This window comes from Phyllobates terribilis, unplaced genomic scaffold (assembly GCF_046119375.1).
Source record: "Phyllobates terribilis strain yellow unplaced genomic scaffold, ASM4611937v1 Scaffold_13__5_contigs__length_258822181, whole genome shotgun sequence".
Classification (NCBI taxonomy): domain Eukaryota; kingdom Metazoa; phylum Chordata; class Amphibia; order Anura; family Dendrobatidae; genus Phyllobates; species Phyllobates terribilis.
Window position 1 is genome coordinate 11,157,105 of NW_027362773.1, and position 144,179 is coordinate 11,301,283.

A 144,179-nucleotide genomic window follows, 5' to 3' on the forward strand; every position below is an offset into this window, starting at 1 on the left:
GTAAGCTACTGCGACCTGCAAGCCTCTTCCAAGGGGCATTTAAACCATCTTGGTAAGCTACTGCGACCTGCACGTCTCTTCCAAGGGGCATTTAAACTGTCTTGTTAAGCTACTGTGACCTGCACGTCTCTTCCAAGGGGCATTTAAACCGTGTTGTTAAGCTACTGCGACCTGCACGTCTCTTCCAATGGGCATTTAAACCGTCTTGGTAAGCTAATGCGACCTGTAAGACGATTCCAAGGTGCATTTAAACACTCTTGTTAAGCTACTGCGACCTGCACGTCTTTTCCAAGGGGGATTTAAACCGTCTTGTTAAGCTACTGCGACCTGCAAGTCTCTTCCAAGGGGCATTTAAACCGTCTTTTTAAGCTACTGCAACTTGCACGTCTCTTCCAAGGGGCATTTAAACCGTCTTGTTAAGCTACTGTAACCTCCTCCACTTTTCCAAGGGGCATTTAAATCGTCTTGTTAAGCTACTGCGACCTGCACGTCTCTTCCAAGGGGCATTTAAACCGTCTTGTTAAGCTACTGCGACCTGCACGTCTCTTCCAAGGGGCATTTAAACCGTCTTGGTAAGCTACTGCGACCTGCAAGCCTATTCTAAGGGGCATTTAATCCCTCCTGTTAAGCTACTGCGACCTGCATGTCTCTTAGAAGGGGCATTTAAAAGATCTTGTTAAGCTACTGCGACCTCCACCGCTCTTCCAAGGGGCATTTAAACCATCTTGTTAAGCTACTTTGACTTGCACGTCTCTTCCAAAGGGCATTTAAACCGTCTTGTTAAGCTACTCTAACCTCCACCACTTTTCCAAGGGGCATTTAAACAGTCTTGTTAAGCTACCGCGACCTGCACGTCTCTTCCATGGGGTATTTAAACCGTCTTGTTAAGCTACTGCTACCTGCATGTCTCTACCAAGGGACATTTAAACCATCTTGATAAGCTACTGCGACCTGCACGTCTCTTCCAAGTGGCATTTAAACAGTCTTGTTAAGCTGCTGTGAGCTGCATGTCTCTTCCAAGGGGTATTTAAACTGTCTTGTTAAGCTACTGCGACCTGCACGTCTCTTCCAAGGGGCATTTAAATCGTCTTGGTAAGCTACTGCGACCTGCAAGCCTCTTCCAAGGGGCATTTAAACCATCTTGGTAAGCTACTGCGACCTGCACGTCTCTTCCAAGGGGCATTTAAACCGTCTTGTTAAGCTACTGTGACCTGCACGTCTCTTCCAAGGGGGATTAAAACCGTCTTGTTAAGCTACTGCGACCTCCACATCTCTTCCAAGGGGCATTTAAACCGTCTTATTAAGCTACTGCGACCTGCACGTCTCTTCCAAGGGGCATTTAAACAGTCTTGTTAAGCTGCTGTGAGCTGCATGTCTCTTCCAAGGGGTATTTAAACTGTCTTGTTAAGCTACTGCGACCTGCACGTCTCTTCCAAGGGGCATTTAAATCGTCTTGGTAAGCTACTGCGACCTGCAAGCCTATTCCAAAGGGCATTTAAATCGTCTTGGTAAGCTACTGCGACCTGCAAGCCTCTTCCAAGGGGCATTTAAACCATCTTGGTAAGCTACTGCGACCTGCACGTCTCTTCCAAGGGGCATTTAAACCGTCTTGTTAAGCTACTGTGACCTGCACGTCTCTTCCAAGGGGCATTTAAACTATCTTGTTAAGCTACTGCGACCTCCAACGCTCTTCCAAGGGGCATTTAAACCGTGTTGTTAAGCTACTGCGACCTGCACGTCTCTTCCAAGGGGCATTTAAACCGTCTTGGTAAGCTAATGCGACCTGCAAGACGATTCCAAGGTGCATTTAAACACTCTTGTTAAGCTACTGCGACCTGCACGTCTTTTCCAAGGGGGATTTAAACCGTCTTGTTAAGCTACTGTGAACTGCACGTCTCTTCCAAGGGTCATTTAAACCGTCTTGTTAAGCTATTGCGACCTGCTCGTCTCTTCCAAGGGGCATTTAAACCATCTTGTTAAGCTACTGCGACCTGCACGTCTCTTCCAAGGCGCATTTAAACCGTCTTTTTAAGCTACTGCGACTTGCACGTCTATTTCAAGGGGCATTTAAACCGTCTTGTTAAGCTACTGTAACCTCCTCCACTTTTCCAAGGGGCATTTAAACCGTCTTGTTAAGCTACTGCGACCTGCACGTCTCTTCCAAGGGGCATTTAAACCGTCTTGTTAAGCTACTGCGACCTGCACGTCTCTTCCAAGGGGCATTTAAACCGTCTTTGTAAGCTACTGTGACCTGCAAGCCTATTCTAAGGGGCATTTAAACCCTCTTGTTAAGCTACTGCGACCTGCACGTCTCTTCCAAGGTGGATTTAAACTGTCTTGTTAAGCTACTGCGACCTGCACGTCTCTTCCAAGTGGCATTTAAACCGTCTTGTTAAGCTACTGTGACCTGCTCGTCTCTTCCAAGGGGCATTTAAACCATCTTGTTAAGCTACTGCGACCTGCACGTCTCTTCCAAGGCGCATTTAAACCGTTTTGTTAATCTATTGTAACCTCCACCACTTTTCCAAGGGGCATTTAAACCGTCTTGTTAAGCTACTGTAACCTCCACCACTTTTCCAAGGGGCATCTCAATAGTCTTGTTAAGCTACTGCGACCTGCACGTCTCTTCCAAGGGGCATTTAAACCGTCTTGTTAAGCTACTGCGACCTGCATGTCTCTTCCAAGGAGCATTTTAACCGTCTTGTTAAGCTACTGCGACCTCCACCTCTCTTCCAAGTGGCATTTAGACCATCTTATTAAGCTACTGCGACCAGCACATCTCTTCCAACGAGCATTTAAACAGTCTTCTTAAGCTACTGCGACCTGCACGTCTCTTCCAAGGGGAATTTAAACTGTCTTGTTAAGCTACTGCGACCTCCACCGCTCTTCCAAGGGGCACTAAAAACCGTCTTGTTAAGCTACTGCTACCTGCACGTCTCTTCCAAGGGGCATTTAAACCGTCTTGGTAAGCTACTGCGACCTGCACGTCTCTTCCAAGGGGGATTTAAACCGTCTTGTTAAGCTACTGCGACCTGCACTTCTCTTCCAAGGAGCATTTAAACCGTCTTGTTAAGCTATTGTAACCTCCACCACTTTTCCAAGGGGCATTTAAACCGTCTTGTTAAGCTACTGCGACCTGCATGTCTCTTCCAAGGGGCATTTAAATCGCCTTGGTAAGCTACTGCGACCTGCACGTCTCTTCCAAGGGGCATTTAAACCGTCTTGGTAAGCTACTGCGAACTGCAAGCCTATTCCAAGGGGCATTTAAACCCTCTTGTTAAGCTACTGCGACCTGCGCGTCTCTTCCAATGGGGATTTAAACCGTCTTGTTAAGCTACTGCGACCTGCACGTCTCTTCCAAGGGGCATTTAACGCATCTTGTTAAGCTGCTGCGAACTGCTCGTCTCTTCCAAGGGGCATTTAAACCGTCTTGTTAAGCTACTGCGACCTGCACGTCTTTTCCAATGCGCATTTAAAACGTCTTGATAAGCCACTGCGACCTGCACGTCTCTTCCAAGGGGCATTTAAACCGTCTTGTGAAGCTGCTGCGACCTGCATGTCTCTTCCAAGGGGCATTTAAACCATCTTGTTTAGCTACTGCGAACTCCTCCGCACTTCCAAGGGGCATTTAAACCGTCTTGTTAAGCTACTGCGGCCTGCACGTCTCTTTCAAGGGGCATTTATACTGTCTTGTTAAGCTACTGCGACCACCACCGCTCTTCCAAGGGGCATTTAAACCGTGTTGATAAGCTACTGCGACCTGCACGTCTCTTCCAAGTGGCATTTACACCGCCTTGTTAAGCTACTGCGACCTGCACGTCTCTTCCAAGGGGCATTGAAACCGTCTTGTTAAGCTACTGCGACCTGCACATCTATTCCAAGGGGCATTTAAACTGTCTTATTAAGCTATTGAGACCTGCACGTCTCTTCCAAGGGGTATTTAAACCGTCTTTTTAAGCTACTGCGTCCTGCACTTCTCTTCCAAGGGGCATTTAAACCGTCTTGGTAAACTACTGCGACCTGCGATCCTATTCCAAGGGGCTTTTAAACCCTCTTGTTAAGCTACTGCGACCTGCACGTCTCTTCCAAGGGACATTTAAACCGTCTTGTTAAGCTACTGTGACCTGCTCGTCTCTTCTAAGGGGAATTTAAACCGTCTTGTTAAGCTACTGCGACCTGCACGTCTCTTCCAAGGCGCATTTAAACCGTCTTTTAAAGCGACTGCGACTTGCACGTCTCTTCGAAGGGGCATTTAAACCGTCTTGTTAAGCTACTGTAACCTCCTCCACTTTTCCAAGGGGCATTTAAACCGTCTTGTTAAGCTACTGCGACCTGCACGTCTCTTCCAAGGCGCATTTAAACTGTCTTTTTAAGCTACTGTGACTTGCACGTCTCTTCCAAGGGGCATTTAATCCCTCCTGTTAAGCTACTGCGACCTGCACGTCTCTTCCAAGGGGCATTTAAACCATCTTGTTAAGCTACTGCGACCTCCACCGCTCTTCCAAGGGGCATTTAAACCATCTTGTTAAGCTACTTTGACTTGCACGTCTCTTCCAAAGGGCATTTAAACCGTCTTGTTAAGCTACTGTAACCTCCACCACTTTTCCAAGGGGCATTTAAACCGTCTTGTTAAGCTACCGCGACCTGCACGTCTCTTCCATGGGGTTTTTAAACCGTGTTGTTAAGCTACTGCAACCTGCATGTCTCTACCTAGGGATATTTAAACCGTCTTGATAAGCTACTGCGATCTGCAAGTCTCTTCCAAGGGCCATTTAAACAGTCTTGTGAAGCTGCTGTGAGCTGCATGTCTCTTCCAAGGGGTATTTAAACTGTCTTGTTAAGCTACTGCGACCTGCACGTCTCTTCCAAGGGGCATTTAAATCGTCTTGGTAAGCTACTGCGACCTGCAAGCCTCTTCCAAGGGGCATTTAAACCATCTTGGTAAGCTACTGCGACCTGCACGTCTCTTCCAAGGGGCATTTAAACCGTCTTGTTAAGCTACTGTGACCTGCACGTCTCTTCCAGGGGGGATTTAAACCGTCTTGTTAAGCTACTGTGAACTGAACGTCTCATCCAAGGGGCATTTAAACAGTCTTATTAAGCTACTGCGACCTGCACGTCTCTTCCAAGGGGCATTTAAACTGTCTTGTTAAGCTACTGCGACCTCCACCTCTCTTCCAACGGGCATTTAAACCATCTTATTAAGCTACTGCGACCTGCACATCTCTTCCAAGAGGCATTTAAACCGTCTTATTAAGCTACTGCGACCTGCACGTCTCTTCCAAGGGTCATTTAAACGATCTTGTTAAGCTACTGCGACCTCCAACGCTCTTCCAAGGGGCATTTAAACCGTGTTGTTAAGCTACTGCGACCTGCACGTCTCTTTCAAGGGGCATTTAAACTGTCTTGGTAAGCTAATGCGACCTGTAAGACGATTCCAAGGTGCATTTAAACACTCTTGTTAAGCTACTGCGACCTGCACGTCTTTTCCAAGGGGGATTTAAACCGTCTTGTTAAGCTACTGCGACCTGCAAGTCTCTTCCAAGGGGCATTTAAACCGTCTTGTTAAGCTACTGCAACCTGCTTGTCTCTTCCAAGGGGCACTTAAACCATCTTGTTAAGATACTGCGACCTGCACGTCTCTTCCAAGGCGCATTTAAACCGTCTTTTTAAGCTACTGCGACTTGCACGTCTCTTCCAAGGGGCATTTAAACCGTCTTGTTAAGCTACTGTAACCTCCTCCACTTTTCCAAGGGGCATTTATACTGTCTTGTTAAGCTACTGCGACCTGCACGTCTCTTCCAAGGGGCATTTAAACCGTCTTGTTAAGCTACTGCGACCTGCACGTCTCTTCCAAGGGGCATTTAAACCGTCTTGGTAAGCTACTGCGACCTGCAAGCCTATTCTAAGGGGCATTTAATCCCTCCTGTTAAGCTACTGCGACCTGCACGTCTCTTCCAAGGGGCATTTAAACCATCTTGTTAAGCTACTGCGACCTCCACCGCTCTTCCAAGGGGCATTTAAACCATCTTGTTAAGCTACTTTGACTTGAACGTCTGTTCCAAAGGGCATTTAAACCGTCTTGTTAAGCTACTGTAACCTCCACCACTTTTCCAAGGGGCATTTAAACCGTCTTTTTAAGCTACCGCGACCTGCACGTCTCTTCCATGGGGTATTTAAACCGTCTTGTTAAGCTACTGCTACCTGCATGTCTCTACCAAGGGACATTTATACCATCTTGATAAGCTACTGCGACCTGCTCGTCTCTTCCACGGGGCATTTAAACACTCTTGTTAAGCTGCTGTGAGCTGCATGTCTCTTCCAAGGGGTATTTAAACTGTCTTGTTAAGCTACTGCGACCTGCACGTCTCTTCCAAGGGGCATTTAAATCGTCTTGGTAAGCTACTGCGACCTGCAAGCCTCTTCCAAGGGGCATTTAAACCATCTTGGTAAGCTACTGCGACCTGCACGTCTCTTCCAAGGGGCATTTAAACCGTCTTGTTAAGCTACTGTGACCTGCACGTCTCTTCCAAGGGGGATTTAAACCGTCTTGTTAAGCTACTGCGACCTGCACATCTCTTCCAAGGGGCATTTAAACCGTCTTATTAAGCTACTGCGACCTGCACGTCTCTTCCAAGGGGCATTTAAACTATCTTGTTAAGCTACTGCGACCTCCACCTCTCTTCCAACGGGCATTTAAACCATCTTATTAAGCTACTGCGACCTGCACATCTCTTCCAAGGGGCATTTAAACCGTCTTATTAAGCTACTGCGACCTGCACGTCTCTTCCAAGGGTCATTTAAACTATCTTTTTAAGCTACTGCGACCTCCAACGCTCTTCCAAGGGGCATTTAAACCGTGTTGTTAAGCTACTGCGACCTGCACGTCTCTTCCAAGGGGCATTTAAACCGTCTTGGTAAGCTAATGCGACCTGTAAGACGATTCCAAGGTACATTTAAACACTCTTGTTAAGCTACTGCGACCTGTACGTCTTTTCCAAGGGGGATTTAAACCGTCTTGTTAAGCTACTGCGACCTGCAAGTCTCTTCCAAGGGGCATTTAAACCGTCTTGTTAAGCTACTGCAACCTGCTTGTCTCTTCCAAGGGGCACTTAAACCATCTTGTTAAGATACTGCGACCTGCACGTCTCTTCCAAGGCGCATTTAAACCGTCTTTTTAAGCTACTGCGACTTGCACGTCTCTTCCAAGGGGCATTTAAACCGTCTTGTTAAGCTACTGTAACCTCCTCCACTTTTCCAAGGGGCATTTAAACCGTCTTGTTAAGCTACTGCGACCTGCATGTCTCTTCCAAGGGGCATTTAAACCGTCTTGTTAAGCTACTGCGACCTGCACGTCTCTTCCAAGGGGGATTTAAACCGTCTTGTTAAGCTACTGCGACCTGCACATCTCTTCCAAGGGGCATTTAAACCGTCTTATTAAGCTACTGCGACCTGCACGTCTCTTCCAAGGGGCATTTAAACTATCTTGTTAAGCTACTGCGACCTCCAACGCTCTTCCAAGGGGCATTTAAACCGTGTTGTTAAGCTACTGCGACCTGCACGTCTCTTCCAAGGGGCATTTAAACCGTGTTGGTAAGCTAATGCGACCTGCAAGACGATTCCAAGGTGCATTTAAACACTCTTGTTAAGCTACTGCGACCTGCACGTCTTTTCCAAGGGGGATTTAAACCGTCTTGTTAAGCTACTGTGAACTGGACGTCTCTTCCAAGGGTCATTTAAACCGTCTTGTTAAGCTACTGCGACCTGCTCGTCTCTTCCAAGGGGCATTTAAACCATCTTGTTAAGCTACTGCGACCTGCACGTCTCTTCCAAGGCGCATTTAAACCGTCTTTTTAAGCTACTGCGACTTGCACGTCTATTTCAAGGGGCATTTAAACCGTCTTGTTAAGCTACTGTAACCTCCTCCACTTTTCCAAGGGGCATTTAAACCATCTTGTTAAGCTACTGCGACTTGCACGTCTCTTCCAAGGGGCATTTAAACCGTCTTGTTAAGCTACTGCGACCTGCACGTCTCTTCCAAGGGGCATTTAAACCGTCTTGGTAAGCTAATGCGACCTGTAAGACGATTCCAAGGTACATTTAAACACTCTTGTTAAGCTACTGCGACCTGCACGTCTTTTCCAAGGGGGATTTAAACCGTCTTGTTAAGCTACTGCGACCTGCAAGTCTCTTCCAAGGGGCATTTAAACCGTCTTGTTAAGCTACTGCAACCTGCTTGTCTCTTCCAAGGGGCACTTAAACCATCTTGTTAAGATACTGCGACCTGCACGTCTCTTCCAAGGCGCATTTAAACCGTCTTTTTAAGCTACTGCGACTTGCACGTCTCTTCCAAGGGGCATTTAAACCGTCTTGTTAAGCTACTGTAACCTCCTCCACTTTTCCAAGGGGAATTTAAACCGTCTTGTTAAGCTACTGCGACCTGCACGTCTCTTCCAAGGGGCATTTAAACCGTCTTGTAAAGCTACTGCGACCTGCACGTCTCTTCCAAGGGGCATTTAAACCGTTTTGGTAAGCTACTGCGACCTGCAAGCCTATTCTAAGGGGCATTTAATCCCTCCTGTTAAGCTACTGCGACCTGCACGTCTCTTCCAAGGGGCATTTAAACCATCTTGTTAAGCTACTGCGACCTCCACCGCTCTTCCAAGGGGCTTTTAAACCATCTTGTTAAGCTACTTTGACTTGCACGTCTCTTCCAAAGGGCATTTAAACCGTCTTGTTAAGCTACTGTAACCTCCACCACTTTTCCAAGGGGCATTTAAACCGTCTTGTTAAGCTACCGCGACCTGCACGTCTCTTCCATGGGGTATTTAAACCGTCTTGTTAAGCTACTGCTACGTGCATGTCTCTACCAAGGGACATTTAAACCATCTTAATAAGCTACTGCGACCTGCTCGTCTCTTCCAAGGGGCATTTAAACAGTCTTGTTAAGCTGCTGTGAGCTGCATGTCTCTTCCAAGGGGTATTTAAACTGTCTTGTTAAGCTACTGCGACCTGCACGTCTCTTCCAAGGGGTATTTAAATCGTCTTGGTAAGCTACTGCGACCTGCAAGCCTCTTCCAAGGGGCATTTAAACCATCTTGGTAAGCTACTGCGGCCTGCACGTCTCTTCCATGGGGCATTTAAACCGTCTTGTTAAGCTACTGTGACCTGCACGTCTCTTCCAAGGGGGATTTAAACCGTCTTGTTAAGCTACTGCGACCTGCACATCTCTTCCAAGGGGCATTTAAACAGTCTTATTAAGCTACTGCGACCTGCACGTCTCTTCCAAGGGGCATTTAAACTATCTTGTTAAGCTACTGCGACCTCCAACGCTCTTCCAAGGGGCATTTAAACCGTGTTGTTAAGCTACTGCGACCTGCACGTCTCTTCCAAGGGGCATTTAAACCGTGTTGGTAAGCTAATGCGACCTGCAAGACGATTCCAAGGTGCATTTAAACACTCTTGTTAAGCTACTGCGACCTGCACGTCTTTTCCAAGGGGGATTTAAACCGTCTTGTTAAGCTACTGTGAACTGCACGTCTCTTCCAAGGGTCATTTAAACCGTCTTGTTAAGCTACTGCGACCTGCTCGTCTCTTCCAAGGGGCATTTAAACCATCTTGTTAAGCTACTGCGACCTGCACGTCTCTTCCAAGGCGCATTTAAACCGTCTTTTTAAGCTACTGCGACTTGCACGTCTATTTCAAGGGGCATTTAAACCGTCTTGTTAAACTACTGTAACCTCCTCCACTTTTCCAGGGGCATTTAAACCGTCTTGTTAAGCTACTGCGACCTGCACGTCTCTTCCAAGGGGCATTTAAACCGTCTTGTTAAGCTACTGCGACCTGCACGTCTCTTCCAAGGGGCATTTAAACCGTCTTGGTAAGCTACTGTGACCTGCAAGCCTATTCTAAGGGGCATGTAAACCCTCTTGTTAAGCTACTGCGACCTGCACGTCTCTTCCAAGGTGGATTTAAACTGTCTTGTTAAGCTACTGCGACCTGCACGTCTCTTCCAAGGGGCATTTAAACCGTCTTGTTAAGCTACTGTGACCTGCTCGTCTCTTCCAAGGGGCATTTAAAACATCTTTTTAAGCTACTGCGACCTGCACGTCTCTTCCAAGGCGCATTTAAACCGTCTTTTTAAGCTACTGTGACTTGTACGTCTCTTCCAAGGGGCATTTAAACCGTTTTGTTAAGCTATTGTAACCTCCACCACTTTTCCAAGGGGCATTTAAACCGTCTTGTTAAGCTACTGTAACCTCCACCACTTTTCCAAGGTGCATCTCAACAGTCTTGTTAAGCTACTGCGACCTGCACGTCTCTTCCAAGGGGCATTTAAACCGTCTTGTTAAGCTACTGCGACCTGCATGTCTCTTCCAAGTAGCATTTTAACTGTCTTGTTAAGCTACTGCGACCTCCACCTCTCTTCCAAGTGGCATTTAGACCATCTTATTAAGCTACTGCGACCAGCACATCTCTTCCAACGAGCATTTAAACAGTCTTCTTAAGCTACTGCGACCTGCACGTCTCTTCCAAGGGGAATTTAAACTGTCTTGTTAAGCTACTGCGACCTCCACCGCTCTTCCAAGGGGCACTAAAAACCATCTTGTTAAGCTACTGCTACCTGCACGTCTCTTCCAAGGGGCATTTAAACCGTCTTGGTAAGCTACTGCGACCTGCACGTCTCTTCCAAGGGGGATTTAAACCGTCTTGTTAAGCTACTGCGACCTGCACTTCTCTTCCAAGGAGCATTTAAACCGTCTTGTTAAGCTACTGTAACCTCCACCACTTTTCCAAGGGGCATTTAAACCGTCTTGTTAAGCTACTGCGACCTGCATGTCTCTTCCAAGGGGCATTTAAATCGCCTTGGTAAGCTACTGCGACCTGCACGTCTCTTCCAAGGGGCATTTAAACCGTCTTGGTAAGCTACTGCGAACTGCAAGCCTATTCCAAGGGGCATTTAAACCCTCTTGTTAAGCTACTGCGACCTGCGCGTCTCTTCCAATGGGGATTTAAACGGTCTTGTTAAGCTACTGCGACCTGCACGTCTCTTCCAAGGGGCATTTAACGCTTCTTGTTAATCTGCTGCGAACTGCTCGTCTCTTCCAAGGGGCATTTAAACCGTCTTGTTAAGCTACTGCGACCTGCACGTCTTTTCCAAGGCGCATTTAAAACGTCTTGATAAGCCACTGCGACCTGCACGTCTCTTCCAAGGGGCATTTAAACCGTCTTGTGAAGCTGCTGCGACCTGCATGTCTCTTCCAAGGGGGATTTAAACCATCTTGTTTAGCTACGGCGAACTCCTCCGCACTTCCAAGGGGCATTTAAACCATCTTGTTAAGCTACTGCGGCCTGCACGTCTCTTTCAAGGGGCATTTATACTGTCTTGTTAAGCTACTGCGACCACCACCGCTCTTCCAAGGGGCATTTAAACCGTGTTGATAATCTACTGCGACCTGCACGTCTCTTCCAAGTGGCATTTACACCGCCTTGTTAAGCTACTGCGACCTGCACGTCTTTTCCAAGGGGCATTGAAACTGTCTTGTTAAGCTACTGCGACCTGCACATCTATTCCAAGGGGCATTTAAACTGTCTTATTAAGCTATTGAGACCTGCACGTCTCTTCCGAGGGGTATTTAAACCGTCTTTTTAAGCTACTGCGTCCTGCACGTCTCTTCCAAGGGGCATTTAAACCGTCTTGGTAAACTACTGCGACCTGCGATCCTATTCCAAGGGGCTTTTAAACCCTCTTGTTAAGCTACTGCGACCTGCACGTCTCTTCCAAGGGACATTTAAACCGTCTTGTTAAGCTACTGTGACCTGCTCGTCTCTTCTAAGGGGAATTTAAACCGTCTTGTTAAGCTACTGCGACCTGCACGTCTCTTCCAAGGCGCATTTAAAACGTCTTTTAAAGCGACTGCGACTTGCACGTCTCTTCCAAGGGGCATTTAAACCGTCTTGTTAAGCTACTGTAACCTCCTCCACTTTTCCAAGGGGCATTTAAACTGTCTTGTTAAGCTACTGCGACCTGCACGTCTCTTCCAAGGCGCATTTAAACTGTCTTTTTAAGCTACTGTGACTTGCACGTCTCTTCCAAGGGGCATTTAAACCGTATTGTTAAGCTACTGTAACCTCCTCCACTTTTCCAAGGGGCATTTAAAGCGTCTTTTTAAGCGACTGCGACTTGCACGTCTCTTCCAAGGGGCATTTAAACCGTCTTGTTAAGCTACTGTAACCTCCTCCACTTTTCCAAGGGGCATTTAAACCGTCTTGTTAAGCTACTGCGATCTGCACGTCTCTTCCAAGGGGCATTTAAACCGTCTTGTTAAGCTACTGCGACCTGCACGTCTCTTCCAAGGGGCATTTAAACCATCTTGGTAAGCTACTGCGACCTGCAAGCCTATTCTAAGGGTCATTTAATCCCTCCAGTTTAGCTACTGGGACCTGCACGTCTCTTCCAAGGGGCATTTAAAACGTCTTGTTAAGCTACTGCAACCTGCTTGTCTCTTCCAAGTGGCACTTAAATCATCTTGTTAAGATACTGCGACCTGCACGTCTCTTCCAAGGCGCATTAAAACCATCTTTTTAAGCTACTGCGACTTGCACGTCTCTTCCAAGGGGCATTTAAACCGTCTTGTTAAGCTACTGTAACCTCCTCCACTTTTCCAAGGGGCATATAAACCGTCTTGTTAAGCTACTGCAACCTGCACGTCTCTTCCAAGGGGCATTTAAACCGTCTTGGTAAGCTACTGCGACCTGCTAGCCTATTCTAAGGGGCATTTAATCCCTCCTGTTAAGCTACTGCGACCCGCACGTCTCTTCCAAGGGGCATTTAAACCATCTTGTTAAGCTACTGCGACATCCACCGCTCTTCCAAGGGGCATTTAAACCATCTTGTTAAGCTACTTTGACTTGCACGTCTCTTCCAAAGGGCATTTAAACCGTCTTGTTAAGCTACTGTAACCTCCACCACTTTTCCAAGGGGCATTTAAACCGTCTTGTTAAGCTACCGCGACCTGCACGTCTCTTCCATGGGGTATTTAAACCGTCTTGTTAAGCTACTGCGACCTGCATGTCTCTACCAAGGGACATTTAAACCGTCTTGATAAGCTACTGCGATCTGCAAGTCTCTTCCAAGGGGCATTTAAACAGTCTTGTTAAGCTGCTGTGAGCTGCATGTCTCTTCCAAGGGGTATTTAAACTGTCTTGTTAAGCTACTGCGACCTGCACGTCTCTTCCAAGGGGCATTTAAACCATCTTGGTAAGCTACTGCGACCTGCACGTCTCTTCCAAGGGGCATTTAAACCGTCTTGTTAAGCTACTGTGACCTGCACGTCTCTTCCAAGGGGGATTTAAACCGTCTTGTTAAGCTACTGTGAACTGAACGTCTCATCCAAGGGGCATTTAAACAATCTTATTAAGCTACTGCGACCTGCACGTCTCTTCCAAGGGGCATTTAAACTGTCTTGTTAAGCTACTGCGACCTCCACCTCTCTTCCAACGGGCATTTAAACCATCTTATTAAGCTACTGCGACCTGCACATCTCTTCCAAGGGGATTTAAACCGTCTTATTAAGCTACTGCGACCTGCACGTCTCTTCCAAGGGTCATTTAAACTATCTTGTTAAGCTACTGCGACCTCCAACGCTCTTCCAAGGGGCATTTAAACCGTGTTGTTAAGCTACTGCGACCTGCACGTCTCTTCCAAGGGGCATTTAAACCATCTTGGTAAGCTAATGCGACCTGTAAGACGATTCCAAGGTGCATTTAAACACTCTTGTTAAGCTACTGCGACCTGCACGTCTTTTCCAAGGGGGATTTAAACCATCTTGTTAAGCTACTGCGACCTGCAAGTCTCTTCCAAGGGGCATTTAAACCGTCTTGTTAAGCTACTGCAACCTGCTTGTCTCTTCCAAGGGGCACTTAAACCATCTTGTTAAGCTACTGCGACCTGCACGTCTCTTCCAAGGGGTATTTAAATCGTCTTGGTAAGCTACTGCGACCTGCAAGCCTCTTCCAAGGGGCATTTAAACCATCTTGGTAAGCTACTGCGGCCTGCACGTCTCTTCCAAGGGGCATTTAAACCGTCTTGTTAAGCTACTGTGACCTGCACGTCTCTTCCAAGGGGGATTTAAACCGTCTTGTTAAGCTACTGCGACCTGCACATCTCTTCCAAGGGGCATTTAAACCGTCTTATTAAGCTACTGCGACCTGCACGTCTCTTCCAAGGGGCATTTAAACTATCTTGTTAAGCTACTGCGACCTTCAACGCTCTTCCAAGGGGCATTTAAACCGTGTTGGTAAGCTAATGCGACCTGCAAGACGATTCCAAGGTGCATTTAAACACTCTTGTTAAGCTACTGCGACCTGCACGTCTTTTCCAAGGGGGATTTAAACCGTCTTGTTAAGCTACTGTGAACTGCACGTCTCTTCCAAGGGTCATTTAAACCGTCTTGTTAAGCTACTGCGACCTGCTCGTCTCTTCCAAGGGGCATTTAAACCATCTTGTTAAGCTACTGCGACCTGCACGTCTCTTCCAAGGCGCATTTAAACCGTCTTTTTAAGCTACTGCGACTTGCACGTCTATTTCAAGGGGCATTTAAACCGTCTTGTTAAGCTACTGTAACCTCCTCCACTTTTCCAAGGGGCATTTAAACCGTCTTGTTAAGCTACTGCGACCTGCACGTCTCTTCCAAGGGGCATTTAAACCGTCTTGTTAAGCTACTGCGACCTGCACGTCTCTTCCAAGGGGCATTTAAACCGTCTTGGTAAGCTACTGTGACCTGCAAGCCTATTCTAAGGGGCATGTAAACCCTCTTGTTAAGCTACTGCGACCTGCACGTCTCTTCCAAGGTGGATTTAAACTGTCTTGTTAAGCTACTGCGACCTGCACGTCTCTTCCAAGGGGCATTTAAACCGTCTTGTTAAGCTACTGTGACCTGCTCGTCTCTTCCAAGGGGCATTTAAAACATCTTGTTAAGCTACTGCGACCTGCACGTCTCTTCCAAGGCGCATTTAAACCGTCTTTTTAAGCTACTGTGACTTGTACGTCTCTTCCAAGGGGCATTTAAACCGTTTTGTTAAGCTATTGTAACCTCCACCACTTTTCCAAGGGGCATTTAAACCGTCTTGTTAAGCTACTGTAACCTCCACCACTTTTCCAAGGTGCATCTCAACAGTCTTGTTAAGCTACTGCGACCTGCACGTCTCTTCCAAGGGGCATTTAAACCGTCTTGTTAAGCTACTGCGACCTGCATGTCTCTTCCAAGGAGCATTTTAACTGTCTTGTTAAGCTACTGCGACCTCCACCTCTCTTCCAAGTGGCATTTAGACCATCTTATTAAGCTACTGCGACCAGCACATCTCTTCCAACGAGCATTTAAACAGTCTTCTTAAGCTACTGCGACCTGCACGTCTCTTCCAAGGGGAATTTAAACTGTCTTGTTAAGCTACTGCGACCTCCACCGCTCTTCCAAGGGGCACTAAAAACCATCTTGTTAAGCTACTGCTACCTGCACGTCTCTTCCAAGGGGCATTTAAACCGTCTTGGTAAGCTACTGCGACCTGCACGTCTCTTCCAAGGGGGATTTAAACCGTCTTGCTAAGCTACTGCGACCTGCACTTCTCTTCCAAGGAGCATTTAAACCGTCTTGTTAAGCTACTGTAACCTCCACCACTTTTCCAAGGGGCATTTAAACCGTCTTGTTAAGCTACTGCGACCTGCATGTCTCTTCCAAGGGGCATTTAAATCACCTTGGTAAGCTACTGCGACCTGCACGTCTCTTCCAAGGGGCATTTAAACCGTCTTGGTAAGCTACTGCGAACTGCAAGCCTATTCCAAGGGGCATTTAAACCCTCTTGTTAAGCTACTGCGACCTGCGCGTCTCTTCCAATAGGGATTTAAACGGTCTTGTTAAGCTACTGCGACCTGCACGTCTCTTCCAAGGGGCATTTAACGCTTCTTGTTAATCTGCTGCGAACTGCTCGTCTCTTCCAAAGGGCATTTAAACCGTCTTGTTAAGCTACTGCGACCTGCACGTCTTTTCCAAGGCGCATTTAAAACGTCTTGATAAGCCACTGCGACCTGCACGTCTCTTCCAAGGGGCATTTAAACCGTCTTGTGAAGCTGCTGCGACCTGCATGTCTCTTCCAAGGGGGATTTAAACCATCTTGTTTAGCTACGGCGAACTCCTCCGCACTTCCAAGGGGCATTTAAACCGTCTTGTTAAGCTACTGCGGCCTGCACGTCTCTTTCAAGGGGCATTTATACTGTCTTGTTAAGCTACTGCGACCACCACCGCTCTTCCAAGGGGCATTTAAACCGTGTTGATAATCTACTGCGACCTGCACGTCTCTTCCAAGTGGCATTTACACCGCCTTGTTAAGCTACTGCGACCTGCACGTCTTTTCCAAGGGGCATTGAAACTGTCTTGTTAAGCTACTGCGACCTGCACATCTATTCCAAGGGGCATTTAAACTGTCTTATTAAGCTACTGAGACCTGCACGTCTCTTCCGAGGGGTATTTAAACCGTCTTTTTAAGCTACTGCGTCCTGCACGTCTCTTCCAAGGGGCATTTAAACCGTCTTGGTAAACTACTGCGACCTGCGATCCTATTCCAAGGGGCTTTTAAACCCTCTTGTTAAGCTACTGCGACCTGCACGTCTCTTCCAAGGGACATTTAAACCGTCTTGTTAAGCTACTGTGACCTGCTCGTCTCTTCTAAGGGGAATTTAAACCGTCTTGTTAAGCTACTGCGACCTGCACGTCTCTTCCAAGGCGCATTTAAAACGTCTTTTAAAGCGACTGCGACTTGCACGTCTCTTCCAAGGGGCATTTAAACCGTCTTGTTAAGCTACTGTAACCTCCTCCACTTTTCCAAGGGGCATTTAAACCGTCTTGTTAAGCTACTGCGACCTGCACGTCTCTTCCAAGGCGCATTTAAACTGTCTTTTTAAGCTACTGTGACTTGCACGTCTCTTCCAAGGGGCATTTAAACCGTATTGTTAAGCTACTGTAACCTCCTCCACTTTTCCAAGGGGCATTTAAAGCGTCTTTTTAAGCGACTGCGACTTGCACGTCTCTTCCAAGGGGCATTTAAACCGTCTTGTTAAGCTACTGTAACCTCCTCCACTTTTCCAAGGGGCATTTAAACCGTCTTGTTAAGCTACTGCGATCTGCACGTCTCTTCCAAGGGGCATTTAAACCGTTTTGTTAAGCTACTGCGACCTGCACGTCTCTTCCAAGGGGCATTTAAACCATCTTGGTAAGCTACTGCGACCTGCAAGCCTATTCTAAGGGTCATTTAATCCCTCCAGTTTAGCTACTGGGACCTGCACGTCTCTTCCAAGGGGCATTTAAAACGTCTTGTTAAGCTACTGCAACCTGCTTGTCTCTTCCAAGGGGCACTTAAATCATCTTGTTAAGATACTGCGACCTGCACGTCTCTTCCAAGGCGCATTAAAACCGTCTTTTTAAGCTACTGCGACTTGCACGTCTCTTCCAAGGGGCATTTAAACCGTCTTGTTAAGCTACTGTAACCTCCTCCACTTTTCCAAGGGGCATATAAACCGTCTTGTTAAGCTACTGCAACCTGCATGTCTCTTCCAAGGGGCATTTAAACCGTCTTGGTAAGCTACTGCGACCTGCTAGCCTATTCTAAGGGGCATTTAATCCCTCCTGTTAAGCTACTGCGACCTGCACGTCTCTTCCAAGGGGCATTTAAACCATCTTGTTAAGCTACTGCGACATCCACCGCTCTTCCAAGGGGCATTTAAACCATCTTGTTAAGCTACTTTGACTTGCACGTCTCTTCCAAAGGGCATTTAAACCGTCTTGTTAAGCTACTGTAACCTCCACCACTTTTCCAAGGGGCATTTAAACCGTCTTGTTAAGCTACCGCGACCTGCACGTCTCTTCCATGGGGTATTTAAACCGTCTTGTTAAGCTACTGCGACCTGCATGTCTCTACCAAGGGACATTTAAACCGTCTTGATAAGCTACTGCGATCTGCAAGTCTCTTCCAAGGGGCATTTAAACAGTCTTGTTAAGCTGCTGTGAGCTGCATGTCTCTTCCAAGGGGTATTTAAACTGTCTTGTTAAGCTACTGCGACCTGCACGTCTCTTCCAAGGGGCATTTAAACCATCTTGGTAAGCTACTGCGACCTGCACGTCTCTTCCAAGGGGCATTTAAACCGTCTTGTTAAGCTACTGTGACCTGCACGTCTCTTCCAAGGGGGATTTAAACCGTCTTGTTAAGCTACTGTGAACTGAACGTCTCATCCAAGGGGCATTTAAACAATCTTATTAAGCTACTGCGACCTGCACGTCTCTTCCAAGGGGCATTTAAACTGTCTTGTTAAGCTACTGCGACCTCCACCTCTCTTCCAACGGGCATTTAAACCATCTTATTAAGCTAGTGCGACCTGCACATCTCTTCCAAGGGGATTTAAACCGTCTTATTAAGCTACTGCGACCTGCACGTCTCTTCCAAGGGTCATTTAAACTATCTTGTTAAGCTACTGCGACCTCCAACGCTCTTCCAAGGGGCATTTAAACCGTGTTGTTAAGCTACTGCGACCTGCACGTCTCTTCCAAGGGGCATTTAAACCATCTTGGTAAGCTAATGCGACCTGTAAGACGATTCCAAGGTGCATTTAAACACTCTTGTTAAGCTACTGCGACCTGCACGTCTTTTCCAAGGGGGATTTAAACCATCTTGTTAAGCTACTGCGACCTGCAAGTCTCTTCCAAGGGGCATTTAAACCGTCTTGTTAAGCTACTGCAACCTGCTTGTCTCTTCCAAGGGGCACTTAAACCATCTTGTTAAGATACTGCGACCTGCACATCTCTTCCAAGGCGCATTTAAACCGTCTTTTTAAGCTACTGCGACTTGCACGTCTCTTCCAAGGGGCATTTAAACCGTCTTGTTAAGCTACTGTAACCTCCTCAACTTTTCCAAGGGGCATTTAAACCGTCTTGTTAAGCTACTGCGACCTGCACGTCTCTTCCAAGGGGCATTTAAACCGTCTTGTTAAGCTACTGCGACCTGCACGTCTCTTCCAAGGGGCATTTAAACCGTCTTGGTAAGCTACTGCGACCTGCAAGACTATTCTAAGGGGCATTTAATCCCTCCTGTTAAGCTACTGCGACCTGCACGTCTCTTCCAAGGGGCATTTAAACCATCTTGTTAAGCTACTGCGACCTCCACCGCTCTTCCAAGGGGCTTTTAAACCATCTTGTTAAGCTACTTTGACTTGCACGTCTCTTCCAAAGGGCATTTAAACCGTCTTGTTAAGCTACTGTAACCTCCACCACTTTTCCAAGGGGCATTTAAACCGTCTTGTTAAGCTACCGCGACCTGCACGTCTCTTCCATGGGGTATTTAAACCATCTTGTTAAGCTACTGCTACCTGCATGTCTCTACCAAGGGACATTTAAACCATCTTGATAAGCTACTGCGACCTGCTCGTCTCTTCCAAGGGGCATTTAAACAGTCTTGTTAAGCTGCTGTGAGCTGCATGTCTCTTCCAAGGGGTATTTAAACTGTCTTGTTAAGCTACTGCGACCTGCACGTCTCTTCCAAGGGGCATTTAAATCGTCTTGGTAAGCTCCTGCGACCTGCAAGCCTCTTCCAAGGGGCATTTAAACCATCTTGGTAAGCTACTGCGACCTGCACGTCTCTTCCAAGGGGCATTTAAACCGTCTTGTTAAGCTACTGTGACCTGCACGTCTCTTCCAAGGGGGATTTAAACCGTCTTGTTAAGCTACTGCGACCTGCACATCTCTTCCAAGGGGCATTTAAACCGTCTTATTAAGCTACTGCGACCTGCACGTCTCTTCCAAGGGGCATTTAAACTATCTTGTTAAGCTACTGCGACCTCCAACGCTCTTCCAAGGGGCATTTAAACCGTGTTGTTAAGCTACTGCGACCTGCACGTCTCTTCCAAGGGGCATTTAAACCGTCTTGGTAAGCTAATGCGACCTGCAAGACGATTCCAAGGTGCATTTAAACACTCTTGTTAAGCTACTGAGACCTGCACGTCTTTTCCAAGGGGGATTTAAACCGTCTTGTTAAGCTACTGTGAACTGCACGTCTCTTCCAAGGGTCATTTAAACCGTCTTGTTAAGCTACTGCGACCTGCTCGTCTCTTCCAAGGAGCATTTAAACCATCTTGTTAAGCTACTGCGACCTGCACGTCTCTTCCAAGGCGCATTTAAACCGTCTTTTTAAGCTACTGCGACTTGCACGTCTCTTCCAAGGGGCATTTAAACCGTCTTGTTAAGCTACTGTAACCTCCTCCACTTTTCCAAGGGGCATTTAAACAGTCTTGTTAAGCTACTGCGACCTGCACGTCTCTTCCAAGGGGCATTTAAACCATCTTGTTAAGCTACTGCGACCTGCACGTCTCTTCCAAGGGGCATTTAAACCGTCTTGGTAAGCTACTGTGACCTGCAAGCCTATTCTAAGGGGCATTTAAACCCTCTTGTTAAGCTACTGCGACCTGCACGTCTCTTCCAAGGTGGATTTAAACTGTCTTGTTAAGCTACTGCGACCTGCACGTCTCTTCCAAGGGGCATTTAAACCGTCTTGTTAAACTACTGTGACCTGCTCGTCTCTTCCAAGGGGCATTTAAACCATCTTGTTAAGCTACTGCGACCTGCACGTCTCTTCCAAGGCGCATTTAAACCGTCTTTTTAAGCTACTGTGATTTGTACGTCTCTTCCAAGGGGCATTTAAACCGTTTTGTTAAGCTATTGTAACCTCCACCACTTTTCCAAGGGGCATTTAAACCGTCTTGTTAAGCTACTCTAACCTCCACCACTTTTCCAAGGGGCATCTCAACAGTCTTGTTAAGCTACTGCGACCTGCACGTCCCTTCCAAGGGGCATTTAAACCGTCTTGTTAAGCTACTGCGACCTGCATGTCTCTTCCAAGGAGCATTTTAACCGTCTTGTTAAGCTACTGCGACCTCCACCTCTCTTCCAAGTGGCATTTAGACCATCTTATTAAGCTACTGCGACCAGCACATCTCTTCCAACGAGCATTTAAACAGTCTTCTTAAGCTACTGCGACCTGCACGTCTCTTCCAAGGGGAATTTAAACTGTCTTGTTAAGCTACTGCGACCTCCACCGCTCTTCCAATGGGCACTAAAAACCGTCTTGTTAAGCTACTTCTACCTGCACGTCTCTTCCAAGGGGCATTTAAACCGTCTTGGTTAGCTACTGCGACCTGCACGTCTCTTCCAAGGGGGATTTAAAACGTCTTGTTAAGCTACTGCGACCTGCACTTCTCTTCCAAGGAGCATTTAAACCGTCTTGTTAAGCTACTGTAACCTCCACCCCTTTTCCAAGGGGCATTTAAACCGTCTTGTTAAGCTCCTGCGACCTGCATGTCTCTTCCAAGGGGCATTTAAATCGCCTTGGTAAGCTACTGCGACCTGCACGTCTCTTGCAAGGGGCATTTAAACCGTCTTGGTAAGCTACTGCGAACTGCAAGCCTCTTCCAAGGGGCATTTAAACCCTCTTGTTAAGCTACTGCGACCTTCGCGTCTCTTCCAATGGGGATTTAAACCGTCTTGTTAAGCTACTGCGACCTGCACGTCTCTTCCAAGGGGCATTTAACGCTTCTTGTTAATCTGCTGCGAACTGCTCGTCTCTTCCAAGGGGCATTTAAACCGTCTTGTTAAGCTACTGCGACCTGCACGTCTTTTCCAAGGCGCATTTAAAACGTCTTGATAAGCCACTGCGACCTGCACGTCTATTCCAAGGGGCATTTAAACCGTCTTGTGAAGCTGCTGCGACCTGCATGTCTCTTCCAAGGGGGATTTAAACCATCTTGTTTAGCTACGGCGAACTCCTCCGCACTTCCAAGGGGCATTTAAACCGTCTTGTTAAGCTACTGCGGCCTGCACGTCTCTTTCAAGGGGCATTTATACTGTCTTGTTAAGCTACTGCGACCACCACCGCTCTTCCAAGGGGCATTTAAACCGTGTTGATAATCTACTGCGACCTGCACGTCTCTTCCAAGTGGCATTTACACCGCCTTGTTAAGCTACTGCGACCTGCACGTCTTTTCCAAGGGGCATTGAAACTGTCTTGTTAAGCTACTGCGACCTGCACATCTATTCCAAGGGGCATTTAAACTGTCTTATTAAGCTACTGAGACCTGCACGTCTCTTCCGAGGGGTATTTAAACCGTCTTTTTAAGCTACTGCGTCCTGCACGTCTCTTCCAAGGGGCATTTAAACCATCTTGGTAAACTACTGCGACCTGCGATCCTATTCCAAGGGGCTTTTAAACCCTCTTGTTAAGCTACTGCGACCTGCACGTCTCTTCCAAGGGACATTTAAACCGTCTTGTTAAGCTACTGTGACCTGCTCGTCTCTTCTAAGGGGAATTTAAACCGTCTTGTTAAGCTACTGCGACCTGCACGTCTCTTCCAAGGCGCATTTAAAACGTCTTTTAAAGCGACTGCGACTTGCACGTCTCTTCCAAGGGGCATTTAAACCGTCTTGTTAAGCTACTGTAACCTCCTCCACTTTTCCAAGGGGCATTTAAACCGTCTTGTTAAGCTACTGCGACCTGCACGTCTCTTCCAAGGCGCATTTAAACTGTCTTTTTAAGCTACTGTGACTTGCACGTCTCTTCCAAGGGGCATTTAAACCGTATTGTTAAGCTACTGTAACCTCCTCCACTTTTCCAAGGGGCATTTAAAGCGTCTTTTTAAGCGACTGCGACTTGCACGTCTCTTCCAAGGGGCATTTAAACCGTCTTGTTAAGCTACTGTAACCTCCTCCACTTTTCCAAGGGGCATTTAAACCGTCTTGTTAAGCTACTGCGATCTGCACGTCTCTTCCAAGGGGCATTTAAACCGTCTTGTTAAGCTACTGCGACCTGCACGTCTCTTCCAAGGGGCATTTAAACCATCTTGGTAAGCTACTGCGACCTGCAAGCCTATTCTAAGGGTCATTTAATCCCTCCAGTTTAGCTACTGGGACCTGCACGTCTCTTCCAAGGGGCATTTAAAACGTCTTGTTAAGCTACTGCAACCTGCTTGTCTCTTCCAAGGGGCACTTAAATCATCTTGTTAAGATACTGCGACCTGCACGTCTCTTCCAAGGCGCATTAAAACCGTCTTTTTAAGCTACTGCGACTTGCACGTCTCTTCCAAGGGGCATTTAAACCGTCTTGTTAAGCTACTGTAACCTCCTCCACTTTTCCAAGGGGCATATAAACCGTCTTGTTAAGCTACTGCAACCTGCACGTCTCTTCCAAGGGGCATTTAAACCGTCTTGGTAAGCTACTGCGACCTGCTAGCCTATTCTAAGGGGCATTTAATCCCTCCTGTTAAGCTACTGCGACCTGCACGTCTCTTCCAAGGGGCATTTAAACCATCTTGTTAAGCTACTGCGACATCCACCGCTCTTCCAAGGGGCATTTAAACCATCTTGTTAAGCTACTTTGACTTGCACGTCTCTTCCAAAGGGCATTTAAACCGTCTTGTTAAGCTACTGTAACCTCCACCACTTTTCCAAGGGGCATTTAAACCGTCTTGTTAAGCTACCGCGACCTGCACGTCTCTTCCATGGGGTATTTAAACCGTCTTGTTAAGCTACTGCGACCTGCATGTCTCTACCAAGGGACATTTAAACCGTCTTGATAAGCTACTGCGATCTGCAAGTCTCTTCCAAGGGGCATTTAAACAGTCTTGTTAAGCTGCTGTGAGCTGCATGTCTCTTCCAAGGGGTATTTAAACTGTCTTGTTAAGCTACTGCGACCTGCACGTCTCTTCCAAGGGGCATTTAAACCATCTTGGTAAGCTACTGCGACCTGCACGTCTCTTCCAAGGGGCATTTAAACCGTCTTGTTAAGCTACTGTGACCTGCACGTCACTTCCAAGGGGGATTTAAACCGTCTTGTTAAGCTACTGTGAACTGAACGTCTCATCCAAGGGGCATTTAAACAATCTTATTAAGCTACTGCGACCTGCACGTCTCTTCCAAGGGGCATTTAAACTGTCTTGTTAAGCTACTGCGACCTCCACCTCTCTTCCAACGGGCATTTAAACCATCTTATTAAGCTAGTGCGACCTGCACATCTCTTCCAAGGGGATTTAAACCGTCTTATTAAGCTACTGCGACCTGCACGTCTCTTCCAAGGGTCATTTAAACTATCTTGTTAAGCTACTGCGACCTCCAACGCTCTTCCAAGGGGCATTTAAACCGTGTTGTTAAGCTACTGCGACCTGCACGTCTCTTCCAAGGGGCATTTAAACCATCTTGGTAAGCTAATGCGACCTGTAAGACGATTCCAAGGTGCATTTAAACACTCTTGTTAAGCTACTGCGACCTGCACGTCTTTTCCAAGGGGGATTTAAACCATCTTGTTAAGCTACTGCGACCTGCAAGTCTCTTCCAAGGGGCATTTAAACCGTCTTGTTAAGCTACTGCAACCTGCTTGTCTCTTCCAAGGGGCACTTAAACCATCTTGTTAAGATACTGCGACCTGCACATCTCTTCCAAGGCGCATTTAAACCGTCTTTTCAAGCTACTGCGACTTGCACGTCTCTTCCAAGGGGCATTTAAACCGTCTTGTTAAGCTACTGTAACCTCCTCAACTTTTCCAAGGGGCATTTAAACCGTCTTGTTAAGCTACTGCGACCTGCACGTCTCTTCCAAGGGGCATTTAAACCGTCTTGTTAAGCTACTGCGACCTGCACGTCTCTTCCAAGGGGCATTTAAACCGTCTTGGTAAGCTACTGCGACCTGCAAGACTATTCTAAGGGGCATTTAATCCCTCCTGTTAAGCTACTGCGACCTGCACGTCTCTTCCAAGGGGCATTTAAACCATCTTGTTAAGCTACTGCGACCTCCACTGCTCTTCCAAGGGGCTTTTAAACCATCTTGTTAAGCTACTTTGACTTGCACGTCTCTTCCAAAGGGCATTTAAACCGTCTTGTTAAGCTACTGTAACCTCCACCACTTTTCCAAGGGGCATTTAAACCGTCTTGTTAAGCTACCGCGACCTGCACGTCTCTTCCATGGGGTATTTAAACCATCTTGTTAAGCTACTGCTACCTGCATGTCTCTACCAAGGGACATTTAAACCATCTTGATAAGCTACTGCGACCTGCTCGTCTCTTCCAAGGGGCATTTAAACAGTCTTGTTAAGCTGCTGTGAGCTGCATGTCTCTTCCAAGGGGTATTTAAACTGTCTTGTTAAGCTACTGCGACCTGCACGTCTCTTCCAAGGGGCATTTAAATCGTCTTGGTAAGCTACTGCGACCTGCAAGCCTCTTCCAAGGGGCATTTAAACCATCTTGGTAAGCTACTGCGACCTGCACGTCTCTTCCAAGGGGCATTTAAACCGTCTTGTTAAGCTACTGTGACCTGCACGTCTCTTCCAAGGGGGATTTAAACCGTCTTGTTAAGCTACTGCGACCTGCACATCTCTTCCAAGGGGCATTTAAACCGTCTTATTAAGCTACTGCGACCTGCACGTCTCTTCCAAGGGACATTTAAACTATCTTGTTAAGCTACTGCGACCTCCAACGCTCTTCCAAGGGGCATTTAAACCGTATTGTTAAGCTACTGCGACCTGCACGTCTCTTCCAAGGGGCATTTAAACCGTCTTGGTAAGCTAATGCGACCTGCAAGACGATTCCAAGGTGCATTTAAACACTCTTGTTAAGCTACTGCGACCTGCACGTCTTTACCAAGGGGGATTTAAACCGTCTTGTTAAGCTACTGTGAACTGCACGTCTCTTCCAAGGGTCATTTAAACCGTCTTGTTAAGCTACTGCGACCTGCTCGTCTCTTCCAAGGAGCATTTAAACCATCTTGTTAAGCTACTGCGACCTGCACGTCTCTTCCAAGGCGCATTTAAACCGTCTTTTTAAGCTACTGCGACTTGCACGTCTCTTCCAAGGGGCATTTAAACCGTCTTGTTAAGCTACTGTAACCTCCTCCACTTTTCCAAGGGGCATTTAAACCGTCTTGTTAAGCTACTGCGACCTGCACGTCTCTTCCAAGGGGCATTTAAACCATCTTGTTAAGCTACTGCGACCTGCACGTCTCTTCCAAGGGGCATTTAAACCGTCTTGGTAAGCTACTGTGACCTGCAAGCCTATTCTAAGGGGCATTTAAACCCTCTTGTTAAGCTACTGCGACCTGCACGTCTCTTCCAAGGTGGATTTAAACTGTCTTGTTAAGCTACTGCGACCTGCACGTCTCTTCCAAGGGGCATTTAAACCGTCTTGTTAAACTACTGTGACCTGCTCGTCTCTTCCAAGGGGCATTTAAACCATCTTGTTAAGCTACTGCGGCCTGCACGTCTCTTCCAAGGCGCATTTAAACCGTCTTTTTAAGCTACTGTGGTTTGTACGTCTCTTCCAAGGGGCATTTAAACCGTTTTGTTAAGCTATTGTAACCTCCACCACTTTTCCAAGGGGCATTTAAACCGTCTTGTTAAGCTACTCTAACCTCCACCACTTTTCCAAGGGGCATCTCAACAGTCTTGTTAAGCTACTGCGACCTGCACGTCCCTTCCAAGGGGCATTTAAACCGTCTTGTTAAGCTACTGCGACCTGCATGTCTCTTCCAAGGAGCATTTTAACCGTCTTGTTAAGCTACTGCGACCTCCACCTCTCTTCCAAGTGGCATTTAGACCATCTTATTAAGCTACTGCGACCAGCACATCTCTTCCAACGAGCATTTAAACAGTCTTCTTAAGCTACTGCGACCTGCACGTCTCTTCCAAGGGGAATTTAAACTGTCTTGTTAAGCTACTGCGACCTCCACCGCTCTTCCAATGGGCACTAAAAACCGTCTTGTTAAGCTACTTCTACCTGCACGTCTCTTCCAAGGGGCATTTAAACCGTCTTGGTAAGCTACTGCGACCTGCACGTCTCTTCCAAGGGGGATTTAAAACGTCTTGTTAAGCTACTGCGACCTGCACTTCTCTTCCAAGGAGCATTTAAACCGTCTTGTTAAGCTACTGTAACCTCCACCCCTTTTCCAAGGGGCATTTAAACCGTCTTGTTAAGCTACTGCGACCTGCATGTCTCTTCCAAGGGGCATTTAAATCGCCTTGGTAAGCTACTGCGACCTGCACGTCTCTTGCAAGGGGCATTTAAACCGTCTTGGTAAGCTACTGCGAACTGCAAGCCTATTCCAAGGGGCATTTAAACCCTCTTGTTAAGCTACTGCGACCTTCGCGTCTCTTCCAATGGGGATTTAAACCGTCTTGTTAAGCTACTGCGACCTGCACGTCTCTTCCAAGGGGCATTTAACGCGTCTTGTTAAGCTGATGCGAACTGCTCGTCTCTTCCAAGGGGCATTTAAACCGTCTTGTTAAGCTACTGCGACCTGCACGTCTTTTCCAAGGCGCATTTAAAACGTCTTGATAAGCCACTGCGACCTGCACGTCTCTTCCAAGGGGCATTTAAACCGTCTTGTGAAGCTGCTGCGACCTGCATGTCTCTTCCAAGGGGCATTTAAACCATCTTGTTTAGCTACTGCGAACTCCTCCGCACTTCCAAGGGGCATTTAAACCGTCTTGTTAAGCTACTGCGGCCTGCACGTCTCTTTCAAGGGGCATTTATACTGTCTTGTTAAGCTACTGCGACCACCACCGCTCTTCCAAGGGGCATTTAAATCGTGTTGATAAGCTACTGCGACCTGCACGTCTCTTCCAAGTGGCATTTACACCGCCTTGTTAAGCTACTGCGACCTGCACGTCTCTTCCAAGGGGCATTGAAACCGTCTTGTTAAGCTACTGCGACCTGCACATCTATTCCAAGGGGCATTTAAACTGTCTTATTAAGCTATTGAGACCTGCACGTCTCTTCCAAGGGGTATTTAAACCGTCTTTTTAAGCTACTGCGTCCTGCACGTCTCTTCCAAGGGGCATTTAAACCGTCTTGGTAAACTACTGCGACCTGCGATCCTATTCCAAGGGGCTTTTAAACCCTCTTGTTAAGCTACTGCGACCTGCACGTCTCTTCCAAGGGACATTTAAACCGTCTTGTTAAGCTACTGTGACCTGCTCGTCTCTTCTAAGGGGAATTTAAACCGTCTTGTTAAGCTACTGCGACCTGCACGTCTCTTCCAAGGCGCATTTAAACCGTCTTTTAAAGCGACTGCGACTTGCACGTCTCTTCCAAGGGGCATTTAAACCGTCTTGTTAAGCTACTGTAACCTCCATCACTTTTCCAAGGGGCATTTAAACCCTCTTGTTAAGCTACTGCGACCTGCACGTCTCTTCCAAGGCGCATTTAAACCGTCTTTTTAAGCTACTGCGACTTGCACGTCTTTTCCAAGGGGCATTTAAACCGTCTTGTTAAGCTACTGTAACCTTCACCACTTTTCCAAGGGGCATTTAAACTGTATTGTTAAGCTACTGCGACCTCCACCTCTCTTCCAAGGGGCATTGAAACCGTCTTGTTAAGCCACTGCGACCTGCACATCTCTTCCAAGGGGCATTTAAACCGTCTTATTAAGCTAATGCGACCTACACGTCTCTTCCAAGGGGCATTTAAACCGTCTTGTTAAGCTACTGCGTCCTGCACATCTCTTCCAAGGGGCATTTAAACCGTCTTATTAAGCTACTGCGACCTGCACGTCTCTTCCAAGGGGCATTTAAACCATCTTGTTAAGCTACTGCGACCTCCACCGCTCTACCAAAGGGCATTTAAACCATCTTTTTAAGCTACTGCCACCTGCACGTCTCTTCCAAGGGGCATTTAAACCGTCTTGTAAAGCTACTGTGACTTGCACGACTCTTCCAAGGGGCATTTAAACAGTCTTGTTAAGCTACTGTAACCTCCACCACTTTTCCAAGGGGCATTTAAACAGTCTTGTTAAGCTACTGCGACCTGCACGTCTCTTCCATGGGGCATTTAAACCGTCTTGTTAAGCTACTGCGACCTGCATGTCTCTACCAAGGGGCATTTAAATCGTCTTGGCAAGCTACTGCGACCTGCAAGCCTCTTCCAAGGGTCATTTAAACTGTCTTGTTAAGCTACTGCGACCTGTATGTCTCCTCCAAGGGGCATTTAAATCGTCTTGGTAAGCTACTGCGACCTGCAAGCCTCTTCCAAGGGGCATTTGAACCGTCTTGTTAAGCTAATGCGACCTGCATGTCTCTTCCAAGGGGCATTTAAACTGTCTTGTTAAGCTACTGCGAACTGCACGTCTCTTCCAAGGGGCATTTAAACCGTCTTGTTAAGCTACTGCGAACTGCACGTCTCTTCCAAGGGGCATTTAAACCGTCTTATTAAGCTACTGTGACCTGCTCGTCGCTTCCAAGGGGAATTTAAACCGTCTTGTTAAGCTACTGCGACCTGCACATCTCTTCCAAGGCGCATTTACACCGTCTTTTTAAGCGACTGCGACTTGCACGTCTCTTCCAAGGGGCATTTAAACCGTCTTGTTAAGCTACTGTAACCTCCACCACTTTTCCAAGGGGCATTTAAACCATCTTGTTAAGCTACTGCGACCTGCACGTCTCTTCCAAGGCGCATTTAAACCGTCTTTTTAAGCTACTGCGACTTGCACGTCTTTTCCAAGGGGCATTTAAACAGTCTTGTTAAGCTACTGTAACCTTCACCACTTTTCCAAGGGTCATTTAAACTGTATTGTTAAGCTACTGCGACCTCCACCTCTCTTCCAATGGGCATTGAAAACATCTTGTTAAGCTACTGCGACCTGCACATCTCTTCCAAGGGGCATTTAATCCGTCTTATTAAGCTACTGCGACCTGCACGTCTCTTCCAAGGGGCATTTAAACCATCTTGTTAAGCTACTGCGTCCTGCACATCTCTTCCAAGGGGCATTTAAACCATCTTATTAAGCTACTGCGACCTGCACGTCTCTTCCAAGGGGCATTTAAAACATCTTGTTAAGCTACTGCGACCTCCACCGCTCTACCAAAGGGCATTTAAACCATCTTGTTAAGCTACTGCGACCTGCACGTCTCTTCCAAGGGGCATTTAAACCGTCTTGTTAAGCTACTGTGACTTGCACGTCTCTTCAAAGGGGCATTTAAACAGTCTTGTTAAGCTACTGTAACCTCCACCACTTTTCCAAGGGGCATTTAAACCATCTTGTTAAGCTACTGCGACCTGAACGTCTCTTCCATGGGGCATTTAAACCGTCTTGTTAAGCTACTGCGACCTGCATGTCTCTACCAAGGGGCATTTAAATCGTCTTGGTAAGCTACTGCGACCTGCAAGCCTCTTCCAAGGGTCATTTAAACTGTCTTGTTAAGCTACTGCGACCTGCACGTCTCTTCCAAGGGGCATTTAAATCGTCTTGGTAAGCTACTGCGACCTGCAAGCCTCTTCCAAGGGGCATTTGAACCGTCTTGTTAAGCTAATGCGACCTGCATGTCTCTTCCAAGGGGCATTTAAACTGTCTTGTTAAGCTACTGCGACCTGCACGTCTCTTCCAAGGGGCATTTAAACTGTCTTGTTAAGCTACTGCCTCTTACACCACTCCTCAAAGGGGCATTTAAACCATCTTATTAAGCTACAGCGACCTGCACATCTCTTCCAATGGGCATGTAAACCGTCTTATTAAGCTACTGTGACCTGCACGTCTCTTCCAAGGGGCATTTAAACTCTCTTGTTAAGATACTGCGACCTCCACCTTTCCTCCAAGGGGCATTTAAACTGTCTTGTTAAGCTACTGCGACTTGTACATCTCTTCCAAGGGGAATTTAAAACGTCTTGTTAAGCTATTGTAACCTCCACCACTTTTACAAGCGGCATTTAAACCGTCTTGTAAAGCTACTGTAATCTCCACCACTTTTCCAAGGGGTATCTCAACAGTCTTGTTAAGCTACTGCGACCTGCACGTCTCTTCCAAGGGGCATTTAAACCATCTTGTTAAGCTATTGCGAATTGCATGTCTCTTCCAAGGAGCATTTCAACCGTCTTGTTAAGCTACTGCGACCTCCACCGCTCTTCCAAGGGGCATTTAAACCCTCTTGTTAAGCTCCTGCGACCTGCACGTCTCTTGAAAGGGGCATTTAAACCCACTTGTTAAGCTACTGCGACCTGCAAGTCTCTTCCAAGGGGCATTTAAACTGTCTTGTTAAGCTACTGCGACCTCGACCTCTCTTCCAGGTGGCATTTAAACTGTTTTATTAAGCTACTGCGACCTGCACATCTCTTCCAAGGGGCATTTAAACCATCTTCTTAAGCTACTGCGACCTGCACGTCTCTTCCAAGGGGCATTTAAACTGTCTTGTTAAGCTACTGGGACCTCCACCGTTCTTCCAAAGGGCACTAAAAACCGTCTTGTTAAGCTACTGCTACCTGCACGTCTCTTCCAAGGGGCATTTAAACCGTCTTGGTAAGCTACTGCGACCTGCAAGCCTTTTCCAAGGGGCATTTAAACACTCTTGTTAAGCTACTGCGACCTGCACGTCTCTTCCAAGTGGGATTTAAACCGTCTTGTTAAGCTACTGCGACCTGCACGTCTCTTCCAATGGACATTTAAACCGTCTTGTTAAGCTACGGTAACCTCCCCCACTTTTCCAAGGGGCATTTAAACCATCTTGGTAAGCTACTGCGACCTGCACGTTTCTTCCAAGGGGCATTTAAACCGTCTTGGTAAGCTACTGCGACCTGCAAGCCTATTTCAAGGGGCATTTAAACCCTCTTGTTAAGCTACTGCGTCCTGCACATCTCTTCCAAGGGGCATTTAAACCGTTTTATTAAGCTACTGCGACCTGCACGTCTCTTCCAAGGCGCATTTAAACCATCTTGTTAAGCTACTGCGACCTCCACCGCTCTACCAAGGGGAATTAAAACCATCTTGTTAAGCTACTGCGACCTGCACGTCTCTTCCAAGGGGCATTTAAACCGTCTTGTTAAGCTACTGTGACTTGCACGTCTCTTTCAAGGGACATTTAAACAGTCTTGTTAAGCTACTGTAACCTCCACCACTTTTCCAAGGGGCATTTAAACCGTCTTGTTAAGCTACTGCGACCTGCACGTCTCTTCCATGGGGCATTTAAACCGTCTTGTTAAGCTACTGCGACCTGCATGTCTCTACCAAGGGGCATTTAAATCGTCTTGGTAAGCTACTGCGACCTGCAAGCCTCTTCCAAGGGTCATTTAAACTGTGTTGTTAAGCTACTGCGACCTGCACGTCTCTTCCAAGGGGCATTTAAATCATCTTGGTAAGCTACTGCGACCTGCAAGCCTCTTCCAAGGGGCATTTGAACCTTCTTGTTAAGCTAATGCGACCTGCACGTCTCTTCCAAGGGGCATTTAAACTGTCTTGTTAAGCTACTGCGGCTTACACCACTCCTCAAAGGGGCATTTAAACCATCTTATTAAGCTACAGCGACCTGCACATCTCTTCCGAGGGGCATTTAAACCGTATTATTAAGCTACTGTGACCTGCACGTCTCTTCCAAGGGGCATTTAAACTCTCTTGTTAAGCTACTGCGCCCTGCACGTCTCTTCCAAGGGGAATTTAAACCGTCTTGGTAAGCTACTGCGACCTGCAAGCCTATTCTAAGGGGCATTTAAACCCTCTTGTTAAGCTACTGCGACCTGCACGTCTCTTTCAAGGGAGATTTAAACCGTCTTTTTAAACTACTGCGGCCTGCACGTCTCTTCCAAGAGGCATTTAAACCGTCTTGTTAAGCTACTGCGACCTGCTCGTCTTTTCCAAGGGGCATTTAAACCGTCTTGTTAAGCTACTGCGACCTGCACGTCTCTTCCAAGGGTCATTTAAACCGTCTTGTTAAGCTACTGCGACCTGCTCGTCTCTACCAAGGGGCATTTAAACCATCTTGTTAAGCTACTGCGACCTGCACGTCTCTTCCAAGGCGCATTTAAACCGTCTTTTTAAGCTACTGCGACTTGCACGTCTCTTCCAAGGGGCATTTAAACCGTCTTGTTAAGCTACTGTAACCTCCTCCACTTTTCCAAGGGGCATTTAAACCATCTTGTTAAGCTACTGCGACCTGCACGTCTCTTCCAAGGGGCATTTAAACCGTCTTGTTAAGCTACTGCGACCTGCACGTCTCTTCCAAGGGGCATTTAAACCGTCTTGGTAAGCTACTGTGACCTGCAAGCCTATTCTAAGGGGCATTTAAACCCTCTTGTTAAGCTACTGCGACCTGCACGTCTCTTCCAAGGTGGATTTAAACTGTCTTGTTAAGCTACTGCGACCTGCACGTCTCTTCCAAGGGGCATTTAAACCGTCTTGTTAAACTACTGTGACCTGCTCGTCTCTTCCAAGGGGCATTTAAACCATCTTGTTAAGCTACTGCGACCTGCACGTCTCTTCCAAGGCGCATTTAAACCGTCTTTTTAAGCTACTGTGATTTGTACGTCTCTTCCAAGGGGCATTTAAACCGTTTTGTTAAGCTATTGTAACCTCCACCACTTTTCCAAGGGGCATTTAAACCGTCTTGTTAAGCTACTGTAACCTCCACCACTTTTCCAAGGGGCATCTCAACAGTCTTGTTAAGCTACTGCGACCTGCACGTCCCTTCCAAGGGGCATTTAAACCGTCTTGTTAAGCTACTGCGACCTGCATGTCTCTTCCAAGGAGCATTTTAACCGTCTTGTTAAGCTACTGCGACCTCCACCTCTCTTCCAAGTGGCATTTAGACCATCTTATTAAGCTACTGCGACCAGCACATCTCTTCCAACGAGCATTTAAACAGTCTTCTTAAGCTACTGCGACCTGCACGTCTCTTCCAAGGGGAATTTAAACTGTCTTGTTAAGCTACTGCGACCTCCACCGCTCTTCCAAGGGGCACTAAAAACCGTCTTGTTAAGCTACTGCTACCTGCACGTCTCTTCCAAGGGGCATTTAAACCGTCTTGGTAAGCTACTGCGACCTGCACGTCTCTTCCAAGGGGGATTTAAACCGTCTTGTTAAGCTACTGCGACCTGCACTTCTCTTCCAAGGAGCATTTAAACCGTCTTGTTAAGCTACTGTAACCTCCACCCCTTTTCCAAGGGGCATTTAAACCGTCTTGTTAAGCTACTGTGACCTGCATGTCTCTTCCAAGGGGCATTTAAATCGCCTTGGTAAGCTACTGCGACCTGCAAGTCTCTTGCAAGGGGCATTTAAACCGTCTTGGTAAGCTACTGCGAACTGCAAGCCTATTCCAAGGGGCATTTAAACCCTCTTGTTAAGCTACTGCGACCTGCGCGTCTCTTCCAATGGGGATTTAAACCGTCTTGTTAAGCTACTGCGACCTGCACGTCTCTTCCAAGGGGCATTTAACGCGTCTTGTTAAGCTGATGCGAACTGCTCGTCTCTTCCAAGGGGCATTTAAACCGTCTTGTTAAGCTACTGCGACCTGCGCGTCTCTTCCAATGGGGATTTAAACTGTCTTGTTAAGCTACTGCGACCTGCACGTCTCTTCCAAGGGGCATTTAACGCGTCTTGTTAAGCTGATGCGAACTGCTCGTCTCTTCCAAGGCGCATTTAAAACGTCTTGATAAGCCACTGCGACCTGCACGTCTCTTCCAAGGGGCATTTAAACCGTCTTGTGAAGCTGCTGCGACCTGCATGTCTCTTCCAAGGGGCATTTAAACCATCTTGTTTAGCTACTGCGAACTCCTCCGCACTTCCAAGGGGCATTTAAACCGTCTTGTTAAGCTACTGCGGCCTGCACGTCTCTTTCAAGGGGCATTTATACTGTCTTGTTAAGCTACTGCGACCACCACCGCTCTTCCAAGGGGCATTTAAATCGTGTTGATAAGCTACTGCGACCTGCACGTCTCTTCCAAGTGGCATTTACACCGCCTTGTTAAGCTACTGCGACCTGCACGTCTATTCCAAGGGGCATTGAAACCGTCTTGTTAAGCTACTGCGACCTGCACATCTATTCCAAGGGGCATTTAAACTGTCTTATTAAGCTATTGAGACCTGCACGTCTCTTCCAAGGGGTATTTAAACCGTCTTTTTAAGCTACTGCGTCCTGCACGTCTCTTCCAAGGGGCATTTAAACCGTCTTGGTAAACTACTGCGACCTGCGATCCTATTCCAAGGGGCTTTTAAACCCTCTTGTTAAGCTACTGCGACCTGCACGTCTCTTCCAAGGGACATTTAAACCGTCTTGTTAAGCTACTGTGACCTGCTCGTCTCTTCAAAGGGGAATTTAAACCGTCTTGTTAAGCTACTGCGACCTGCACGTCTCTTCCAAGGCGCATTTAAACCGTCTTTTAAAGCGACTGCGACTTGCACGTCTCTTCCAAGGGGCATTTAAACCGTCTTGTTAAGCTACTGTAACCTCCATCACTTTTCCAAGGGGCATTTAAACCCTCTTGTTAAGCTACTGCGACCTGCACGTCTCTTCCAAGGCGCATTTAAACCGTCTTTTTAAGCTACTGCGACTTGCACGTCTTTTCCAAGGGGCATTTAAACCGTCTTGTTAAGCTACTGTAACCTTCACCACTTTTCCAAGGGGCATTTAAACTGTATTGTTAAGCTACTGCGACCTCCACCTCTCTTCCAAGGGGCATTGAAACCGTCTTGTTAAGCTACTGCGACCTGCACATCTCTTCCAAGGGGCATTTAAACCGTCTTATTAAGCTAATGCGACCTACACGTCTCTTCCAAGGGGCATTTAAACCGTCTTGTTAAGCTACTGCGTCCTGCACATCTCTTCCAAGGGGCATTTAAACCGTCTTATTAAGCTACTGCGACCTGCACGTCTCTTCCAAGGGGCATTTAAACCATCTTGTTAAGCTACTGCGACCTCCACCGCTCTACCAAAGGGCATTTAAACCATCTTTTTAAGCTACTGCCACCTGCACGTCTCTTCCAAGGGGCATTTAAACCGTCTTTTAAAGCTACTGTGACTTGCACGACTCTTCCAAGGGGCATTTAAACAGTCTTGTTAAGCTACTGTAACCTCCACCACTTTTCCAAGGGGCATTTAAACAGTCTTGTTAAGCTACTGCGACCTGCACGTCTCTTCCATGGGGCATTTAAACCGTCTTGTTAAGCTACTGCGACCTGCATGTCTCTACCAAGGGGCATTTAAATCGTCTTGGCAAGCTACTGCGACCTGCAAGCCTCTTCCAAGGGTCATTTAAACTGTCTTGTTAAGCTACTGCGACCTGCATGTCTCCTCCAAGGGGCATTTAAATCGTCTTGGTAAGCTACTGCGACCTGCAAGCCTCCTCCAAGGGGCATTTGAACCGTCTTGTTAAGCTAATGCGACCTGCATGTCTCTTCCAAGGGGCATTTAAACTGTCTTGTTAAGCTACTGCGAACTGCACGTCTCTTCCAAGGGGCATTTAAACCGTCTTGTTAAGCTACTGCGAACTGCACGTCTCTTCCAAGGGGCATTTAAACCGTCTTGTTAAGCTACTGTGACCTGCTCGTCGCTTCCAAGGGGAATTTAAACCGTCTTGTTAAGCTACTGCGACCTGCACATCTCTTCCAAGGCGCATTTACACCGTCTTTTTAAGCGACTGCGCCTTGCACGTCTCTTCCAAGGGGCATTTAAACCGTCTTGTTAAGCTACTGTAACCTCCACCACTTTTCCAAGGGGCATTTAAACCATCTTGTTAAGCTACTGCGACCTGCACGTCTCTTCCAAGGCGCATTTAAACCGTCTTTTTAAGCTACTGCGACTTGCACGTCTTTTCCAAGGGGCATTTAAACAGTCTTGTTAAGCTACTGTAACCTTCACCACTTTTCCAAGGGTCATTTAAACTGTATTGTTAAGCTACTGCGACCTCCACCTCTCTTCCAATGGGCATTGAAAACATCTTGTTAAGCTACTGCGACCTGCACATCTCTTCCAAGGGGCATTTCATCCGTCTTATTAAGCTACTGCGACCTGCACGTCTCTTCCAAGGGGCATTTAAACCATCTTGTTAAGCTACTGCGTCCTGCACATCTCTTCCAAGGGGCATTTAAACCATCTTAATAAGCTACTGCGACCTGCACGTCTCTTCCAAGGGGCATTTAAAACATCTTGTTAAGCTACTGCGACCTCCACCGCTCTACCAAAGGGCATTTAAACCATCTTGTTAAGCTACTGCGACCTGCACGTCTCTTCCAAGGGGCATTTAAACCATCTTGTTAAGCTACTGTGACTTGCACGTCTCTTCAAAGGGGCATTTAAACAGTCTTGTTAAGCTACTGTAACCTCCACCACTTTTCCAAGGGGCATATAAACCATCTTGTTAAGCTACTGCGACCTGCACGTCTCTTCCATGGGGCATTTAAACCGTCTTGTTAAGCTACTGCGACCTGCATGTCTCTACCAAGGGGCATTTAAATCGTCTTGGTAAGCTACTGCGACCTGCAAGCCTCTTCCAAGGGTCATTTAAACTGTCTTGTTAAGCTACTGCAACCTGCACGTCTCTTCCAAGGGGCATTTAAATCGTCTTGGTAAGCTACTGCGACCTGCAAGCCTCTTCCAAGGGGCATTTGAACCGTCTTGTTAAGCTAATGCGACCTGCATGTCTCTTCCAAGGGGCATTTAAACTGTCTTGTTAAGCTACTGCGACCTGCACGTCTCTTCCAAGGGGCATTTAAACTGTCTTGTTAAGCTCCTGCGACCTCCACCGCTCTTCCAAGGGGCATTTAAACCCTCTTGTTAAGCTCCTGCGACCTGCACGTCTCTTGAAAGGGGCATTTAAACCCTCTTGTTAAGCTACTGCGACCTGCACGTCTCTTCCAAGGGGCATTTAAACTGTCTTGTTAAGCTACTGCGACCTCGACCTCTCTTCCAGGTGGCATTTAAACCGTTTTATTAAGCTACTGCGACCTGCACATCTCTTCCAAGGGGCATTTAAACCATCTTCTTAAGCTACTGCGACCTGCACGTCTCTTCCAAGGGGCATTTAAACTGTCTTGTTAAGCTACTGGGACCTCCACCGTTCTTCCAAAGGGCACTAAAAACCGTCTTGTTAAGCTACTGCTACCTGCACGTCTCTTCCAAGGGGCATTTAAACCGTCTTGGTAAGCTACTGCGACCTGCAAGCCTTTTCCAAGGGGCATTTAAACACTCTTGTTAAGCTACTGCGACCTGCACGTCTCTTCCAAGTGGGATTTAAACCGTCTTGTTAAGCTACTGCGACCTGCACGTCTCTTCCAAGGGACATTTAAACCGTCTTGTTAAGCTACGGTAACCTCCCCCACTTTTCCAAGGGGCATTTAAACCATCTTGTTAAGCTGCTGCGACCTGCACGTCTCTTCCAATGGGCATTTAAACCATCTTGGTAAGCTACTGAGACCTGCACGTCTCTTCCAAGGGGCATTTAAACCGTCTTGGTAAGCTACTGCGACCTGCAAGCCTATTTCAAGGGGCATTTAAACCCTCTTTTTAAGCTACTGCGTCCTGCACATCTCTTCCAAGGGGCATTTAAACCGTTTTATTAAGCTACTGCGACCTGCACGTCTCTTCCAAGGGGCATTTAAACCATCTTGTTAAGCTACTGCGACCTCCACCGCTCTACCAAGGGGAATTAAAACCATCTTGTTAAGCTACTGCGACCTGCACGTCTCTTCCAAGGGGCATTTAAACCGTCTTGTTAAGCTACTGTGACTTGCACGTCTCTTTCAAGGGACATTTAAACAGTCTTGTTAAGCTACTGTAACCTCCACCACTTTTCCAAGGGGCATTTAAACCGTCTTGTTAAGCTACTGCGACCTGCACGTCTCTTCCATGGGGCATTTAAACTGTCTTGTTAAGCTACTGCGACCTGCATGTCTCTATCAAGGGGCATTTAAATCGTCTTGGTAAGCTACTGCGACCTGCAAGCCTCTTCCAAGGGTCATTTAAACTGTGTTGTTAAGCTACTGCGACCTGCACGTCTCTTCCAAGGGGCATTTAAATCATCTTGGTAAGCTACTGCGACCTGCAAGCCTCTTCCAAGGGGCATTTGAACCGTCTTGTTAAGCTAATGCGACCTGCACGTCTCTTCCAAGGGGCATTTAAACTGTCTTGTTAAGCTACTGCGGCTTACACCACTCCTCAAAGGGGCATTTAAACCATCTTATTAAGCTACAGCGACCTGCACATCTCTTCCGAGGGGCATTTAAACAGTATTATTAAGCTACTGTAACCTGCACGTCTCTTCCAAGGGGCATTTAAACTCTCTTGTTAAGCTACTGCGCCCTGCACGTCTCTTCCAAGGGGAATTTAAACCGTCTTGGTAAGCTACTGCGACCTGCAAGCCTATTCTAAGGGGCATTTAAACCCTCTTGTTAAGCTACTGCGACCTGCACGTCTCTTCCAAGGGAGATTTAAACCGTCTTTTTAAGCTACTGCGGCCTGCACGTCTCTTCCAAGAGGCATTTAAACCGTCTTGTTAAGCTACTGCGATCTGCTCGTCTTTTCCAAGGGGCATTTAAACCGTCTTGTTAAGCTACTGCGACCTCCACCTCTCTTCCAAGGCGCATTTAAACCGACTTTTTAAGCTACTGCGACTTGTACATCTCTTCCAAGGGGCATTTAAACCGTCTTGTTAAGCTATTGTAACCTCCACCACTTTTACAAGGGGCATTTAAACCGTCTTGTTAAGCTACTGTAATCTCCACCACTTTTCCAAGGGTTATCTCAACAGTCTTGTTAAGCTACTGTGACCTGCACGTCTCTTCCAAGGGGCATTTAAACCATCTTGTTAAGCTATTGCGACCTGCATGTCTCTTCCAAGGAGCATTTAAACCGTCTTGTTAAGCTACCGCGACCTGCACGTCTCTTCCATGGGGTATTTAAACCATCTTGTTAAGCTACTGCTACCTGCATGTCTCTACCAAGGGACATTTAAACCATCTTGATAAGCTACTGCGACCTGCTCGTCTCTTCCAAGGGGCATTTAAACAGTCTTGTTAAGCTGCTGTGAGCTGCATGTCTCTTCCAAGGGGTATTTAAACTGTCTTGTTAAGCTACTGCGACCTGCACGTCTCTTCCAAGGGGCATTTAAATCGTCTTGGTAAGCTACTGCGACCTGCAAGCCTCTTCCAAGGGGCATTTAAACCATCTTGGTAAGCTACTGCGACCTGCACGTCTCTTCCAAGGGGCATTTAAACCGTCTTGTTAAGCTACTGTGACCTGCACGTCTCTTCCAAGGGGGATTTAAACCGTCTTGTTAAGCTACTGCGACCTGCACATCTCTTCCAAGGGGCATTTAAACCGTCTTATTAAGCTACTGCGACCTGCACGTCTCTTCCAAGGGGCATTTAAACTATCTTGTTAAGCTACTGCGACCTCCAACGCTCTTCCAAGGGGCATTTAAACCGTGTTGTTAAGCTACTGCGACCTGCACGTCTCTTCCAAGGGGCATTTAAACCGTCTTGGTAAGCTAATGCGACCTGCAAGACGATTCCAAGGTGCATTTAAACACTCTTGTTAAGCTACTGCGACCTGCACGTCTTTTCCAAGGGGGATTTAAACCGTCTTGTTAAGCTACTGTGAACTGCACGTCTCTTCCAAGGGTCATTTAAACCGTTTGTTAAGCTACTGCGACCTGTTCGTCTCTTCCAAGGGGCATTTAAACCATCTTGTTAAGCTACTGCGACCTGCACGTCTCTTCCAAGGCGCATTTAAACCGTCTTTTTAAGCTACTGCGACTTGCACGTCTCTTCCAAGGGGCATTTAAACCGTCTTGTTAAGCTACTGTAACCTCCTCCACTTTTCCAAGGGGCATTTAAACCGTCTTGTTAAGCTACTGCGACCTGCACGTCTCTTCCAAGGGGCATTTAAACCGTCTTGTTAAGCTACTGCGACCTGCACGTCTCTTCCAAGGGGCATTTAAACCGTCTTGGTAAGCTACTGTGACCTGCAAGCCTATTCTAAGGGGCATTTAAACCCTCTTGTTAAGCTACTGCGACCTGCACGTCTCTTCCAAGGTGGATTTAAAATGTCTTGTTAAGCTACTGCGACCTGCACGTCTCTTCCAAGGGGCATTTAAACCGTCTTGTTAAACTACTGTGACCTGCTCGTCTCTTCCAAGGGGCATTTAAACCATCTTGTTAAGCTACTGCGACCTGCACGTCTCTTCCAAGGCGCATTTAAACCGTCTTTTTAAGCTACTGTGATTTGTACGTCTCTTCCAAGGGGCATTTAAACCGTTTTGTTAAGCTATTGTAACCTCCACCACTTTTCCAAGGGGCATTTAAACCGTCTTGTTAAGCTACTGTAACCTCCACCACTTTTCCAAGGGGCATCTCAACAGTCTTGTTAAGCTACTGCGACCTGCACGTCCCTTCCAAGGGGCATTTAAACCGTCTTGTTAAGCTACTGCGACCTGCATGTCTCTTCCAAGGAGCATTTTAACCGTCTTGTTAAGCTACTGCGACCTCCACCTCTCTTCCAAGTGGCATTTAGACCATCTTATTAAGCTACTGCGACCAGCACATCTCTTCCAACGAGCATTTAAACAGTCTTCTTAAGCTACTGCGACCTGCACGTCTCTTCCAAGGGGAATTTAAACTGTCTTGTTAAGCTACTGCGACCTCCACCGCTCTTCCAAGGGGCACTAAAAACCGTCTTGTTAAGCTACTGCTACCTGCACGTCTCTTCCAAGGGGCATTTAAACCGTCTTGGTAAGCTACTGCTACCTGCACGTCTCTTCCAAGGGGGATTTAAACCGTCTTGTTAAGCTACTGCGACCTGCACTTCTCTTCCAAGGAGCATTTAAACCGTCTTGTTAAGCTACTGTAACCTCCACCCCTTTTCCAAGGGGCATTTAAACCGTCTTGTTAAGCTACTGCGACCTGCATGTCTCTTCCAAGGGGCATTTAAATCGCCTTGGTAAGCTACTGCGACCTGCACGTCTCTTGCAAGGGGCATTTAAACCGTCTTGGTAAGCTACTGCGAACTGCAAGCCTATTCCAAGGGGCATTTAAACCCTCTTGTTAAGCTACTGCGACCTGCGCGTCTCTTCCAATGGGGATTTAAACCGTCTTGTTAAGCTACTGCGACCTGCACGTCTCTTCCAAGGGGCATTTAACGCGTCTTGTTAAGCTGATGCGAACTGCTCGTCTCTTCCAAGGGGCATTTAAACCGTCTTGTTAAGCTACTGCGACCTGCACGTCTTTTCCAAGGCGCATTTAAAACGTCTTGATAAGCCACTGCGACCTGCACGTCTCTTCCAAGGGGCATTTAAACCGTCTTGTGAAGCTGCTGCGACCTGCATGTCTCTTCCAAGGGGCATTTAAACCATCTTGTTTAGCTACTGCGAACTCCTCCGCACTTCCAAGGGGCATTTAAACCGTCTTGTTAAGCTACTGCGGCCTGCACGTCTCTTTCAAGGGGCATTTATACTGTCTTGTTAAGCTACTGCGACCACCACCGCTCTTCCAAGGGGCATTTAAATCGTGTTGATAAGCTACTGCGACCTGCACGTCTCTTCCAAGTGGCATTTACACCGCCTTGTTAAGCTACTGCGACCTGCACATCTCTTCCAAGGGGCATTGAAACCGTCTTGTTAAGCTACTGCGACCTGCACATCTATTCCAAGGGGCATTTAAACTGTCTTATTAAGCTATTGAGACCTGCACGTCTCTTCCAAGGGGTATTTAAACCGTCTTTTTAAGCTACTGCGTCCTGCACGTCTCTTCCAAGGGGCATTTAAACCGTCTTGGTAAACTACTGCGACCTGCGATCCTATTCCAAGGGGCTTTTAAACCCTCTTGTTAAGCTACTGCGACCTGCACGTCTCTTCCAAGGGACATTTAAACCGTCTTGTTAAGCTACTGTGACCTGCTCGTCTCTTCCAAGGCGCATTTAAACCGTCTTTTAAAGCGACTGCGACTTGCACGTCTCTTCCAAGGGGCATTTAAACCGTCTTGTTAAGCTACTGTAACCTCCATCACTTTTCCAAGGGGCATTTAAACCCTCTTGTTAAGCTACTGCGACCTGCACGTCTCTTCCAAGGCGCATTTAAACCATCTTTTTAAGCTACTGCGACTTGCACGTCTTTTCCAAGGGGCATTTAAACCGTCTTGTTAAGCTACTGTAACCTTCACCACTTTTCCAAGGGGCATTTAAACTGTATTGTTAAGCTACTGCGACCTCCACCTCTCTTCCAAGGGGCATTGAAACCGTCTTGTTAAGCTACTGCGACCTGCACATCTCTTCCAAGGGGCATTTAAACCGTCTTATTAAGCTAATGCGACCTACACGTCTCTTCCAAGGGGCATTTAAACCGTCTTGTTAAGCTACTGCGTCCTGCACATCTCTTCCAAGGGGCATTTAAACAGTCTTATTAAGCTACTGCGACCTGCACGTCTCTTCCAAGGGGCATTTAAACCATCTTGTTAAGCTACTGCGACCTCCACCGCTCTACCAAAGGGCATTTAAACCATCTTTTTAAGCTACTGCCACCTGCACGTCTCTTCCAAGGGGCATTTAAACCGTCTTGTAAAGCTACTGTGACTTGCACGACTCTTCCAAGGGGCATTTAAACAGTCTTGTTAAGCTACTGTAACCTCCACCACTTTTCCAAGGGGCATTTAAACAGTCTTGTTAAGCTACTGCGACCTGCACGTCTCTTCCATGGGGCATTTAAACCGTCTTGTTAAGCTACTGCGACCTGCATGTCTCTACCAAGGGGCATTTAAATCGTCTTGGCAAGCTACTGCGACCTGCAAGCCTCTTCCAAGGGTCATTTAAACTGTCTTGTTAAGCTACTGCGACCTGCATGTCTCCTCCAAGGGGCATTTAAATCGTCTTGGTAAGCTACTGCGACCTGCAAGCCTCTTCCAAGGGGCATTTGAACCGTCTTGTTAAGCTAATGCGACCTGCATGTCTCTTCCAAGGGGCATTTAAACTGTCTTGTTAAGCTACTGCGAACTGCACGTCTCTTCCAAGGGGCATTTAAACCGTCTTGTTAAGCTACTGCGAACTGCACGTCTCTTCCAAGGGGCATTTAAACCGTCTTGTTAAGCTACTGTGACCTGCTCGTCGCTTCCAAGGGGAATTTAAACCGTCTTGTTAAGCTACTGCGACCTGCACATCTCTTCCAAGGCGCATTTACACCGTCTTTTTAAGCGACTGCGACTTGCACGTCTCTTCCAAGGGGCATTTAAACCGTCTTGTTAAGCTACTGTAACCTCCACCACTTTTCCAAGGGGCATTTAAACCATCTTGTTAAGCTACTGCGACCTGCACGTCTCTTCCAAGGCGCATTTAAACCGTCTTTTTAAGCTACTGCGACTTGCACGTCTTTTCCAAGGGGCATTTAATCAGTCTTGTTAAGCTACTGTAACCTTCACCACTTTTCCAAGGGTCATTTAAACTGTATTGTTAAGCTACTGCGACCTCCACCTCTCTTCCAATGGGCATTGAAAACATCTTGTTAAGCTACTGCGACCTGCACATCTCTTCCAAGGGGCATTTAAACCGTCTTATTAAGCTACTGCGACCTGCACGTCTCTTCCAAGGGGCATTTAAACCATCTTGTTAAGCTACTGCGTCCTGCACATCTCTTCCAAGGTGCATTTAAACCATCTTATTAAGCTACTGCGACCTGCACGTCTCTTCCAAGGGGCATTTAAAACATCTTGTTAAGCTACTGCGACCTCCACCGCTCTACCAAAGGGCATTTAAACCATCTTGTTAAGCTACTGCGACCTGCACGTCTCTTCCAAGGGGCATTTAAACCGTCTTGTTAAGCTACTGTGAGTTGCACGTCTCTTCAAAGGGGCATTTAAACAGTCTTGTTAAGCTACTGTAACCTCCACCACTTTTCCAAGGGGCATTTAAACCATCTTGTTAAGCTACTGCGACCTGCACGTCTCTTCCATGGGGCATTTAAACCGTCTTGTTAAGCTACTGCGACCTGCATGTCTCTACCAAGGGGCATTTAAATCGTCTTGGTAAGCTACTGCGACCTGCAAGCCTCTTCCAAGGGTCATTTAAACTGTCTTGTTAAGCTACTGCGACCTGCACGTCTCTTCCAAGGGGCATTTAAATCGTCTTGGTAAGCTACTGCGACCTGCAAGCCTCTTCCAAGGGGCATTTGAACCGTCTTGTTAAGCTAATGCGACCTGCATGTCTCTTCCAAGGGGCATTTAAACTGTCTTTTTAAGCTACTGCGACCTGCACGTCTCTTCCAAGGGGCATTTAAACTGTCTTGTTAAGCTACTGCCTCTTACACCACTCCTCAAAGGGGCATTTAAACCATCTTATTAAGCTACAGCGACCTGCACATCTCTTCCAAGGGGCATGTAAACCGTCTTATTAAGCTACTGTGACCTGCACGTCTCTTCCAAGGGGCATTTAAACTCTCTTGTTAAGATACTGCGACCTCCACCTTTCCTCCAAGGGGCATTTAAACTGTCTTGTTAAGCTACTGCGCCCTGCACGTCTCTTCCAAGGGGAATTTAAACCGTCTTGGTAAGCTACTGTGACCTGCAAGCCTATTCTAAGGGGAATTTAAACCCTCTTGTTAAGCTACTGCGACCTGCACGTCTCTTCCAAGGGAGATTTAAACCGTCGTGTTAAGCTACTGCGACCTGCACGTCTCTTCCAAGAGGCATTTAAACCGTCTTGTTAAGCTACTGCGACCTGCTCGTCTTTTCTAAGGGGCATTTAAACCGTCTTGTTAAGCTTCTGCGACCTCCACCTCTCTTCCAAGGCACATTTAAACCGTCTTTTTAAGCTACTGCGACTTGTACATCTCTTCCAAGGGGAATTTAAACCGTCTTGTTAAGCTATTGTAACCTCCACCACTTTTACAAGCGGCATTTAAACCGTCTTGTAAAGCTACTGTAATCTCCACCACTTTTCCAAGGGGTATCTCAACAGTCTTGTTAAGCTACTGCGACCTGCACGTCTCTTCCAAGGGGCATTTAAACCATCTTGTTAAGCTATTGCGACCTGCATGTCTCTTCAAAGGAGCATTTCAACCGTCTTGTTAAGCTACTGCGACCTCCACCGCTCTTCCAAGGGGCATTTAAACCCTCTTGTTAAGCTCCTGCGACCTGCACGTCTCTTGAAAGGGGCATTTAAACCCTCTTGTTAAGCTACTGCGACCTGCACGTCTCTTCCAAGGGGCATTTAAACTGTCTTGTTAAGCTACTGCGACCTCGACCTCTCTTCCAGGTGGCATTTAAACCGTTTTATTAAGCTACTGCGACCTGCACATCTCTTCCAAGGGGCATTTAAACCATCTTCTTAAGCTACTGCGACCTGCACGTCTCTTCCAAGGGGCATTTAAACTGTCTTGTTAAGCTACTGGGACCTCCACCGTTCTTCCAAAGGGCACTAAAAACCGTCTTGTTAAGCTACTGTTACCTGCACGTCTCTTCCAAGGGGCATTTAAACCGTCTTGGTAAGCTACTGCGACCTGCAAGCCTTTTCCAAGGGGCATTTAAACACTCTTGTTAAGCTACTGCGACTGCACGTCTCTTCCAAGTTTGATTTAAACCGTCTTGTTAAGCTACTGCGACCTGCACGTCTCTTCCAAGGGACATTTAAACCGTCTTGTTAAGCTACGGTAACCTCCCCCACTTTTCCAAGGGGCATTTAAACCATCTTGTTAAGCTGCTGCGACCTGCACGTCTCTTCCAATGGGCATTTAAACCATCTTGGTAAGCTACTGCGACCTGCACGTCTCTTCCAAGGGGCATTTAAACCGTCTTGGTAAGCTACTGCGACCTGCAAGCCTATTTCAAGGGGCATTTAAACCCTCTTGTTAAGCTACTGCGTCCTGCACATCTCTTCCAAGGGGCATTTAAACCGTTTTATTAAGCTACTGCGACCTGCACGTCTCTTCCAAGGGGCATTTAAACCATCTTGTTAAGCTACTGCGACCTCCACCGCTCTACCAAGGGGAATTAAAACCATCTTGTTAAGCTACTGCGACCTGCACGTCTCTTCCAAGGGGCATTTAAACCGTCTTGTTAAGCTACTGTGACTTGCACGTCTCTTTCAAGGGACATTTAAACAGTCTTGTTAAGCTACTGTAACCTCCACCACTTTTCCAAGGGGCATTTAAACCGTCTTGTTAAGCTACTGCGACCTGCACGTCTCTTCCATGGGGCATTTAAACCGTCTTGTTAAGCTACTGCGACCTGCATGTCTCTACCAAGGGGCATTTAAATCGTCTTGGTAAGCTACTGCGACCTGCAAGCCTCTTCCAAGGGGCATTTAAACCATCTTATTAAGCTACAGTGACCTGCACGTCTCTTCCAAGGGGCATTTAAATCGTCTTGGTAAGCTACTGCGACCTGCAAGCCTCTTCCAAGGGACATTTGAACCGTCTTGTTAAGCTAATTCGACCTGCACGTCTCTTCCAAGGGGCATTTAAACTGTTTTGTTAAGCTACTGCGGCTTACACGTCTCTTCCAAGGGGAATTTAAACCGTCTTGGTAAGCTACTGCGACCTGCAAGCCTATTCTAAGGGGCATTTAAACCCTCTTGTTAAGCTACTGCGACCTGCACGTCTCTTCCAAGGGAGATTTAAACCGTCTTTTTAAGCTACTGCGGCCTGCACGTCTCTTCCAAGAGGCATTTAAACCGTCTTGTTAAGCTACTGCGACCTGCTCGTCTTTTCCAAGGGGCATTTAAACCGTCTTGTTAAGCTACTGCGACCTCCACCTCTCTTCCAAGGCGCATTTAAACCGTCTTTTTAAGCTACTGCGACTTGTACATCTCTTCCAAGGGGCATTTAAACCGTCTTGTTAAGCTATTGTAACCTCCACCACTTTTACAAGGGGCATTTAAACCGTCTTGTTAAGCTACTGTAATCTCCACCACTTTTCCAAGGGTTATCTCAACAGTCTTGTTAAGCTACTGTGACCTGCACGTCTCTTCCAAGGGGCATTTAAACCGTCTTGTTAAGCTATTGCGACCTGCATGTCTCTTCCAAGGAGCATTTAAACCGTCTTGTTAAGCTACTGCGACCTCCACCGCTCTTCCAAGGGGCATTTAAACCCTCTTGTTAAGCTACTGCGACCTGCACGTCTCTTCCAAGGGGCATTTAAACTGTCTTGTTAAGCTACTGCGACCTCCACCTCTCTTCCAGGTGGCATTTAAACCGTCTTATTAAGCTACTGCGACCTGCACATCTCTTCCAAGGGGCATTTAAACCATCTTCTTAAGCTACTGCGACCTGCACGTCTCTTCCAAGGGGCATTTAAACTGTCTTGTTAAGCTACTGTGACCCCCACCGCTCTTCCAAAGGGCACTAAAAACCGTCTTGTTAAGCTACTGCTACCTGCACGTCTCTTCCAAGGGGCATTTAAACCGTCTTGGTAAGCTACTGCGACCTGCAAGCCTTTTCCAAGGGGCATTTAAACAATCTTGTTAAGCTACTGCGACCTGCACGTCTCTGCCAAGGGGGATTTAAACCGTCTTCTTAAGCTACTGCGACCTGCACGTCTCTTCCAAGGGACATTTAAACCGTCTTGTTAAGCTACGGTAACCTCCCCCACTTTTCCAAGGGGCATTTAAACCATCTTGTTAAGCTACTGCAACCTGCACGTCTCTTCCAAGGGGCATTTAAACCATCTTGCTAAGCTACTGCGACCTGCACGTCTCTTCCAAGGGGCATTTAAATCGTCTTGGTAAGCTACTGCGACCTGCAAGCCTATTTCAAGGGGCATTCAAATCCTCTTGTTAAGCTACTGCGACCTGCACGTCTCTTCCAAAGGGGATTTAAGCCGTCTTGTTAAGCTACTGTGACCTGCACGTCTCTTCCAAGGGACATTTAATGCGTCTTGTTAAGCTACTGCGACCTGCTCGTCTCTTCCAAGGGGCATCTAAACCATCTTGTTAAGCTACTGCGACCTGCACGTCTCTTCCAAGGCGCATTTAAACCGTCTTGATAAGCCACTGCGACCTGCACGTCTCTTCCAAGGGGCATTTAAACCATCTTGTGAAGCTGCTGCGACCTGCATGTCTCTTCCAAGGGGCATTTAAACCATCTTGTTAAGCTACTGCGTACTCCACTGCACTTCCAAGGGGCATTTAAACAGTCTTCTTAAGCTGCTGCGACCTGCACGTCTCTTCCAAGTGGCATTTAAATCACCTTGTTAAGCTACTGTGACCTGCATGTCTCTTCCAAGAGGCATTTAAACTGTATTGTTAAGCTACTGAAACCTCCACCTCTCCTCCAAGGGGCATTTAAACCGTCTTCTTAAGCTACTGCGACCTACACCGCTCTTCCAAGGGGCATTTAAACCGTCTTGCAAAGTTACTGCGACCAGCTCGTCTCTTCCAAGTGGCATTTAAATCAACTTGTTAAGCTACTGCGACCTGCACGTCTCTTCCAAGGGGCATTTATACTGTCTTGTTAAGCTACTGCGACCTCCAACGCTCTTCCAAGGGTCATTTAAACCGTCTTGTTAAGCTACTGTGTCCTGCACGTCTCTTCCAAGGGGAAGTTAAACCGTCTTGGTAAGCTACTGCGACCTGCGATCCTATTCCAAGGGGCATTTAAACCATCTTGTTAATCTACTGCGACCTGCACGTCTCTTCCAAGGGGGATTTAAACCATCTTGTTAAGCTACTGCGACCTGCACGTCTCTTCCAAGGGGCATTTAAACCGTCTTGTTAAGCTACAGCGACCTGCTCGTCTCTTCCAAGGGGCATTTAAACCATCTTGTTAAGCTACTGCGACTTGCACGTCTCTTCCAAGACGCATTTAAACCATCTTTTTAAGCTACTGCGACTTGCACGTCTCTTCCAAGGGGCATTTAAACCGTCTTGTTAAGCTACTGTAACCTCCACCATTTTTCCAAGGGGCACTTAAACCGTCTTGTTAAGCTACTGCGACCTGCATGTCTCTTCCAAGGAGCATTTAAACCGTCTTGTTAAGCCACTGCGACCTGCACGTCTCTTCCAAGGCGCATTTAAACAGTCTTTTTAAGCTACTGCGACTTGCACGTCTCTTCCAAGGGGCATTTAAACCATCTTGTTAAGCTACTGTGACCTGCTCGTCTCTTCCAAGGGGAATTTAAACCGTCTTGTTAAGCTACTGCGACCTGCGCGTCTCTTCCAAGAGGCATTTAAACCGTTTTGTTAAGCTACTGCGACCTTCTCGTCTTTTCCAAGGGGCATTTATACGTTCTTGTTAAGCTACTGCGAGCTCCACCTCTCTTCCAAGGCGCATTTAAACCGTCTTTTTAAGCTACTGCGACTTGTACATCTCTTCCAAGGGGCATTTAAACCGTCTTGTTAAGCTACTGTAACCTCCACCACTTTTACAAGGGGCATTTAAAGCGTCTTGTTAAGCTACTGTGATCTCCACCAATTTTCCAAGTGGTATCTCAACAGTCTTGTTAAGCTACTACGACCTGCATGTCTCTTCCAAGGGGCATTTAAACTGTCTTGTTAAGCTATTGCGACCTGCTTATCTCTTCCAAGGAGCATTTAAACCATCTTGTTAAGCTACTGCGACCTCCACCGCTCTTCCAAGGGGCATTTAAACCCTCTTGTTAAGCTTCTGCGACCTGCACGTCTCTTGAAAGGGGCATTTAAACCCTCTTGTTAAGCTACTGCGACCTCCACCGCTCTTCCAAGTGGAATTTAAACCATCTTGTTAAGCTACTGCGACCTGCACGTCTCTTCCAAGGGGAATTTAAACTGTCTTGTTAAGCTACTGCGACCTCCACCGCTCTTCCAAGGGGCACTAAAAACCGTCTTGTTAAGCTACTGCTACCTGCACGTCTCTTCCAAGGGGCATTTAAACCGTCTTGGTAAGCTACTGCGACCTGCACGTCTCTTCCAAGGGGGATTTAAACCGTCTTGTTAAGCTACTGTGACCTGCACTTCTCTTCCAAGGAGCATTTAAACCGTCTTGTTAAGCTACTGTAACCTCCACCCCTTTTCCAAGGGGCATTTAAACCGTCTTGTTAAGCTACTGCGACCTGCATGTCTCTTCCAAGGGGCATTTAAATCACCTTGGTAAGCTACTGCGACCTGCACGTCTCTTGCAAGGGGCATTTAAACCGTCTTGGTAAGCTACTGCGAACTGCAAGCCTATTCCAAGGGGCATTTAAACCCTCTTGTTAAGCTACTGCGACCTGCGCGTCTCTTCCAATGGGGATTTAAACCGTCTTGTTAAGCTACTGCGACCTGCACGTCTCTTCCAAGGGGCATTTAACGCGTCTTGTTAAGCTGATGCGAACTGCTCGTCTCTTCCAAGGGGCATTTAAACCGTCTTGTTAAGCTACTGCGACCTGCACGTCTTTTCCAAGGCGCATTTAAAACGTCTTGATAAGCCACTGCGACCTGCACGTCTCTTCCAAGGGGCATTTAAACCGTCTTGTGAAGCTGCTGCGACCTGCATGTCTCTTCCAAGGGGCATTTAAACCATCTTGTTTAGCTACTGCGAACTCCTCCGCACTTCCAAGGGGCATTTAAACCGTCTTGTTAAGCTACTGCGGCCTGCACGTCTCTTTCAAGGGGCATTTATACTGTCTTGTTAAGCTACTGCGACCACCACCGCTCTTCCAAGGGGCATTTAAATCGTGTTGATAAGCTACTGCGACCTGCACGTCTCTTCCAAGTGGCATTTACACCGCCTTGTTAAGCTACTGCGACCTGCACATCTCTTCCAAGGGGCATTGAAACCGTCTTGTTAAGCTACTGCGACCTGCACATCTATTCCAAGGGGCATTTAAACTGTCTTATTAAGCTATTGAGACCTGCACGTCTCTTCCAAGGGGTATTTAAACCGTCTTTTTAAGCTACTGCGTCCTGCACGTCTCTTCCAAGGGGCATTTAAACCGTCTTGGTAAACTACTGCGACCTGCGATCCTATTCCAAGGGGCTTTTAAACCCTCTTGTTAAGCTACTGCGACCTGCACGTCTCTTCCAAGGGACATTTAAACCGTCTTGTTAAGCTACTGTGACCTGCTCGTCTCTTCCAAGGCGCATTTAAACCGTCTTTTAAAGCGACTGCGACTTGCACGTCTCTTCCAAGGGGCATTTAAACCGTCTTGTTAAGCTACTGTAACCTCCATCACTTTTCCAAGGGGCATTTAAACCCTCTTGTTAAGCTACTGCGAACTGCACGTCTCTTCCAAGGCGCATTTAAACCGTCTTTTTAAGCTACTGCGACTTGCACGTCTTTTCCAAGGGGCATTTAAACCGTCTTGTTAAGCTACTGTAACCTTCACCACTTTTCCAAGGGGCATTTAAACTGTATTGTTAAGCTACTGCGACCTCCACCTCTCTTCCAAGGGGCATTGAAACCGTCTTGTTAAGCTACTGCGACCTGCACATCTCTTCCAAGGGGCATTTAAACCGTCTTATTAAGCTAATGCGACCTACACGTCTCTTCCAAGGGGCATTTAAACCGTCTTGTTAAGCTACTGCGTCCTGCACATCTCTTCCAAGGGGCATTTAAACCGTCTTATTAAGCTACTGCGACCTGCACGTCTCTTCCAAGGGGCATTTAAACCATCTTGTTAAGCTACTGCGACCTCCACCGCTCTACCAAAGGGCATTTAAACCATCTTTTTAAGCTACTGCCACCTGCACGTCTCTTCCAAGGGGCATTTAAACCGTCTTGTAAAGCTACTGTGACTTGCACGACTCTTCCAAGGGGCATTTAAACAGTCTTGTTAAGCTACTGTAACCTCCACCACTTTTCCAAGGGGCATTTAAACAGTCTTGTTAAGCTACTGCGACCTGCACGTCTCTTCCATGGGGCATTTAAACCGTCTTGTTAAGCTACTGCGACCTGCATGTCTCTACCAAGGGGCATTTAAATCGTCTTGGCAAGCTACTGCGACCTGCAAGCCTCTTCCAAGGGTCATTTAAACTGTCTTGTTAAGCTACTGCGACCTGCATGTCTCCTCCAAGGGGCATTTAAATCGTCTTGGTAAGCTACTGCGACCTGCAAGCCTCTTCCAAGGGGCATTTGAACCGTCTTGTTAAGCTAATGCGACCTGCATGTCTCTTCCAAGGGGCATTTAAACTGTCTTGTTAAGCTACTGCGAACTGCACGTCTCTTCCAAGGCGCATTTAAACCGTCTTTTTAAGCTACTGCGACTTGCACGTCTTTTCCAAGGGGCATTTAAACAGTCTTGTTAAGCTACTGTAACCTTCACCACTTTTCCAAGGGTCATTTAAACTGTATTGTTAAGCTACTGCGACCTCCACCTCTCTTCCAATGGGCATTGAAAACATCTTGTTAAGCTACTGCGACCTGCACATCTCTTCCAAGGGGCATTTAAACCGTCTTATTAAGCTACTGCGACCTGCACGTCTCTTCCAAGGGGCATTTAAAACATCTTGTTAAGCTACTGCGACCTCCACCGCTCTACCAAAGGGCATTTAAACCATCTTGTTAAGCTACTGCGACCTGCACGTCTCTTCCAAGGGGCATTTAAACCGTCTTGTTAAGCTACTGTGACTTGCACGTCTCTTCAAAGGGGCATTTAAACAGTCTTGTTAAGCTACTGTAACCTCCACCACTTTTCCAAGGGGCATTTAAACCATCTTGTTAAGCTACTGCGACCTGCACGTCTCTTCCATGGGGCATTTAAACCGTCTTGTTAAGCTACTGCGACCTGCATGTCTCTACCAAGGGGCATTTAAATCGTCTTGGTAAGCTACTGCGACCTGCAAGCCTCTTCCAAGGGTCATTTAAACTGTCTTGTTAAGCTACTGCGACCTGCACGTCTCTTCCAAGGGGCATTTAAATCGTCTTGGTAAGCTACTGCGACCTGCAAGCCTCTTCCAAGCGGCATTTGAACCGTCTTGTTAAGCTAATGCGACCTGCATGTCTCTTCCAAGGGGCATTTAAACTGTCTTGTTAAGCTACTGCGACATGCACGTCTCTTCCAAGGGGCATTTAAACTGTCTTGTTAAGCTACTGCCTCTTACACCACTCCTCAAAGGGGCATTTAAACCATCTTATTAAGCTACAGCGACCTGCACATCTCTTCCAAGGGGCATGTAAACCGTCTTATTAAGCTACTGTGACCTGCACGTCTCTTCCAAGGGGCATTTAAACTCTCTTGTTAAGATACTGCGACCTCCACCTTTCCTCCAAGGGGCATTTAAACTGTCTTGTTAAGCTACTGCGCCCTGCACGTCTCTTTCAAGGGGAATTTAAACCGTCTTGGTAAGCTACTGTGACCTGCAAGCCTATTCTAAGGGGAATTTAAACCCTCTTGTTAAGCTACTGCGACCTGCACGTCTCTTCCAAGGGAGATTTAAACCGTCGTGTTAAGCTACTGCGACCTGCACGTCTCTTCCAAGAGGCATTTAAACCGTCTTGTTAAGCTACTGCGACCTGCTCGTCTTTTCCAAGGGGCATTTAAACCGTCTTGTTAAGCTTCTGCGACCTCCACCTCTCTTCCAAGGCACATTTAAACCGTCTTTTTAAGCTACTGCGACTTGTACATCTCTTCCAAGGGGAATTTAAACCGTCTTGTTAAGCTATTGTAACCTCCACCACTTTTACAAGCGGCATTTAAACCGTCTTGTAAAGCTACTGTAATCTCCACCACTTTTCCAAGGGGTATCTCAACAGTCTTGTTAAGCTACTGCGACCTGCACGTCTCTTCCAAGGGGCATTTAAACCATCTTGTTAAGCTATTGCGACCTGCATGTCTCTTCCAAGGGGCATTTCAACCGTCTTGTTAAGCTACTGCGACCTCCACCGCTCTTCCAAGGGGCATTTAAACCCTCTTGTTAAGCTCCTGCGAACTGCACGTCTCTTCCAAGGGGCATTTAAACTGTCTTGTTAAGCTACTGCGACCTCGACCTCTCTTCCAGGTGGCATTTAAACCGTTTTATTAAGCTACTGCGACCTGCACATCTCTTCCAAGGGGCATTTAAACCATCTTCTTAAGCTACTGCGACCTGCACGTCTCTTCCAAGGGGCATTTAAACTGTCTTGTTAAGCTACTGGGACCTCCACCGTCTTCCAAAGGGCACTAAAAACCGTCTTGTTAAGCTACTGCTACCTGCACGACTCTTCCAAGGGGCATTTAAACCGTCTTGGTAAGCTACTGCGACCTGCAAGCCTTTTCCAAGGGGCATTTAAACACTCTTGTTAAGCTACTGCGACCTGCACGTCTCTTCCAAGTGGGATTTAAACCGTCTTGTTAAGCTACTGCGACCTGCACGTCTCTTCCAAGGGACATTTAAACCGTCTTGTTAAGCTACGGTAACCTCCCCCACTTTTCCAAGGGGCATTTAAACCATCTTGTTAAGCTGCTGCGACCTGCACGTCTCTTCCAATGGGCATTTAAACCATCTTGGTAAGCTACTGCGACCTGCACGTCTCTTCCAAGGGGCATTTAAACCGTCTTGGTAAGCTACTGCGACCTGCAAGCCTATTTCAAGGGGCATTTAAACCCTCTTGTTAAGCTACTGCGTCCTGCACATCTCTTCCAAGGGGCATTTAAACCGTTTTATTAAGCTACTGCGACCTGCACGTCTCTTCCAAGGGGCATTTAAACCATCTTGTTAAGCTACTGCGACCTCCACCGCTCTACCAAGGGGAATTAAAACCATCTTGTTAAGCTACTGCGACCTGCACGTCTCTTCCAAGGGGCATTTAAACCGTCTTGTTAAGCTACTGTGACTTGCACGTCTCTTTCAAGGGACATTTAAACAGTCTTGTTAAGCTACTGTAACCTCCACCACTTTTCCAAGGGGCATTTAAACCGTCTTGTTAAGCTACTGCGACCTGCACGTCTCTTCCATGGGGCATTTAAACCGTCTTGTTAAGCTACTGCGACCTGCACGTCTCTTGAAAGGGGCAATTAAACCCTCTTGTTAAGCTACTGCGACCTGCACGTCTCTTCCAAGGGGCATTTAAACTGTCTTGTTAAGCTACTGCGACCTCGACCTCTCTTCCAGGTGGCATTTAAACCGTTTTATTAAGCTACTGCGACCTGCACATCTCTTCCTAGGGGCATTTAAACCATCTTCTTAAGCTACTGCGACCTGCACGTCTCTTCCAAGGGGCATTTAAACTGTCTTGTTAAGCTACTGGGACCTCCACCGTTCTTCCAAAGGGCACTAAAAACCGTCTTGTTAAGCTACTGCTACCTGCACGTCTCTTCCAAGGGGCATTTAAACCGTCTTGGTAAGCTACTGCGACCTGCAAGCCTTTTCCAAGGGGCATTTAAACACTCTTGTTAAGCTACTGCGACCTGCACGTCTCTTCCAAGTGGGATTTAAACCGTCTTGTTAAGCTACTGCGACCTGCACGTCTCTTCCAAGGGACATTTAAACCGTCTTGTTAAGCTACGGTAAGCTCCCCCACTTTTCCAAGGGGCATTTAAACCATCTTGTTAAGCTGCTGCGACCTGCACGTCTCTTCCAATGGGCATTTAAACCATCTTGGTAAGCTACTGCGACCTGCACGTCTCTTCCAAGGGGCATTTAAACCGTCTTGGTAAGCTACTGCGACCTGCAAGCCTATTTCAAGGGGCATTTAAACCCTCTTGTTAAGCTACTGCGTCCTGCACATCTCTTCCAAGGGGCATTTAAACCGTTTTATTAAGCTACTGTGACCTGCACGTCTCTTCCAAGGGGCATTTAAACCATCTTGTTAAGCTACTGCGACCTCCACCGCTCTACCAAGGGGAATTAAAACCATCTTGTTAAGCTACTGCGACCTGCACGTCTCTTCCAAGGGGCATTTAAACCGTCTTGTTAAGCTACTGTGACTTGCACGTCTCTTTCAAGGGACATTTAAACAGTCTTGTTAAGCTACTGTAACCTCCACCACTTTTCCAAGGGGCATTTAAACCGTCTTGTTAAGCTACTGCGACCTGCACGTCTCTTCCATGGGGCATTTAAACCGTCTTGTTAAGCTACTGCGACCTGCATGTCTCTACCAAGGGGCATTTAAATCGTCTTGGTAAGCTACTGCGACCTGCAAGCCTCTTCCAAGGGTCATTTAAACTGTGTTGTTAAGCTACTGCGACCTGCACGTCTCTTCCAAGGGGCATTTAAATCGTCTTGGTAAGCTACTGCGACCTGCAAGCCTCTTCCAAGGGGCATTTGAACCGTCTTGTTAAGCTAATGCGACCTGCACGTCTCTTCCAAGGGGCATTTAAACTGTCTTGTTAAGCTACTGCGGCTTACACCACTCCTCAAAGGGGCATTTAAACCATCTTATTAAGCTACAGTGACCTGCACATCTCTTCCGAGGGGCATATAAACCGTATTATTAAGCTACTGTGACCTGCACGTCTCTTCCAAGGGGCATTTAAACTCTCTTGTTAAGCTACTGCGACCTACACCGTTCCTCCAAGAGGCATTTAAACTGTCTTGTTAAGCTACTGCGCCCTGCACGTCTCTTCCAAGGGGAATTTAAACCGTCATGGTAAGCTACTGCGACCTGCAAGCCTATTCTAAGGGGCATTTAAACCCTCTTGTTAAGCTACTGCGACCTGCACGTCTCTTCCAAGGGAGATTTAAACCGTCTTTTTAAGCTACTGCGGCCTGCACGTCTCTTCCAAGAGGCATTTAAACCGTCTTGTTAAGCTACTGCGACCTGCTCGTCTTTTCCAAGGGGCATTTAAACCGTCTTGTTAAGCTACTGCGACCTCCACCTCTCTTCCAAGGCGCATTTAAACCGTCTTTTTAAGCTACTGCGACTTGTACATCTCTTCCAAGGGGCATTTAAACCGTCTTGTTAAGCTACTGTAATCTCCACCACTTTTCCAAGGGTTATCTCAACAGTCTTGTTAAGCTACTGTGACCTGCACGTCTCTTCCAAGGGGCATTTAAACCGTCTTGTTAAGCTATTGCGACCTGCATGTCTCTTCCAAGGAGCATTTAAACCGTCTTGTTAAGCTACTGCGACCTCCACCGCTCTTCCAAGGGGCATTTAAACCCTCTTGTTAAGCTCCTGCGACCTGCACGTCTCTTGAAAGGGGCATTTAAACCCTCTTGTTAAGCTACTGCGACCTGCACGTCTCTTCCAAGGGGCATTTAAACTGTCTTGTTAAGCTACTGCGACCTCCACCTCTCTTCCAGGTGGCATTTAAACCGTCTTATTAAGCTACTGCGACCTGCACATCTCTTCCAAGGGGCATTTAAACCATCTTCTTAAGCTACTGCGACCTGCACGTCTCTTCCAAGGGGCATTTAAACTGTCTTGTTAAGCTACTGTGACCCCCACCGCTCTTCCAAAGGGCACTAAAAACCGTCTTGTTAAGCTACTGCTACCTGCACGTCTCTTCCAAGGGGCATTTAAACCGTCTTGGTAAGCTACTGCGACCTGCAAGCCTTTTCCAAGGGGCATTTAAACAATCTTGTTAAGCTACTGCGACCTGCACGTCTCTGCCAAGGGGGATTTAAACCGTCTTCTTAAGCTACTGCGACCTGCACGTCTCTTCCAAGGGACATTTAAACCGTCTTGTTAAGCTACGGTAACCTCCCCCACTTTTCCAAGGGGCATTTAAACCATCTTGTTAAGCTACTGCAACCTGCACGTCTCTTCCAAGGGGCATTTAAACCATCTTGCTAAGCTACTGCGACCTGCACGTCTCTTCCAAGGGGCATTTAAATCGTCTTGGTAAGCTACTGCGACCTGCAAGCCTATTTCAAGGGGCATTCAAATCCTCTTGTTAAGCTACTGCGACCTGCACGTCTCTTCCAAAGGGGATTTAAGCCGTCTTGTTAAGCTACTGTGACCTGCATGTCTCTTCCAAGGGACATTTAAAGCGTCTTGTTAAGCTACTGCGACCTGCTCGTCTCTTCCAAGGGGCATCTAAACCATCTTGTTAAGCTACTGCGACCTGCACGTCTCTTCCAAGGCGCATTTAAACCGTCTTGATAAGCCACTGCGACCTGCACGTCTCTTCCAAGGGGCATTTAAACCGTCTTGTGAAGCTGCTGCGACCTGCATGTCTCTTCCAAGGGGCATTTAAACCATCTTGTTAAGCTACTGCGTACTCCACTGCACTTCCAAGGGGCATTTAAACAGTCTTCTTAAGCTACTGCGACCTGCACGTCTCTTCCAAGTGGCATTTAAATCACCTTGTTAAGCTACTGTGACCTGCATGTCTCTTCCAAGAGGCATTTAAACTGTATTGTTAAGCTACTGAGACCTCCACCTCTCCTCCAAGGGGCATTTAAACCGTCTTCTTAAGCTACTGCGACCTACACCGCTCTTCCAAGGGGCATTTAAACCGTCTTGCAAAGTTACTGCGACCAGCACGTCTCTTCCAAGTGGCATTTAAATCAACTTGTTAAGCTACTGCGACCTGCACGTCTCTTCCAAGGGGCATTTATACTGTCTTGTTAAGCTACTGCGACCTCCAACGCTCTTCCAAGGGTCATTTAAACCGTCTTGTTAAGCTACTGTGTCCTGCACGTCTCTTCCAAGGGGAAGTTAAACCGTCTTGGTAAGCTACTGCGACCTGCGATCCTATTCCAAGGGGCATTTAAACCATCTTGTTAATCTACTGCGACCTGCACGTCTCTTCCAAGGGGGATTTAAACCATCTTGTTAAGCTACTGCGACCTGCACGTCTCTTCCAAGGGGCATTTAAACCGTCTTGTTAAGCTACAGCGACCTGCTCGTCTCTTCCAAGGGGCATTTAAACCATCTTGTTAAGCTACTGCGACTTGCACGTCTCTTCCAAGACGCATTTAAACCATCTTTTTAAGCTACTGCGACTTGCACGTCTCTTCCAAGGGGCATTTAAACCGTCTTGTTAAGCTACTGTAACCTCCACCATTTTTCCAAGGGGCACTTAAACCGTCTTGTTAAGCTACTGCGACCTGCATGTCTCTTCCAAGGAGCATTTAAACCGTCTTGTTAAGCCACTGCGACCTGCACGTCTCTTCCAAGGCGCATTTAAACAGTCTTTTTAAGCTACTGCGACTTGCACGTCTCTTCCAAGGGGCATTTAAACCATCTTGTTAAGCTACTGTGACCTGCTCGTCTCTTCCAAGGGGAATTTAAACCGTCTTGTTAAGCTACTGCGACCTGCGCGTCTCTTCCAAGAGGCATTTAAACCGTCTTGTTAAGCTACTGCGACCTTCTCGTCTTTTCCAAGGGGCATTTAAACCGTCTTGTTAAGCTACTGCGAGCTCCACCTCTCTTCCAAGGCGCATTTAAACCGTCTTTTTAAGCTACTGCGACTTGTACATCTCTTCCAAGGGGAATTTAAACCGTCTTGTTAAGCTACTGTAACCTCCACCACTTTTACAAGGGGCATTTAAAGCGTCTTGTTAAGCTACTGTGATCTCCACCAATTTTCCAAGTGGTATCTCAACAGTCTTGTTAAGCTACTACGACCTGCATGTCTCTTCCAAGGGGCATTTAAACTGTCTTGTTAAGCTATTGCGACCTGCTTATCTCTTCCAAGGAGCATTTAAACCATCTTGTTAAGCTACTGCGACCTCCACCGCTCTTCCAAGGGGCATTTAAACCCTCTTGTTAAGCTTCTGCGACCTGCACGTCTCTTGAAAGGGGCATTTAAACCCTCTTGTTAAGCTACTGCGACCTCCACCGCTCTTCCAAGTGGAATTTAAACCATCTTGTTAAGCTACTGCGACCTGCACGTCTCTTCCAAGGGGCATTTAAACCGTCTTGGTAAGCTACTGCGACCTGCAAGCCTATTCCAAGGGGCATTTAAACCGTCTTGTTAAGCTACTGCGACCTGCACTTCTCTTCCAAGGTGCATTTAAACCGTCTTATTAAGCTGCTGAGACCTGCACGTCTCTTCCAAGGGACATTTAAACTGTCTTGTTAAGCTACTGCGACCTCCACCGCTCTTCTAAGTGGCATTTAAACCGTCTTGTTAAGCTACTGCGACCAGCACTTCTCTTCCAAGGTGCATTTAAACCATCTTGTTAAGCTACTGCGACCTCCACGTCTCTTCCAAGGGGCATATAAAACATCTTGTTAAGCTACTGCGACCTGTACGTCTCTTTCAAGGGGGATTTAAACTGTCTTGTTAAGCTACTGCGACCTGCACGTCTCTTCCAAGGGGCATTTAAACTGTCTTGTTAAGCTACTGAGACCTCCACCTCTCTTCCAAGGGGCATTTCAACCGTCTTGCTAATCTACTGCGACCTGCACGTCTCTTCCAAGAGGCATTTAAACCGTCTTGGTAAGCTACTGCGACCTGCAAGCCTTTTCTAACGGGCATTTAAATCCTTTTGTTAAGCTACTGCGACCTGCACCTCTCTTCCAAGGGGCATTTAAACCGTCTTGTTAAGCTACTGCAACCTCCACCACTTTTCCAAGGGACATTTAAACCGTTTTGTTAAGCTACTGTGACCTGCACGTCTCTTCCAAGGGGCATTTAAACCATCTTGTTAAGCTACTGCGACCTGCATGTCTCTTATAAGGGGCATTTAAACCGTCTTGTTAAGACACTGCGACCTGCATGTCTCTTCCACAGGGCTTTTAAACCGTCTTGTTAAGCCACTGCGACCTGCACGTCTCTTCCAAGGGGCATTTAAACTGTCTTGTTAAGCTACTGTGACCTCCACCGCTCTTTCAAGTGGCATTTAAACCGTCTTCTTAAGCTACTGCGACCTGCATGTCTCTTCCAAGGGCTATTTAAACTGTCTTGTTAAGCTACTGCGACCTCCACCTCTCTTCCAAGGGGCATTTAAACTGTCTTGTTAAGCTACTGCGACCTCCACCGCTCTTTCAAGTGGCATTTAAACCGTCTTGTTAAGCTACTGCGACCTGCACGTCTTTTCCAAGGGGCATTTACACCATCTTTTTAAGCCACTGCGACCTACACGTCTCTCCCAAGGGGCATTTAAACTGTCTTGTTAAGCTGCGGCGACCTGCATGTCTCTTTCAAGGGGCATTTAAACTTTCTTGTTAAGCTACTGTGACCAGCACGTCTCTTCCAAGGGCATTTAAACAGTCTTGTTAAGCTGCTGCGACCTGCATGTCTCTTCCAAGGGGCATTTAAACCGTCTTGTTAAGCTAGTGCGACCTCCACCGCTCTTCCAAGGGGCATTTAAACCATCTTGTTAAACTACTACGACCTACACGTCTCTTCCAAGGGCCATTTAAACCGTCTTGGTAAGCTGCTGCGACCTGCAAGCCTCTTTCAAGGGGCATTTATACCGTCTTGTTAAGCTACTGCGACCTGCAATCCTTTTCTAAGGGGCATTTAAACCCTCTTGTTAAGCTACTGCGACCTGCACGTCTCTTCCAAGGGGCATTGAAACCATCTCGTTAAGCTACTGTGACCTACATGTCTCTACCAAGGGGCATTTAAACCATCTTTTTAAGCTACTGCGACCTGCACGTCTCTTCCAAGGGGCATTTAAACCGTCTTGTTAAGCTACGGCTACCTGCACGTCTGTTCCAAGGGGAATTTAAACTGTCTTGTTAAGCTCCTGCGACCTCCACCTCTCTTCCAAGGGGCATTTAAAACATCTTGGTAAGCTACTGCGACCTCCACCGCTCTTCCAAAGGGCATTTAAACCCTCTTGTTAAATTTCTGCGACCTGCACTTCTCTTCCAAGGGGCATTTAAACCGTCTTGTTAGGATACTGCGACCTGCACTTCTCTTCCAAGGGGCATTTAAACTGTCTTGTTAAGCTACTGCGACCTCCACCGCTCTTCCGAGTGGCATTTAAACCATCTTGTTAAGCTACTGCGACCTGCACGTCTCTTCGAAAGGGCATTTAAACCGTCTTGTTAAGCTACTGCGACATGCACGTCTCTTCCAAGGGACATTTAAACCGTCTTATCAAACTACTGCGAGCTGCATGTCTCTTCCAAGGGCTATTTAAACAGTCTTGTTAAGTTACTGCGACCTCCACCGCTCTTCCAAGGGGCATTTAAACCGTCTTGTTAAGCTACTGCGACCTGCACGTCTCTTCCAAGGGGCATTTAAACCGTCTTTTTAAGCCACTGCAAAATGCACGTCTCTCCCAAGGGGCATTTAAACCGTCTTGTTAAGCTGCTGCGACCTGCATGTCTCTTCCAAGGGGCATTTAAAGAGTCTTGTTAAGCTGCTGCGACCTGCATGTCTCTTCCAAGGGGCATTTAAACCGTCTTGTTAAGCTAGTGCGACCTCCACCGCTTTTCCAAGGGGCATTTAAACCATCTTGTTAAACTACTGCGACCTACACGTCTCTTCCAAGGGCCATTTAAACCGTCTTGGTAAGCTCCTGCGACCTGCAAGCCTCTTCCAAGGGGCATTTATACCGTCTTGTTAAGCTACTGCGACCTGCACGTTTCTTCCAAGGGGCATTAAAACCGTCTTGTTAAGCTACTGCGACCTGCATGTCTCTACCAAGGGGCATTTAAACCGTCTTTTTAAGCTACTGCGACCTGCACTTCTCTTCCAAGGGGCATTTAAACCGTCTTGCTAAGCTACTGCAACCTGCACTTCTCTTCCAAGGGGCATTTAAACTGTCTTTTTAAGCTACTGCGACCTCCACCGCTCTTCCGAGTGGCATTTAAACCGTCTTGTTAAGCTACTGCGACCTGCACGTCTCTTCCAAAGGGCATTTAAACCGTCTTATTAAGCTACTGCGACATGCACGTCTCTTCCAAGGGGCATTTAAACCGTCTTATCAAACTACTGCGACCTGCATGTCTCTTCCAAGGGCTATTTAAATTGTCTTGTTAAGCTACTGCGACCTCCACCGCTCTTCCAAGGGGCATTTAAACCGTCTTGTTAAACTACTGCGACCTGCACGTCTCTTCCAAGGGGCATTTAAACCGTCTTTTTAAGTCACTGCGAACTGCACGTCTCTCCCAAGGGGCATTTAAACCGTCTTGTTAAGCTGCTGTGACCTGCATGTCTCTTCCAAGGGGCATTTAAATCGTCTTGTTAAGCTAGTGCGACCTCCACCGCTCTTCGAAGGGGCAATTAAACCATCTTGTTAAACTACTGCGACCTACACGTCTCTTCCAAGGGCCATTTAAACCATCTTTGCAAGCTCCTGCGACCTGCAAGCCTCTTCCAAGGGGCATTTATACCGTCTAGTTAAGCTACTGCGACCTGCACGTCTCTTCCAAGGGGCATTGAAACCATCTTGTTAAGCTACTGCGACCTGCATGTCTCTACCAAGGGGCATTTAAACCTTCTTTTTAAGCTACTGCGACCTGCACGTCTCTTCCAAGGGGCATTTAAAAAGTCTTGTTAAGCTACTGCGACCTGCACGTCTGTTCCAAGGGGCATTTATACCGTCTTGTTAAGCTACTGCGACCTGCACATCTGTTTCAAGGGGCATTTATACCGTCTTGTTAAGCTACTGCGACCTGCACGTCTCTTCCAAGGGGCATTGAAACCGTCTTGTTAAGATACTGCGACCTGTATGTCTCTACCAAGGGGCATTTAAACCGTCTTTTTAAGCTACTGCGACCTGCACGTCTCTTCCAAGGGGCATTTAAACCGTCTTGTTAAGCTACTGCGACCTGCACGCTGTTTCAAGGGGCATTTAAACTGTCTTGTTAAGCTCCTGCGACCTCCACCTCTCTTCCAAGGGGTATTTCAACCGTCTTATTAAGCTACTGCGACATGCACGTCTCTTCCAATGGGCATTTAAACCATCTTGTTAAGCTACTGCGACCTCCACCGCTCTTCCGAGTGGCATTTAATCCGTCTTGTTAAGCTACTGCGACGTGCATGTCTCTTTCAAAGGGCATTTAAACCATAATTTTAAGCTGATGCGACCTACATTTCACTTCCAAGGGACATTTAAAACATCTTGTTAAGCTACTGCGACCTCCACCGCTCTTCCAAAGGGCATTTAAACCGTCTTGTTAAGCTACTGCGACCTGCGCGTCTCTTCCAAGGGGCATGTAAAGCATCTTGGTAAGCTACTGCGACCTGCAAGCCTATTCCAAGGGGCATTTAAACCCTCTTGTTAAGCTACTGCGACCTGCACGTCTCTTCCAAGGGGGATTTAAACCATCTTGTTATGCTACTGCGACCTGCACGTCTCTTCCAAGGGGCATTTAAACCATCTTTTTAAGCTACTGCGACCTGCACTTCTCTTCCAAGGGGCATTTAAACCGTCTTGTTAAGCTACTGCGACCTGCCTGTCTCTTCCGAGGGGCATTTAAACCGTCTTGTTAAGCTACTCCGACCTCCACAGTTCTTCCAAGGGGCATTTAAACTATCTTGTTAAGCTACTGCGACCTGTATGTCTCTTCCAAGGGGCATTTAAACTGTCTTGGTAAGCTACTGCGACCTGCAAGCCTATTCTATGGGGCATTTGAACCCTCTTGTTAAGCTACTGCGACCTGCATGTCTCTTCCAAGGGGGATTTAAACCGTCTTGTTAAGCTACTGCGACCTGCACTTCTCTTCGAGTGGGCATTTAAACCGTCTTGTGAGCTACTGCGACCTGCTCGTCTCTTCCAATGGGCATTTATACCGTCTTGTTAAGCTACTGCAACCTGCACGTCTCTTCCAAGGCGCATTTAAACCGTCTTGTTAAGCTACTGCGACCTGCGCGTCTCTTCCAAGGGGCATGTAAAGCATCTTGGTAAACTACTGCGACCTGCAAGCCTATTCCAAGGGGCATTTAAACCCTCTTGTTAAGCTACTGCGACCTGCACGTCTCTTCCAAGGGGGATTTAAACCATCTTGTTAAGCTACTGCGACCTGCACGTCTCTTCCAAGGGGCATTTAAACCGTCTTTTTAAGCTACTGCGACCTGCACTTCTCTTCCAAGGGGCATTTAAACCGTCTTGTTAAGCTACTGCGACCTGCCTGTCTCTTCCGAGGGGCATTTAAACCGTCTTGTTAAGCTACTGCGACCTCCACAGTTCTTCCAAGGGGCATTTTAACTATCTTGTTAAGCTACTGCGACCTGCACGTCTCTTCCAAGGGGCATTTAAACTGTCTTGGTAAGCTACTGCGACCTGCACTTCTCTTCCAAGGGGCATTTAAACCGTCTTGTTAAGCTGCTGCGACCTGCATGTCTCTTCCAATTGGCATTTAAACCATCTTGTTAAGCTACTGCGACCTCCACCGCTCTTCCAAGGGGCATTTAAACCATCTTGTTAAGCTACTGCGACCTGCACGTCTCTTCCAAGGGGCATTTAAACCGTCTTGTTAAGCTACTGCGACCTCCACAGTTCTTCCAAGGGGCATTTAAACCATCTTGTTAAGCTACTGCGAACTCCACCGCTCTTCCAAGGGGCATTTAAACCATCTTGTTAAGCTGCTGCGACCTGCACGTCTCTTCCAAGGGGCATTTAAACTGTCTTGTTAAGCTGCTGCGACCTGCACGTCTCTTCCAAGGGGCATTTAAACCGTCTTGTTAAGCTACTGCGACCTGCACGTCTCTTCCAAGGGGCATTTAAACCGTCTTGTTAAGCTACTGCGACCTGCTCGTCTCTTCCAATGGGCATTTATACCGTCTTGTTAAGCTACTGCGACCTGCACGTCTCTTCCAAGGCGCATTTAAACCGTCTTTTTAAGCTACTGCGACTTGCACGTCTCATCCAAGGGGCATTTAAACCGTCTTGTTAAGCTACTGTAACCTCCACCACTTTTCCAAGGGACATTTAAACCGTTGTGTTTAGCTACTGTGACCTGCACGTCTCTTCCAAGGGGCATTTAAACTGTCTTGTTAAGCTACTGCGACCTGCATGTCTCTTCCAAGGGGCATTTAAACCATCTTGTTAAGCCACTGCAAAATGCACGTCTCATTCAAGGGGCATTTAAGCCATCATTTTAAGCTGCTGAGACCTGCATTTCTCTTCCAAGGGGTATTTAAACCATCTTATTAAGCTACTGCGACCTCCACCGCTCTTCCAAGGGGCATTTAAACCGTCTTGTTAAGCTGCTGCGAACTGTGCGTCTCTTCCAAGGGGCATGTAAAGCGTCTTGGTAAACTTCTGCGACCTGCACGTCTTTTCCAAGGGGGATTTAAACCGTCTTGTTAAGCTACTGCGACCTGCACGTCTCTTCCAAGGGGCATTTAAACCGTCTTGTTAAGCTACTGCGACCTGCACGTCTCTTCCAAGGGGCATTTAAACCATCTTACTAAGCTACTGCGACCTGCAATTCTCTTCCAAGGGGCATTTAAACTGTCTTGTTAAGCTACTGCGACCTCCACCGCTTTCCGAGTGGCATTTAAACCGTCTTGTTAAGCTACTGCGACCTGCACGTCTCTTCCAAGGAGCATTTAAACCATCTTGTTAAGCTACTGCGACAAGCACGACTCTTCCAAGGGACATTTAAACCATCTTCTTAAGCAACTGCGACCTGCATATCTCTTCCAAGGGCTATTTATACTGTCTTGTTAAGCTACTGCGACATCCACCGCTTTTTCAAGTGGCATTTAAACCGTCTTGTTAAGCTACTGCGACCTGCACGTCTCCCTTCAAGGGGCATTTAAACCCTCTTTTTTAGCCACTGCGACCTGCACGTCTCTTCCAAGGGGCATTTAAGACGTCTTGTTAAGCTACTGCGACCTGCACGTCTCTTCCAAGGGGCATTTAAACTGTGTTGTTAAGCTACTGCGACCTCCACCTCTCTTCCAAGGGGCATTTCAACCGTCTTGTTAAGCTACTGTGACCTGCACATCTCTTCCAAGGGACATTTAAACTATCTTGTTAAGCTACTGAGACCTGCATTTCTCTTCCAAGGGGCATTTAAACCGTCTTGTTAAGCTACTGCGAACTGCACGTCTCTTCCAAGGGACATTTAAACAATCTTGTTAAGCTACTGCGACCTGCATTTCTCTTCCAAGGGGCATTTAAACCATCTTGTTAAGCTACTGCAACCTCCACCGCTCTTCCAAGGGGCATTTAAACCATCTTGTTAAGCTACCGCGACCTGTGCGTCTCTTCCAAGGGGCATTTAAAGTGTCTTGTTAAGCTACTACGTCCTGCACGTCTCTTCCAAGGGGCATTTAAACCGTCTTGTTAAGCTACTGCGACATGCACGACTCTTCCAAGGGACATGTAAACCGTCTTATTAAGCTACTGCGACCTGCATATCTCTTCCAAGGGCTATTTAAACTGTCTTGTTAAGATACTGCGACCTCCACCGCTCTTCCGAGTGGCATTTAAACCGTCTTGTTAAGCTACTGCGACCTGCACGTCTCTTACAAGGAGCATTTAAACCGTCCTGTTAAGCTACTGCGACATGCACGTCTCTTCCAAGGGACATTTAAACCGTCTTACTAAGCTACTGCGAGCTGCATATCTTTTCCAAGGGCTATTTAAACTGTCTTGCTAACCTACTGCGACCTCCACCGCTTTTCCAAGGGGCATTTAAACCGTCTTGTTAAGCTACTGCGACCTGCACGTCTCCCTTCAAGGGGCATTTAAACCCTCTTTTTAAGCCACTGTGACCTGCACGTCTCTGCCAAGGGGCATTTAAACCGTCTTGTTAAGCTGCTGCGACCTGCATGTCTCTTCCAATTGGCATTTAAACTATCTTGTTAAGCTACTGCGACCTCCACCGCTCTTCCAAGGGGCATTTAAACCATCTTGTTAAGCTACTGCGACCTGCACGTCTCTTCCAAGGGGCATTTAAACCGTCTTGGTAAGCAACTGCGACCTGCAAGCCTATTCCAAGGGGCATTTAAACCGTCTTGTTAAGCTACTGCGACCTGCACTTCTCTTACAAGGGGCATTTAAACCGTCTTATTAAGCTACTGTGACCTGCACGTCTCTTCTAATGGACATTTAAACTGTCTTCTTAAGCTACTGCGACCTCCACCACTCTTCCAAGTGGCATTTAAACCGTCTTGTTAAGCTACTGCGACCAGCACATCTCTTCCAAGGGGCATTTAAACAGTCTTGTTAAGCTGCTGTGACCTGCATGTCTCTTCCAAGGGGCATTTAAACTGTCTTTTTAAGCTACTGCGACCTGCACGTCTCTTCCAAGGGGCATTTAACCAGTCTTGTTAAGCTGCTGCGACCTGCATGTCTCTTCCAAGGGGCATTTAAACCGTCTTGTTAAGCTAGTGCGACCTCCACTGCTCTTCCAAGGGGGATTTAAACCGTCTTGTTAAGCTACTGCGACCTGCACGTCTCTTCCAAGGGCCAATTAAACCGTCTTGGTAAGCTACTGCGACCTGCACGCCTCTTCCAAGGGGCATTTATACCGTCTTGTTAAGCTAATGCGACCTGCACGTGTCTTCCAAGGGACATTTAAACCGTCTTGGTAAGCTACTGTGACCTGCAATCCTTTTCTCAGGGGCATTTAAACCGTCTTGTTAAGCTACTGCGACCTACACGTCTCTTCCAAGGGGCATTTAAACTGTCTTGTTAAGCTACTGCGACCTGCACGTCTGTTCCAAGGGGCATTTAAACAGTCTTGTTAAGCTGCTGCGACCTGCATATCTCTTCCAAGGTGCATTTAAACCGTCTTGTTAAGCTAGTGCGACCTCCACCGCTCTTCCAATGGGCATTTAAACCGTCTTGTTAAGCTACTGCGACCTGCACGTGTCTTCCAAGGGGCATTTAAACCATCTTGGTAAGCTACTGCGACCTGCAATCCTTTTCTAAGGGGCATTTAAACCCTCTTGTTAAGCTACTGCGACCTGCACGTCTCTTGCAAGGGGCATTTAAACCATCTTGTTAAGCTACTGCGACCTGCACGTCTCTTCCAAGGGGCATTGAAACCGTCTTGTTAAGCTACTGCGACCTGCACGTCTGTTCCAAGGGGCATTTAAACTGTCTTGTTAAGCTACTGCGACCTCCACCTCTCTTCCAAGGGGCATTTCAACCGTCTTGTTAAGCTACTGCGACATGCACGTCTCTTCCAATGGGTATTTAAACCGTCTTGTTAAGCTACTGCGACCTGCATGTCTCTTCCAAGGGGCATTTAAATCGTCTTGATGAGCTACTGCAACCTGCACGTCTCTTCCAAGCGGCATTTAAACGGTCTTGTTAAGCTGCTGCGACCTGCATATCTCTTCCAAGGTGCATTTAAACCGTCTTGTTAAGCTAGTGCGACCTGCACGTCTCTTCCAAGGGCCAATTAAACCGTCTTGGTAAGCTCCTGCGACCTGCAAGCCTCTTCCAAGGGGCATTTATACCGTCTTGTTAAGCTACTGCGACCTGCACGTCTCTTCCAAGGGCCAATTAAACCGTCTTGGTAAGCTCCTGCGACCTGCAAGCCTCTTCCAAGGGGCATTTATACCGTCTTGTTAAGCTACTGCGACCTGCACGTGTCTTTCAAGGGGCATTTAAACCGTCTTGGTAAGCTACTGCGACCTGCAATCCTTTTCTAAGGGGCATTTAAACCCTCTTGTTAAGCTACTGCGACCTGCACGTCTCTTGCAAGGGGCATTTAAACCGTCTTGTTAAGCTACTGCGACCTGCACGTCTCTTCCAAGGGGCATTGAAACCGTCTTGTTAAGCTACTGCGACCTGCACGTCTGTTCCAAGGGGCATTTAAACTGTCTTGTTAAGCTACTGCGACCTCCACCTCTCTTCCAAGGGGCATTTCAACTGTCTTGTTAAGCTACTGCGACATGCACGTCTCTTCCAATGGGCATTTAAACCGTCTTGTTAAGCTACTGCGACCTGCATGTCTCTTCCAAGGGGCATTTAAACCGTCTTATTAAGCTACTGCGACCTGCACGTCTCTTCCAAGAGGCATTTAAACTGTCTTTGTAAGCTGCTTCGACCTCCAACGCTCTTCCAAGGGGCATTTAAACCCTCTTGTTAAGCAACTGCGACCAGCACGTCTCTTCCAAGGGGCATTTAAACCGTCTTGTTAAGCTACTGCGACCTCCACCTCTCTTCCAAGGGGCATTTAAACCATCTTGTTAAGCTACTGCGACATGCACTTCTCTTCCAATGGGCATTTAAACCGTCTTGTTAAGCTACTGCGACCTGCACGTCTCTTCCAAGGGGCTTTTAAACTGTCTTGTTAAGCTACTGCGACCTGCACGTCTCGTCCAAGGGGCATTTAAACTGTCTTTTTAAGCTACTGAGACCTCCACCTCTCTTCCAAGGGGCATTTCAACCGTCTTGTTAAGCTACTGCGACATGCACGTCTCTTACAATGGGCATTTAAACCGGCTTGTTAAGCTACTGTGACCTGCATGTCTCTTCCAAGGGGCATTTAAACCGCCTTATTAAGCTAATGCGACCTGCACGTCTCTTTCAAGGGGCATTTAAACTGACTTGTTAAGCTACTGTGACCTGCACGTCTCTTCCAAGGGGCATGTAAACTGTCTTGTTAAGCTACTGCGACCTCAACCTCTCTTCTAAGGGGCATTTCAACCGTCTTGTTAAGCTACTGCGACCTGTACCTCTCTTCCAAGGGGCATTTAAACCATCTTGTTAAGCTACTGCGACCTGCACGTCTCTTCCAAGGGACTTTTAAACTATCTTGTTAAGCTACTGCAACCTCCACCGCTCTTCCAAGGGGCATTTAAACCGTCTTGTTAAGCTACTGCGACCTGCACGTCTCTCCCAAGGGGCATTTAAACCATCTTGTTAAGCTACTGTAATCTCCACCACTTTTCCAAGGGGCATTTCAACTGTCTTGTTAAGCTACTGCGACCTGCATGTCTCTACCAAGGGGCATTTTAACCATCTTGTTAAGCTACTGCGACCTGCATGTCTCTCCCAAGGGGCATTTAAACCATCTTGTTAAGCTACTGTAATCTCCACCACTTTTCCAAGGGGCATTTCAACCGTCTTGTTAAGCTACTGCGACCTGCGCGTCTCTTCCAAGGGGTCGTTTAAAACATCTTGTTAAGCTACTGCGACCTGCACGTCTCTTCCAAGGGCCAATTGAACCGTCTTGGTAAGCTCCTGCGACCTGCAAGCCTCTTCCAAGGGTCATTTATACCGTCTTGTTAAGCTACTGCGACCTGCACGTGTCTTCCAAGGGGCATTTAAACCGTCTTGGTAAGCTACTGCGACCTGCAATCCTTTTCTAAGGGGCATTTAAACCCTCTTGTTAAGCTACTGCGACCTGCACGTCTCTTGCAAGGGGCATTTAAACCGTCTTGTTAAGCTACTGCGACCTGCACGTCTCTTCCAAGGGGCATTGAAACCGTCTTGTTAAGCTACTGCGACCTGCACGTCTGTTCCAAGGGGCATTTAAACTGTCTTGTTAAGCTATTGCGACCTCCACCTCTCTTCCAAGTGGCATTTCAACCGTCTTGTTAAGCTACTGCGACCTGCATGTCTCTTCGAAGGGGCATTTAAACCGTCTTATTAAGCTACTGCGACCTCCACGTCTCTTCCAAGAGGCATTTAAACTGTCTTTGTAAGCTGATTCGACCTCCAACGCTCTTCCAAGGGGCATTTAAACCGTCTTGTTAAGCAACTGCGACCAGCACGTCTCTTCCAAGGGGCATTTAAACCGTCTTTTTAAGCTACTGCGACCTCCACCTCTCTTCCAAGGGGCATTTCAACCATCTTGTTAAGCTACTGCGACATGCACTTCTCTTCCAATGGACATTTAAACCGTCTTGTTAAGCTACTGCGACCTGCAATCCTTTTCTAAGGGGCATTTAAACCCTCTTGTTAAGCTACTGCGACCTGCACGTCTCTTGCAAGGGGCATTTAAACCGTCTTGTTAAGCTACTGCGACCTGCACGTCTCTTCCAAGGGGCATTGAAACCGTCTTGTTAAGCTACTGCGACCTGCACGTCTGTTCCAAGGGGCATTTAAACTGTCTTGTTAAGCTACTGCGACCTCCACCTCTCTTCCAAGGGGCATTTCAACTGTCTTGTTAAGCTACTGCGACATGCACGTCTCTTCCAATGGGCATTTAAACCGTCTTGTTAAGCTACTGCGACCTGCATGTCTCTTCCAAGGGGCATTTAAACCGTCTTATTAAGCTACTGCGACCTGCACGTCTCTTCCAAGAGGCATTTAAACTGTCTTTGTTAGCTGCTTCGACCTCCAACGCTCTTCCAAGGGGCATTTAAACCCTCTTGTTAAGCAACTGCGACCAGCACGTCTCTTCCAAGGGGCATTTAAACCGTCTTGTTAAGCTACTGCGACCTCCACCTCTCTTCCAAGGGGCATTTAAACCATCTTGTTAAGCTACTGCGACATGCACTTCTCTTCCAATGGGCATTTAAACCGTCTTGTTAAGCTACTGCGACCTGCACGTCTCTTCCAAGGGGCTTTTAAACTGTCTTGTTAAGCTACTGCGACCTGCACGTCTCGTCCAAGGGGCATTTAAACTGTCTTTTTAAGCTACTGAGACCTCCACCTCTCTTCCAAGGGGCATTTCAACCGTCTTGTTAAGCTACTGCGACATGCACGTCTCTTACAATGGGCATTTAAACCGGCTTGTTAAGCTACTGTGACCTGCATGTCTCTTCCAAGGGGCATTTAAACCGCCTTATTAAGCTAATGCGACCTGCACGTCTCTTTCAAGGGGCATTTAAACTGACTTGTTAAGCTACTGCGACCTGCACGTCTCTTCCAAGGGGCATGTAAACTGTCTTGTTAAGCTACTGCAACCTCAACCTCTCTTCTAAGGGGCATTTCAACCGTCTTGTTAAGCTACTGCGACCTGTACCTCTCTTCCAAGGGGCATTTAAACCATCTTGTTAAGCTACTGCGACCTGCACGTCTCTTCCAAGGGACTTTTAAACTATCTTGTTAAGCTACTGCAACCTCCACCGCTCTTCCAAGGGGCATTTAAACCGTCTTGTTAAGCTACTGCGACCTGCACGTCTCTCCCAAGGGGCATTTAAACCATCTTGTTAAGCTACTGTAATCTCCACCACTTTTCCAAGGGGCATTTCAACTGTCTTGATAAGCTACTGCGACCTGCATGTCTCTACCAAGGGGCATTTTAACCATCTTGTTAAGCTACTGCGACCTGCATGTCTCTCCCAAGGGGCATTTAAACCATCTTGTTAAGCTACTGTAATCTCCACCACTTTTCCAAGGGGCATTTCAACCGTCTTGTTAAGCTACTGCGACCTGCGCGTCTCTTCCAAGGGGTCGTTTAAAACATCTTGTTAAGCTACTGCGACCTGCACGTCTCTTCCAAGGGCCAATTGAACCGTCTTGGTAAGCTCCTGCGACCTGCAAGCCTCTTCCAAGGGTCATTTATACCGTCTTGTTAAGCTACTGCGACCTGCACGTGTCTTCCAAGGGGCATTTAAACCGTCTTGGTAAGCTACTGCGACCTGCAATCCTTTTCTAAGGGGCATTTAAACCCTCTTGTTAAGCTACTGCGACCTGCACGTCTCTTGCAAGGGGCATTTAAACCGTCTTGTTAAGCTACTGCGACCTGCACGTCTCTTCCAAGGGGCATTGAAACCGTCTTGTTAAGCTACTGCGACCTGCACGTCTGTTCCAAGGGGCATTTAAACTGTCTTGTTAAGCTATTGCGACCTCCACCTCTCTTCCAAGTGGCATTTCAACCGTCTTGTTAAGCTACTGCGACCTGCATGTCTCTTCGAAGGGGCATTTAAACCGTCTTATTAAGCTACTGCGACCTCCACGTCTCTTCCAAGAGGCATTTAAACTGTCTTTGTAAGCTGATTCGACCTCCAACGCTCTTCCAAGGGGCATTTAAACCGTCTTGTTAAGCAACTGCGACCAGCACGTCTCTTCCAAGGGGCATTTAAACCGTCTTTTTAAGCTACTGCGACCTCCACCTCTCTTCCAAGGGGCATTTCAACCATCTTGTTAAGCTACTGCGACATGCACTTCTCTTCCAATGGACATTTAAACTGTCTTGTTAAGCTACTGCGACCTGCACGTCTCTTCCAAGGGACTCTTAAACCGTCTTGTTAAACTACTGCGACCTGCACGTCTCTTCCAATGGGCTTTTAATCTGTCTTGTTAAGCTACTGAGACCTCCACCTCTCTTCCAAGGGGCATTTCAACCGTCTTGTTAAGCTACTGCGACATGCACGTCTCTTACAATGGGCATTTAAACCGGCTTGTTAAGCTACTGCGACCTGCATGTCTCTTCCAAGGGGCATTTAAACCGTCTTATTAAGCTACTGCGACCTGCACGTCTCTTTCAAGGGGCATTTAAACTGACTTGTTAAGCTACTGCGACCTGCACGTCTCTTCCAAGGGGCATGTAAACTGTCTTGTTAAGCTACTGCGACCTCAACCTCTCTTCTAAGGGGCATTTCAACCGTCTTGTTAAGCTACTGCGACCTGTACCTCTCTTCCAAGGGGCATTTAAACCATCTTGTTAAGCTACTGCGACCTGCACATCTCTTCCAAGGGACTTTTAAACTATCTTGTTAAGCTACTGCAACCTCCACCGCTCTTCCAAGGGGCATTTAAACCGTCTTGTTAAGCTACTGCGACCTGCACGTCTCTCCCAAGGGGCATTTAAACCATCTTCTTAAGCTACTGTAATCTCCACCACTTTTCCAAGGGGCATTTCAACTGTCTTGTTAAGCTACTGCGACCTGCATGTCTCTACCAAGGGGCATTTAAACCATCTTGTTAAGCTACTGCGACCTGCACGTCTCTCCCAAGGGGCATTTAAACCATCTTGTTAAGCTACTGTAATCTCCACCACTTTTCCAAGGGGCATTTCAACCGTCTTGTTAAGCTACTGCGATCTGCGCATCTCTTCCAAGGGGTCATTTAAAACATCTTGTTAAGCTACTGCGACCTGCATGTCTCTACCAAGGGGCATTTAAACCGTCTTGTTAAGCTACTGCGACCTGCACGTCTCTTCCAAGGGCCAATTGAACCGTCTTGGTAAGCTCCTGAGACCTGCAAGCCTCTTCCAAGGGTCATTTATACCGTCTTGTTAAGCTACTGCGACCTGCACGTGTCTTCCAAGGGGCATTTAAACCGTCTTGGTAAGCTACTGCGACCTGCAATCCTTTTCTAAGGGGCATTTAAACCCTCTTGTTAAGCTACTGCGACCTGCACGTCTTTTGCAAGGGGCATTTAAACCGTCTTGTTAAGCTACTGCGACCTGCACGTGTCTTCCAAGGGGCATTTAAACCGTCTTGGTAAGCTACTGCGACCTGCAATCCTTTTCTAAGGGGCATTTAAACCCTCTTGTTAAGCTACTGCGACCTGCACGTCTTTTGCAAGGGGCATTTAAACCGTCTTGTTAAGCTACTGCGACCTGTACCTCTCTTCCAAGGGGCATTTAAACCATCTTGTTAAGCTACTGCGACCTGCACGTCTCTTCCAAGGGACTTTTAAACTATCTTGTTAAGCTACTGCAACCTCCACCGCTCTTCCAAGGGGCATTTAAACCGTCTTGTTAAGCTACTGCGACCTGCACGTCTCTCCCAAGGGGCATTTAAACCATCTTGTTAAGCTACTGTAATCTCCACCACTTTTCCAAGGGGCATTTCAACTGTCTTGATAAGCTACTGCGACCTGCATGTCTCTACCAAGGGGCATTTTAACCATCTTGTTAAGCTACTGCGACCTGCATGTCTCTCCCAAGGGGCATTTAAACCATCTTGTTAAGCTACTGTAATCTCCACCACTTTTCCAAGGGGCATTTCAACCGTCTTGTTAAGCTACTGCGACCTGCGCGTCTCTTCCAAGGGGTCGTTTAAAACATCTTGTTAAGCTACTGCGACCTGCACGTCTCTTCCAAGGGCCAATTGAACCGTCTTGGTAAGCTCCTGCGACCTGCAAGCCTCTTCCAAGGGTCATTTATACCGTCTTGTTAAGCTACTGCGACCTGCACGTGTCTTCCAAGGGGCATTTAAACCGTCTTGGTAAGCTACTGCGACCTGCAATCCTTTTCTAAGGGGCATTTAAACCCTCTTGTTAAGCTACTGCGACCTGCACGTCTCTTGCAAGGGGCATTTAAACCGTCTTGTTAAGCTACTGCGACCTGCACGTCTCTTCCAAGGGGCATTGAAACCGTCTTGTTAAGCTACTGCGACCTGCACGTCTGTTCCAAGGGGCATTTAAACTGTCTTGTTAAGCTATTGCGACCTCCACCTCTCTTCCAAGTGGCATTTCAACCGTCTTGTTAAGCTACTGCGACCTGCATGTCTCTTCGAAGGGGCATTTAAACCGTCTTATTAAGCTACTGCGACCTCCACGTCTCTTCCAAGAGGCATTTAAACTGTCTTTGTAAGCTGATTCGACCTCCAACGCTCTTCCAAGGGGCATTTAAACCGTCTTGTTAAGCAACTGCGACCAGCACGTCTCTTCCAAGGGGCATTTAAACCGTCTTTTTAAGCTACTGCGACCTCCACCTCTCTTCCAAGGGGCATTTCAACCATCTTGTTAAGCTACTGCGACATGCACTTCTCTTCCAATGGACATTTAAACTGTCTTGTTAAGCTACTGCGACCTGCACGTCTCTTCCAAGGGACTCTTAAACCGTCTTGTTAAACTACTGCGACCTGCACGTCTCTTCCAATGGGCTTTTAATCTGTCTTGTTAAGCTACTGAGACCTCCACCTCTCTTCCAAGGGGCATTTCAACCGTCTTGTTAAGCTACTGCGACATGCACGTCTCTTACAATGGGCATTTAAACCGGCTTGTTAAGCTACTGCGACCTGCATGTCTCTTCCAAGGGGCATTTAAACCGTCTTATTAAGCTACTGCGACCTGCACGTCTCTTTCAAGGGGCATTTAAACTGACTTGTTAAGCTACTGCGACCTGCACGTCTCTTCCAAGGGGCATGTAAACTGTCTTGTTAAGCTACTGCGACCTCAACCTCTCTTCTAAGGGGCATTTCAACCGTCTTGTTAAGCTACTGCGACCTGTACCTCTCTTCCAAGGGGCATTTAAACCATCTTGTTAAGCTACTGCGACCTGCACATCTCTTCCAAGGGACTTTTAAACTATCTTGTTAAGCTACTGCAACCTCCACCGCTCTTCCAAGGGGCATTTAAACCGTCTTGTTAAGCTACTGCGACCTGCACGTCTCTCCCAAGGGGCATTTAAACCATCTTCTTAAGCTACTGTAATCTCCACCACTTTTCCAAGGGGCATTTCAACTGTCTTGTTAAGCTACTGCGACCTGCATGTCTCTACCAAGGGGCATTTAAACCATCTTGTTAAGCTACTGCGACCTGCACGTCTCTCCCAAGGGGCATTTAAACCATCTTGTTAAGCTACTGTAATCTCCACCACTTTTCCAAGGGGCATTTCAACCGTCTTGTTAAGCTACTGCGATCTGCGCATCTCTTCCAAGGGGTCATTTAAAACATCTTGTTAAGCTACTGCGACCTGCATGTCTCTACCAAGGGGCATTTAAACCGTCTTGTTAAGCTACTGCGACCTGCACGTCTCTTCCAAGGGCCAATTGAACCGTCTTGGTAAGCTCCTGAGACCTGCAAGCCTCTTCCAAGGGTCATTTATACCGTCTTGTTAAGCTACTGCGACCTGCACGTGTCTTCCAAGGGGCATTTAAACCGTCTTGGTAAGCTACTGCGACCTGCAATCCTTTTCTAAGGGGCATTTAAACCCTCTTGTTAAGCTACTGCGACCTGCACGTCTTTTGCAAGGGGCATTTAAACCGTCTTGTTAAGCTACTGCGACCTGCACGTCTCTTCCAAGGGGCATTGAAACCGTCTTGTTAAGCTACTGCGACCTGCACGTCTGTTCCAAGGGGCATTTAAACTGTCTTGTTAAGCTACTGCGACCTCCACCTCTCTTCCAAGTGGCATTTCAACCGTCTTGTTAAGCTACTGCGACCTGCAGGTCTCTTCGAAGGGGCATTTAAACCGTCTTATTAAGCTACTGCGACCTCCACGTCTCTTCCAAGAGGCATTTAAACTGTCTTTGTAAGCTGATTCGACCTCCAACGCTCTTCCAAGGGGCATTTAAACCGTCTTGTTACGCAACTGCGACCAGCACGTCTCTTCCAAGGGGCATTTAAACCGTCTTTTTAAGCTACTGCGACCTCCACCTCTCTTCCAAGGGGCATTTCAACCATCTTGTTAAGCTACTGCGACATGCACTTCTCTTCCAATGGACATTTAAACCGTCTTGTTAAGCTACTGCGACCTGCACGTCTCTTCCAAGGGACTCTTAAACCGTCTTGTTAAACTACTGCGACCTGCACGTCTCTTCCAAGGGGCATTTAAACTGTCTTGTTAAGCTACTGAGACCTCCACCTCTCTTCCAAGGGGCATTTCAACCGTCTTGTTAAGCTACTGCGACATGCACGTCTCTTACAATGGGTATTTAAACCGTCTTGTTAAGCTACAGCGACCTGCATGTCTCTTCCAAGGGGCATTTAAACCATCTTATTAAGCTACTGCGACCTGCACGTCTCTTTCAAGGGGCATTTAAACTGTCTTGTTAAGCTACTGCGACCTGCACGTCTCTTCCAAGGGGCATGTAAACTGTCTTGTTAAGCTACTGCGACCTGCATGTCTCTCCCAAGTAGCATTTAAACCATCTTGTTAAGCTACTGTAATCTCCACCACTTTTCCAAGGGGCATTTCAATCGTCTTGTTAAGCTACTGCGACCTGAACCTCTCTTCCAAAGGGGCATTTAAACCATCTTGTTAAGCTACTGCGACCTGCACGTCTCTTCCAAGGGACTTTTAAACTATCTTGTTAAGCTACTGCAACCTCCACCGCTCTTCCAAGGGGCATTTAAACCGTCTTGTTAAGCTACTGCGACCTGCATGTCTCTCCCAAGTAGCATTTAAACCATCTTGTTAAGCTACTGTAATCTCCACCACTTTTCCAAGGGGCATTTCAACCGTCTTGTTAAGCTACTGCGACCTGCGCGTCTCTTCCAAGGGGCATTTAAACCATCTTGTTAAGCTACTGCGCCCTGCATATCTCTACCAAGGGGCATTTAAACCATCTTGTTAAGCTACTGCGACCTGCATGTCTCTTCCAAGGGGCATTTAAACAGTCTTGTTAAGCTGCTGCGACCTGCATGTCTCTTCCAAGGGGCATTTAAACCGTCGTGTTAAGCTAGTGCGACCTCCACCTCTCTTCCAAGGGGCATTCAAACCGTGTTGTTAAGCTACTGCGACCTGCACGTCTCTTCCAAGGGCCAATTAAACCGTCTTGGTAAGCTCCTGCGACCTGCAAGCCTCTTCCAAGGGTCATTTATACCGTCTTGTTAAGCTACTGCGACCTGCACGTGTCTTCCAAGGGGCATTTAAACCGTCTTGGTAAGCTACTGCGACCTGCAATCCTTTTCTAAGGGGCATTTAAACCCTCTTGTTAAGCTACTGCGACCTGCACAGCTCTTGCAAGGGGCGTTTAAACAGTCTTGTTAAGCTACTGCGACATGCACGTCTGTTCCAAGGGGCATTTAAACTGTCTTGTTAAGCTACTGCCACCTCCACCTCTCTTCCAAGCGGCATTTCAACCGTCTTGTTAAGCTACTGCGACATGCACGTCTCTTCCAATGGGCATTTAAACCGTCTTGTTAAGCTACTGCGACCTGCATGTCTCTTCCAAGGGGCATTTAAACCTTCTTATTAAGCTACTGCGAATTGCACGTCTCTTCCAAGAGGCATTTAAACTGTCTTTGTAAGCTGCTTCAACCTCCACCGCTCTTCCAAGGGGCATTTAAACCGTCTTGTTAAGCAACTGCGACCAGCACGTCTCTTCCAAGGGGCATTTAAACCGTCTTGTTAAGCTACTGCAACCTCCACCTCTCTTCCAAGGGGCATTTCAACCATCTTGTTAAGCTGCTGCGACATGCACGTCTCTTCCAATGGGCATTTAAACCGTCTTGTTAAGCTACTGCGACCTGCATGTCTCTTCCAAGGGGCATTTAAACCGTCTTGTTAAGCTATTGCGACCTGGACGTCTCTTCCAAGGGGCATTTAAACCGTCTTGTTAAGCCTCTCCGACCTGCACGTCTCTTCCAAGGGGCATTTGAACCGTCTTATTAAGCTGCTGCGATCTGCTTGTCTCTTCCAAGGGGCATTTAAACCATCTTGTTAAGCTACTGCGACCTGCACGTCTGTTCCAAGTGGCATTTAAACTGTCTTGTTAAGCTACTGCGACCTCCACCTCTCTTGCAAGGGGCATTTCAACCGTCTTGTTAAGCTACTGCGAAATGCACGTCTCTTCCAATGGGCATTTAAACCGTCTTGTTAAGCTACTGCGACCTGCACGTCTCTTCCAAGGGGCATTTAAACCGTCTTGTTAAGCTGCTGCGACCTGCATGTCTCTTCCAATGGGCATTTAAACCGTCTTGTTAAGCCAGTGCGACCTCCACCGCTCTTCCAAGGGGCATTTAAACCGTCTTGTTAAGCTACTGAGACTTGCAGGTCTCTTCCAAGGGCCATTAAAACCGTCTTGGTAAGCTCCTGCGACCTGCAAGCCTCTTCCACAGGTCATTTATACAGTCTTGTTAAGCTACTGAGACTTGCAGGTCTCTTCCAAGGGGCATTTAAACCGTCTTGTTAAGCTACTGCGACCTGCACGTCTGTTCCAAGGGGCATTTAAACTGTCTTGTTAAGCTAATGCGAACTCCACCTCTCTTCCAAGGGGCATTTCAACAGTCTTATTAAGCTATTGCGACCTGCACGTCTCTTTCAAGGGGCATTTAAACTGTCTTTGTAAGCTGCTTCGAACTCCACCGCTCTTCCAAGGGGCAATTAAACAGTCTTGTTAAGCTACTGCGACCTGCACGTCTCTTCCAAGGGGCATTTAAACCATCTTGTTAAGATACTGCGACCTCCACCTCTCTACCAAGGGGCATTTCAACCGTCTTGTTAAGCTACTGTGACCTGCACGTCTCTTCCAATGGGCATTTAAACCGTCTTGTTAAGCTACTGCGACCTGCATGTCTCTTCCAAGAGACATTTAAACCGTCATGTTAAGCTACTGCGACCTGCACGTCTCTTCCAAGGGGCATTTAAACCATCTTGTTAAGCCACTGCAACCTTCATGTCTCTTCCAAGGGGCATTTAAACCGTCTTGTTAAGCTACTGCGACCTGCACGTCTGTTCCAAGGGGGATTTAAACCGTCTTGTTAAGCTACTGCGACCTGCACGTCTCTTCCAAGGGGCATTTAAACCGTCTTGTTAAGCTACTGCGACTTGCTCGTCTCTTCCAAGTATGCATTTATACCGTCTTGTTAAGCTACTGCGACCTGCACGTCTCTTCCAAGGCGCATTTAAACCGTCTTTTTAAGCTACTGCGACTTGCACGTCTCTTCCAAGGGGCATTTAAACCGTCTTGTTAAGCTACTGTAACCTCCACTACTTTTCCAAGAGGCTTTTAAACCATCTTGTTAAGCTACTGCGACCTGCACGTCTCTTCCAAGGGGCATTTAAACCAACTTGTTAAGCTACTGCGACCTGCATGTCTCTTCCAAGGGGCATTTAAACCGTCTTGTTAAGCCACTGAAAAATGCACGTCTCTTTCAAGGGGCATTTAAACCTTCATTTTAAGCTGCTGCGACCTGCATTTCTCTTCTAAGGGGCATGTAAACCATCTTGTTAAGCTACTGCGACCTCCACCGCTCTTCCTAGGGGCATTTAAACTTTCTTGTTAAGCTACTGCGACCTGCGCGTCTCTTCCAAGATGCATTTAAAGCGTCTTGGTAAGCTACTGCGACCTACAAGCCTATTCAAAGGGGCATTTAAACTCTCTTGTTAAGCTACTGCGACCTGCACGTCTCTTCCAAGGGGGATTTAAACCGTCTTGTTAAGCTACTGCGACCTGCACGTCTCTTCCAAGGGGCATTTAAACCGTCTTGTTAAGTACTGCGACCTGCACGTCTCTTCCAAGGGGGATTTAAACCATCTTGTTAAGCTACTGCGACCTGCACGTCTCTTCCAAGGGGCATTTAAACCGTCTTGTTAAGCTACTGCGACCTGCACTTCTCTTCCAAGGGGCATTTAAACCGTCTTGTTAAGCTACTGCGACCTGCCTGTCTCTTCCGAGGGGCATTTAAACCGTCTTGTTAAGCTACTGCGACCTCCACAGTTCTTCCAAGGGGCATTTTAACTATCTTGTTAAGCTACTGCGACCTGCACGTCTCTTCCAAGGGGCATTTAAACTGTCTTGGTAAGCTACTGCGACCTGCACTTCTCTTCCAAGGGGCATTTAAACCGTCTTGTTAAGCTGCTGCGACCTGCATGTCTCTTCCAATTGGCATTTAAACCATCTTGTTAAGCTACTGCGACCTCCACCGCTCTTCCAAGGGGCATTTAAACCATCTTGTTAAGCTACTGCGACCTGCACGTCTCTTCCAAGGGGCATTTAAACCGTCTTGTTAAGCTACTGCGACCTCCACAGTTCTTCCAAGGGGCATTTAAACCATCTTGTTAAGCTACTGCGAACTCCACCGCTCTTCCAAGGGGCATTTAAACCATCTTGTTAAGCTGCTGCGACCTGCACGTCTCTTCCAAGGGGCATTTAAACTGTCTTGTTAAGCTACTGCGACCTGCACGTCTGTTCCAAGGGGCATTTAAACTGTCTTGTTAAGCTACGGCGACCTCCACCTCTCTTCCAAGGGGCATTTTAACCGTCTTGTTAAGCTACTGCGACATGCACGTCTCTTCCAATGGGCATTTAAACCGTCTTGTTAAGCTACTGCGACCTGCAAGTCTCTTCCAAGGGGCATTTAAACCGTCTTATTAAGCTACTGCGACCTGCACGTCTCTTCCAAGGGGCATTTAAACTGTCTTTGTCAGCTGCTTTGACCTCCTCCGCTCTTCCAAGGGGTATTTAAACCGTCTTGTTAAGCTACTGCGACCTGCACGTCTCTTCCAAGGGGACTTTAAAACATCTTGTTAAGCCACTGCGACCTGCACGTCTCTTCCAAGAGGCATTTGAACCGTCTTTTTAAGCTGCTGCGATCCGCATGTCTCTTCCAAGGGGCATTTAAACTGTCTTGTTAAGCTACTGCGACCTGCACGTCTCTTCCAAAGGGCATTTAAACTGTCTTGGTAAGCTACTGCGACCTGCAAGCCTATTCCAAGGGTCATTTAAACCGTCTTGTTAAGCTACTGCGACCTGCACGTCTCTTCCCAGGGGCATTTAAACCGTCTTGTTAAGCTACTACGACCTGCACGTCTCTTCCAAGGGGCATTTAAACCGTCTTGTTAAGCTACTGCGACTTGCACGTCTCTTCCAAGGGGCATTTAAACCGTCTTGTTATGCTACTGTAATCTCCACCACTTTTCCAAGGTGCATTTAAACCGTCTTGTTAAGCAACTGCGACCTGCACGTCTCTTCCAAGGGGCATTTAAACCGTCTTGTTAATCTACTGCGACCTACATGTAACTACCAAGGGGCATTTAAACCGTCTTGTTAAGCTACTGCGACCTGCACGTCTGTTCCAAGGGGCATTTAAACTGTCTTGTTAAGCTACGGCGACCTCCACCTCTCTTCCAAGGGGCATTTTAACCGTCTTGTTAAGCTACTGCGACATGCACGTCTCTTCCAATGGGCATTTAAACCGTCTTGTTAAGCTACTGCGACCTGCAAGTCTCTTCCAAGGGGCATTTAAACCGTCTTATTAAGCTACTGCGACCTGCACGTCTCTTCCAAGGGGCATTTAAACTGTCTTTGTCAGCTGCTTTCCCTCCTCCGCTCTTCCAAGGGGTATTTAAACCGTCTTGTTAAGCTACTGCGACCTGCACGTCTCTTCCAAGGGGACTTTAAAACGTCTTGTTAAGCCACTGCGACCTGCACGTCTCTTCCAAGAGGCATTTGAACCGTCTTTTTAAGCTGCTGCGATCCGCATGTCTCTTCCAAGGGGCATTTAAACTGTCTTGTTAAGCTACTGCGACCTGCACGTCTCTTCCAAAGGGCATTTAAACTGTCTTGGTAAGCTACTGCGACCTGCAAGCCTATTCCAAGGGTCATTTAAACCGTCTTGTTAAGCTACTGCGACCTGCACGTCTCTTCCAAGGGGCATTTAAACCATCTTACTAAGCTACTGCGACCTGCACTTCTCTTCCCAGGGGCATTTAAACTGTCTTGTTAAGCTACTGCGACCTCCACCGCTCTTCTGAGTGGCATTTAAACCGTCTTGTTAAGCTACTGCGACCTGCACGTCTCTTCCAAGGAGCATTTAAACCGTCTTGTTAAGCTACTGCGACATGCACGTCTCTTCCAAGGGACATTTAAACCGTCTTATTAAGCTACTGCGACCTGCATATCTCTTCCAAGGGCTATTTAAACTGTCTTGTTAAGCTACTGCGACCTCCACCGCTTTTCTAAGGGGCATTTAAACGGTCTTGTTAAGCTACTACGACTTGCACGTCTTCCTTCAAGGGGCATTTAAACCCTCTTTTTAAGCCACTGTGACCTGCACATCTCTCCCAAGGGGCATTTAAACCGTCTTGTTAAGCTGCTGCGACCTGCATGTCTCTTCGAATTGGCATTTAAACTATCTTGTTAAGCTACTGTGACCTCCTCCGCTCTTCCAAGGGGCATATAAACCATCTTGTTAAGCTACTGCGACCTGCATGTCTCTTCCAAGGGGCATTTAAACCATCTTGGTAAGCTACTGCGACCTGCAATCCTTTTCTAAGGGGCATTTAAACCCTCTTGTTAAGCTACTGCGACCTGCACGTCTCTTGCAAAGGGCATTTAAACCGTCTTGTTAAGCTGCTGCGACCTGCACGTCTGTTCCAAGGGGCATTTAAACCGTCTTGTTAAGCTACTGCGACCTCCACCGCTCTTCCAAGGGGCATTTCAACCGTCTTGTTAAGCTACTGCGACATGCACGTCTCTTCCAATGGGCATTTAAACCATCTTGTTAAGCTACTGCGACCTGCATGTCTCTTCCAAGGGGCATGTACACCGTCTTACTAAGCTACTGCGACCTGCACGTCTCTTCCAAGGGGCATTTAAACTGTCTTTGTAAGCTGCTTCGACCTCCACCGCTCTTCCAAGGGGCATTTAAACCGTCTTGTTAAGCAACTGCGACCTGCACGTCTCTTCCAAGGGGACTTTAAACCGTCTTGTTAAGCCACTGCAACCTGCACGTCTCTTCCAAGAGGCATTTGATCCGTCTTTTTAAGCTGCTGCGATCTGCATGTCTCTTCCAAGGGGCATTTAAACCGTCTTCTTAAGCTACTCCGACCTGCCTGTCTCTTCCGAGGGGCATTTAAACCGTCTTGTTAAGCTACTGCGACCTCCACAGTTCTTCCAAGGGGCATTTAAACTATCTTGTTAAGCTACTGCGACCTGCATGTCTCTTCCAAGGGGCATTTAAACTGTCTTGGTAAGCTACTGCGACCTGCAAGCCTATTCTATGGGGCATTTGAACCCTCTTGTTAAGCTACTGCGACCTGCACGTCTCTTACAAAGGGGATTTAAACTGTCTTGGTAAGCTACTGCGACCTGCAAGCCTATTCCAAGGGTCATTTAAACCGTCTTGGTAAGCTACTGCGACCTGCACGTCTCTTCCAAGGGGCATTTAAACCTTCTTGTTAAGCTACTACGACCTGCAAGTCTCTTCCAAGGGGCATTTAAAACGTCTTGTTAAGCTACTGCGACTTGCACATCTCTTTCAAGGGGCATTTAAACCATATTTTTATGCTACTGTAATCTCCACTACTTTTCCAAGGGGCATTTAAACCGTCTTGTTAAGCTACTGTGACCTTCACGTCTCTTCAAAGGGGCATTTAAACCGTCTTGTTAAGCTACTGCGACCTGCATGTCTCTACCAAGGGGCATTTAAACCGTCTTGTTAAGCTACTGCGACCTCCACCGCTCTTCCAAGGGGCATTTAAACTGTCTTGGTAAGCTACTGCGACCTGCAAGCCTATTCTAAAGGGCATTTAAACCCTCTTGTTAAGCTACTGCGACCTGCACGTCTCTTCCAAGGGGGATTTAAACCGTCTTGTTAAGCTACTGCGACCTGCACGTCTCTTCCAAGGGGCATTTAAACCGTCTTGTTAAGCTACTGCGACCTGCTCGTCTCTTCCAATGGGCATTTATACAGTCTTGTTAAGCTACTGCGACCTGCACGTCTCTTCCAAGGCGCATTTAAACCGTCTTTTTAAGCTACTGCGACTTGCACGTCTCATCCAAGGGGCATTTAAACCGTCTTGTTAAGCTACTGTAACCTCCACCACTTTTCCAAGGGACATTTAAACCGTTGTGTTTAGCTACTGTGACCTGCACGTCTCTTCCAAGGGGCATTTAAACCGTCTTGTTAAGCTACTGCGACCTGCATGTCTCTTCCAAGGGGCATTTAAACCGTCTTGTTAAGCCACTGCAAAATGCACGTCTCATTCAAGGGGCATTTAAGCCATCATTTTAAGCTGCTGAGACCTGCATTTCTCTTCCAAGGGGTATTTAAACCATCTTATTAAGCTACTGCGACCTCCACCGCTCTTCCAAGGGGCATTTAAACCGTCTTGTTAAGCTGCTGCGAACTGTGCGTGTCTTCCAAGGGGCATGTAAAGCGTCTTGGTAAACTTCTGCGACCTGCACGTCTTTTCCAAGGGGGATTTAAACCGTCTTGTTAAGCTACTGCGACCTGCACGTCTCTTCCAAGGGGCATTTAAACCGTCTTGTTAAGCTACTGCGACCTGCACGTCTCTTCCAAGGGGCATTTAAACCATCTTACTAAGCTACTGCGACCTGCACTTCTCTTCCAAGGGGCATTTAAACTGTCTTGTTAAGCTACTGCGACCTCCACCGCTTTCCGAGTGGCATTTAAACCGTCTTGTTAAGCTACTGCGACCTGCACGTCTCTTCCAAGGAGCATTTAAACCATCTTGTTAAGCTACTGCGACAAGCACGACTCTTCCAAGGGACATTTAAACCATCTTCTTAAGCAACTGCGACCTGCATATCTCTTCCAAGGGCTATTTATACTGTCTTGTTAAGCTACTGCGACATCCACCGCTTTTTCAAGTGGCATTTAAACCGTCTTGTTAAGCTACTGCGACCTGCACGTCTCCCTTCAAGGGGCATTTAAACCCTCTTTTTTAGCCACTGCGACCTGCACGTCTCTTCCAAGGGGCATTTAAGACGTCTTGTTAAGCTACTGCGACCTGCACGTCTCTTCCAAGGGGCATTTAAACTGTGTTGTTAAGCTACTGCGACCTCCACCTCTCTTCCAAGGGGCATTTCAACCGTCTTGTTAAGCTACTGTGACCTGCACGTCTCTTCCAAGGGACATTTAAACTATCTTGTTAAGCTACTGAGACCTGCATTTCTCTTCCAAGGGGCATTTAAACCGTCTTGTTAAGCTACTGCGACCTGCACGTCTCTTCCAAGGGACATTTAAACAATCTTGTTAAGCTACTGCGACCTGCATTTCTCTTCCAAGGGGCATTTAAACCATCTTGTTAAGCTACTGCAACCTCCACCGCTCTTCCAAGGGGCATTTAAACCATCTTGTTAAGCTACCGCGACCTGTGCGTCTCTTCCAAGGGGCATTTAAAGTGTCTTGTTAAGCTACTACGTCCTGCACGTCTCTTCCAAGGGGCATTTAAACCGTCTTGTTAAGCTACTGCGACATGCACGACTCTTCCAAGGGACATGTAAACCGTCTTATTAAGCTACTGCGACCTGCATATCTCTTCCAAGGGCTATTTAAACTGTCTTGTTAAGATACTGCGACCTCCACCGCTCTTCCGAGTGGCATTTAAACCGTCTTGTTAAGCTACTGCGACCTGCACGTCTCTTACAAGGAGCATTTAAACCGTCCTGTTAAGCTACTGCGACATGCACGTCTCTTCCAAGGGACATTTAAACCGTCTTACTAAGCTACTGCGAGCTGCATATCTTTTCCAAGGGCTATTTAAACTGTCTTGCTAACCTACTGCGACCTCCACCGCTTTTCCAAGGGGCATTTAAACCGTCTTGTTAAGCTACTGCGACCTGCACGTCTCCCTTCAAGGGGCATTTAAACCCTCTTTTTAAGCCACTGTGACCTGCACGTCTCTGCCAAGGGGCATTTAAACCGTCTTGTTAAGCTGCTGCGACCTGCATGTCTCTTCCAATTGGCATTTAAACTATCTTGTTAAGCTACTGCGACCTCCACCGCTCTTCCAAGGGGCATTTAAACCATCTTGTTAAGCTACTGCGACCTGCACGTCTCTTCCAAGGGGCATTTAAACCGTCTTGGTAAGCAACTGCGACCTGCAAGCCTATTCCAAGGGGAATTTAAACCGTCTTGTTAAGCTACTGCGACCTGCACTTCTCTTCCAAGGGGCATTTAAACCGTCTTATTAAGCTACTGTGACCTGCACGTCTCTTCTAATGGACATTTAAACTGTCTTCTTAAGCTACTGCGACCTCCACCACTCTTCCAAGTGGCATTTAAACCGTCTTGTTAAGCTACTGCGACCAGCACATCTCTTCCAAGGGGCATTTAAACAGTCTTGTTAAGCTGCTGTGACCTGCATGTCTCTTCCAAGGGGCATTTAAACTGTCTTGTTAAGCTACTGCGACCTGCACGTCTCTTCCAAGGGGCATTTAACCAGTCTTGTTAAGCTGCTGCGACCTGCATGTCTCTTCCAAGGGGCATTTAAACCGTCTTGTTAAGCTAGTGCGACCTCCACTGCTCTTCCAAGGGGCATTTAAACCGTCTTGTTAAGCTACTGCGACCTGCACGTCTCTTCCAAGGGCCAATTAAACCGTCTTGGTAAGCTACTGCGACCTGCACGCCTCTTCCAAGGGGCATTTATACCGTCTTGTTAAGCTAATGCGAACTGCACGTGTCTTCCAAGGGACATTTAAACCGTCTTGGTAAGCTACTGTGACCTGCAATCCTTTTCTCAGGGGCATTTAAACCGTCTTGTTAAGCTACTGCGACCTACACGTCTCTTCCAAGGGGCATTTAAACTGTCTTTTTAAGCTACTGCGACCTGCACGTCTGTTCCAAGGGGCATTTAAACAGTCTTGTTAAGCTGCTGCGACCTGCATATCTCTTCCAAGGTGCATCTAAACCGTCTTGTTAAGCTAGTGCGACCTCCACCGCTCTTCCAATGGGCATTTAAACCGTCTTGTTAAGCTACTGCGACCTGCACGTGTCTTCCAAGGGGCATTTAAACCATCTTGGTAAGCTACTGCGACCTGCAATCCTTTTCTAAGGGGCATTTAAACCCTCTTGTTAAGCTACTGCGACCTGCACGTCTCTTGCAAGGGGCATTTAAACCATCTTGTTAAGCTACTGCGACCTGCACGTCTCTTCCAAGGGGCATTGAAACCGTCTTGTTAAGCTACTGCGACCTGCACGTCTGTTCCAAGGGGCATTTAAACTGTCTTGTTAAGCTACTGCGACCTCCACCTCTCTTCCAAGGGGCATTTCAACCGTCTTGTTAAGCTACTGCGACATGCACGTCTCTTCCAATGGGTATTTAAACCGTCTTGTTAAGCTACTGCGACCTGCATGTCTCTTCCAAGAGGCATTTAAATTGTCTTGATGAGCTACTGCAACCTGCACGTCTCTTCCAAGGGGCATTTAAACGGTCTTGTTAAGCTGCTGCGACCTGCATATCTCTTCCAAGGTGCATTTAAACCGTCTTGTTAAGCTAGTGCGACCTGCACGTCTCTTCCAAGGGCCAATTAAACCGTCTTGGTAAGCTCCTGCGACCTGCAAGCCTCTTCCAAGGGGCATTTATACCGTCTTGTTAAGCTACTGCGACCTGCACGTCTCTTCCAAGGGCCAATTAAACCGTCTTGGTAAGCTCCTGCGACCTGCAAGCCTCTTCCAAGGGGCATTTATACCGTCTTGTTAAGCTACTGCGACCTGCACGTGTCTTTCAAGGGGCATTTAAACCGTCTTGGTAAGCTACTGCGACCTGCAATCCTTTTCTAAGGGGCATTTAAACCCTCTTGTTAAGCTACTGCGACCTGCACGTCTCTTGCAAGGGGCATTTAAACCGTCTTGTTAAGCTACTGCGACCTGCACGTCTCTTCCAAGGGGCATTGAAACCGTCTTGTTAAGCTACTGCGACCTGCACGTCTGTTCCAAGGGGCATTTAAACTGTCTTGTTAAGCTACTGCGACCTCCACCTCTCTTCCAAGGGGCATTTCAACTGTCTTGTTAAGCTACTGCGACATGCACGTCTCTTCCAATGGGCATTTAAACCGTCTTGTTAAGCTACTGCGACCTGCATGTCTCTTCCAAGGGGCATTTAAACCGTCTTATTAAGCTACTGCGACCTGCACGTCTCTTCCAAGAGGCATTTAAACTGTCTTTGTAAGCTGCTTCGACCTCCAACGCTCTTCCAAGGGGCATTTAAACCCTCTTGTTAAGCAACTGCGACCAGCACGTCTCTTCCAAGGGGCATTTAAACCGTCTTGTTAAGCTACTGCGACCTCCACCTCTCTTCCAAGGGGCATTTAAACCATCTTGTTAAGCTACTGCGACATGCACTTCTCTTCCAATGGGCATTTAAACCGTCTTGTTAAGCTACTGCGACCTGCACGTCTCTTCCAAGGGGCTTTTAAACTGTCTTGTTAAGCTACTGCGACCTGCACGTCTCGTCCAAGGGGCATTTAAACTGTCTTTTTAAGCTACTGAGACCTCCACCTCTCTTCCAAGGGGCATTTCAACCGTCTTGTTAAGCTACTGCGACATGCACGTCTCTTACAATGGGCATTTAAACCGGCTTGTTAAGCTACTGTGACCTGCATGTCTCTTCCAAGGGGCATTTAAACCGCCTTATTAAGCTAATGCGACCTGCACGTCTCTTTCAAGGGGCATTTAAACTGACTTGTTAAGCTACTGCGACCTGCACGTCTCTTCCAAGGGGCATGTAAACTGTCTTGTTAAGCTACTGCGACCTCAACCTCTCTTCTAAGGGGCATTTCAACCGTCTTGTTAAGCTACTGCGACCTGTACCTCTCTTCCAAGGGGCATTTAAACCATCTTGTTAAGCTACTGCGACCTGCACGTCTCTTCCAAGGGACTTTTAAACTATCTTGTTAAGCTACTGCAACCTCCACCGCTCTTCCAAGGGGCATTTAAACCGTCTTGTTAAGCTACTGCGACCTGCACGTCTCTCCCAAGGGGCATTTAAACCATCTTGTTAAGCTACTGTAATCTCCACCACTTTTCCAAGGGGCATTTCAACTGTCTTGTTAAGCTACTGCGACCTGCATGTCTCTACCAAGGGGCATTTTAACCATCTTGTTAAGCTACTGCGACCTGCATGTCTCTCCCAAGGGGCATTTAAACCATCTTGTTAAGCTACTGTAATCTCCACCACTTTTCCAAGGGGCATTTCAACCGTCTTGTTAAGCTACTGCGACCTGCGCGTCTCTTCCAAGGGGTCGTTTAAAACATCTTGTTAAGCTACTGCGACCTGCACGTCTCTTCCAAGGGCCAATTTAACCGTCTTGGTAAGCTCCTGCGACCTGCAAGCCTCTTCCAAGGGTCATTTATACCGTCTTGTTAAGCTACTGCGACCTGCACGTGTCTTCCAAGGGGCATTTAAACCGTCTTGGTAAGCTACTGCGACCTGCAATCCTTTTCTAAGGGGCATTTAAACCCTCTTGTTAAGCTACTGCGACCTGCACGTCTCTTGCAAGGGGCATTTAAACCGTCTTGTTAAGCTACTGCGACCTGCACGTCTCTTCCAAGGGGCATTGAAACCGTCTTGTTAAGCTACTGCGACCTGCACGTCTGTTCCAAGGGGCATTTAAACTGTCTTGTTAAGCTATTGCGACCTCCACCTCTCTTCCAAGTGGCATTTCAACCGTCTTGTTAAGCTACTGCGACCTGCATGTCTCTTCGAAGGGGCATTTAAACCGTCTTATTAAGCTACTGCGACCTCCACGTCTCTTCCAAGAGGCATTTAAACTGTCTTTGTAAGCTGATTCGACCTCCAACGCTCTTCCAAGGGGCATTTAAACCGTCTTGTTAAGCAACTGCGACCAGCACGTCTCTTCCAAGGGGCATTTAAACTGTCTCTTTAAGCTACTGCGACCTCCACCTCTCTTCCAAGGGGCATTTCAACCATCTTGTTAAGCTACTGCGACCTGCACGTGTCTTTCAAGGGGCATTTAAACCGTCTTGGTAAGCTACTGCGACCTGCAATCCTTTTCTAAGGGGCATTTAAACCCTCTTGTTAAGCTACTGCGACCTGCACGTCTCTTGCAAGGGGCATTTAAACCGTCTTGTTAAGCTACTGCGACCTGCACGTCTCTTCCAAGGGGCATTGAAACCGTCTTGTTAAGCTACTGCGACCTGCACGTCTGTTCCAAGGGGCATTTAAACTGTCTTGTTAAGCTACTGCGACCTCCACCTCTCTTCCAAGGGGCATTTCAACTGTCTTGTTAAGCTACTGCGACATGCACGTCTCTTCCAATGGGCATTTAAACCGTCTTGTTAAGCTACTGCGACCTGCATGTCTCTTCCAAGGGGCATTTAAACCGTCTTATTAAGCTACTGCGACCTGCACGTCTCTTCCAAGAGGCATTTAAACTGTCTTTGTAAGCTGCTTCGACCTCCAACGCTCTTCCAAGGGGCATTTAAACCCTCTTGTTAAGCAACTGCGACCAGCACGTCTCTTCCAAGGGGCATTTAAACCGTCTTGTTAAGCTACTGCGACCTCCACCTCTCTTCCAAGGGGCATTTAAACCATCTTGTTAAGCTACTGCGACATGCACTTCTCTTCCAATGGGCATTTAAACCGTCTTGTTAAGCTACTGCGACCTGCACGTCTCTTCCAAGGGGCTTTTAAACTGTCTTGTTAAGCTACTGCGACCTGCACGTCTCGTCCAAGGGGCATTTAAACTGTCTTTTTAAGCTACTGAGACCTCCACCTCTCTTCCAAGGGGCATTTCCACCGTCTTGTTAAGCTACTGCGACATGCACGTCTCTTACAATGGGCATTTAAACCGGCTTGTTAAGCTACTGTGACCTGCATGTCTCTTCCAAGGGGCATTTAAACCGCCTTATTAAGCTAATGCGACCTGCACGTCTCTTTCAAGGGGCATTTAAACTGACTTGTTAAGCTACTGCGACCTGCACGTCTCTTCCAAGGGGCATGTAAACTGTCTTGTTAAGCTACTGCGACCTCAACCTCTCTTCTAAGGGGCATTTCAACCGTCTTGTTAAGCTACTGCGACCTGTACCTCTCTTCCAAGGGGCATTTAAACCATCTTGTTAAGCTACTGCGACCTGCACGTCTCTTCCAAGGGACTTTTAAACTATCTTGTTAAGCTACTGCAACCTCCACCGCTCTTCCAAGGGGCATTTAAACCGTCTTGTTAAGCTACTGCGACCTGCACGTCTCTCCCAAGGGGCATTTAAACCATCTTGTTAAGCTACTGTAATCTCCACCACTTTTCCAAGGGGCATTTCAACTGTCTTGATAAGCTACTGCGACCTGCATGTCTCTACCAAGGGGCATTTTAACCATCTTGTTAAGCTACTGCGACCTGCATGTCTCTCCCAAGGGGCATTTAAACCATCTTGTTAAGCTACTGTAATCTCCACCACTTTTCCAAGGGGCATTTCAACCGTCTTGTTAAGCTACTGCGACCTGCGCGTCTCTTCCAAGGGGTCGTTTAAAACATCTTGTTAAGCTACTGCGACCTGCACGTCTCTTCCAAGGGCCAATTGAACCGTCTTGGTAAGCTCCTGCGACCTGCAAGCCTCTTCCAAGGGTCATTTATACCGTCTTGTTAAGCTACTGCGACCTGCACTTGTCTTCCAAGGGGCATTTAAACCGTCTTGGTAAGCTACTGCGACCTGCAATCCTTTTCTAAGGGGCATTTAAACCCTCTTGTTAAGCTACTGCGACCTGCACGTCTCTTGCAAGGGGCATTTAAACCGTCTTGTTAAGCTACTGCGACCTGCACGTCTCTTCCAAGGGGCATTGAAACCGTCTTGTTAAGCTACTGCGACCTGCACGTCTGTTCCAAGGGGCATTTAAACTGTCTTGTTAAGCTATTGCGACCTCCACCTCTCTTCCAAGTGGCATTTCAACCGTCTTGTTAAGCTACTGCGACCTGCATGTCTCTTCGAAGGGGCATTTAAACCGTCTTATTAAGCTACTGCGACCTCCACGTCTCTTCCAAGAGGCATTTAAACTGTCTTTGTAAGCTGATTCGACCTCCAACGCTCTTCCAAGGGGCATTTAAACCGTCTTGTTAAGCAACTGCGACCAGCACGTCTCTTCCAAGGGGCATTTAAACCGTCTTTTTAAGCTACTGCGACCTCCACCTCTCTTCCAAGGGGCATTTCAACCATCTTGTTAAGCTACTGCGACATGCACTTCTCTTCCAATGGACATTTAAACCGTCTTGTTAAGCTACTGCGACCTGCACGTCTCTTCCAAGGGACTCTTAAACCGTCTTGTTAAACTACTGCGACCTGCACGTCTCTTCCAATGGGCTTTTAAACTGTCTTGTTAAGCTACTGAGACCTCCACCTCTCTTCCAAGGGGCATTTCAACCGTCTTGTTAAGCTACTGCGACATGCACGTCTCTTACAATGGGCATTTAAACCGGCTTGTTAAGCTACTGCGACCTGCATGTCTCTTCCAAGGGGCATTTAAACCGTCTTATTAAGCTACTGCGACCTGCACGTCTCTTTCAAGGGGCATTTAAACTGACTTGTTAAGCTACTGCGACCTGCACGTCTCTTCCAAGGGGCATGTAAACTGTCTTGTTAAGCTACTGCGACCTCAACCTCTCTTCTAAGGGGCATTTCAACCGTCTTGTTAAGCTACTGCGACCTGTACCTCTCTTCCAAGGGGCATTTAAACCATCTTGTTAAGCTACTGCGACCTGCACATCTCTTCCAAGGGACTTTTAAACTATCTTGTTAAGCTACTGCAACCTCCACCGCTCTTCCAAGGGGCATTTAAACCGTCTTGTTAAGCTACTGCGACCTGCACGTCTCTCCCAAGGGGCATTTAAACCATCTTCTTAAGCTACTGTAATCTCCACCACTTTTCCAAGGGGCATTTCAACTGTCTTGTTAAGCTACTGCGACCTGCATGTCTCTACCAAGGGGCATTTAAACCATCTTGTTAAGCTACTACGACCTGCACGTCTCTCCCAAGGGGCATTTAAACCATCTTGTTAAGCTACTGTAATCTCCACCACTTTTCCAAGGGGCATTTCAACCGTCTTGTTAAGCTACTGCGACCTGCGCATCTCTTCCAAGGGGTCATTTAAAACATCTTGTTAAGCTACTGCGACCTGCATGTCTCTACCAAGGGGCATTTAAACCGTCTTGTTAAGCTACTGCGACCTGCACGTCTCTTCCAAGGGCCAATTGAACCGTCTTGGTAAGCTCCTGAGACCTGCAAGCCTCTTCCAAGGGTCATTTATACCGTCTTGTTAAGCTACTGCGACCTGCACGTGTCTTCCAAGGGGCATTTAAACCGTCTTGGTAAGCTACTGCGACCTGCAATCCTTTTCTAAGGGGCATTTAAACCCTCTTGTTAAGCTACTGCGACCTGCACGTCTCTTGCAAGGGGCATTTAAACCGTCTTGTTAAGCTACTGCGACCTGCACGTCTCTTCCAAGGGGCATTGAAACCGTCTTGTTAAGCTACTGCGACCTGCACGTCTGTTCCAACTGGCATTTAAACTGTCTTGTTAAGCTACTGCGACCTCCACCTCTCTTCCAAGTGGCATTTCAACCGTCTTGTTAAGCTACTGCGACCTGCAGGTCTCTTCGAAGGGGCATTTAAACCGTCTTATTAAGCTACTGCGACCTCCACGTCTCTTCCAAGAGGCATTTAAACTGTCTTTGTAAGCTGATTCGACCTCCAACGCTCTTCCAAGGGGCATTTAAACCGTCTTGTTAAGCAACTGCGACCAGCACGTCTCTTCCAAGGGGCATTTAAACCGTCTTTTTAAGCTACTGCGACCTCCACCTCTCTTCCAAGGGGCATTTCAACCATCTTGTTAAGCTACTGCGACATGCACTTCTCTTCCAATGGACATTTAAACCGTCTTGTTAAGCTACTGCGACCTGCACGTCTCTTCCAAGGGACTCTTAAACCGTCTTGTTAAACTACTGCGACCTGCACGTCTCTTCCAAGGGGCATTTAAACTGTCTTGTTAAGCTACTGAGACCTCCACCTCTCTTCCAAGGGGCATTTCAACCGTCTTGTTAAGCTACTGCGACATGCACGTCTCTTACAATGGGCATTTAAACCGTCTTGTTAAGCTACAGCGACCTGCATGTCTCTTCCAAGGGGCATTTAAACCATCTTATTAAGCTACTGCGACCTGCACGTCTCTTTCAAGGGGCATTTAAACTGTCTTGTTAAGCTACTGCGACCTGCACGTCTCTTCCAAGGGGCATGTAAACTGTCTTGTTAAGCTACTGCGACCTCAACCTCTCTTCCAAGCGGCATTTCAATCGTCTTGTTAAGCTACTGCGACCTGAACCTCTCTTCCAAAGGGGCATTTAAACCATCTTGTTAAGCTACTGCGACCTGCACGTCTCTTCCAAGGGACTTTTAAACTATCTTGTTAAGCTACTGCAACCTCCACCGCTCTTCCAAGGGGCATTTAAACCGTCTTGTTAAGCTACTGCGACCTGCATGTCTCTCCCAAGTAGCATTTAAACCATCTTGTTAAGCTACTGTAATCTCCACCACTTTTCCAAGGGGCATTTCAACCGTCTTGTTAAGCTACTGCGACCTGCGCGTCTCTTCCAAGGGGCATTTAAACCATCTTGTTAAGCTACTGCGCCCTGCATGTCTCTACCAAGGGGCATTTAAACCATCTTGTTAAGCTACTGCGACCTGCATGTCTCTTCCAAGGGGCATTTAAACAGTCTTGTTAAGCTGCTGCGACCTGCATGTCTCTTCCAAGGGGCATTTAAACCGTCGTGTTAAGCTAGTGCGACCTCCACCTCTCTTCCAAGGGGCATTCAAACCGTGTTGTTAAGCTACTGCGACCTGCACGTCTCTTCCAAGGGCCAATTAAACCGTCTTGGTAAGCTCCTGCGACCTGCAAGCCTCTTCCAAGGGTCATTTATACCGTCTTGTTAAGCTACTGCGACCTGCACGTGTCTTCCAAGGGGCATTTAAACCGTCTTGGTAAGCTACTGCGACCTGCAATCCTTTTCTAAGGGGCATTTAAACCCTCTTGTTAAGCTACTGTGACCTGCACAGCTCTTGCAAGGGGCGTTTAAACAGTCTTGTTAAGCTACTGCGACCTGCACGTCTGTTCCAAGGGGCATTTAAACTGTCTTGTTAAGCTACTGCCACCTCCACCTCTCTTCCAAGCGGCATTTCAACCGTCTTGTTAAGCTACTGCGACATGCACGTCTCTTCCAATGGGCATTTAAACCGTCTTGTTAAGCTACTGCGACCTGCATGTCTCTTCCAAGGGGCATTTAAACCTTCTTATTAAGCTACTGCGAATTGCACGTCTCTTCCAAGAGGCATTTAAACTGTCTTTGTAAGCTGCTTCGACCTCCACCGCTCTTCCAAGGGGCATTTAAACCGTCTTGTTAAGCAACTGCGACCAGCACGTCTCTTCCAAGGGGCATTTAAACCGTCTTGTTAAGCTACTGCAACCTCCACCTCTCTTCCAAGGGGCATTTCAACCATCTTGTTAAGCTGCTGCGACATGCACGTCTCTTCCAATGGGCATTTAAACCGTCTTGTTAAGCTACTGCGACCTGCATGTCTCTTCGAAGGGGCATTTAAACCGTCTTGTTAAGCTATTGCGACCTGGACGTCTCTTCCAAGGGGCATTTAAACCGTCTTGTTAAGCCTCTCCGACCTGCACGTCTCTTCCAAGGGGCATTTGAACCGTCTTATTAAGCTGCTGCGATCTGCTTGTCTCTTCCAAGGGGCATTTAAACCATCTTGTTAAGCTACTGCGACCTGCACGTCTGTTCCAAGTGGCATTTAAACTGTCTTGTTAAGCTACTGCAACCTCCACCTCTCTTGCAAGGGGCATTTCAACCGTCTTGTTAAGCTACTGCGAAATGCACGTCTCTTCCAATGGGCATTTAAACCGTCTTGTTAAGCTACTGCGACCTGCACGTCTCTTCCAAGGGGCATTTAAACCGTCTTGTTAAGCTGCTGCGACCTGCATGTCTCTTCCAATGGGCATTTAAACCGTCTTGTTAAGCCAGTGCGACCTCCACCGCTCTTCCAAGGGGCATTTAAACCGTCTTGTTAAGCTACTGAGACTTGCAGGTCTCTTCCAAGGGCCATTAAAACCGTCTTGGTAAGCTCCTGCGACCTGCAAGCCTCTTCCACAGGTCATTTATACAGTCTTGTTAAGCTACTGAGACTTGCAGGTCTCTTCCAAGGGGCATTTAAACCGTCTTGTTAAGCTACTGCGACCTGCACGTCTGTTCCAAGGGGCATTTAAACTGTCTTGTTAAGCTAATGCGAACTCCACCTCTCTTCCAAGGGGCATTTCAACAGTCTTATTAAGCTATTGCGACCTGCACGTCTCTTTCAAGGGGCATTTAAACTGTCTTTGTAAGCTGCTTCGAACTCCACCGCTCTTCCAAGGGGCATTTAAACAGTCTTGTTAAGCTACTGCGACCTGCACGTCTCTTCCAAGGGGCATTTAAACCATCTTGTTAAGATACTGCGACCTCCACCTCTCTACCAAGGGGCATTTCAACCGTCTTGTTAAGCTACTGTGACCTGCACGTCTCTTCCAATGGGCATTTAAACCGTCTTGTTAAGCTACTGCGACCTGCATGTCTCTTCCAAGAGACATTTAAACCGTCATGTTAAGCTACTGCGACCTGCACGTCTCTTCCAAGGGGCATTTAAACCATCTTGTTAAGCCACTGCAACCTTCATGTCTCTTCCAAGGGGCATTTAAACCGTCTTGTTAAGCTACTGCGACCTGCACGTCTGTTCCAAGGGGGATTTAAACCGTCTTGTTAAGCTACTGCGACCTGCACGTCTCTTCCAAGGGGCATTTAAACCGTCTTGTTAAGCTACTGCGACTTGCTCGTCTCTTCCAAGTATGCATTTATACCGTCTTGTTAAGCTACTGCGACCTGCACATCTCTTCCAAGGCGCATTTAAACCGTCTTTTTAAGCTACTGCGACTTGCACGTCTCTTCCAAGGGGCATTTAAACCGTCTTGTTAAGCTACTGTAACCTCCACTACTTTTCCAAGAGGCTTTTAAACCATCTTGTTAAGCTACTGCGACCTGCACGTCTCTTCCAAGGGGCATTTAAACCAACTTGTTAAGCTACTGCGACCTGCATGTCTCTTCCAAGGGGCATTTAAACCGTCTTGTTAAGCCACTGCAAAATGCACGTCTCTTTCAAGGGGCATTTAAACCTTCATTTTAAGCTGCTGCGACCTGCATTTCTCTTCTAAGGGGCATGTAAACCATCTTGTTAAGCTACTGCGACCTCCACCGCTCTTCCTAGGGGCATTTAAACTTTCTTGTTAAGCTACTGCGACCTGCGCGTCTCTTCCAAGATGCATTTAAAGCGTCTTGGTAAGCTACTGCGACCTACAAGCCTATTCAAAGGGGCATTTAAACTCTCTTGTTAAGCTACTGCGACCTGCACGTCTCTTCCAAGGGGGATTTAAACCGTCTTGTTAAGCTACTGCGACCTGCACGTCTCTTCCAAGGGGCATTTAAACCGTCTTGTTAAGTACTGCGACCTGCACGTCTCTTCCAAAGGGCATTTAAACCGTCTTATTAAGCTACTGCGACCTGCACGTCTCTTCCAAGGGGCATTTAAACCGTCTTGTTAAGCCACTGCGACCTGCACGTCTCTTCCAAGGGCCATTTAAACCGTCTTGTTAAGCCACTGCGACCTGCACGTCTCTGCCAAGGGGCATTTGTACCGTCTTTTTAAGCTGCTGCGATCTGCATGTCTCTTCCAAGGGGCATTTAAACCGTCTTGTTAAGCTACTGCGACCTGCATGTCTCTTCCAAGGGGCATTTAAACCGTCTTGTTAAGCTATTGCGACCTGGACGTCTCTTCCAAGGGGCATTTAAACCGTGTTGTTAAGCCTCTCCGACCTGCACGTCTCTTCCAAGGGGCATTTGAACCGTCTTATTAAGCTGCTGCGATCTGCTTGTCTCTTCCAAGGGGCATTTAAACCATCTTGTTAAGCTACTGCGACCTGCACGTCTGTTCCAAGTGGCATTTAAACTGTCTTGTTAAGCTACTGCGACCTCCACCTCTCTTGCAAGGGGCATTTCAACCGTCTTGTTATGCTACTGCGAAATGCACGTCTCTTCCAATGGGCATTTAAACCGTCTTGTTAAGCTACTGCGACCTGCACGTCTCTTCCAAGGGGCATTTAAACCGTCTTGTTAAGCTGCTGCGACCTGCATGTCTCTTCCAATGGGCATTTAAACCGTCTTGTTAAGCCAGTGCGACCTCCACCGCTCTTCCAAGGGGCATTTAAACCGTCTTGTTAAGCTACTGAGACTTGCAGGTCTCTTCCAAGGGCCATTAAAACCGTCTTGGTAAGCTCCTGCGACCTGCAAGCCTCTTCCACAGGTCATTTATACAGTCTTGTTAAGCTACTGAGACTTGCAGGTCTCTTCCAAGGGGCATTTAAACCGTCTTGTTAAGCTACTGCGACCTGCACGTCTGTTCCAAGGGGCATTTAAACTGTCTTGTTAAGCTAATGCGAACTCCACCTCTCTTCCAAGGGGCATTTCAACAGTCTTATTAAGCTATTGCGACCTGCACGTCTCTTTCAAGGGGCATTTAAACTGTCTTTGTAAGCTGCTTCGAACTCCACCGCTCTTCCAAGGGGCATTTAAACAGTCTTGTTAAGCTACTGCGACCTGCACGTCTCTTCCAAGGGGCATTTAAACCATCTTGCTAAGCTACTGCGACCTCCACCTCTCTACCAAGGGGCATTTCAACCGTCTTGTTAAGCTACTGTGACCTGCACGTCTCTTCCAATGGGCATTTAAACCGTCTTGTTAAGCTACTGCGACCTGCATGTCTCTTCCAAGAGACATTTAAACCGTCATGTTAAGCTACTGCGACCTGCACGTCTCTTCCAAGGGGCATTTAAACCATCTTGTTAAGCCACTGCGACCTTCATGTCTCTTCCAAGGGGCATTTAAACCGTCTTGTTAAGCTACTGCGACCTGCACGTCTGTTCCAAGGGGGATTTAAACCGTCTTGTTAAGCTACTGCGACCTGCACGTCTCTTCCAAGGGGCATTTAAACCGTCTTGTTAAGCTACTGCGACTTGCTCGTCTCTTCCAAGTATGCATTTATACCGTCTTGTTAAGCTACTGCGACCTGCACGTCTCTTCCAAGGCGCATTTAAACCGTCTTTTTAAGCTACTGCGACTTGCACGTCTCTTCCAAGGGGCATTTAAACCGTCTTGTTAAGCTACTGTAACCTCCACTACTTTTCCAAGAGGCTTTTAAACCATCTTGTTAAGCTACTGCGACCTGCACGTCTCTTCCAAGGGGCATTTAAACCGACTTGTTAAGCTACTGCGACCTGCATGTCTCTTCCAAGGGGCATTTAAACCGTCTTGTTAAGCCACTGCAAAATGCACGTCTCTTTCAAGGGGCATTTAAACCTTCATTTTAAGCTGCTGCGACCTGCATTTCTCTTCTAAGGGGCATGTAAACCATCTTGTTAAGCTACTGCGACCTCCACCGCTCTTCCTAGGGGCATTTAAACTTTCTTGTTAAGCTACTGCGACCTGCGCGTCTCTTCCAAGATGCATTTAAAGCGTCTTGGTAAGCTACTGCGACCTACAAGCCTATTCAAAGGGGCATTTAAACTCTCTTGTTAAGCTACTGCGACCTGCACGTCTCTTCCAAGGGGGATTTAAACCGTCTTGTTAAGCTACTGCGACCTGCACGTCTCTTCCAAGGGGCATTTAAACCGTCTTGTTAAGTACTGCGACCTGCACGTCTCTTCCAAAGGGCATTTAAACCGTCTTATTAAGCTACTGCGACCTGCACGTCTCTTCCAAGGGGCATTTAAACCGTCTTGTTAAGCCACTGCGACCTGCACGTCTCTTCCAAGGGCCATTTAAACCGTCTTGTTAAGCCACTGCGACCTGCACGTCTCTGCCAAGGGGCATTTGTACCGTCTTTTTAAGCTGCTGCGATCTGCATGTCTCTTCCAAGGGGCATTTAAACCGTCTTGTTAAGCTACTGCGACCTGCATGTCTCTTCCAAGGGGCATTTAAACCGTCTTATTAAGCCACTGCGACCTGCACGTCTCATTCAAGGGGCATTTAAACTGTCTTGTTAAGCTACTGCGACCTGCACGTCTCTTCCAAGGGGCATTTAGACCGTCTTGTTAAGCTACTGCGACCTGCACGTCTGTTCCAAGGGGCATTTAAACTGTCTAGTTAAGCTACTGCGACCTCCACCTCTCTTCCAAGGGGCATTTTAAACCGTCTTGTTAAGCTACTGCGACCCGCACGTCTCTTCCAAGGGGCATTTAAACCGTCTTGTTAAGCTACTGCGACCTGCACGTCTCTTCCAAGGGGCATTTAAACCATATTGCTAAGCTACTGCGACATGCACGTCTCTTCCAAGGGGCATTTAAACCGTCTTTTTAAGCCACTGCGACCTGCACGTCTCTTCCAAGGGGAATTTGAACCGTCTTTTTAAGCTGCTGCGATCTGCATGTCTCTTCCAAGGGGCATTTAAACCGTCTTGTTAAGCTACTGCGACCTGCACGTCTCTTCCAAAGGGCATTTAAACTGTCTTGGTAAGCTACTGCGGCCTACAAGCCTATTCCAAGGGGCATTTAAACCGTCTTGTTAAGCTACTGCGACCTGCACGTCTCTTCCAAGGGGCATTTAAACCGTCTTGTTAAGCTACTACGACCTGCACGTCTCTTCCAAGGGGCATTTAAACCGTCTTGCTAAGCTACTGCGACTTGCACGTCTCTTCCAAGGGGCATTTAAATCGTCTTGTTATGCTACTGTAATCTCCACCACTTTTCCAAGTGGCATTTAAACCGTCTTGTTAAGCTACTGCGATCTGCACGTCTATTCCAAGGGGCATTTAAACCGTCTTGTTAAGCTACTGCGACCTGCATGTCTCTACCAAGGGGCATTTAAATCGTCTTGTTAAGCTACTGCGACCTGCAAGTCTCTTCCAAGGGGCATTTAAACCGTCTTGTTAAGCTACTGCGACCAGCATGTCTCTTCCAAGGAGCATTTAAACCGTCTTGTTAAGCTACTGCGACCTCCACCGCTCTTCCAAGGGGCATTTAAACTATCTTGTTAAGCTCCTGCGACCTGCAAGTCTCTTCCAAGGGGCATTTAAACTGTCTTGGTAAGCTACTGCGACCTGCAAGCCTATTCTAAGGGGAATTTAAACCCTCTTGTTAAGCTACTGCGACCTGCACGTCTCTTCCAAGGGGAATTTAAACCGTCTTGTTAAGCTACTGCGACCTGCACTTCTCTTCCAAAGGGCATTTAAACTGTCTTGGTAAGCTACTGCGACCTGCAAGCTTATTCCAAGGGGCATTTAAACCGTCTTGTTAAGCTACTGCGACCTGAACGTCTCTTCCAAGGGGCATTTAAACCGTCTTGTTAAGCTACTACGACCTGCACGTCTCTTCCAAGGGGCATTTGAACCGTCTTGGTAAGCTACAGCGACCTGCAAGCCTATTCCAAGAGGCATTTAAACCGCATTGTTAAGCTACTGCGACCTGCACTTCTCTTCCAAGGGGCATTTAAACCGTCTTACTAAGCTACTGTGACCTGCACGTCTCTTCCAAGGGACATTTAAACTGTCTTGTTAAGCTACTGTGACCTCCACCGCACTTACAAGTGGCATTTAAACCGTTTTGTTAAGCTGCTGCGACCTGCATGTCTCTTCCAAGGGGCATTTAAACCGTCTTGTTAAGCTACTGCAACCAGCACATCTCTTCCAAGGGGCATTTAAACAGTCTTGTTAAGCTGCTGCGACCTGCATGTCTCTTCCAAGGGGCATTTTAACCGTCTTGTTAAGCTACTGCGACCTCCACCGCTCTTCCAAGGGGCATTTAAACCGTTTTGTTCAACTACTGCGACCTGCACGTCTCTTGCAAGGGCAATTTAAAACATCTTGTTAAGCTACTGCGACCTGCAAGCCTCTTCCAAGGGGCATTTATACCGTCTTGTTAAGCTACTGCGACCTGCACGTCTCTTCCAAGGGGCATATAAAACATCTTGTTACGCTACTGCGACCTGCACGTCTTTACCAAGGGGCATTTAAACCGTCTTGTTAAGCTACTGCGACCTCCACCGCTCTTCTAAGGGGCATTTAAACCATCTTGCTAAGCTACTGCGACCTGGACGTCTCTTCCAAGAGGCATTTAAACCGTCTTGGTAAGCTACTGCAACCTGCAAGCCTTTTCTAACGAGCATTTAAACCCTCTTGTTAAGCTACTGCGACCTGCACGTCTCTTGCAAGGGGCATTTAGACTGTCTTGTTAAGCTACTGCGAACTGCACGCCTCTTTCAAGGGGCATTTAAACTGTCTTTTTAAGCTACTGCGACCTGCACGTCTCTTCCAAGGGGCATTTAAACCGTCTTGTTAAGCTACTGCGACCTCCACCTATCTTCCAAGGGGCATTTCAACCATCTTGTTAAGCTACTGCGACATGCACGTCTCTTCCAAGGGGCATTAAAACCATCTTGTTAAGCTACTGCGACCTGAACGTCTCTTCCAAGGGACATTTAAAATATCTTGTTAAGCTACTGCAACCTCCACTGCTCTTCCAAGGGGCATTTAAACCGTCTTGTTAAGCTACTGCGACATGCATGTCTCTTCCACGGTGCATATAAACCGTCATGTTAAGCTACTGCGACCTGCACGTCTCTCCCAAGGGGCATTTAAAGTTTCTTGTTCAGCTACTGTAATCTCCACCACTTTTCCAAGGGGCATGTCAACTGTCTTGTTAAGCTACTGCGACCTGCATGTCTCTACCAAGGGGCATTTAAACCGTCTTGTTAAGCTACTGCGACCTGCACGTCTCTCCAAAGGGACATTAAAACCGTCTTGATAAGCTCCTGCGACCTGCAAGCCTCTTCCACGGGGCATTTATACCGTCTTGTTAAGCTACTGCGACCTGCACGTGTCTTCCAAGGGTCATTTAAACCGTCTTGGCAAGCTACTGCGACCTGCAATCCTTTTCTAACGGGCATTTAAACCCTTTTTTTAAGCTACTGCGAAATGCACGTGACGCACCCCTGGGCCTGCTGTATCGCGCAGCGTCTCGCACACGGGGGCTTACCCGGAACCGGATCAGATGAGGGTTGTAGTCTCCGAGTGGCGGGGACCCGGTCCGTGCCCAGGGAGTCAAGCTCAGTGTGTGTGGCAGTCTTGATAGATGTTATTTGAGTGTCGACTACGCCACCCGTTGATTTGCAGCTATGGAGCTGCCGCTGCAGGGCAGACCGCTGAGGCCGGTGTAGAATTGTGCAGCGCGATAGTATAACCCCCAACGGGAGGGGTTTGGCCTCAGGGCAGCCGACGTGGAAGATGGGGTAGCAGGAACCACTCAGAGACGGTGCGGTGTAATTCAGGGTCTTTACTGGTAACAACGATAGACCCTCCCGGAGTACTTGCTAGCGAACGGGGCCTGGTCAGTCCTTGAGCAGATGGGATCTCCCCTGGTCAGGCGGAGTTGTAGGCCTCCCAACTAACTGTACTCTTCTGGCTACCTTGCTAGAGGCGGGTATAAGTAGCCCACGTCCCTGAGTGTACCGTGTGGTGCTCACCCGTATGGCCGGTGACTTGGGGCCTTCTAGTGGCGTCCGCTCCACGTCGGCGGTGCTGGCCCCACACGTGTGACCGTGCCTTCGGGCTTCTGGGCCAGAGGACCTGAAATCCCCTGCCGGGCGGTTTCTGCTGCTGGGTAGGAGTTAGTCCCCACAGCCTCGGACTCCGGGTCCGGTAAGAAATCTTCTCAGTCAGGGCGAGCTCTGCAGCTGCCAGCCCCTGACTCGTAGTAGTATTGCTCCCACTGAGCTTCTGCTGTTTCTTCTTATGACTGTTTCTTGTCTCTACTCTCCTTGACTGACTAACCCTGCCTCAGCCCCGGGTTTATATAGGGGAAGTTCTTCCCCTCCCAAGACTGGGCAGGAGGTGTGGCATGCACAGGATCCCTGACCAAAGGACCTCCCACCTGCTCTCAGACATAACATTACATTACTGTGGAAACCAGACCCCTGGGGTGCCACATTCCCCCCTAGTAAAATTTAGTACTCCGGGACTAAACATATTTTTAGAAAAACATAACAAGATACAACAATAACAATACAATAAAGAAACACATAAAGGTGGTCACGGCGTGTCCGCAACCGGGTGCAGTCTTTGAGGGAAAGCAAGGTGTCCATTTCACCAAAACAGGGAGACGTAACCAGGTAGGGGCCTGTCCTGCCTCGAGTCCTTAACAGTCTTTAGTCCATCCTGGGTTACGCTCCAACTAATTGTACAAGGATTCCCGGTAAATCCACCAAGGACTCCTAAAAATAACTAGAAACACAAAATTATACACAAGCAACAATACACAGGTAAACATAAGTAAAACAATTTATATACTTCAAATCCTCCAACGTGAGGGTAACTGGCCTCTAGTGGCTCTAGTGGACCTACGGAGCTGACTGTCTGGCCCCGAACTACAGGGTGTAGGAGCTGTCAAGGGTAAACTGGGCAGCTGTCTACGGGTTCTTTGGCTCACTAGGGATATGGCAGGCTCACTGCAAGCAGAGGGTTGATCCTCCTGGTCTGCGGGTGTGGGGTCTTCTGCCTCCTGGACCGGTTGTTCTTCCAGCTCTACCTGTTGCTCCGTAGGTGCTTGGGATGATGGTTGGAGGAAGGTGAGTACGGGTACCACAACTGCACCATTGACTTGAGTCCAAGACCGAGGGAAGTCCCCGAGCACAGTACTAACCATATCTTCCCTTTCCTCTACAGGTCGATGGTCTTCTTGTTCCTCTTCAGGGTTCCTCAGTTGTTCGGGACACTTCTTCAGGTGGTCCCGGGATACAATGGCTGTGGTTTCCCCTCCGTCTTTACTGATGGTACAGACCTTCGGGTTCTCATGGCTTGAGGGCAGTACGGTGTACGGGTCCTTCTCCCACTGGTCGTCCAACTTGTGGAGCCGTCTTTTCCTCTTCAAGACCTGCTCTCCGGGTACCAGGAGAACAGCGGGAGCATACTGGTTGTAAGTTTTCTCTTGTCTTTCCCTAGCCTGACAGAGACTTCGCTCCACGCTTTCCTGTACTTTCCGGTACTGCTGCTGCCTCTCTGTGTCCAGGTCTGCTTCTGGTGAAGTGTCCTCGGGTGTCAGGACTCCCATTTCCAGGTCAACAGGTAACTTACCAGGTCTCGCCCTCATTAGGTAAGCCGGGGTACAGTTGGTGGAACCTACCGGGATGTGGTTGTATAGGTCCACCAGATCGGGCAACTTCTCAGGCCACAGACTACGTTCTTCCAGGGGCAACGTTTTTAGAAGATCCATTACCACCTGGTTCATTTTTTCACAAAGTCCATTAGTTTGCGGATGGTAGGGTGTCGTCCTTATCTTCCGGCAGCCATACAGATTGCATAATTCCTGGAAGACCTCCGCTTCAAAGGCAGGTCCCTGGTCCGTCAGCACTTGGTCCGGGTACCCGTGTGGACGGCAGAAGTGCTGCTGGAAGGCTCTAGCTGCTGTTTGAGCCGTTAAGTCCTTGACGGGGACGACAACCAAGAACCGGGAGTAATGATCCACGATGGTTAACGCGTAGACGTAGCCACTTCTGCTTGGGGTCAGTTTTACATGATCCAAGGCTACCAGTTCCAACGGTTGCCGGGTGACGATGGACTGCAGGGGAGTCTTCTGGCTGGCACGGTCCTTCCTTCTCAGGTTGCACGGGCCACAGTCTCTGCACCACTTCTCGATGGTTCCCCTCATGCCTACCCAGTGGAACCGCTCGCGCAGCAGGAACTCCAGCTTCTTCCACCCGAAGTGCCCAGCCCCGTCGTGGTATGCCTCCATCACCATGGCTGCGTCTCTTCGTGGCACCACTACTTGCCAGAGTAGTTCATGCGTCCGGAAGTTAACCATTCTGCGGCACAACTTCCCCTTGTAAAGGAACAGTCGACTCTTCTCTGCCCATAGTTGTTTGGCTTCCTCCGGAGCGTCTGGTTCAAGGCGAGCCTCCGGCCGAGTCAGCATCTCCTTCACCAGTCGGACGGCAGGGTCGCTGTCTTGCGTTTCCGCCCAGTTGTAGTGAGGTAAGGGGTTCAACGTAGCAGCCTGCTTACTCCTTACCCGGTGGGAATACTGGATAGTCCCATGATGGTGGAACGCAGGGAGTTCAACTTCTTCCAGTCCCTCCGGATCTTCTCCTTCGTCCGGCAGGTTGGGCATCCTGGACAGGGCGTCCGCGTTGGTATTGGAGCGTCCTGCCCGGTATTTGATTGTGAACTCGTAGTTGGACAGACGGGCCATCCACCTCTGCTCCAGGGCACCGAGTCTTGCCGTGTCCAGGTGTGTCAACGGGTTGTTATCCGTGTACACGGTGAACCGGGAAGAAGCGAGGTAATGCTTAAAGTGCTCGGTGACTGCCCATACCACGGCCAGGAACTCTAGCTTAAATGAGCTGTAATTCTCGGGGTTCCTTTCGGTGGGTCGCAGTTTTCGGCTGGCGTAGGCGATTACTCGTTCTTTCCCCTGCTGGATCTGGGACAGTACGGCTCCTAGCCCGATGTTACTGGCGTCGGTGTAGAGGATAAAGGGCTGGCTATAATCCGGGTACGCCAGGATTTCATCCCCCGTGAGGGCCATCTTCAGCTGGCGGAAGGACTCTTCTTCCAGCTCCTCCCATTTGAAGGGCGGCTTCTGGTTCTTGGCCTATCAGGAGGTCCTGCATAGGTGCTGCCTTTTTGGTGAAACCGGGAATAAACCTTCGGTAGTAGCCTACTAACCCGAGGAACTGCCGCACTTCTTTTACGCTGGAGGGGCTTGGCCATTCCTTAATTGCGGTGATCTTATCAGGGTCGGGAGCCACTCCGTCAGCGCTCACCACGTGTCCCAGGTACTGCACCTTTGGTTTCAGGAGGTGACACTTGGAGGGTTTCACCTTTAGGCCGTAACTCGCCAGAGCTTCGAACACCTCCGCCAGGTGTTTCAGGTGGTCCTCATAAGTCTTGGAATATACGATGACATCGTCCAGGTACAACAGGACCGTCTCGAAGTTTCTGTGGCCCAGACAGCACTCCATTAATCGTTGGAAGGTTCCTGGTGCGTTGCAGAGTCCGAACGGCATGCAGGTGAACTCGCTAAATCCTATCGGGGTGGTGAATGCGGTCTTCTCCCGGTCCGCCTCTGCTACAGGAACCTGCCAGTACCCGCTAGTGAGATCCAAGGTAGAGAAGAAGTTAGCAGATCTTAAAGCAGCCAATGACTCCTCTATCCTTGGTAAGGGGTACGCATCCTTGTGTGTGATACGGTTGATTTTCCGGTAATCTACACACATCCTCATGGTGTTGTCTTTCTTTCTGACTAAGACTAGTGGAGCTGCCCAGGGGCTACAGCTATCCCTGATCACCCCAGCCTCCTTCATGTCTCTAAGCATCCCCTTGGCGTGTTGGTAGTGGGCAGGGGGTACGGGTCGATACCTCTCTTTTATAGGAGGATGGTCTCCCGTGGGGATGTGGTGTTCTACCCCCTTGACTCGCCCGAAGTCTAACGGGTGTTTACTGAACACTCTCTCGTACTCTTGAACCACCCGATAGACTCCTTGTTTCTGGTGTGAGCGAGTGGAGTCAGTACCCAGATGTAGTTGCTGACACCAGTCCTCCATGTTTTTCTTAGAGCCGTTACCTTCCTCCGGGAGAGATGGAGGCAAGGGTTCCACAGATTGTAAAGAATTTTGGTTAATGGTATATAATTTGGCTAGCGTGGCATACCGGGGCAGGTACACTTCCCTCTCCCCGATATTTATTATGCGAACGGGCACCCTCCCATGGCGTACATCAACCACCCCCCGTTCTGTCAAAATGGTGGGCCTACTGTCTGAGTAAACTGGTTCTACCATTGCCTGGTAATCCCTACCTCTCAGACCAATAGCTGCCCGGCACCAAATCATCATTTCACTTTTTGGGGGCATGGCAATAGGAAAAGGGTCACACATTCTTACGCTACCAATCTCACCGTCGGAGAGTTCCACCTGTTGCTGTCGCATCAGTGCCCGGATCTCTTTCTGGAGCACTCGCTGCTCGCCGGAGCTGGCGTTCTTGGCAACCTGTTGTAAAAGGAAAATCACCTCTGCAAGACAATTTTCAATTACATTAGTTCCTAGCGTTATCTTTGGGTGACTCTCGTGTTTGTCAATGTCTACAATGATCAGCCCCTGTGCTGCCAGTTCGACTCTACCAATTTTAATGGTCGCCTCTTTAAATCCGATCTGTGGCACGGGCTGGCCATTGCTGGCGATGATACTCAAGTCATCGTCAGGGTAGCGGGTAATATCCGAGTCATTCCAGTACTGCTTAAAGAGCACGTACGGGATGGTGGTGACCTGTGACCCGGTGTCCAGTAGGGCACTCATGGGAATGCCATCCAGTACCACAGGCAAGACTGGACGTCCTCCCACATATCTGTCGCGCCAGTTCGATGGGCCTGGTGATCTTTTTCCTGGGGGTTGGCCCTCTACCCCAGGTTGTGCCCGTTTAAAGAACAGTACCTTGCCATATGTCCAGGTTGATTGCAGCGGCGGCAGATGGGTCGTCCGTCCTCGCTGTATCGGTCACTGGGTCTTCCTCTGGCCGGTGGGGTCCTCCTTGGTCGACGCCACGGGATGTCCTCCGGTCCGGATGCCAGCTGGATCTTCCCTGGGGTGGAAACCTGTAAAGACTGCACAGTTCGGGTTAGCGCAGCAACGCTCTTAGCTAGCTCTTGGACCTGATGGTGTAGGTCTGGAGCCGGGTCATTGTCCAAAGCCTGCGCATCAGCTCCCACAGGCCCTGCCAACAAGGGCGCTGCCTCCTGGTGGTAAGTGATAGCTGGGCGCTTGTGGGTCACAACGCCACCCGGTGCCGGTTCTCGGAGCACCCGGATGGCTCTGTCCTTGAACTGTGCAAAGCCCAGATGGGGATCCTGTAAGGCCATTGCCCGCAACTGGGTTCGGTGGGTATTACAATATAGTCCCTCTATAAATTGTTCGGTCAACAGCCTGTCCTCGTTTCCCACTCCATCAGGGTCGGTCTGCTTAATGGCCCTCAGGGCCTCTTGTAGGTTTAGTGCATAGTCCCTTATACTCTCATGCGCTCAATGCTTGCACCCGTAGAATCTAAGCTTAATCTCGGCTGAGGTGCGGGTATCAAAGGTGTCCTTCAGCCGGGTTAGTATCCCTGCGACAGTCTTCCTCCCAGGTGGCCAAGATTTTACTTCCCTTTTGGCTGCCCCGGTTAGTTGGGCCACCAGGATGCTCACTTTTTGCTCTTCTGTGAGGGGGTACACCTGGAAGAGGCTATCCAGCTTTTCTCTAAAGTCATGCAGGGTATGTGACTCCCCTGAGTACTGGGGTAGCCAAGCTGCTCCCGGGATGTAGGGCATGGTGAAGGGCATAACTGCAGCAGCGGTGGCACTGGCGGGGGTTGAGGCAGTGAAGCTCTCCTCCGTATCCGACATCTTCCTCCCCCCTAGTGGACCGTAGCCTACCTTGCGATGATCCCGTTCCGTAGGCCGCGGCTCCGCAGTGGATCGTCAGGGTTGAGGACCTTCCGTCGCGCTCCGGTGACGTCGGCGTCTACTGGGCTCCTTCCAGGACCTTACGCTACGTCCGGACGTGAGGCGAGGTTTCAGTTCTCGCGCGCTTTTGGAGTCCACGCCCCTCTTCTTCCCGCGCGGCGTCCTCAAGATGGCGTCCAATGGCGGGAAAACTCCACGGATGGCGGGAAGAAGGCAGAAGATGGCGCCGGATGGCGGGAAACTTCACCGATGGCGGGAAGAAGGCTGAAGATGGCGCCGGATGGCGGGAATCTTCACCACAGGCAAGTTTGAACAGTCTTTGCTTTTCAGGCACGCAGTACCCGGTGGTTGAGGGCACGAAATCCTGCCGACTACGCCAAAGTTGACGCACCCCTGGGCCTGCTGTGTCGCGCAGCGTCTCGCACACGGGGGCTTACCCGGAACCGGATCAGATGAGGGTTGTAGTCTCCGAGTGGCGGGGACCCTGTCCGTGCCCAGGGAGTCAAGCTCAGTGTGTGTGGCAGTCTTGATAGATGTTATTTGAGTGTCGACTACGCCACCCGTTGATTTGCAGCTATGGAGCTGCCGCTGCAGGGCAGACCGCTGAGGCCGGTGTAGAATTGTGCAGCGCGATAGTATAACCCCCAACGGGAGGGGTTTGGCCTCAGGGCAGCCGACGTGGAAGATGGGGTAGCAGGAACCACTCAGAGATGGTGCGGTGTAATTCAGGGTCTTTACTGGTAACAACGATAGACCCTCCCGGAGTACTTGCTAGCGAACGGGGCCTGGTCAGTCCTTGAGCAGATGGGATCTCCCCTGGTCGGGCGGAGTTGTAGGCCTCCCAACTAACTGTACTCTTCTGGCTACTAGAGATGAGCGGTGTTCGACTAGAACTGTTCGCCAATCTCAAATTCGAGCTGTTTTGGGCGGTGTTCGAGTTGTTCGACGAACCCGAACGATTTGCAAAAAATTCGGCTGTTCGAGGTTATGTTCGATAACTGTTTGTGCACCAAAAGCGTGTCCTGCATGTCTGGCGCTATTTTGAGCACCAATCATGCAGGGATTGTCTGCCACTCACTGTAATGCCACAGCCATGGTGGTTGTGGCATTACAGTGGTTGCCCAAATCGATGGGAACAGTGCTCACAGTGAAACATGAAAAGCCGGCAATTCAGCAGCGGCATACACCGATACCCGACAATTTAGAACCGAAAGAATAGAGCTTCACACATAGATTAGATAGATAGAAACATGTCAGTCACATATATATGAAGTACAGTGACAGTGTTGCTTACTGTACTTGTCATTTAGTGTAAAGGATTTATCAAAAAAAATAATAGTGTTTTCATGCACCGTCTCTTTAAAAAAGCCGGCCGGCAATTCAGCAGCGGTACCCGACAATTTATAACAGACAGAATAGAGCTTCACACATAGATTAGATAGATAGAAACTTGTCAGTCACATATATATGAAGTACAGTGACAGTGTTGTTTACTGTACTTGTCATTTAGTGTACAGGATTTATTAAAAAAAAATAATAGTGTTTTCATGCACCGTCTCTTTAAAAAAGCTGGCCGGCAATTCAACATCTGTACCCGACAATTTAGAATAGAAGGAATAGAGAATCACACATAGATTAGGTAGATAGAAACATGTCAGCCACATATATATGAAGTACAGTGACAGTGTTGCTTACTGTACTTGTCATTTAGTATAAAGGATTTATTAAAAAAAATAATAGTGTTTTCATGCACTGTCTCTTTAAAAAAGCCAATTCAGCATCTGTACCCGACAATTTAGAATAGAAGGAATAGAGAATCACACATAGATTAGATAGATAGAAACATGTCAGTCACATATATATGAAGTACAGTGACAGTGTTGCTTACTGTACTTGTCATTTAGTGTAAAGGATTTATTTAAAAAAATAATAGTGTTTTCATGCACTGTCTCTTTAAAAAAGCCGGCCGGCAATTCAGCATCTGTACCCGACAATTTACAACAGAAAGAATAGAGCATCACACATAGATTAGATAGATAGAAACATATCAGTCACATATATATGAAGTACAGTGATAGTGTTGATTACTGTACTTGTCATTTAGTGTTAAAATAAAGGATTTATTTAAAAAAAAATTGGCGTGGGGTTCCCCGTAATTTTAGTCTCTAGCGGAGGTTAAGCAGACAGCTGGGGCAGATGTTTGAAGCCTGGGAAGGGGGTAATACCCACGGAGCTTCCCAGGCTACTAATATCAGCCCCCAGCTGAATACCTAGCCTTTACTAGCTATTAAAATGGGGGACCCCCCAAAAAAATGACGTGGGGTCCCCCCTATTTTAATAGCTAGCAAAGGCTAGGTAGACAGCTGGGGGCTGATATTAATAGCCCAGGAAGGGAGCCATGAATATTGGCCCCCTCCCAGGCTAGAAACACCAGCCGTCAGCCGCCCCAGAAATGGCGCATCCTTAGGATGCGCCAATTCTGGCACTTAGCCTCGCTCTTCCACGCTGCCCTGGTGCGGTGGCAGGGGGTAATAGGGCTGGGGTTGATATCAGCTTATAATGCCAGCTGACATCAAGCCCAGGTTAGTAATGGAGAGGCGTCTATAAGACACCCCCATTACTAACCCCATAGTCAAAGTTAAAAGAAAACACAAACACCCAGAATAAAGTCCTTTAATTGAAATAAAGACACATTCCTTTATTGTTCTAAATTAAACCATACTTACCATCACGCCCATTCCAGCTGAAGCCAACGATCTCCTGCAATAAAAGAAAAATAATAAAGCAACCTCATCCTTACCTTTCCATGGTTCCCAGGACAGCTCCAGCTCTGCTACATCGAGATGACAGGCTGGACCGCAGCAGAACGCTGCCATCCAGCCTGTCATCCCGCAGACACTGAGAAGCGCAGGCATGCTTGCGCTCCTCAGTGTCTCACTGTGACGGCATCCAGATGAGCCGAGTTCATGTCCAATGAACTCGGCGCACCTCATGCACGTCACTGACAGCGTGGGAGAATTCTCCTGCACTCAGCACTTCAGCGTGAGAATTCTCCCACGCTGTCAGTGACGTACATGAGGTCAGTTGAGTTCATTGGACATGAATGAGCTCACCTCATGCACGTCACTGACAGCGTGGGAGAATTCTCACGCTGTAGCGCTGAGTGCAGGAGAATTCTCCCACGCTGTCAGTGACGTGCATGAGGTGAGCTCATTCATGTCCAATGAACTCAGCTGACCTCATGTACGTCACTGACAGCGTGGGAGAATTTTCACGCTGAAGTGCTGAGTGCAGGAGAATTTTCCCACGCTGTCAGTGACGTGCATGAGGTGAGCCGAGTTCATTGGACATGACCTCGGCTCATCTTTATGTCGTCACAGCGAGACACTGAGGAGCGCAAGCATGCCTGCGCTTCTCAGTGTCTGCGGGATGACAGGCTGGATGGCAGCTTTCTGCTGCGGTCCAGCCTGTCATCTCGATGTAGCAGAGCTGAAGCTGTCGTGGGAACCATGGAAAGGTAAGGATGAGGTTGCTTTATTATTTTACTTTTATTGCAGGAGATCATTGGCTTCAGCTGGAATGGGCGTGATGGTAAGTATGGTTTAATTTAGAACAATAAAGAATTGTGTGTTTATTTCAATTAAAGGACTTTATTCTGGGTGTTGTGTTTTTTTAAATACTTTACTAGAAATTCATGGTGGTCATGTCTAATATTGGCGTGACCCCATGAATTTCGGGCTTAGGGCCAGCTGATAATGCCAAGCTGGCCTTAACCCCTTTATTACCCAGTGAGCCACCGCACCAGGGCCCTGGATGAGTTGGGTACAGCGCCAGAAGATGGCGCTTCTATGAACGCGCCATTTTCTGGGGCGGCTGCGGACTGCAATTTGCAGCGGGGGGGGCCCAGAAAGCTTGGGCCTCCCTGCGCTGCGGATTCCAGCTCCCAGCTGCCTAGTTGTACCTGGCTGGGCACAAAAATAGGGCGAAGCCCCACGCATTTTTTTTTTAAATTATTTCATGAAATTCATGGAATAATTAAGAAAAAAAGGGCTTCCCTATATTGTTGTGTCCAACCAGGTACAAATAGGCAGCTGGTGGTTGGGGGCAGCCCGTCCCTGCCTGCTGTACCTGGCTGGACACAAATATAGTGCGAAGCCCCACGTCAATTTTTTTTCAATTATTTCATGAAATAATTTTTTTAAAAAAGGGCTTCCCTATATTGTTGTGTCTGGCCAGGTACAAATAGGCAGCTGGTGGTTGGGGGCAGCCCGTTCCTGCCTGCTGTACCTGACTGGACACAAATATAGGGCGAAACCCCACGTCAATTTTTTTTTAATTATTTCAGGAAATTCATGAAATAATGAAAAAAAAATTGATGTGGGGCTTCGCCCTATATTTGTGTCCAGTCAGGTACAGCAGGCAGGAACGGGCTGCCCCCAACCACCAGCTGCCTATTTGTACCTAGCCGGACACAACAATATAGGGAAGCCCTTTTTTTCTTAATTATTCCATGAATTTCATGAATTTAAAAAAAAAATACGTGGAGCTTCGCCCTATTTTTGTGTCCAGCCAGGTACAACTAGGCAACTGGGGGCTGGAATCTGCAGCGCAGGGAGGCCCAAGCTTTCTGGGCCCCACCCGCTGCAAATTGCAGTCCGCAGCCGCCCCAGAAAATGGCGCGTTCATAGAAGCGCCATCTTCTGGCGCTGTACCCAACTCATCCAGGGCCCTGGTGCGGTGGCTCACTGGGTAATAAAGGGGTTAAGGCCAGCTTGGCATTATCAGCTGGCCCTAAGCCCGAAATTAATGGGGTCACGCCAATATTAGACATGACCACCATGAATTTCTAGTAAAGTATTTAAAAAAAACACAAACACCCAGAAAAAAGTCCTTTAATTGAAATAAACACACAATTCTTTATTGTTCTAAATTAAACCATACTTACAGTCACGCCCATTCCAGCTGAAGCCAACGATCTCCTGCAATAAAAGTAAAATAATAAAGCAACCTCATCCTTACCTTTCCATGGCTCCCACGACAGCTTCAGCTCTGCTACATCGAGATGACAGGCTGGACCGCAGCAGAACGCTGCCATCCAGCCTGTCATCCCGCAGACACTGAGAAGCGCAGGCATGCTTGCGCTCCTCAGTGTCTGGCTGTGACGGCATCCAGATGAGCCGAGGTCATGTCCAATGAACTCGGCTCACCTCATGCACGTCACTGACAGCGTGGGAAAATTCTCACGCTGAAGCGCTGAGTGCAGGAGAATTTTCCCACGCTGTCAGTGACGTACATGAGGTGAGCCGAGTTCATTGTCGGCTCATCTGGATGCCGTCACAGTCAGACACTGAGGAGCGCAAGCGTGCCTGCGCTTCTCAGTGTGTGCGGCATGGCAAGCTGGATGGCAGCGTTCTGCTGCGGTCCAGCCTGTCATCTCGATGTAGCAGAGCTGAAGCTGTCCTGGGAACCATGGAAAGGTAAGGATGAGGTTGCTTTATTATTTTTCTTTTATTGCAGGAGATCGTTGGCTTCAGCTGGAATGGGTGTGATGGTAAGTATGGTTTAATTTAGAACAATAAAGAATTGTGTCTTTATTTCAATTAAAGGACTTTATTCTGGGTGTTTGTGTTTTCTTTTAACTTTGACTATGGGGTTAGTAATGGGGGTGTCTTATAGATGCCTCTCCATTACTAACCTGGGCTTGATGTCAGCTGGCATTATAAGCTGACATCAACCCCAACCCTATTACCCCCTGCCACCGCACCAGGGCAGCGTGGAAGAGCGAGGCTAAGTGCCAGAATTGGCGCATCCTATGGATTCGCCATTTCTGGGGCGGCTGACGGCTGGTGTTTCTAGCCTGGGAGGGGGCCAATATTCATGGCTCCCTTCCTGGGCTATTAATATCAGCCCCAGCTGTCTGCCTAGCCTTTGCTAGCTATTAAATTAGGGGGGACCCCACGTCATTTTTTTGGGGGGGTCCTCCATTTTAATAGCTAGTAAAGGCTAGGTATTCAGCTGGGGGCTGATATTAGCAGCCTGGGAAGCTCCGTGGGTATTACCCCCTTCCCAGGCTTCAAACATCTGCCCCAGCCGTCTGCTTAACCTCCGCTAGAGACTAAAATTACGGGGAACCCCACGCCAATTTTTTTTAATAATAAATCCTTTATTTTAATACTAAATGACAAGTACAGTAACCAACACTATCACTGTACTTCATATATATGTGACTGACATGTTTCTATCTATCTAATCTATGTGTGAAGCTCTATTCTGTCTGTTATAAATTGTCGGGTACAGATGCTGAATTGCCGGCCAGCTTTTTTAAAGAGACGGTGCATGAAAACACTATTATTTTTTTTGATAAATCCTTTACACTAAATGACAAGTACAGTAAGCAACACTGTCACTGTACTTCATATATATGTGGCTGACATGTTTCTATCTATCTAATCTATGTGTGATTCTCTATTCCTTCTATTATAAATTGTCGGGTACAGATGCTGAATTGCCAGCCGGCTTTTTTAAAGAGACGGTGCATGAAAACACTATTATTTTTTTTAATAAATCCTTTGCAGTAAATGACAAGTACAGTAAGCAACACTGTCACAGTACTTCATATATATGTGACTGACATGTTTCTATCTATCTAATCTATGTGTGAAGCTCTATTCTGTCTGTTATAAATTGTCGGGTACCGCTGCTGAATTGCCGGCCGGCTTTTTTAAAGAGACAGTGCACGAAAACACTATTATATTTTTTAATAAATCCTTTACACTAAATGACAAGTACAGTAAGCAACACTGTCACTGTACTTCATATATATGTGACTGACATGTTTCTATCTATCTAATCTATGTGTGATGCTCTATTCCTTCATGTCTAAATTGTCGGGTACCGGTGTATGCCGGCAATTCAGCAGCGGCTTTTTTAAAGAAAGCGTCTTCTGAGCAGTTTGTCAGCTTTTGGACACCTTTGAAGGTGTTTTCTATGTGTTCCTATGTGTTTTTGTTTGCCTGCCATTGGTTTTAACGGTGTTCGACGGTGTTCTAAGGTGTTCGACGAACAGTTCGACGAACAGTTCCTCGAACATCCCGGTGTTCGACGAACCGAACCGAACCCGAACACTACGGGGGTGGCTCAACACTACTGGCTACCTTGCTAGAGGCGGGTATAAGTAGCCCACGTCCCTGAGTGTACCGTGTGGTGCTCACCCGTATGGCCGGTGACTTGGGGCCTTCTAGTGGCGTCCGCTCCACGTCGGCGGTGCTGGCCCCACACGTGTGACCGTGCCTTCGGGCTTCTGGGCCAGAGGACCTGAAATCCCCTGCCGGGCGGTTTCTGCTGCTGGGTAGGAGTTAGTCCCCACAGCCTCGGACTCCGGGTCCGGTAAGAAATCTTCTCAGTCAGGGCGAGCTCTGCAGCTGCCAGCCCCTGACTCGTAGTAGTATTGCTCCCACTGAGCTTCTGCTGTTTCTTCTTATGACTGTTTCTTGTCTCTACTCTCCTTGACTGACTAACCCTGCCTCAGCCCCGGGTTTATATAGGGGAAGTTCTTCCCCTCCCAAGACTGGGCAGGAGATGTGGCATGCACAGGATCCCTGACCAAAGGACCTCCCACCTGCTCTCAGACATAACATTACATTACTGTGGAAACCAGACCCCTGGGGTGCCACACACGTCTCTTCCAATGGGCATTTAAACCGTCTTGTTAAGCTACTGCGACCTGCACGTCGCTTCCAAGGGGCATTTCAACTGTCTTGTTAAGCTACTGCGACCTGCATGTCTCTACCAAGGGGCATTTAAACCGTCTTGTTAAGCTACTGCGACCTGCACGTCTCTTCCAAGGGACATTAAAACCGTCTTGGTAAGCTCCTGCGACCTGCAAGCCTCTTCCACGGGGCATTTATACCGTCTTGTTAAGCTACTGCGACCTGCACGTGTCTTCCAAGGGGCATTTAAACCGTCTTGGTAAGCTACTGCGACGTGCAATCCTTTTCTAACGGGCATTTAAACCCTCTTGTTAAGCTACTGCGACCTGCACGTCTCTTGCAAGGGGCATTTAAACCGTCTTGTTAAGCTACTGCGACCTGCACCTCTCTTCCAAGGGGCATTTCAACCGTCTTGTTAAGCTACTGCGACCTGCACATCTCTTCCAAAGGGCATTTAAACCGTCTTGTTAAGCCACTGCGACCTGCACATCTCTTCCAAGGGGGATTTAAACCGTCTTGTCAAGCCACTGCGACCTGCACGTCTCTTCCAAGGGGCATTTGAACCGTCTTTTTAAGCTGCTGCGATCTGCATATCTCTTCCAAGGGGCATTTAGACCGTCTTGTTAAGCTACTGCGACCTACACGTCTGTTCCAAGGGGCATTTAAACTGTCTAGTTAAGCTACTGCGACCTCCACCTCTCCTCCAAGGGGCATTTAAACCGTCTTGTTAAGCTACTGCGACCTGCACGTCTCTTCCAAAGGGCATTTAAACTGTCTTGGTAAGCAACTGCGACCTACAAGCCGATTCCAAGGGGCATTTAAACCGTCTTGTTAAGCTACTGCGACCTGCACGTCTCTTCCAAGGGACATTTAAACCGTCTTGTTAAGCTACTATGACCTGCACGTCTCTTCCAAGGGGCATGTAAACCGTCTTGCTAAGCTACTGCGACTTGCACGTCTCTTCCAAGGGGCATTTAAATCGTCTTGTTATGCTACTGTAATCTCTACCACTTTTCCAAGGGGCATTTAAACCGTCTTGTTAAGCTACTGCGACCTGCACGTCTATTCCAAGGGGCATTTAAACCGTCTTGTTAAGCTACTGTGACATGCATGTCTCTACCAAGGGGCATTTAAATCGTCTTGTTAAGCTACTGCGACCTGCAAGTCTCTTCCAAGGGGCATTTAAACCGTCTTGTTAAGCTACTGCGACCTGCATGTCTCTTCCAAGGGGCATTTAATCCGTCTTGTTAAGCTACTGCGACCTCCACCGCTCTTCCAAGGGGCATTTAAACTATCTTGTTAAGCTCCTGCGACCTGCAAGTCTCTTCCAAGGGGCATTTAAACTGTCTTGGTAAGCTACTGCGACCTGCAAGCCTATTCTAAGGGGCATTTAAACCCTCTTGTTAAGCTACTGCGACCTGCACGTCTCTTCCAAGGGGGATTTAAACCGTCTTGTTAAGCTACTGCGAACTGCAGGTCTCTTCCAAAGGGCATTTAAATCGTCTTGTTAATCCACTGCGACCTGCACGTCTCTTCCAAGGGGCATTTGAACCGTCTTTTTAAGCTGCTGCGATCTGCATGTCTCTTCCAAGGGGCATTTAGACCGTCTTGTTAAGCTACTGCGATCTGCACGTCTGTTCCAAGGGGCATTTAAACTGTCTAGTTAAGCTACTTCGACCTCCACCTCTCTTCCAAGGGGCATTTCAACCGTCTTGTTAAGCTACTGCGAAATGCACGTCTCTTCCAATGGGCATTTAAACCGTCTTGTTAAGCTACTGCGACCTGCACGTCTCTTCCAAGGGGCATTTAAACCTTATTGTTAAGCTACTGCGACATGCACTTCTTTTCCAAGGGGCATTTAAACCGTCTTTTTAAGCCACTGCGACCTGCACGTCTCTACCAAGGGGAATTTGAACCGTCTTTTTATGCTGCTGCGATCTGCATGTCTCTTCCAAGGGGCATTTAAACCATCTTGTTAAGCTACTGCGACCTGCACGTCTCTTCCAAAGGGCATTTAAACTGTCTTGGTAAGCTACTGCGACCTACAAGCCTATTCCAAGGGGCATTTAAACCGTCTTGTTAAGCTACTGCGACCTGCACGTCTCTTCCAAGGGGCATTTAAACCGTCTTGTTAAGCTACTACGACCTGCACGTCTCTTCCAAGGGGCATTTAAACCGTCTTGCTAAGCTACTGCGACTTGCACGTCTCTTCCAAGGGGCATTTAAATCGTCTTGTTATGCTACTGTAATCTCCACCACTTTTCCAAGGGGCATTTAAACCGTCTTGTTAAGCTACTGCAACCTGCACGTCTATTCCGAGGGGCATTTAAACCGTCTTGTTAAGCTACTGCGACCTGCATGTCTCTAGCAAGGGGCATTTAAACCGTCTTGTTAAGCTACTGCGACCTGCAAGTCTCTTCCAAGGGTCATTTAAACCGTCTTGTTAAGCTACTGCGACCTGCATGTCTCTTCCAAGGGGCATTTAAACCGTCTTGTTAAGCTACTGCGACCTCCACCGCTCTTCCAAGGGGCATTTAAACTATCTTGTTAAACTCCTGCCACCTGCAAGTCTCTTCCAAGGGGCATTTAAACTGTCTTGGTAAGCTACTGCGACCTGCAAGCCTATTCTAAGGGGCAATTTAAACCCTCTTGTTAAGCTACTGCGACCTGCACGTCTCTTCCAAGGGGGATTTAAACCGTCTTGTTAAGCTACTGCGACCTGCACGTCTCTTCCAAGGGGCATTTAAACCATCTTGTTAAGCTACTGCGACCTGCACTTCTCTTCCAAAGGGCATTTAAACTGTCTTGGTAAGCTACTGCGACCTGCAAGCTTATTCCAAGGGGCATTTAAACCGTCTTGTTAAGCTACTGCGACCTGAACGTCTCTTCCAAGGGGCATTTAAACCGTCTTGTTAAGCTACTACGACCTGCACGTCTCTTCCAAGGGGCATTTGAACCGTCTTGGTAAGCTACTGCGACCTGCAAGCCTATTCCAAGGGGCATTTAAACCGTCTTGTTAAGCTACTGCGACCTGCACTTCTCTTCCAAGGGGCATTTAAAACGTCTTATTAAGCTACTGTGACCTGCACGTCTCTTCCAAGGGACATTTAAACTGTCTTGTTAAGCTACTGCGACCTCCACCGCTCTTACAAGTGGCATTAAAACCATTTTGTTAAGCTGCTGCGACCTGCATGTCTCTTCCAAGGGGCATTTAAACCGTCTTGTTAAGCTACTGCCACCAGCACATCTCTTCCAAGGGGCATTTAAACAGTCTTGTTAAGCTGCTGCGACCTGCATGTCTCTTCCAAGGGGCATTTTAACCGTCTTGTTAAGCTACTGCGACCTCCACCGAACTTCCAAGGGGCATTTAAACCGTTTTGTTCAACTACTGCGACCTGCACGTCTCTTGCAAGGGCAATTTAAACCATCTTGTTAAGCTACTGCGACCTGCAAGCCACTTCCAAGGGGCATTTAAACTGTCTAGTTAAGCTACTGCGACCTCCACCTCTCTTCCAAGGGGCATTTCAACCGTCTTGTTAAGCTACTGCGAAATGCACGTCTCTTCCAATGGGCATTTAAACCGTCTTGGTAAGCTACTGCAACCTGCAAGCCTTTTCTAACGAGCATTTAAACCCTCTTGTTAAGCTACTGCGACCTGCACGTCTCTTGCAAGGGGCATTTAGACTGTCTTGTTAAGCTACTGCGACCTGCACGTCTCTTTCAAGGGGCATTTAAACTGTCTTGTTAAGCTACTGCGACCTGCACGTCTCTTCCAAGGGGGATTTAAACCGTCTTGTTAAGCTACTGCGACCTGCACGTCTCTTCCAAGGGGCATTTAAACCGTCTTGTTAAGCTACTGCGACTTGCTCGTCTCTTCCAAATGGGCATTTATACCGTCTTGTTAAGCTACTGCGACCTGCACGTCTCTTCCAAGGCGCATTTAAACCGTCTTTTTAAGCTACTGCGACTTGCACGTCTCTTCCAAGGGGCATTTAAACCGTCTTGTTAAGCTACTGTAACCTACACTACTTTTCCAAGGGGCATTTAAACCGTCTTGTTAAGCTACTGCCACCTGCACGTCTCTTCCAAGGTGCATTTAAACCGACTTGTTAAGCTACTGCGACCGGCAAGTCTCTTCCAAGGGTCATTTAAACCGTCTTGTTAAGCTACTGCGACCTGCATGTCTCTTCCAAGGGGCATTTAAACCGTCTTGTTAAGCTACTGCGACCTGCACGTCACTTCCAAGGGGCATTTAAACCGTCTTGTTAAGCTACTGCGACCTGCACTTCTCTTCCAAAGGGCATTTAAACTGTCTTGGTAAGCTACTGCCACCTGCAAGCTTATTCCAAGGGGCATTTAAACCGTCTTGTTAAGCTACTGCGACCTGAACGTCTCTTCCAAGGGACATTTAAACCGTCTTGTTAAGCTACTACGACCTGCACGTCTCTTCCAAGGGGCATTTGAACCGTCTTGGTAAGCTACTGCGACCTGCAAGCCTATTCCAAGGGGCATTTAAACCGTCTTGTTAAGCTACTGCGACCTGCACTTCTCTTCCAAGGGGCATTTAAACCGTCTTATTAAGCTACTGTGACCTGCACGTCTCTTCCAAGGGACATTTAAACTGTCTTGTTAAGCTACTGCGACCTCCACCGCTCTTACAAGTGGCATTAAAACCGTTTTGTTAAGCTGCTGCGACCTGCATGTCTCTTCCAAGGGGCATTTAAACCGTCTTGTTAAGCTACTGCCACCAGCACATCTCTTCCAAGGGGCATTTAAACAGTCTTGTTAAGCTGCTGCGAACTGCATGTCTCTTCCAAGGGGCATTTTAACCGTCTTGTTAAGCTACTGCGACCTCCACCGAACTTCCAAGGGGCATTTAAACCGTTTTGTTCAACTACTGCGACCTGCATGTCTCTTGCAAGGGCAATTTAAACCATCTTGTTAAGCTACTGCGACCTGCAAGCCTCTTCCAAGGGGCATTTAAACTGTCTAGTTAAGCTACTGCGACCTCCACCTCTCTTCCAAGGGGCATTTCAACCGTCTTGTTAAGCTACTGCGAAATGCACGTCTCTTCCAATGGGCATTTAAACCGTCTTGGTAAGCTACTGCAACCTGCAAGCCTTTTCTAACGAGCATTTAAACCCTCTTGTTAAGCTACTGCGACCTGCACGTCTCTTGCAAGGGGCATTTAGACTGTCTTGTTAAGCTACTGCGACCTGCACGTCTCTTTCAAGGGGCATTTAAACTGTCTTGTTAAGCTACTGCGACCTGCACGTCTCTTCCAAGGGGGATTTAAACCGTCTTGTTAAGCTGCTGCGACCTGCACGTCTCTTCCAAGGGGCATTTAAACCGTCTTGTTAAGCTACTGCGACTTGCTCGTCTCTTCCAAATGGGCATTTATACCGTCTTGTTAAGCTACTGCGACCTGCACGTCTCTTCCAAGGCGCATTTAAACCGTCTTTTTAAGCTACTGCGACTTGCACGTCTCTTCCAAGGGGCATTTAAACCGTCTTGTTAAGCTACTGTAACCTACACTACTTTTCCAAGGGGCATTTAAACCGTCTTGTTAAGCTACTGCGACCTGCACGTCTCTTCCAAGGTGCATTTAAACCGACTTGTTAAGCTACTGCGACCGGCATGTCTCTTCCAAGGGGTCATTTAAACCGTCTTTTTAACCCATTAATAACATCTGACGTGCTAATACGCGTCTGTGCCCTGGGACTTAAGAGCCAGACTCGTATTAGTACGTCATCGCGATCGCGCGCGCACACAGGCTGTGCGGGCGCGATCGCCGCCGGGTGTCAGCTGATTGTCACAGCTGACACCCGGTACTATGTGCAGGGAGCGGTCTTGCACCGCTCCCAGCTCATTAACCCCCGCGATGCTGCGATCGAAGTCGATCGAAGTCGATCGCGGCATTGCGGGGGCAAGGGGAGGTGATCGGCGATACTCACCTCCTCTTCCGGCTTCCAGCGCAGTCTGCAGCGGCTTCCCGGGTGTTGCCATGACGACCCGATGTCGTCATGACAACATCCGGGTCACCAGAGAGCAGGAAGATTGCTTGGACATGCGCAGTGCATCTCCAAGCAATCTTCACACTGTGCACTTCTGACAGCCTTCATGGCATAGGGATGGTGCTCCATTCCTGTGCCATGCAGGCGATCAGAAAAAAAAAAGTGAAAGTCCCAGAGTGGGACAAAGTAATAAAGTGTATAAACTGTCTGAAAGTGGAAAAAAAAATAAAAAAAAATGTGCAAAAATATTATAAAAAAATAAAAAAAATAATACACCAAAAATAAAAATATAATGTATCCATCAATAAATATTATTATAAAAAAAATAAAAAAAAAACAATAAAAGTACACATATTTGGTATCGCCGCGTCCGGAACAACCTGACCTATAAAACTGTCCCACTGGTTAACCCCTTCAGTGAACACGGTAAAAAAAAAAAAAAAAAAACGAAGCAAAAAACAATGCTTTATCACCATACCGCCAAACAAAATGTGGAATAACACGCGATAAAAAAGACGCATATAAATAAAAATGATACCGCTGAAAACGTCATCTCGTACTGTAAAAAACAAGCCACCATACAGCTCCATCAGCCGAAAAATAAAAAAGTTATAGCTCTCAGAATAAAGCGATACTAAAAAATATTTTTTTCTATAAAATAGCTTTTATTGTGTATAAGCGCCAAAACATAGAAAAATGATACAAATGTGGTACCGCTGTAAACGTACTGACCCGAAGAGTAAAGCTACCTCATCAATTTTACCACACGCGGAACAGAATAAAAAAAAAAAAAAAAAACAATTCCTGAATTGTTGGTTTTTGTTTATTCTGCCTCCCAAAAATCGGAATAGAAAGCGATCAAAAAATGTCACGTGCCTGAAAATGGCACCAATAACAACGTCAACTCATCCCGCAAAAAACGAGCCGTCACATGACTGTCTGCCAAAATCTGGAAAAATTATAGCTCTCAAAATATGGCGATGCAAAAACTAGATTTTACAAAAAATGCGTCTTTTAGTGTGTGACAGCTGTCAGTCATAAAAACCCCATATGATTCTGGCATTGCTGTAATCGCACCGACCCGAAGAATAAAGTCGTCTAATCACTTATACCGCACAAGGAACGGCGTCAAAAATAAACTCTTGGGTTAGGATTGGGCTAGGGTTAAGGCTGGGTTTGGGGCTAGGGTTGTGCTGGGGCTAGGGTTGTGCTGGGGCTAGGGTTGTGCTGGGGCTAGGGTTGTGCTGGGGCTAGGGTTGTGCTGGGGTTAGGACTGAGGTTGGGATTTTTTTCAAAAGTAAGAAAAAAAGATGACGATATGGCGACTAGTGTTGAGAGCAAGTGCTTGCTACTTGAGTTTGCATCGGGTGCTCTGGTATGCATTGAGTATCGTGGGTATTTGAGTGACACGCTCGAGTCTCTGCGCCATATGCTTCGCGGCCAAAAAACTTTACGGGGATTGCCTGCCATGCACGAGCGATCCCCGCATGTTTTTTTTTGGGTGTCTAATAACCGTGAAACATGCGGAGCAGGGACTCGAGCATGTCACTCGAGCACACGCTGTACATGGTGCATACCTGAGTACCCGATGCAAACTCAAGTAGCGAGCACTTGCGCTCAAGAATAATGACAACTTATTCAATATGATGACCTAATGTAAACAAATAATGTGCCGTACCTCTGGGTTCAAAATGTTCACTATACACCTTAATAAAATCCTTGAGGGGTATAGTTTCCAAAATGGGGACACTTGTGGGGGAGCTCCACTGTTTAGGCACATCACGGGCTCTCCAAACGCGACATGGTGTCCGCTAACAAATTGAATGGAAAATCGGCTCAAATTGTTAGCGGATGCCATGTTGCGTTTGGAGAGCCCCTGTTTGCCCAAACATTGGAGCTCCCCTACAAGTGACCCCATTTTGGAAACTAGACCCCCCAAGGCACCTATCTAGATGCATAGTGAGCACTTGGAACCCCCAGGTGCTTCACAAATTGATTCGTAAAAATGAAAAAGTGAAAAAAAAACACTTTTTCATTTTTATGAATCAATTTGTGAAGCACCTGGGGTTCCAAGTGCTCACTATGAATCTAGATAGGTGCCTTTGGGGGTCTAGTTTCCAAAATGGGGTCACTTGTGGGGGAGCTCCAATGTTTGGGCACACAGGGACTCTCTAAATGCAACATGGTATCCGCTAACAAATTGAATGGAAAATCGGCTCAAATTGTTAGCGGACACCACATTGCATTTGGAGAGCCCCTCTGTGCCCAAACTTTGGAGCTCCCCCACAAGTGACCCCATTTTGGAAACTAGACCCCCCAAGGCACCTTTCTAGATGCATAGTGAGCACTTGGAACCCCCAGGTGCTTCACAAATTGATTCGTAAAAATGAAAAAGTGAAAAAAAAACACTTTTTCATTTTTATGAATCAATTTGTGAAGCACCTGGGGTTCCAAGTGCTCACTATGAATCTAGATAGGTGCCTTGGGGGGTCTAGTTTCCAAAATGGGGTCACTTGTGGGGGAGTTCCAATGTTTGGGCACACAGGGACTCTCCAAATGCAACATGATATCCGCTAACAAATTGTCGGCTCAAATTGTTAGCGGATATCATGTTGCATTTGGAGAGTCCCTGTGTGCCCAAACATTGGAGCTCCCCCACAAGTGACCCCATTTTGGAAACTAGACCCCCCAAGGCACCTATCTAGATGCATAGTGAGCACTTGGAACCCCAGGTGCTTCACAAATTGATTCATAAAAATGAAAAAGTGTTTTTTTTTTCACTTTTTCATTATTACGAATCAATTTGTGAAGCACCTGGGGGTTCCAAGTGCTCACTATGCATCTAGAAAGGTGCCTTGGGGGGTCTAGTTTCCAAAATGGGAAACTTGTGGGGGAGCTCCAAAGTTTGGGCACAGAGGGGCTCTCCAAACGCAATGTGGCGTCCGCTAACAATTTGAGCCGATTTTCCATTCAATTTGTTAGAGGATACCATGTTGCATTTAGAGAGTCCCTGTGTGCCCAAACATTGGAGCTCCCCCACAAGTGACCCCATTTTGGAAACTAGACCCCCCAAGGCACCTATCTAGTTGCATAGTGAGCAGTTGGAACCCCCAGGTGCTTCACAAATTGATTCATAAAAATGAAAAAGTGTTTTTTTTTTTCACTTTTTCATTGTTACTAATCAATTTGTGAAGCACCTGGGGGTTCCAAGTGCTCACTATGCATCTAGATAGGTGCCTTGGGGGGTCTAGTTTCCAAAATGGGGTCACTTGTGGGGGAGCTCCAATGTTTGGGCACACAGCAGCTCTCCAAACGCAACATGGTGTCGCTAACAATTTGAGCCAATTTTGCGTTAAATTTGTTAGCGGACACCATGTTGCATTTAGAGAGCCGCTGTGTGCCCAAATATTGGAGCTCCCCCACAAGTGACCCCATTTTGGAAACTAGACCACCCAAGGCACCTATCTAGATGCATAGTGAGCACTTAGAACCCTCAGGTGCTTCACAAATTGATTCATACAAATGAAAAAGTGTTTTTTTTTTCACTTTTTCATTGCTACGAATCAATTTGTGAAGCACCTGGGGGTTCCAAGTGCTCACTATGCATCTAGATAGGTGCCTTGGGGGGTCTAGTTTCCAAAATGGGGTCACTTGTGGGGGAGCTCCAATGTTTGGGCACACAGGGACTCTCTAAATGCAACATGGTGTCCTCTAACAAATTTAACGGAAAATCGTCTCAAATTGTTAGCGACACCATGTTGCGTTTGGAGAGCCGCTGTGTGCCCAAACATTGGAGCTCCCCCACAAGTGACCCCATTTCGGAAACTAGACCCCCCAAGGCACCTATCTAGATGCATTGTGAGCACTTGGAACCCTCAGGTGCTTCACAAATTGATTCATAAAAATGAAAAAGTGTTTTTTTTTTTCACTTTTTCATTGTTACGAATCAATTTGTGAAGCACCTGGGGGTTCCAAGTGCTCACTATGCATCTAGAAAGGTGCCTTGGGGGGTCTAGTTTCCAAAATGGGGTCACTTGTGGGGGAGCTCCAAAGTTTGGGCACACATGGGCTCTTCAAACACAACATGGCGTCCGCTAATTATTCAAGCAAATTTTACAATCAAAAAGTCAAATGGCGCTCCTTCCCTTCCGAGCCCTGCTGTGCGCCCAAACAGTGTTTTTTCCCCAAATATTGGGTTATCTGCGTGCCCAGGGGAAATTGCACAACAAATTTTGGGGTCCATTTTTTATTGTTACCCCTGTGAAAATAAAAAAAATTGGGTCTAAAGTAACATTTTTGTGAAAAAAGTTAAATGTTCATTTTTTTCTTCCACATTCAAAAAATTCCTGTGAAGCACCTGAAGGGTTAATAAAGTTCTTGAATGTGGTTTTGAGCACCTTGAGGGGTGCAGTTTTTAGAATGGTGTCACTTTTGGGTATTTTCTGTCATAAACACCTCTCAAAGTGACTTCAAATGTGATGTGGTCCCTAAAAAAATGGTTTTGTAAATTTTGTTGGAAAAATGAGAAATCACTGGTCAAATTTTAACCCTTATAGCTCCCTAACAAAAAAAAATTTTGGTTCCAAAATTGTGCTGATGTAAAGTAGACATGTGGGAAATGTTATTTATTAACTCTTTTGTGTGACATATCGCTCTGATTTCAGGGCTTAAAAATTCAAATTTTGAAAATTGCAAAATTTTCAAAATTTTCGCCAAATTTCCATTTTTTTCAGAAATAAACGCAAGTGAATCGAAGAAATTTTTCCACAGTCATGAAGTACAATATGTCACGAAAAAACAATCTCAGAATCAGGGGGATACGTTGAAGCGTTCCAGAGTAATTACCTCATAAAGTGACAGTGGTCAGAATTGTAAAAATTGGCCCGGTCATTAACGTGCAAACCACCCGCGGGGCTTAAGGGGTTAAGCCACTGCGAAATGCACGTTTCTTTCAAGGGGCATTTAAACCATCTTGTTAAGCTACTGCGACCTGCATTTCTCTTCCAAGGGGCATTTAAACCATCTTGTTAAGCTACTGCGACCTCCACCGCTCTTCCAAGGGGCATTTAAACCTTCTTGTTAAGCTACTGCGACCTGCGCGTCTCTTCCAAGGTGCATTTAAAGCATCTTGATAAGCTACTGCGACCTGCACGTCTCTCCAAGGGGCATTTAAACCGTCTTGTTAAGCTACTGCGACCTGCACGTCTCTTCCAAGGGGGATTTAAACCGTCTTGTTAAGCAACTGCGACCTGCACGTCTCTTCCAAGGGGGATTTAAACCGTCTTGTTAAGCTACTGTGACCTGCACGTCTCTTATAGGGGGCATTTGAACCGTCTTTTTAAGCTACTGCGACCTGCACGTCTCTTCCATGGGGCATTTAAACCGTTTTATTAAGCTACTTCGACCTGCACTTCTCTTCCAAGGGGCATTTAAACTGTCTTGTTAAGCTAGTGCGACCTCCACCGCTCTTCCGAGTGGCATTTAAACCGTCATGTTAAGCTACTGCGAAATTCACGTTTCTTTCAAGGGGCATTTAAACCATCTTGTTAAGCCACTGCGACCTGCACGTCTCTTCCAAGGGGCATTTGAACCGTCTTTTTAAGCTGCTGCGATCTGCATGTCTCTTCCAAGGGGCATTTAAACCGTCTTGTTAAGCTACTGCGACCTGCACGTCTCTTAGAAAGGGCATTTAAACCATCTTGTTATGCCACTGCGACCTGCACGTCTCTTCCAAGGGGCATTTGAACCGTCTTTTTAAGCTGCTACGATCTGCATGTCTCTTCCAAGGGGCATATAAACCGTCTTGTTAAGCTACTGCGACCTGCACGTCTGTTCCAAGGGGCATTTAAACTGTCTAGTTAAGCTACTGCGACCTCCACCTCTCTTCCAAGGGGCATTTCAACCGTCTTGTTAAGCTACTGCGAAATGCACGTCTCTTCCAATAGGCATTTAAACCGTCTTGTTAAGCTACTGCGACCTGCACGTCTCTTCCAAGGGGCATTTAAACCGTATTGTTAAGCTACTGCGACATGCACGTCTTTTCCAAGGGGCATTTAAACCGTCTTTTTAAGCCACTGCGACCTGCACGTCTCTTCCAAGGGGCATTTGAACCGTCTTTTTAAGCTGCTGCGATCTGCATGTCTCTTCCAAGGGACATTTAAACCGTCTTGTTAAGCTACTGCGACCTGCACGTCTCTTCCAAAGGGCATTTAAACTGTCTTGGTAAGCTACTGCGACCTACAAGCCTATTCCAAGGGGCATTAAACCGTCTTGTTAAGCTACTGCGACCTGCACGTCTCTTCCAAGGGGCATTTAAACCGTCTTGTTAAGCTACTGCGACCTGCATGTCTCTTCCAAGGGGAATTTAAACCATCTTGTTAAGGCTACTGCGACCTCCACCGCTCTTCCAAGGGGCATTTAAACTATCTTGTTAAGCTCCTGCGACCTGTACGTCTCTTCCAAGGGGCATTTAAACTGTCTTGGTAAGCTACTGCGACCTGCAAGCCTATTCTAAGGGGCATTTAAACCCTCTTGTTAAGCTACTGCGACTTGCACGTCTTTTCCAAGGGGCATTTAAACCGTCTTTTTAAACCACTGCGACCTGCACGTCTCTTCCAAGGGGCATTTGAACCGTCTTTTTAAGCTGCTGCGATCTGCATGTCTCTTCCAAGGGACATTTAAACCGTCTTGTTAAGCTACTGCGACCTGCACGTCTCTTCCAAAGGGCATTTAAACTGTCTTGGTAAGCTACTGCGACCTACAAGCCTATTCCAAGGGGCATTAAACCGTCTTGTTAAGCTACTGCGACCTGCATGTCTCTTCCAAGGGGCATTTAAACCGTCTTGTTAAGCTACTGCGACCTCCACCGCTCTTCCAAGGGGCATTTAAACTATCTTGTTAAGCTCCTGCGACCTGCACGTCTCTTCCAAGGGGCATTTAAACTGTCTTGGTAAGCTACTGCGACCTGCAAGCCTATTCTAAGGGGCATTTAAACCCTCTTGTTAAGCTACTGCGACCTGCACGTCTCTTCCAAGGGGGATTTAAACCGTCTTGTTAAGCTACTGCGACCTGCACGTCTCTTCCAAGGGGCATTTAAACCATCTTGTTAAGCTACTGCGACTTGCTCGTCTCTTCCAAATGGGCATTTATACAGTCTTGTTAAGCTACTGCGACCTGCACGTCTCTTCCAAGGCGCATTTAAACCGTCTTTTTAAGCTACTGCGACTTGCACATCTCTTCCAAGGGGCATTTAAACCATCTTGTTAAGCTACTGTAACCTCCACTACTTTTCCAAGGGGCATTTAAACCGTCTTGTTAAGCTACTGCGACCTGCACGTCTCTTCCAAGGGGCATTTAAACCGACTTGTTAAGCTACTGCGACCTGCATGTCTCTTCCAAGGGGTCATTTAAACCGTCTTGTTAAGCCACTGCGAAATGCACGTTTCTTTCAAGGGGCATTTAAACCATCATTTTAAGCTGTTGCGACCTGCATTTCTCTTCCAAGGGGCATTTAAACCATCTTGTTAAGCTACTGCGACCTCCACCGCTCTTACAAGGGGCATTTAAACCTTCTTGTTAAGCTACTGCGACCTGCGCGTCTCTTCCAAGGTGCATTGAAAGCGTCTTGATAAGCTACTGCGACCTGCACGTCTCTTCCAAGGGGCATTTAAATCGTCTTTTTAAGCTACTGCGACCAGCACATCTCTTCCAAGGGGCATTTAAACCATCTTGTTAAGGCTACTGCGACCTCCACCGCTCTTCCAAGGGGCAATTAAACTATCTTGTTAAGATCCTGCGACCCGCACGTCTCTTCCAAGGGGCATTTAAACTGTCTTGGTAAGCTACTGCGACCTGCAAGCCTATTCTAAGGGGCATTTAAACCCTCTTGTTAAGCTACTGCGACCTGCACGTCTCTTCCAAGGGGGATTTAAACTGTCTTGTCAAGCTACTGCGACCTGCACGTCTCTTCCAAGGGGCATTTAAACCATCTTGTTAAGCTACTGCGACTTGCTCGTCTCTTCCAATGGACATTTAAACCGTCTTGTTAAGCTACTGCGACCTGCACGTCTCTTCCAAGGGGCATTTAAACCGTATTGTTAAGCTACTGCGACATGCACGTCTTTTCCAAGGGGCATTTAAACCGTCTTTTTAAGCCACTGCGACCTGCACGTCTCTTCCAAGGGGCATTTGAACCGTCTTTTTAAGCTGCTGCGATCTGCATGTCTCTTCAAAGGGACATTTAAACCGTCTTGTTAAGCTACTGCGACCTGCACGTCTCTTCCAAAGGGCATTTAAACTGTCTTGGTAAGCTACTGCGACCTACAAGCCTATTCCAAGGGGCATTAAACCGTCTTGTTAAGCTACTCCGACCTGCATGTCTCTTCCAAGGGGCATTTAAACCGTCTTGTTAAGCTACTGCGACCTCCACCGCTCTTCCATGGGGCATTTAAACTATCTTGTTAAGCTCCTGCGACCTGCACGTCTCTTCCAAGGGGCATTTAAACTGTCTTGGTAAGCTACTGCGACCTGCAAGCCTATTCTAAGGGGCATTTAAACCCTCTTGTTAAGCTACTGCGACCTGCACGTCTCTTCCAAGGGGGATTTAAACCGTCTTGTTAAGCTACTGCGTCCTGCACATCTCTTACAAGGGGCATTTAAACCATCTTGTTAAGCTACTGCGACTTTCTCGTCTCTTCCAAATGGGCATTTATACAGTCTTGTTAAGCTACTGTGACCTGCACGTCTCTTCCAAGGCGCATTTAAACCGTCTTTTTAAGCTACTGCGACTTGCACGTCTCTTCCAAGGGGCATTTAAACCATCTTGTTAAGCTACTGTAACCTCCACTACTTTTCCAAGGGGCATTTAAACTGTCTTGTTAAGCTACTGCGACCTGCACGTCTCTTCCAAGGGGCATTTAAACCGACTTGTTAAGCTACTGCGACCTGCATGTCTCTTCCAAGGGGTCATTTAAACCGTCTTGTTAAGCCACTGCGAAATGCACGTTTCTTTTAAGGGGCATTTAAACCATCATTTTAAGCTGCTGCGACCTGCATTTCTCTTCCAAGGGGCATTTAAACCATCTTGTTAAGCTACTGCGACCTCCACCGCTCTTCCAAGGGGCATTTAAGCCTTCTTGTTAAGCTACTGCGACCTGCGCGTCTCTTCCAAGGTGCATTGAAAGCGTCTTGATAAGATACTGCGACCTGCACGTCTCTTCCAAGGGGCATTTAAACCGTCTTTTTAAGCTACTGCGACCTGCACGTCTCTTCCAAGGGGGATTTAAACCGTCTTGTTAAGCTACTGCGACCTGCACGTCTCTTCCAAGGGGCATTTAAATCGTCTTGTTAAGCTACTGTGACCTGCACGTCTCTTCCAAGGGACATTTAAACTGTCTTATTAAGCTACTGCGACCTCCACCGCTCTTCCAAGTGGCATTTAAACCGTCTTGTTAAGCTACTGCGACCAGCACATCTCTTCCAAGGGGCATTTAAACAGTCTTGTTAAGCTGATGCGACCTGCATGTCTCTTCCAAGGGGCATTTTAACCTTCTTGTTAAGCTACTGCGACCTCCACCGCTCTTCCAAGAGGCATTTAAACCGTTTTGTTAAGCTACTGCGAGCTGCACGTCTCTTGCAAGGGCAATTTAAACCATCTTGGTAAGCTACTGCGACCTGCAAGCCTCTTCCAAGGGGCATTTATACCGTCTTGTTAACCTACTGCGACCTGCACGTCTCTTCCAAGGGGCATATAAAACATCTTGTTAAGCTACTGCGACCTGCACGTCTTTTCCAAGGGGCATTTAAACCGTCTTGTTAAGCTACTGCGACCTCCACTGCTCTTCCAAGGGGCATTTAAACCATCTTGCTAAGCTACTGCGACCTGCACGTCTCTTCCAAGAGGCATTTAAACAGTCTTGGTAAGCTACTGCAACTTGCTAGCCTTTTCTAACGAGCATTTAGACCCTATTGTTAAGCTACTGCGACTTGCACGTCTCTTGCAAGGGGCATTTAAACTGTCTTGTTAAGCTACTGCGACCTGCACGTCTCTTTCAAGGGGCATTTAAACTGTCTTGTTAAGCTACTGCGACCTCCACCTCTCTTCCAAGGGGCATTTCAACCGTCATGTTAAGCTACTGCGACCTGCACGTCTCTTCCAAGGGGCATTAAAACCGTCTTGTTAAGCTACTGCGACCTGCACGTCTCTTCCAAGGGACATTTAAACTATCTTGTTAAGCTACTGCAACCTCCACCGCTCTTCCAAGGGGCATTTAAACCGTCTTGTTAAGCTACTGCGACATGCATGTCTCTTCCAAAGGACATATAAACCGTCTTGTTAAGCTACTGCGACCTGCACGTCTCTCCCAAGGGGCATTTAAAGTTTCTTGTTAAGCTACTGTAATCTCCACCACTTTTCCAAGTGGCATTTCAACTGTCTTGTTAAGCTACTGCGACCTGCATGTCGCTGCCAAGGGGCATTTAAACCGTCTTGTTAAGCTACTGCGACCTGCACGTCTCTTCCAAGGGCCATTAAAACCGTCTTGGTAAGCTCCTGCGACCTGCAAGCCTCTTCCACGGGGCATTTATTCCGTCTTGTTAAGCTACTGTGACCTGCACATGTCTTCCAAGGGGCATTTAAACCGTCTTGGTAAGCTACTGCGACCTGCAATCCTTTTCTAACGGGCATTTAAACCCTCTTGTTAAGCTACTGCGACCTGCACGTCTCTTCCAAGGGGCATTTAAACCATCATGTTAAGCTACTGCGACCTGCACCTCTCTTCCAAGGGGCATTTCAACCGTCTTGTTAAGCTACTGCGACCTGCACGTCTCTTCCAAGGGGCATTTAAACCGTCTTGTTAAGCCACTGCGACCTGCACGTCTCTTCCAAGAGGCATTTGAACCGTCTTTTTAAGCTGCTGCGATCTGCATGTCTCTTCCAAGGGGCATTTAAACCGTCTTGTTAAGCTACTGCGACCTGCACGTCTCTTAGAAATGGCATTTAAACCGTCTTGTTATGCCACTGCGACCTGCACGTCTCTTCCAAGGGGCATTTGAACCGTCTTTTTAAGCTGCTGCGATCTGCATGTCTCTTCCAAGGGGCATATAAACCGTCTTGTTAAGCTACTGCGACCTGCACGTCTCTTCCAATGGGCATTTAAACCGTCTTGTTAAGCTACTGCAACCTGCACGTCTCTTCCAAGGGGCATTTAAACCGTATTGTTAAGCTACTGCGACATGCACGTCTTTTCCAAGGGGCATTTAAACCGTCTTTTTAAGCCACTGCGACCTGCACGTCTCTTCCAAGGGGCATTTGAACCGTCTTTTTAAGCTGCTGTGATCTGCATGTCTCTTCCAAGGGACATTTAAACCGTCTTGTTAAGCTACTGCGACATGCACGTCTCTTCCAAAGGGCATTTAAACTGTCTTGGTAAGCTACTGCGACCTACAAGCCTATTCCAAGGGGCATTAAACCGTCTTGTTAAGCTACTGCGACCTGCACGTCTCTTCCAAGGGGCATTTAAACCGTCTTGCTAAGCTACTGCGACTTGCACGTCTCTTCCAAGGGGTATTTAAATCGTCTTGTTATGCTACTGTAATCTCCACCACTTTTCCAAGGGGCATTTAAACCGTCTTGTTAAGCTACTGCGACCTGCAAGTCTCTTCCAAGGGGCATTTAAACCGTCTTGTTAAGATACTGCGACCTGCATGTCTCCTCCAAGGGGCATTTAAACAGTCTTGTTAAGCTACTGCGACCTCCACCACTCTTCCAAGGGGCATTTAAACTATCTTGTTAAGCTCCTGCGACCTGCACGTCTCTTCCAAGGGGCATTTAAACTGTCTTGGTAAGCTACTGCGACCTGCAAGCCTATTCTTAGGGGCATTTAAACCCTCTTGTTAAGCTACTGCGACCTGCACGTCTCTTCCAAGGGGGATTTAAACCATCTTGTTAAGCTACTGCGACCTGCACGTCTCTTCCAAGGGGCATTTAAACCGGCTTGTTAAGCTACTGCGACTTGCTCGTCTCTTCCAAATGGGCATTTATACCGTCTTGTTAAGCTACTGCGACCTGCACGTCTCTTCCAAGGCGCATTTAAACCGTCTTTTTAAGCTACTGCGACTTGCACGTCTCTTCCAAGGGGCATTTAAACCGTCTTGTTAAGCTACTGTAACGTCCACTACTTTTCCAAGGGGCATTTAAACCGTGTTGTTAAGCTACTGCGACCTGCACGTCTCTTGCAAGGGCAATTTAAACCATCTTGGTAAGCTACTGCGACCTGCAAGCCTCTTCCAAGGGGCATTTATACCGTCTTGTTAAGCTACTGCGACCTGCACGTCTCTTCCAAGGGGCATATAAAACATCTTGTTAAGCTACTGCGACCTGCACGTCTTTTCCAAGGGGCATTTAAACCGTCTTGTTAAGCTACTGCGACCTCCACCGCTCTTCCAAGGGGCATTTAAACCATCTTGCTAAGCTACTGCGACCTGCACGTCTCTTTCAAGAGGCATTTAAACAGTCTTGGTAAGCTACTGCAACTTGCTAGCCTTTTCTAACGAGCATTTACACACTCTTGTTAAGCTACTGCGACCTGCACGTCTCTTGCAAGGGGCATTTAAACTGTCTTGTTAAGCTACTGCGACCTGCACATCTCTTTCAAGGGGCATTTAAACTGTCTTGTTAAGCTACTGCGACCTGCACGTCTCTTCCAAGGGGCATTTAAACCGTCTTGTTATGCTACTGTAACCTCCACTACTTTTCCAAGGGGCATTTAAACCGTCTTGTTAAGCTACTGCGACCTGCACGTCTCTTCCAAGGGGCATTTAAACCGACTTGTTAAGCTACTGCGAAATGCACGTTTCTTTCAAGGGGCATTTAAACCATCATTTTAAGCTGCTGCGACCTGCATTTCTCTTCCAAGGGGCATTTAAACCATCTTGTTAAGCTACTGCGACCTCCACCACTCTTCCAAGGGGCATTTAAACCTTCTTGTTAAGCTACTGCGACCTGCTCGTCTCTTCCAAGGTGCATTTAAAGCGTCTTAATAGGCTACTGCGACCTGCACGTCTCTTCCAAGGGGCATTTAAACCGTCTTGTTAAGCTACTGCGACCTGCACGTCTCTTCCAAGGGGGATTTAAACCGTCTTGTTAAGCTACTGCGACCTGCACGTCTCTTCCAAGGGGCATTTAACCCGTCTTGTTAAGCTACTGCGACCTGCACTTCTCTTCCATGGGGCATTTAAACCGTCTTATTAAGCTACTGCGACCTGCACTTCTCTTCCAAGCGGCATTTAAACTGTCTTGTTAAGCTACTGCGACCTCCACCGCTCTTCCGAGTGGCATTTAAACCGTCTTGTTAAGCTACTGCGACCTGCACTTCTCTTCCAAGGGGCATTTAAACCATCTTGTTAAGCTACTGCGACATGCACGTCTCTTCCAAGGGACATTTAAACCGTCTTATTAAGCTACTGCGACCTGCATGTCTGTTCCAATTGGCATTTAAACCGTCTTAAAAACACATAAAGCATAATCATACAAAAGAGGAAAAATGTAATCAGAAAAAATGGGCAACTGAGGGCAGGTAAGAACGTAAACGGACATAAAAATCATGTACACAGGGCACACAATGACCAAAACCAGCCTAAGTAAAAACATATATAAAGACAGTCATACAGGTAAAGTGCAAAAAGTGCAATAATAATGTCCCAAATGGGTAAGTGTTGAAGACTGCTTGAAAAAAGGTAAGTGAGTCAATAAGGAAAAGGCAGCTGTAAAGGTCAGGGGTACAGAAAGAATAACATGAATAGTGTCCAATAGACTACCTGAACGTCCCTCAGAGTCCACACAGGTCCGACGCGCGTTTCGCCGTAGGCTTCTACCGGGATGAAGGAAAAAGGATGAGGGGGAGGTATATAAAGGGCAGTAGACCAATGAGGAGACAGCTCTAAAAATGAGCATAGCGCTATGCAGGAAGGACGCCAAGCAGCGATCTGTTGAAAGGCCGCGTCTCATACGAGCGCAGGCTATCCACAGCATCGGTGGTGGCGTGCGTGTCACGCTGGAACACAAAGGCGCCCGGAAATGACGTAGGCGGAACATCCGGAGTGCATATTGGAACGCAAAACCGGAAGTGGGTTAATGAGAGTCTCCGAGAAGGTAATGACAGGAAGGGGAGGAGGAAATAACTACAGAAGACTCATGCGTGCCACCTTGGAACGCAAGGAAACAGTAGAACAAGTAAGTAGAGAAACAAGAATGTATATAAGAAAAATGTGTATAAAAAGAAGAGAAAGAAGAATGATAATAGAGATAAATAAATAAAAAATGTATAAATAAAAAATGAAAGAAAAAATAAAAAGTAATAATAAATAATGAGTGAAAGAGAAAATGTGCAAATATGCAAATAACAATAATATGGAAAAATGTGAATACATTAATAATTAACAAAAAACATATAGTGAAATTTACACCCCCAGGATAAAAATATGATAATACTCAAGTCTGTAAAAAGAATCTCAGAAATACAAACAAGAAAAATACAAAAAAAGTGGTACAGTGAGGAAAAATATATATATATATATATATATATATTGGTAAAAGTGTCCATAGCAGATGCTGTGTATCCATAACGTGGCGCATATTCAGTCCGTCCCAAAGCGTGTCTCAAGGAACAACATCATAGTCTATTATCCTCTCGTCAACTCATGGTCAGAAGGCAACACCTCAAAAAATACATATATGGGCGAAAGAACTGAGAAGCAGAAGAAGAAAAACAATGAATAAATAACAAGCAATAAAAACATCATAAAAACACTAAAAATAAATATATTGTATGACCAATGAAGTAGGTGATAAGCAGAAGAGATGCACAGAGGGACAGCCACAAAAACACAGAAAGGCAGAAAAGAGGGGGGGGGGGGGGGGAAGGGGGGGGGGAAAGGGGGAGGAGAACAGGGGGGGGGGGAGGTGAACAGGAGCAGGGGAAAGGGGGAAAGATGAGAGGAAGATGAGAAAAGGAAAAAGAGAGAAAGAAGAAAAGGAAAAAAGGGAAGAAAGAAGAGAAAGATAAAAGGAATAAAAGAAGGGAGGGAAGGGTCTAGAGAAAAGGGACAAAGCTATTAGATTCATTGAGGCCTTGGGGTACCATGGTGTTAAGGGTGAAAATCCATTTCACTTCTTTTTGGGCCAAGATCTTCTTCCAATTCCCACCTCGAATCCCCACGTACACCCGATCTATACCACTAACCTTAAGAAGGGAGGCATCACACTCATGGTATTTTTTAAAATGGCGAGGTAAAGTTTTCAATTCATCTAGATTAGTGGATTCTTTGGCTGCTATAATGTCCAAAACATGTTCCCTTGTTCGTCGCCGAAGCTCCCTGGTAGTCATGCCAATGTACATCTTGTCACAGGGGCATCTGGCACTATAGATAACCCCTATTGTTGTACACGTGATGGTATGCGTGATGGTATACTCCCTAGATTTGTCCGCATTAGTAAATGTCTTCCTTGAGCAGATGTTTGGACAGGCCACACATGACCCACAAGGTCTGCATCCCCATGAAGGGCCTTTAGATCCAAAAATATAAATTTTTTTCTTGTTGTTAAGATGACTATGGACAAGTTTGTCCCGTAGATTCTGAGCCCGTCTGTAAGTAACCATAGGATTACGGGGGATATATGAGGAGAGGGTTTTATCCAAAAGAAGAACCTGCCAGTGTTTCTTCAAGGCATTCCATATCTCATTACTTCGAGAATTGAATGTTGAGATGAATCTCACAATATCTTTGCCTCCGATTTTTTGTTGTTGTTGATATAGCAGGTTCTTCCTATCTGAGAATTTAGCTCTCCGATAGCTTCTTTGTATGATTTTCTCATTGTAACCTCTCCTTCTGAATCTGTCTTTGAGATCCAACGCCTGTTTTTCAAAGCTCTCATCATTGGAGCAGATTCGACGGATTCTCAAGAATTGGCCCGTAGGGATGCCATTAATCAATTTCTTGGGATGAGAAGAGTTAGCATGCAAAAAGGCATTAGTCGCCGTAGATTTCCGAAAAACGTCTGTTTGTATGAGTCCATCATGGTCAATATTCAGCTTAACGTCCAGGAACTCCATATTGTGTCTCCCAGTCTTAAATGTTAATTTAATATTGAGGTTATTGAGATTAAGAGTGGAGATGAGGTGTTGCACTTCCGTGACAGAGCCCTGCCATAAAAAGAAAACATCATCAATGTATCGACCCCAGTACAGGATCTTGTCAATACCCTGTACTGGGTCGGTCATGAATATCTCCCTCTCCCACAGCCCCAGGAACAGATTAGCATATGAGGGGGCACAGGCCGCTCCCATTGCTGTCCCCTGGAGCTGTAGGTAGAAGGAGTCTCCATGCAAAAAGAAGTTGTGGCTTAAGGTAAACTGTAAGAGCCTGACTACAAGTTCACGCATCCCAATCTCCACATCTGACATCTCAAGAAAAACCTCAGTGGCCCTGATGCCGTCCTCATGGCGGATGGATGTATAGAGAGATTCAACGTCACATACCACCATGAGGACATCCTCATCCACATGCACCCCATCCATCTTTTTGAGAAAATCAGTGGTGTCCCTGAGATGGGACGGCAAAATCTCTACCAGAGGGTGAAGAATGTGGTCAATAAACCGGCAGACGGGTTCACAGAAATTTTGTACACTGGACACTATGGGTCTACCTGGTGGGTTAGTCATATTTTTGTGAATCTTCGGAAGAAGATAAAAAGTGGCAATGCGTGGATTCTTATCGAAGAGGCAGTCAGATTCCTGCTTCGATAGTATCCCTGATGAAACTGCCTCACCCAAAATGGACCTAAGTAGATCCTGGTATTTCAAAAGGGGATTAAAGGTGAGTTTTTTATATGTGGTAGAATCCCCTAGGTGTCTCTTGATCTCATTTTCATATTTAGAAATGGGCCATAAGACAATATTGCCACCCTTATCTGAGGGTTTTATAACTAAATCGCGAAGGTCACTCAGTTCGTCAATTGCCCGCCTCTCTTCTCTACTACAATTATCATAGAGGCGTCTGGTGGGTATATTTTTAAATTCATTAGTGACCAGTTGGACAAACAGATCAATGTGAGGGTACAGTGAAAGAGGGGGAAATTTTTGAGATTTGGGTTTGATAGAGTCAGGTAACTTACATATGTTTGGTATTGTTTGCTCTTCCATGAGGTCCTGTAACGTCTCTACAGCTTCCTGTTCTTCTAGAGTGGGAAACAAATTGATTTTTAAAAAAATGTTTCACAAACCTATCGATCCTTACATGTTTCCCACTCTAGAAGAACAGGAAGCTGTAGAGACGTTACAGGACCTCATGGAAGAGCAAACAATACCAAACATATGTAAGTTACCTGACTCTATCAAACCCAAATCTCAAAAATTTCCCCCTCTTTCACTGTACCCTCACATTGATCTGTTTGTCCAACTGGTCACTAATGAATTTAAAAATATACCCACCAGACGCCTCTATGATAATTGTAGTAGAGAAGAGAGGCGGGCAATTGACGAACTGAGTGACCTTCGCGATTTAGTTATAAAACCCTCAGATAAGGGTGGCAATATTGTCTTATGGCCCATTTCTAAATATGAAAATGAGATCAAGAGACACCTAGGGGATTCTACCACATATAAAAAACTCACCTTTAATCCCCTTTTGAAATACCAGGATCTACTTAGGTCCATTTTGGGTGAGGCAGTTTCATCAGGGATACTATCGAAGCAGGAATCTGACTGCCTCTTCGATAAGAATCCACGCATTGCCACTTTTTATCTTCTTCCGAAGATTCACAAAAATATGACTAACCCACCAGGTAGACCCATAGTGTCCGGTGTACAAAATTTCTGTGAACCCGTCTGCCGGTTTATTGACCACATTCTTCACCCTCTGGTAGAGATTTTGCCGTCCCATCTCAGGGACACCACTGATTTTCTCAAAAAGATGGATGGGGTGCATGTGGATGAGGATGTCCTCATGGTGGTATGTGACGTTGAATCTCTCTATACATCCATCCGCCATGAGGACGGCATCAGGGCCACTGAGGTTTTTCTTGAGATGTCAGATGTGGAGATTGGGATGCGTGAACTTGTAGTCAGGCTCTTACAGTTTACCTTAAGCCACAACTTCTTTTTGCATGGAGACTCCTTCTACCTACAGCTCCAGGGGACAG